At 46.1% G+C, this 144,179-nt stretch overlaps 3 protein-coding genes across 6 annotated transcripts; 2 read left to right on the plus strand and 1 right to left on the minus strand.

Annotated features, from left to right (window-relative positions):
• Positions 1-1,261: 1,261 nt before the first annotated feature.
• Positions 1,262-38,288, plus strand: LOC110532027 (mitochondrial import receptor subunit TOM70). The gene is made up of 12 exons (XM_036977095.1): positions 1,262-1,776; positions 12,443-12,616; positions 12,960-13,086; positions 14,291-14,400; positions 26,656-26,804; positions 27,227-27,434; positions 32,513-32,647; positions 32,875-32,982; positions 33,372-33,488; positions 33,977-34,074; positions 35,063-35,185; positions 36,737-38,288. Exons 1-12 carry the CDS (start codon positions 1,546-1,548, stop codon positions 36,888-36,890), a joined length of 1,734 nt encoding a protein of 577 aa, XP_036832990.1. The 5' UTR covers positions 1,262-1,545; the 3' UTR covers positions 36,891-38,288.
• An 18,731-nt stretch (positions 38,289-57,019) lies between these two features.
• Positions 57,020-114,183, plus strand: tbc1d23 (TBC1 domain family, member 23). 4 transcript variants are annotated; one of them, XM_036977160.1, is made up of 19 exons: positions 57,020-57,192; positions 70,979-71,150; positions 72,939-73,044; positions 79,231-79,438; positions 81,245-81,368; positions 84,357-84,481; positions 85,448-85,494; positions 85,574-85,677; positions 89,717-89,860; positions 90,057-90,149; positions 95,592-95,762; positions 95,883-95,925; positions 96,044-96,129; positions 101,627-101,766; positions 102,707-102,751; positions 104,931-105,019; positions 109,531-109,666; positions 110,025-110,219; positions 112,239-114,183. In XM_036977160.1, the coding sequence occupies exons 1-19, from the start codon at positions 57,155-57,157 to the stop codon at positions 112,321-112,323; spliced, it is 2,151 nt and encodes a 716-aa protein (XP_036833055.1). In that variant the 5' UTR covers positions 57,020-57,154; the 3' UTR covers positions 112,324-114,183. The 4 variants fall into 4 exon arrangements, with proteins under 4 accessions (XP_036833055.1, XP_036833140.1, XP_036833104.1 ...); XM_036977209.1 differs by having other exon boundaries at positions 57,022-57,192; positions 89,717-89,839; XM_036977245.1 differs by lacking the exon at positions 102,707-102,751 and having other exon boundaries at positions 57,021-57,192.
• A 5,623-nt stretch (positions 114,184-119,806) lies between these two features.
• LOC118964585 lies at positions 119,807-121,309 on the minus strand. Its single transcript, XM_036977352.1, has 3 exons — positions 120,737-121,309; positions 120,080-120,647; positions 119,807-119,968 (listed from the first exon to the last, which is right to left on the minus strand). The coding sequence occupies exons 1-3, from the start codon at positions 121,274-121,276 to the stop codon at positions 119,904-119,906; spliced, it is 1,173 nt and encodes a 390-aa protein (XP_036833247.1). The 5' UTR covers positions 121,277-121,309; the 3' UTR covers positions 119,807-119,903.
• Positions 121,310-144,179: the final 22,870 nt, after the last annotated feature.

Consider the following 144,179-nt stretch of genomic DNA (forward strand, 5'->3'; position numbering starts at 1 on the left):
TGGTGAACCAGGCGAGGCAATCATTTGAGAAACCAAGGCTGTCGAGTCTGCCGATGAGAATGTGGTGATTGACAGAGTCGAAAGCCTTGGCCAGATTAATGAATACGGCTGCACAGTAATGTTTCTTATCGATGGCGGTTAAGATATCGTTTAGGACCTTGAGCGTGGCTGAGGTGCACCCATGACCAGCTCTGAAACCAGATTGCATAGCAGAGAAGGTATGGTGAGATTTAAAATGGTTGGTAATCTGTTTGTTGACTTGGCTTTCGAAGACCTTAGAAAGGCAGGGTAGGATAGATACACCATGTGTATGTGACAAATACAATTTGATTTGATTTGATTTGATATAGGTCTGTAGCAGTTTGGGTCAAGAGTGTCCCCCCCTTTGAAGAGGGGGATGACCGCAGCTGCTTTCCAATCTTTGGGAATCTCAGACGACACGAAAGAGAGGTTGAACAGGCTAGTAATAGGGGTGGCAACAATTTCGGGTAGATAATTTTAGAAAGAGAGGGTCCAGATTGTCTAGCCCGGCTGATTTGTAGGGATCCAGATTTTGCAGCTCTTTCAGAACATCAGCTGACTGGATTTGGGAGAAGGAGAAATGGGGAAGGCTTGGGCGAATTGCTGTGGGGGGTGCAGTGCTGTTGACCGGGGTAGGGGTAGCCAGGTGGAAAGCATGGCCAGCCGTAGAAAAATGCTTATTGAAATTCTCAATTATAGTGGATTTATCAGTGGTGACAGTGTTTCCTATCTTCAGTGCAGTGGGCAGCTGGGAGGAGGTGTTCTTATTCTCCATGGACTTTACAGTGTCCCAGAACTTTTTTGAGTTAGTGTTGCAGGAAGCAAATTTCTGCTTGAAAAAGCTAGCCTTGGCTTTTCTAACTGCCTGTGTATAATGGTTATGTTAAACATAAACATACTGGTAATACAACGTTCATTTGAAAATAGTGTAAAAACAGTATCATGTAATGGCAAAGCACTAGAATACTCTTATAACATATATAAACAGTCATAGTCAATAAATGCTATCTATAATACACAATCCCAATCCCAACATCTTTGATAACACTCAAAAGTAGGTTTACTGTTATCAACGTTTAAAGCATTGCATTATTTAATACATACACTAGATGGGGTGCTTGTACTCCATGTAATGTTGTAGTCGTCCGTGTAGTCCGGAAGTAAAGAGTTCCCCGCCCTGGTTGCAATTACACAGCGCCCGCCAGTATCCCAAGATTCCGCTGTTTCCGCTTTTACCTCGCCGATTCCAGAGTGGGTACTGGAGGCAGTGGTGTGTTTGTCGTCACTAGTTACCACAGCCATAAAGTCATTATTATGGCCAAAACGAGCCTATTTCTACAAGTTATATCCTTAAATCTGTTTTTAAACCTAACCACACTGCTGACATGATTAACCTTTAAATTAAGACCAAAAAGGGAATTTTTAATAAAAAAAAACGATATATAGCCAATTTTTGACTTTGTGGTTGTGGTAACTAGTGACAACTGGTGCGTGTTCTGCTCGCTTCTGTCCATTATATGGTGGATGATGGCCGCTTCAAAGCCTGTCGAGTCGCAGTCCGGGAGCGGTTTCCCCCGCTGGCAGCTGGCCCTCCTGGTCGGAACCCCCATAGTGCTGGGTGTAGGAGCCGTTTACCTGTGGAAACGAAACAAGACGAAGGACACACCGGGGAAAAGCAATGGGGAACGGACAACTCCAGAAGGTAGCGCCAACCCCGTCCAGGGCCAAGGAGCCCGTTGCGAGCAGGAGGACATGGTATGACTCTCAACCACTCCTAGATATCACTCTGGCGTACAGCTTTCTGGCGTACAGGGGTACGATAACAATATCATTTTTTTATCTGGGGTATGATTTTATCAATACCGAAATACATTCAAGGGCACAGGTCGCACCTGCATTTAGTGGTTGGCTGGTAAAGGTTTACAATTTAGGTTACTCATTTAGAAAATGTCGCCACAGACAGGCATGTATTACCGTTCCTATCCACAGCAGTATTCAGCGTGACCAAAAACACGTATGTACTTAATAACTAGCTAGTTCTTAAAACGGGGGCAGGCTAGACATTTTAGGTTAGGTGAGTTGCCAAACTAGCTTTGTTACTGTTGGCCAGTTATCTTGCCAGAAGTTACCGACCCCAACCGTTAGCCACATTTTGTATTTCACCTTTATTTAACCAGGTAGGCTAGTTGAGAACAAGTTCTCATTTACAACTGCGACCTGGCCAAGATAAAGCATAGCAGTGTGAACAGACAACACAGAGTTACACATGGAGTAAACAAACATACAGTCAATAATACAATATAAAAAGTCTATAAACAGTGTGTGCAAATGAGGTAAGATAAGGGAGGTAAGGCACTAAATAGGCCATGATGGTGAAGTAATTACAATATACCAATTAAACACTGGAGTGATAGATGTGCAGAAGATGAATGTGCTGGCACAGATACTGGGTTGCAAAGGAGCAAGATGAATAAATAAATACAATATGAGGATGAAGTAGTTGGATGGGCTGTTTACAGATGTGCTATGTACAGGTGCAGTGATCTGTGAGCTGCTCTGACAGCTGATGCTTAAAGTTGGTGAGGGAGATATGAGTCTCCAGCTTCAGGGATTTTTGCAGTTTGTTCCAGTCATTTGAGACAGAGAACTGGAAGGAGAGGTGGCCGAAGGAGGAATTGGCTTTGGGGGTGACCAGTGAGATATACCTGCTGGAGAGCGTGCTACGGGTGGGTGCTGCTATGGTGACCAGTGAGCTGAGATAAGGCGGTGCTTTACCTAGCAAAGACTTGTAGATGACCTGAAGCCAGTGGGTTTGGCGACGAGTATGAATCGAGGGCCAGCCAACGAGAGTGTACAATGGTGGGTAGTATATGGGGCTTTGGTGACAAAACGGATGGCACTGTGATAGACTGCATCCAGTTTGTTGAGTAGAGTGTTGGAGGCTATTTTGTAAATGACATCGCCGAAGTCGAGGATCGGCAGGATGGTCAGTTTTACGAGGATATGTTTGGCAGCATTGAGTGAAGGATGCTTTGTTGCAAAATAGGAAGAGTTGAGTACAGTTACGTGCACACAATAATGCGATTATTGTGGATAGTCAGGTTAATATAATAGACAATAATAAACGTTCTACCACAATGACCATGTTATTTTTGCGAGTTTGGACAGATCAAGTTTGTATGTGTGAACTATATATAAGATGCATACTGGATAAGATCTGCTAAATTACTAACATGTCAACTGTAAACCAACTGTATTAATTTAGGGGAATGTCAAATACACATGAAACATTCATGGTCATTTAGTTAGCTTGCCATTTAATAGCTAATTTGTCCTGGGAGATGAACATTGGTTTGTTATTCTACCTGAAATGCATATGGTCCTTTTTTTTGTTGTTGCTTGATCTTTGAACTTTGACCGGGAGGCTCGGCATCTAGCAGTCCTGTTCTGAACCAATGCATTCTAACAGTATAACAAATACAGGGCATTCTAACAGTATAACAAATACAGTGCATTCTAACAGTATAACAAATACAGGGCATTCTAACAGTATAACAAATACAGGGCATTCTAACAGTATAACAAATACAGGGCATTCTAACAGTATAACATATACAGGGCATTCTAACAGTCTAACAAATACAGGGCATTCTAACAGTATAACAAATACAGGGCATTCTAACAGTATAACAAATACAGGGCATTCTAACAGTATAACATATACAGGGCATTCTAACAGTATAACAAATACAGGGCATTCTAACAGTATAACATATACAGGGCATTCTAACAGTATAACAAATACAGGGCATTCTAACAGTATAACAAATACAGGGCATTCTAACAGTATAACAAATACAGGGCATTCTAACAGTATAACAAATACAGAGCATTCTAACAGTATAACATATACAGGGCATTCTAACAGTATAACAAATACAGGGCATTCTAACAGTATAACATATACAGGGCATTCTAACAGTAACAAATACAGGGCATTCTAACAGTATAACATATACAGGGCATTCTAACAGTATAACAAATACAGTGCATTCTAACAGTATAACAAATACAGGGCATTCTAACAGTATAACAAATACAGGGCATTCTAACAGTATAACAAATACAATGCATTCTAACAGTATAACAAATACAGGGCATTCTAACAGTATAACAAATACAGGGCATTCTAACAGTATAACAAATACAGTGCATTCTAACAGTATAACAAATACAGGGCATTCTAACAGTATAACATATACAGGGCATTCTAACAGTATAACAAATACAGTGCATTCTAACAGTATAACAAATACAGGGCATTCTAACAGTATAACAAATACAGGGCATTCTAACTGTATAACAAATACAGGGCATTCTAACATTATAACAAATACAGGGCATTCTAACAGTATAACAAATACAGGGCATTCTAACAGTATAACAAATACAGGGCATTCTAACAGTATAACAAATACAGGGCATTCTAACAGTATAACAAATACAGGGCATTCTAACAGTATAACAAATACAGGGCATTCTAACAGTATAACAAATACAGGGCATTCTAACAGTATAACAAATACAGGGCATTCTAACAGTATAACAAATACAGGGCATTCTAACAGTATAACAAATACAGGGCATTCTAACAGTATAACAAATACAGGGCATTCTAACAGTATAACATATACAGGGCATTCTAACAGTATAACATATACAGGGCATTCTAACAGTATAACATATACAGGGCATTCTAACAGTATAACAAATACAGGGCATTCTAACAGTATAACAAATACAGTGCATTCTAACAGTATAACAAATACAGGGCATTCTAACAGTATAGCATATACAGGGCATTCTAACAGTATAACATATACAGGGCATTCTAACAGTATAACAAATACAGGGCATTATAACAGTATAACAAATACAGGGCATTATAACAGTATAACAAATACAGGGCATTCTAACAGTATAACAAATACAGGGCATTCTAACATTTATAACAAATACAGGGCATTCTAACATTTATAACAAATACAGGGCATTCTAACAGTATAACAAATACAGGGCATTCTAACAGTATAACATATACAGGGCATTCTAACAGTATTACAAATACAGGGCATTCTAACAGTATAACAAATACAGGGCATTCTAACAGTATAACAAATACAGGGCATTCTAACAGTATAACATATACAGGGCATTCTAACAGTATAACATATACAGGGCATTCTAACAGTATAACATATACAGGGCATTCTAACAGTATAACAAATACAGGGCATTCTAACAGTATAACGAATACAGGGCATTCTAACAGTATAACAAATACAGGGCATTCTAACAGTATTCAGACCCCTTGACTTTTTACTATTTTTTAAATTTTATTTTACGTTACAGCCTTATTCTAAAATTGATTAAATAATTTTTCCCCTCATCAATCTACACACGATACCCCATAATGACATCACGATACCCCATAATGACATCACGATACCCCATAATGACATCACGATACCCCATAATGACATCACGATACCCCATAATGACATCACGATACCCCATAATGACATCACGATACCCCATAATGACAAAGCAAAAACAGTAAAAAAATATATTAAAAAAAGTTTGGTAATTAATCAAAATAAATCAAACTGAAATATGACATTTACATAAGTATTCAGACCCTTTACTCAGTTCTTTGTGGAAGCACTTTTGGCTGTGATTACAGCCTCAAGTCTTCTTGGGTATGACTGTACAAGCTTGGCACACCTGTATCTGGGGAGTTTCTTCCATTCTTCTCTGCAGATCCTCTCAAGCTCTGTCAGGTTGGATGGGGAGCGTTGCTGCACAGCTATTTTAGGTCTCTCCAGAGATGTTAGACCGGGTTCAAGTCCGGGGTCTGGCTGGGTCACTCAAGGATATTCAGAAACTTGTCCCGAGATTGCTCCTGCGTTGTCTTGGCTGTGTCCTTAGGGTCATTGTCCTGTTGGAAGTTGAACCTTCGCCCCAGTCTGAGGTCCTGAGCGCTCTGGAGCAGGTTTTCATTATTGTATTTCAGTTTTTGCTTTGTCCTTATGGGGTATTGTGTGTGGAGTTGTTTTTATTTAATCGATTTTAGAATAAGGCTGTAATGTAACAAAACGTTGAAAAAGTCAAAGGGTCTGAATACTTTCCGAAGGCACTATATGCTTTAGCAATAAATATATATTGTGGTTGTGTTTATGAAGGGTTTTAGGTATTTATTTGAATGAGTTTGTTACTGTAGGCTGTAGGGTAAATCTATTTATTTAATTTAAACTTTATTTGACTAGGCAAGTCAGTTAAGAACAAATTATTATTTACAATGACGGCCTACACCAGCCAAACCCTAACCAGGATGACGCTGGGCCAATTGTGTGTCGTCCTAGGCGACTCCCGATCACGGCCGGTTGTGATAGAGCCCAGGATCGAACCAGGGTCTGTAGTGACGCCTCTAGCACTGTGAATCAGTACCTTAGACCGCTGCTCAACTCGGGAGCCCTATTAATTCAATCACTTCTTGACAGTATCCCTATGTACAGGGAGTACCAGGTAATCACATGGCTGGATACAGGGAGTACCAGGTAATAACATGGCTATATACGGGGAGTACCAGGTAATAACATGGTTATATACAGGGAGTACCAGGTAATAACATGGCTGGATACGGGGAGTACCAGGTAATAACATGGCTATATACAGGGAGTACCAGGTAATAACATGGCTATATACAGGGAGTACCAGGTAATAACATGGCTATATACAGGGAGTACCAGGTAATAACATGGCTATATACAGGGGGTACCAGGTAATAACATGGCTATATACAGAGAGTACCAGGTAATAACATGGCTATATACAGGAAGTACCAGGTAATAACATGGCTATATACAGGGAGTACCAGGTAATAACATGGCTATATACAGGGAGGTAATAACATGGCTATATACAGGGAGTACCAGGTAATAACATGGCTATATACAGGGAGGTAATACCATGGCTATATACGGGGAGTACCAGGTAATAACATGGTTATATACGGGGAGTACCAGGTAATAACATGGTTATATACAGGGAGTACCAGGTAATAACATGGTTATATACAGGGAGTACCAGATAATAACATGGCTATATACAGGGAGGTAATAACATGGTTATATACAGGGAGTACCAGGTAATAACATGGTTATATACAGGGAGTACCGGGTAATAACATGGTTATATACAGGGAGTACCAGATAATAACATGGCTATATACAGGGAGTACCAGGTAATAACATGGCTATATACAGGGAGTACCAGGTAATAACATGGCTATATACAGGGAGGTAATATCATGGTTATATACAGGGAGTACCAGATAATAACATGGCTATATACAGGGAGGTAATAACATGGTTATATACAGGGAGTACCAGGTAATAACATGGTTATATACAGGGAGTACCAGGTAATAACATGGTTATATACAGGGAGTACCAGATAATAACATGGCTATATACAGGGAGTACCAGGTAATAACATGGTTATATACAGGGAGTACCAGGTAATATCATGGTTATATACAGGGAGTACCAGATAATAACATGGCTATATACAGGGAGGTAATAACATGGTTATATACAGGGAGTACCAGGTAATAACATGGTTATATACAGGGAGTACCAGGTAATATCATGGTTATATACAGGGAGTACCAGATAATAACATGGCTATATACAGGGAGTACCAGGTAATAACATGGCTATATACAGGGAGTACCAGGTAATAACATGGCTATATACAGGGAGTACCAGATAATAACATGGTTATATACAGGGAGTACCAGATAATAACATGGTTATATACAGGGAGTACCAGATAATAACATGGTTATATACAGGGAGTATCAGGTAATAACATGGCTATATACAGGGAGTACCAGGTAATAACATGGTTATATACAGGGAGTACCAGATAATAACATGGCTCTATACAGGGAGGTAATAACATGGCTATATACAGGGAGTACCAGGTAATAACATGGCTATAGACAGGAAGTACCAGGTAATAACATGGTTATAGACAGGAAGTACCAGGTAATAACATGGTTATAGACAGGAAGTACCAGGTAATAACATGGTTATATACAGGGAGTACCAGGTAATAACATGGATATATACAGGGAGTACCAGGTAATAACATGGCTATATACAGGGAGTACCAGGTAATAACATGGTTATATACAGGGAGTACCAGGTAATAACATGGTTATATACAGGGAGTATCAGGTAATAACAATGGCTATATACAGAGAATACCAGGTAATAACATGGCTATATACAGGAAGTACCAGGTAATAACATGGCTATATACAGGGAGTACCAGGTAATAACATGGCTATATACGGGGAGTACCAGGTAATAACATGGCTATATACGGGGAGTACCAGGTAATAACATGGCTATATACAGGGAGTACCAAGTAATAACATGGCTATATACAGGGAGTACCAGGTAATAACATGGCTGGATACAGGGAGTACCAGGTAATAAGATGGCTATATACAGGGAGTACCAGGTAATAACATGGCTATATACAGGGAGTACCAGGTAATAACATGGCTATATACAGGGAGTACCAGGTAATAACATGGCTATATACAGGGAGTACCAGGTAATAACATGGCTGGATACAGGGAGTACCAGGTAATAAGATGGCTATATACAGGGAGTACCAGGTAATAACATGGCTATATACAGGGAGTACCAGGTAATAACATGGCTATATACAGGGAGTACCAGGTAATAACGCTGCTATATATGGGGAGTACCAGGTAATAACATGGTTATATACAGGGAGTACCAGATAATAACATGGCTATGTACGGGGAGTACCAGGTATTTGAGGTAGTAGATATGTACATATAGGTAGGGATGGAGTGCCTAGGCATTGGATAGATAATAAACAGTAATAGCAGCATATGTGATGAGTCAAAAGAGATTAGTGAAAAAAGGGTCAATGCAGATAACCAATAGCTACCCAGACTGACTATTTAACTAACTATTTAGCAGTCTTATAGCTTGTGGGTGGAAGCTGTTCAGGGTTTTGGTTTCAGACTTGGTGCGTCGGTACCGCTTGCTGTGCAGTAGCAGAGAGAACAGTCTATGACTTGGGTGGCTGGAGTCTTTGATCATTTTTAGGGCCTTCCTCTGACACCGCCTGGCAAGGTCCTGGATGGCAGGAGACTTGGCCACAGTGACGTCCTGGGCCGTACGCACTACCTTCTAGCGCCTTACGGTCAGATGACGAGCAAAAACAGATAAAGCAACACCTCCCAACGCCTCTCCCCTATTGGACCTAGATAGTTTGTGTATGTATTGATATGTGGGCTACGTGTGCTTTTTTTAATGTATGTAGTTCTGTCATTGAGCTGTTCTTTAAATGTTCTGTATTATGTCATGTTTTGTGTGGACCACAGGAAGAGTAGCTGCTACTTTCGCAACAGCTAATAGGGATCCTAATCAAAAGTGAAATGTTTCAAGGCTAAAAAAATCCTTCTTTAACCTGTCTCTTCCACTTCATCTACACGGATCAAATTGGATTTAACAAGAGACATCATTCAGGGATCATAGCTTTTGCATGGATTGATCTGGTCAGTCTGTAATGGAAAGAGCAGGTGTTCCTAATATTTTGTCCACTCATTGTAGATGGTAATGGTAACCTATGAGTTGTGAATCAGAACATGCCTCACAGCGATCCACATAGTTGTGCTTTTAATTTAATTGCTGTGGAAACATCAAATAACAATACAACATGGCAATCCTTTTTGTTCTCATGTGTTTCACCACTAACTCGTGTCTCCCTCCCTTCCATCCTGTAGAGTCCTCTGGCCCTGGCCTAGGGTGCTACTAACTCTCCCTCCCTTCCATCCTGTAGAGTCCTCTGGACCGGGCCTAGGGTGCTACTAACTCTCCCTCCCTTCCATCCTGTAGAGTCCTCTGGACCGGGCCTAGGGTGCTACTAACTCTCCCTCCCTCCCTTCCATCCTGTAGAGTCCTCTGGACCGGGCCTAGGGTGCTACTAACTCTCCCTCCCTTCCATCCTGTAGAGTCCTCTGGCCCTGGCCTAGGGTGCTACTAACTCTCCCTCCCTTCCATCCTGTAGAGTCCTCTGGACCGGGCCTAGGGTGCTACTAACTCTCCCTCCCTCCCTTCCATCCTGTAGAGTCCTCTGGCCCTGGCCTAGGGTGCTACTAACTCTCCCTCCCTTCCATCCTGTAGAGTCCTCTGGACCGGGCCTAGGGTGCTACTAACTCTCCCTCCCTTCCATCCTGTAGAGTCCTCTGTACCGGGCCTAGGGTGCTACTAACTCTCCCTCCCTTCCATCCTGTAGAGTCCTCTGGACCTGGCCTAGGGTGCTACTAACTCTCCCTCCCTTCCATCCTGTAGAGTCCTCTGGACCGGGCCTAGGGTGCTACTAACTCTCCCTCTTTTCCATCCTGTAGAGTCCTCTGGCCCTGGCCTAGGGTGCTACTAACTCTCCCTCTTTTCCATCCTGTAGAGTCCTCTGGACCTGGCCTAGGGTGCTACTAACTCTCCCTCCCTTCCATCCTGTAGAGTCCTCTGGACCGGGCCTAGGGTGCTACTAACTCTCCCTCTTTTCCATCCTGTAGAGTCCTCTGGCCCTGGCCTAGGGTGCTACTAACTCTCCCTCTTTTCCATCCTGTAGAGTCCTCTGGACCTGGCCTAGGGTGCTACTAACTCTCCCTCTTTCCATCCTGTAGAGTCCTCTGGCCCTGGCCTAGGGTGCTACTAACTCTCCCTCTTTTCCATTCTGTAGAGTCCTCTGGCCCTGGCCTAGGGTGCTACTAACTCTCCCTCCCTTCCATTATGTAGAGTCCTCTGGCCCTGGCCTAGGGTGCTACTAACTCTCCCTCTTTTCCATTCTGTAGAGTCCTCTGGCCCTGGCCTAGGGTGCTACTAACTCTCCCTCCCTTCCATCCTGTAGAGTCCTCTGGACCGGGCCTAGGGTGCTACTAACTCTCCCTCCCTTCCATCCTGTAGAGTCCTCTGGACCGGGCCTAGGGTGCTACTAACTCTCCCTCTTTTCCATCCTGTAGAGTCCTCTGGACCTGGCCTAGGGTGCTACTAACTCTCCCTCTTTTCCATTCTGTAGAGTCCTCTGGCCCTGGCCTAGGGTGCTACTAACTCTCCCTCTTTTCCATCCTGTAGAGTCCTCTGGACCGGGCCTAGGGTGCTACTAACTCTCCCTCTTTTCCATCCTGTAGAGTCCTCTGGACCTGGCCTAGGGTGCTACTAACTCTCCCTCCCTTCCATCCTGTAGAGTCCTCTGGCCCTGGCCTAGGGTGCTACTAACTCTCCCTCCCTTCCATCCTGTAGAGTCCTCTGGACCGGGCCTAGGGTGCTACTAACTCTCCCTCCCTTCCATCCTGTAGAGTCCTCTGGACCGGGCCTAGGGTGCTACTAACTCTCCCTCCCTTCCATCCTGTAGAGTCCTCTGGACCGGGCCTAGGGTGCTACTAACTCTCCCTCTTTTCCATCCTGTAGAGTCCTCTGGCCCTGGCCTAGGGTGCTACTAACTCTCCCTCTTTTCCATCCTGTAGAGTCCTCTGGACCTGGCCTAGGGTGCTACTAACTCTCCCTCTTTCCATCCTGTAGAGTCCTCTGGCCCTGGCCTAGGGTGCTACTAACTCTCCCTCTTTTCCATTCTGTAGAGTCCTCTGGCCCTGGCCTAGGGTGCTACTAACTCTCCCTCCCTTCCATTATGTAGAGTCCTCTGGCCCTGGCCTAGGGTGCTACTAACTCTCCCTCTTTTCCATTCTGTAGAGTCCTCTGGCCCTGGCCTAGGGTGCTACTAACTCTCCCTCCCTTCCATCCTGTAGAGTCCTCTGGACCGGGCCTAGGGTGCTACTAACTCTCCCTCCCTTCCATCCTGTAGAGTCCTCTGGACCTGGCCTAGGGTGCTACTAACTCTCCCTCCCTTCCATCCTGTAGAGTCCTCTGGACCGGGCCTAGGGTGCTACTAACTCTCCCTCTTTTCCATCCTGTAGAGTCCTCTGGACCTGGCCTAGGGTGCTACTAACTCTCCCTCTTTTCCATTCTGTAGAGTCCTCTGGCCCTGGCCTAGGGTGCTACTAACTCTCCCTCTTTTCCATCCTGTAGAGTCCTCTGGACCGGGCCTAGGGTGCTACTAACTCTCCCTCTTTTCCATCCTGTAGAGTCCTCTGGACCTGGCCTAGGGTGCTACTAACTCTCCCTCCCTTCCATCCTGTAGAGTCCTCTGGCCCTGGCCTAGGGTGCTACTAACTCTCCCTCCCTTCCATCCTGTAGAGTCCTCTGGCCCTGGCCTAGGGTGCTACTAACTCTCCCTCCCTTCCATTCTGTAGAGTCCTCTGGACCGGGCCCAGGGTGCTAAGAACAAGGGCAACAAGTACTTCAAGGCTGGGAAGTATGAGCAGGCCATCCAGTGTTACACAGAGGCCATCGGTCTGTGTCCTAGAGACAACCAGACAGACCTGTCCACCTTCTACCAGAACAGAGCTGCTGCCTACGAACAGCAGGTTAGTGGCAACTATCACATTGGCAACCATTCATTATAATGCTCTGTATGTGTTCATGTGGGTTTATAGCAGTGGAGGCTGGTGAGGGGAGGACAGCTCATAGTAATAGCTAGAATAGTGTTTGATGCTGTTTCAGTGAAACCAGACCACCATGTGTTTGATGCTGTTTCAGTGAAACCAGACCACCACGTGTTTGATGCTGTTTCAGTGAAACCAGACCACCACGTGTTTGATGCTGTTTCCACGTGTCACCAGCCACCACTGGTTTCTAGTTTAGAACTGTTGAATGCATGTGTGTCCCTGTGTGTTTGTGTGTGTTAACATGAACTATGTCTGTTTCCAGATGAAGTGGACAGAGGTGGTGCAGGACTGTACCCAGGCTGTAGTGATTAATCCACGCTACATCAAGGCCCTGTTCAGGAGGGCCAAGGCCCTGGAGAGACTGGACAACAAGAAGGAGTGCCTGGAAGGTACACACACACACACACACTGGATAACAAGAACTACATGGAAGGTAGACCCACACACACACACACTGGATAACAAGAACTACATGGAAGGTAGACCCACACACACACACACACACACACACTGGATAACAAGAACTACATGGAAGGTAGACCCACACACACACTGGATAACAAGAACTACATGGAAGGTAGACCCACACACACACACACACACTGGATAACAAGAACTACATGGAAGGTAGACCCACACACACACACACTGGATAACAAGAACTACATGGAAGGTAGACCCACACACACACACTGGATAACAAGGACTACATGGAAGGTAGACCCACACACACACACACTGGATAACAAGAACTACATGGAAGGTAGACCCACACACACACTAGATAACAAGGACTACATGGAAGGTAGACCCACACACACACACACTGGATAACAAGAACTACATGGAAGGTAGACCCACACACACACTGGATAACTAGGAGTGCCTGGAAGGCGGGGCTTAGCTCAGACTTGTTACTGTTGACCAGAGCCCTATTCCCTATATAGTGGACTACTTTAGACCAGAGCCCTATTCCCTAAATAGTGCACTACTTTAGACCAGGGCCCTATTCCCTATATAGTGCACTACTTTAGACCAGAGCCCTATTCCCTATATGGTGCTCTACTTTAGACCAGGGCCCTATTCCCTATATAGTGGACTACTTTAGACCAGAGCCCTATTCCCTATATAGTGCACTTCAGTTGAGCCGTGTGGTCCCTGGTCAAACGTGCTTTATATAGGGAATAGAGTGCCAGTTGGAACGTCATCTCCTTTAAAGGCACATGATACCACAGCAGGTCAAGTAACAAGGGAACCCCCATATATCCCCCCCCCCCCTCCTGTTCCTGTAGATAACAAGGGAACCCCCATATATCCCCCCCCCCCCCCCCCCCCCCCCTCCTGTTCCTGTAGATAACAAGGGAACCCCCATATATCCCCCCCCCTCCTGTTCCTGTAGATAACAAGGGAACACCCATATATCCCCCCCCCCCCCCCCTTCCTGTTCCTGTAGATAACAAGGGAACCCCCATATATCCCCCCCCTCCTGTTCCTGTAGATAACAAGGGAACCCCCATATATCCCCCCCCTCCTGTTCCTGTAGATAACAAGGGAACCCCCATATACCCCCCCCCCCCCCTCCTGTTCCTGTAGATGTGACGGCGGTGTGTATCCTGGAGGCCTTCCAGAACCAGCAGAGTATGCTGCTAGCAGACAAAGTCCTCAAACTGCTGGGGAAGGAGAAGGCCAAAGACCAATACAAGGTGAGAGGATGTTCCAGCTCTCCTGCTGCTCCTTACTGAAGGCATTGAGTAATGTTGGGTTTTAACTGCTCTGAAAGGTTCTCCTTCTCTGTTGGTCTGTGTAATCTGTGGGAAATATGTCTCTAATATGGTCATACATTTGTCAGGAGGTTAGGAAGTGCAGCTCAGTTTCCACCTCATTTTGTGGGCAGTGAGCACATAGCCTGTCTTCTCTTGAGAGCCAGGTCTGCCTACTGCAGCCTTTCTCAATAGCAAGGCTATTCTCACTGAGTCTGTACATAGTCAAAGCTTTCCTTAATGTTGGGTCAGTCACAATGGTCAGGTATTCTGCCACTGTGTACTCTCTGTTTATGGCCAAATATCATTCTTGTTTGCTCTGTTTTTTTGTTGATTATTTTCAGTGTGTCAAATAGTTATCTTGTTGTTTTCTCATGATTTGGTTGGATCTAAATGTGTTTCTGTGGGGTCTGTTTGTGTTTAGGAACAGAGCCCCAGAACCAGCTGGTTGAGGGGACTCTTCTCTAGGTTCATCTCTCTGTAGGTGAGGGCTTTGTGGGGTGTGTTTGTGAACAGAGCTCCAGAACCAGCTGGGTGAGGGGACACTTCTCTAGGTTCATCTCTCTGTAGGTGAGGGCTTTGTGGGGTGTGTTTGTGAACAGAGCTCCAGAACCAGCTGGGTGAGGGGACACTTCTCCAGGTTCATCTCTCTGTAGGTGAGGGGACTCTTCTCTAGGGTCATATCTCTGTAGGTGAGGGCTTTGGGGTGGAATGTCTGGGTATCGCTTCCTTTTAGGTGGTTATAGAATTGAACATCTCTTTTCTGGATTTTGATCATCAGCGGGTAAAGTCCTAATTCTGCTCTGCATTGTTTGGGGTTTTGCGTTATACACTAAGTATATTTTTGCAGAATTCCGCATGCAGTGTCAATTGGGTGTTTGTCCCATTTTGCGAATTCTTGGTTGGTGAGCGGACTCCAGACCTCACAACCATAAATTGCAATGGGTTCTATAACTGATTCAAGTATTTTTTGCCAGATCCTAACACCTGTGGTGTTGCTATTTAGGCCGAGGTAGGTGTAATTCTTTGTGTGCTCTAGGGCAACGGTGTCCAGATAGAATTTGGCTACTGGACCTTTTTTGGAACACCATTTTTTTTGTCTTAATGAGATCCACTGTCAGGGCCCAGGTCTGACAGAATCTGTGCAGAAGATCTAGGTGCTGCTGTAGGCCCTCCTTGGTTGGGGACAGAAGCATCGGATCATCAGCAGTAGACATTTGACATCAGATTCCAGTAGGGTGTGGCCGGGTGTTGCAGACTGTTCTAGTGCCCTCGCCAATTCATTGATATAAATGTTAAAGAGGGTGGGGCTCAAGCTGCATCCCTGCTGTCTCACCCCACAGCCCTGAGGAAAGAAATCTGTGTTTATTGACAATTCTAATTGCAAACTTGTGTGCATTGATTGTGTCACGTCATATGCTTTTATCTAAGCGCCAGACTAGAACGCATCTACATATAGTCACACTCAGTGATTATGTGCTTCAAGGCATGATTCCATGGGGACACAAGTGGCATGAAGAACCATCATTGGAACAGCAGCAGATGATTTCTTGACTCAGGTGGCATGAAGAACCATCATTGGGACAGCAGCAGATGATTTCTTGACTCAGGTGGCATGAAGAACCATCATTGGGACAGCAGCAGATTATTTCTTGACTCAGGTGGCATGAAGAACCATCATTGGAACAGCAGCAGATGATTTCTTGACTCAGGTGGCATGAAGAACCATCATTGGGACAGCAGCAGATTATTTCTTGACTCAGGTGGCATGAAGAACCATCATTGGGACAGCAGCAGATTATTTCTTGACTCAGGTGGCATGAAGAACCATCATTGGGACAGCAGCAGATTATTTCTTGACTCAGGTGGCATGAAGAACCATCATTGGGACAGCAGCAGATGATTTCTTGACTCAGGTGGCATGAAGAACCATCATTGGAACAGCAGCAGATGATTTCTTGACTCAGGTGGCATGAAGAACCATCATTGGGACAGCAGCAGATTATTTCTTGACTCAGGTGGCATGAAGAACCATCATTGGGACAGCAGCAGATTATTTCTTGACTCAGGTGGCATGAAGAACCATCATTGGGACAGCAGCAGATTATTTCTTGACTCAGGTGGCATGAAGAACCATCATTGGGACAGCAGCAGATTATTTCTTGACTCAGGTGGCATGAAGAACCATCATTGGGACAGCAGCAGATTATTTCTTGACTCAGGTGGCATGAAGAACCATCATTGGGACAGCAGCAGATTATTTCCTGACTCAGGTGGCATGAAGAACCATCATTGGGACAGCAGCAGATGATTTCTGTGAGCGCTGGTGTGCCATCCTGAACAAATGCTCTATTGATTTAATTACATTAATTGTTGACCAGTTGAAAAGGATTTTATTGAAATGGATAACACGATTGAAGAGAAAATCGGCTAAAATGACATACCCAAATCTAACTGCCTGTAGCTCAGGACCTGAACCAAGGATATGCATATTCTTAATATCATTTGAAAGGAAACACTGAAGTTTGTGTAAATGTCAAATTATTGTAGGAGAATATAACACATTAGGTCTGGTAAAAGATAATACAAAGATACATTTTTTCTCCATTTTTTTTTAGACTGATTTTAGACTGATCCAATGAACTATTGCATTTCTGTTCAATATGTATCAAGTCTGCCCAAATGTACCTAATTGGTTTATTAATAGATTTAAGTTCATAACTGTGCACTCTCCTCAAACAATAGCATGGTATTATTTCACTGTAATAGCTACTGTATATTGAACAGTGCAGTTAGATTAACAAGAATATCAGATATTTCTATGTCCTGGGAAATGTTCTTGTCACTTACAACCTCATGCTAATCACATTAGCATTAGCTCAACCGTCCCGCAGGGGGACCCACCAATCCTGTAGAGGTTTAAATGATGTCATATTCAATGAACTGATGAAAGCTAACCAGGCGCTCCAGGAAAAGTTGTCTACAGAAATAAAGGAGCTTAAACTTGAGGAAATTCAACCAAGACAAAAAAGACAAAGCCGAGGACAAAGTCTACTTCGGTTGTACAATCTGATACGTCAGTCCTTACCCACCCTGCTGATAAGGGTGGGTCGGTTGTACAATCTGATACGTCAGTCTTACCCCCCTGCTGATAAGGGTGGGTCAGTTGTACAATCTGATACGTCAGTCCTTACCCACCCTGCTGATAAGGGTGGGTCGGTTGTACAATCTGATACGTCAGTCTTTACCCCCCCTGCTGATAAGGGTGGGTCAGTTGTACTCTTGGATAGGACAGTTATAATGTAAATTAGTGTCATAGACAGCTGCTTGACAACACCTTTTACAAGAAATTCCCAATTTTAGAACACTTTCTTTACTGTCCTAGATGGGTATTTAAGTTCAGGTTAAATCACCAAAAAATAACAACTTTTTGGCTTTTCAACACCATTGCCACTTTCTATACTTTGCCGAAATTACAAGAATGTTAGAAAACCTCCAGGGCGCCCTATTGTAGCGGGCATTGATGCAGTAACGGCCCTCTATCTACTTCTGTTGACTTTTTTATTAGACCACTCGCAGAACAGCTCCCCTCCTTTGTAAAGGACACCAGCAGTATGGTCTCAGAACAGCTCCCCTCCTTTGTAAAGGACACCAGCAGTATGGTCTCAGAACAGCTCCCCTCCTAAAGGACACCAGCAGTATGGTCGCAGAACAGCTCCCCTCCTTTGTAAAGGACACCAGCAGTATGGTCTCAGAACAGCTCCCCTCCTTTGTAAAGGACACCAGCAGTATGGTCTCAGACCAGCTCCCCTCCTAAAGGACACCAGCAGTATGGTCTCAGAACAGCTCCCCTCCTAAAGGACACCAGCAGTATGGTCTCAGAACAGCTCCCCTCCTTTGTAAAGGACACCAGCAGTATGGTCTCAGAACAGCTCCCCTCCTAAAGGACACCAGCAGTATGATCGCAGAACAGCTCCCCTCCTTTGTAAAGGACACCAGCAGTATGGTCTCAGAACAGCTCCCCTCCTTTGTAAAGGACACCAGCAGTATGGTCTCAGAACAGCTCCCCTCCTTTGTAAAGGACACCAGCAGTATGGTCTCAGAACAGCTCCCCTCCTTTGTAAAGGACACCAGCAGTATGGTCTCAGAACAGCTCCCCTCCTAAAGGACACCAGCAGTATGGTCTCAGACCAGCTCCCCTCCTAAAGGACACCAGCAGTATGGTCTCAGAACAGCTCCCCTCCTTTGTAAAGGACACCAGCAGTATGGTCTCAGAACAGCTCCCCTCCTAAAGGACACCAGCAGTATGGTCTCAGAACAGCTCCCCTCCTTTGTAAAGGACACCAGCAGTATGGTCTCAGAACAGCTCCCCTCCTAAAGGACACCAGCAGTATGGTCTCAGAACAGCTCCCCTCCTAAAGGACACCAGCAGTATGGTCTCAGAACAGCTCCCCACCTAAAGGACACCAGCAGTATGGTCTCAGAACAGCTCCCCTCCTAAAGGACACCAGCAGTATAATCTCAGAACAGCTCCCCTCCTTTGTAAAGGACACCAGCAGTATGGTCTCAGAACAGCTCCCCTCCTTTGTAAAGGACACCAGCAGTATGGTCTCAGAACAGCTCCCCTCCTAAAGGACACCAGCAGTATGGTCTCAGAACAGCTCCCCTCCTAAAGGACACCAGCAGTATGGTCTCAGAACAGCTCCCCTCCTTTGTAAAGGACACCAGCAGTATGGTCTCAGAACAGCTCCCCTCCTAAAGGACACCAGCAGTATGGTCTCAGAACAGCTCCCCTCCTAAAGGACACCAGCAGTATGGTCTCAGAACAGCTCCCCTCCTTTGTAAAGGACACCAGCAGTATGGTCTCAGAACAGCTCCCCTCATTTGTAAATGACACCAGCAGTATGGTCTCAGAACAGCTCCCCTCTTTTGTAAAGGACACCAGCAGTATGGTCTCAGAACAGCTCCCCTCATTTGTAAATGACACCAGCAGTATGATCTCAGAACAGCTCCCCCCCTTTGTAAAGGACACCAGCAGTATGGTCTCAGAACAGCTCCCCTCCTTTGTAAAGGACACCAGCAGTATGGTCTCAGAACAGCTCCCCTCATTTGTAAATGACACCAGCAGTATGGTCTCAGAACAGCTCCCCTCCTAAAGGACACCAGCAGTATGGTCTCAGAACAGCTCCCCTCCTAAAGGACACCAGCAGTATGGTCTCAGAACAGCTCCCCTCCTTTGTAAATGACACCAGCAGTATGATCTCTATTATTTAATCTCTTGAGCCTCTCCCTGAGAATACTTTGTTAGTTACTTTTGATGTTGAATCGTTATACACTAATATTCCACACGAGGGCGGTATTGAAGCTATGGAACATTTTCTTCTGCAACGTGACCCTAATGAACTACCTTCCAGTGCATGCATTATAACATTGTCTGAAATCGTACTCACAGACACAACTACTTCATGTTTCTAAATTATGTATTTATTCAGGTGAAGGGTACTGCTATGGGATCCCCTATGGCTCTTAACTATGCTAATGTGTATGTGGGTTACATGGAGAAACAGTCAATTCTCAATCCTCTCAAATGTTTTCTTGCCTAACATTATTATTTGGAAACGGTATATTGATGATATTTGTGTTCTATGGAGGAGTGATACAAAACAGCTCCAGGCGTTCCATGCTTTTCTTAACTCCTGTTCTGAGCATCTGAGATTTACTATGCAGTCTGACACCCGTCAAATCAGTTTCCTTGATCTTCTGATTTTGTGTGAAGATAATGTTCTATACACTGATCTTTACAGGAAACCTACTGATCGTAACAGTTTGTTGAGGGCTGATAGCTGTAATCCGCTTCCCTTGAAAAACACTTTGCCCTACAGCCAGTTCTGTCGAATCAAAAGAATTAGCAAAAAACAGTCAGATTTCTACATAAATATGGCTGAGATGCAAAGAAAATTCTGTGAGGGGGGGGGTACAAAAATGGTCAGATTAATACTGCCATTGAGAAAATCCAAAACAAATCGAGACATGATCCCTTTCAAGGATAGTCTCGCATAAATAAGCATTATTGCGTTCTTACTATGCGCCATTCAAAGTGCTCTGAACAAATTAAGGGAATTGTTCAAACATTGGCACATTCTAAGATCTGATGATAGTATTGGTAATGTGTTTTCGGACCTTCCCTTGGTCGTATTCTCACGGGGCAGAAATCTCAGAGATCAATTGGTAAACTCTGATTTACCACCCCAAGATATCCCTGCACGTCTATTTGCGCCCCCACTGGATGGAAACTACAAGTATAATGGCTGTGCTCAATGCAATGGCACTTACAAATGTAGATCCTTCAAACGCCCTCAAACAGGGAAACAGATCCCATCAAAGGTGTTATTATCTTATCAGTTCTTTATCTTATTGTCTTTGTGGTCAGAATTATGTCAAACGAAGCGCAAATTAAAACTAAGAATCTCAGCATCGTAGGAAAAACTTGACGTTCCCAGTTGCGAACCACTCTATTGCGTCTCTACTTTATATCGGCATCGAACATGTCACCCTCCCTAGGAGAGGGGGTGACCTCTACAATTTATTGTAAATACGAGAGGCTGCCTGGATCTTTAATTTAAAGACCCTTGCTCCCTTCGGTCTCAACGTAGACTTTGATCTGAAGCCATTCTGGTGATTATTGTGATTTTGCTATTGTAAATGTTTGTAGGCCTATTGCAGCCAAATTCTATCTATGATCGTATGCTATTCATTTGATGTTTTTGATATGTTCTGTTTATCTGTAAGTTAACCAATGATATCAAGCCACACCCGGCCATGATTACAAACACTTGTCTGTGTCCTTTGACACGATATAAACTAGTGACCTGCAGTGTTTGTCATTATATCCTGATGAAGACAGCTTGTCTGTCGAAAACGTTGGTTATTAAATTATTGCATCCAAGCTCCTTTTCTTTTTCAAATATGCTTTCCCCCCCAACATCAATTTGTATAGCAGACCCTCATGCCAAATTGAGCTTTTTTGAAATCATCAAAGCATGACAAGAATTTGCTTTTGTTTTGTTTGTCCATAAGGTTGTGCAAGTGGTCTGTCCTACAGTATTCTGGTAAGAAGCCAATTTGATATTTGCTCAGGACGTTGTTTTCACTGAGGAAATGTTGGCGTCTGCTGTTGATGATACTGCAGAGGATTTTTCAGAGATTGCTGCTCACTCATATTCCACTGTAATTATTGGGGCCACATTTTGTGGATTGGGGTGATCAGGCCTTGTTGGTTCCAAATATTAGGGAAGATGCCAGAGCAGAGGATAATGTTTAAGAATAGCCAATTAGAATTTGTGTTCTGTATATTTTGTCATTTTGTTTAGTAATGTTCAGTCTTTAATGAACCAATATAACAAACTCTGAGTGAGGATCTCCATCCAAAGGGACATCAGATCTTGCAACATACTCGGCGCAAATGCGCAAATGCGCCGAATACAACCTTAACGTGAATGATTACCTTAACCAAAAATGCAGTTAGAAAATGTTTTTTACTAAATCCTCTTCTGGCTGTGCCGGGTGGAGATTATAACAGAACGTGGCCAAGATGTTCAAATGTTCATAAATGACCAGCATGGTCAAATAATAATAATCACAGGCAGAACAGTTGAAACTGGAGCAGCAGCACTGCCAGGTGGACTGGGGACAGCAAGGAGTCATCGTGTCAGGTAGTCCTGAGGCATGGTCCGAGGGCTCAGGTCCTCCGAGAGAGAAAGAGAGAGCATACTTAAATTCACACAGGACACCGGATAGGACAGGAGAAGTGCTCCAGATATAACAAACGGACCCTAGCCCCCCGACACATAAACTACTGCAGCATAAATACTGGAGGCTGAGACAGGAGGGGTCAGGAGACACTGTGGCCCCATCCGAAGATACCCCCGGACAGGGCCAAACAGGAAGGATATAACCCCACCCACTTTGCCAAAGCACAGCCCCCACACCACTAGAGGGATATCCTCAACCACCGACTTACCATCCTGAGACAAGGCCGAGTGTAGCCCACAAGCCTATATGGCTTGGAGGTAGAAGCTGTTAAGGAGCCTTTTGGACCTAGAATTGGCGCTCCGGTACCTCTTGCCATGCGGTAGCAGAGAGAACAGTCTGACTTGGGTGAATGGAGTCTCTGACAATTTTTGGGGCCTTCCTCTTACACTGCCTAGTATGGATAGCAGGAAGCTTGGCCTCAGTGATGTGCTGGGCTGTACACACTACCCTCTGTAGCACCTTACGGTCAGATGCCGGGCAGTTGCCATACCAGGCGGTGATGCAACCGGTCAGGATGCTCTCAATGGTGCAGCTGTAGAACTTTTTGAGGATCTGGGGACCCATGCCAAATCATTTCAGTCTCCTGAGGGGGAAACGGTGTTGTTGTGCCCTCTTAACGACTGTCTTGGTGTGTTTGGCGATGTGGACCCCAAGAAACTTGAAACTCTCGACCCTCTCCACTACAGCCCCATCGATGTTAATGGGGGTGTGTTCGGCCCTCCTTTTCCTGTAGTCCATGATCATCTCCTTTGTCTTGATCACATTGAGGGAGAGGTTGTTGTCCTGGCACACACTGCCAGTTCTCTGACCTCCCTATAGGCTGTCTCATCGTTGTCGGTGATCAGGCCTACCACCTTTGTGTCGTCAGCAAACTTAATCATGGTGTTGTAGTCATGCTTTGCCATGCAGTCGTGGGTGAACAGGAAGTACAGGAGGGAACTAAGCACGCACCCCTGAGGGGCCGCTGTGTTGAGGATCAGCGTGGCAGATGTGTTGTTGCCTACCCTTACCACCTGGGGGCGGCCCGCCAGGAAGTCCAGGATCCAGTTGCAGAATGAGGTGTTTAGTCCCACGGACCTTAGCTTGGTGATGAGCTTTGTGGGCACTATGGTGTTGAACGCTGAGCCGTAGTCAATGAATAGCATTCTCACACAGGTGTTCCTTTTATGTTCAGGTGGGAAAGGGCAATGTGGAGAACGATTTGAGATTGCATCATCTGTTGAGGCGGTATGCGAATTGGAGAGGGGGTGTTGTTGTGCTAGTCTGTTTTGTGGGTCTGTGAGGACTCTGAGCTCCACCATGTCTCTCTACAGCTCTGTGAATTTATCCCTCGCAGTGATGGAGGAGCAGTGCAGTTGTGGGACCTACAGTGCAAAACTATTCATCCCTCTTGACGTCTTTCCTATTTTGTTGCATTACAACCTGATAAAATTAATCCCTTACCTTTGATCGTCATATGGTTGCACTCCGAAGACATTAATTTACTCAATAAATGTTCCTTTTGTTCGATAGTCTCTTTATATCCAAAAACCTCAGTTTTGTTCGCATTTTCTTCAGTAATCCACAGGCTCAAACGCAGTCAAAACAGGCAGACAAAAAATCCAAATTGTATCCGTAAAGTTCATAGAAACATGTCAAACGATGTTTATATTCAATCCTCAGGTTGTTTTTAGCCTAAATTATCTATAATATTTCAACCGGACAATAACGTCGTCAATATAAAAGGTAAACAAGAAATGCACTCTCTCGGGATTGCGCATGAAAAACCTCTGACACGTCAGGGTCCACTCATTCAGACTGGTCTTACTCCCTCATTTATAAGAATACAAGCCTGAAACAATTTCTAAAGACTGTTGACATCTAGTGGAAGGCATAGGAAATGCAAATTGAGTCCTAAGTCAATGGATACTGTAATGGCATTGAATAGAAAACTTCAAAATCCCCCCCCCAAAAAAAACTTATTGAATGGATTTTTCTCATGTTTTCGCCTGCCAAATCACTTCTGTTATACTCAGACACTATTTTAACAGTTTTGGAAACTTTAGAGTGTTTTCTATCCAAATCTACCAGTTGTATGCATATCATATCTTCTGGGCCCGAGTAGCAGGCTGTTTAATTTGGGCATACTTTTCATCCAAAATTCCAAATGCTGCCCCCTACTCTAGAGAAGTTAAGCCATACACCACAGAGCTGGGCTTTACGGAAGAGTGGCCAGAAAAAAGCCATTGCTTAAAGAAAAAAATAAACAAACCCAACTCCTCTCATCACCCTGAGAACATCATCCCCAAAGTGAAGCATGGTGGTGGCAGCATCATGCTGTGGGGATGTTTTTCATCGGCAGGGACTGGGAAACTGGTCAGAATTAAAGGAATGATGGATGGAGCCAAATACAGGGAAATTCTTGAGGGGAAACCTGTTTCAGTCTTCCAGAGATTTGAGACTGGGACGGAGATTCACCTTCCAGCAGGACAATGACCCTAAGCATACTGCCAAAACAACACTTGAGTGGTTTAACATTTAAATGTCTTGGAATGGCCTAGTCAAAGCCCGGACCTCAATCCAATTGAGAATCTGTGGTATGACTTAAAGATTGCTGTACACCAGCGGAACCCATCCAACTTGAAGGAGCTGGAGCAGTTTTGCCTTGAAGAATGGGCAAAAATCCCTGTGGCTAGATGTGCCAAGCTTATAGAGACATACCCCAAGAGAGATTGTTGCAAAAGGTGGCTCTACAAAATATTGACTTTGGGGGGGGGGGGGTGTAAATAGTTATGCACACTCATGTTTTCTTTTGTCTTATTTCTTGTTTGTTAAACAAGAAAAAATATTTCTTCAAAGTGGTAGGCGTGTTGTGTAAATCAAATGAAACAAACCCCCCAGAAACCTATTTTAATTCCAGGTTGTAAGTCAACAAAATAGGAAAAATGCCAATGGGGGTGAATACTTTCGCAAGCCAGTTCAGTGCTGGGGGAGTGGCTATCCTCATCTGCAGGACAGTTTGAAGAGGTGTGATCAAACTCGCTCGGGGGTGGGGGAGAATCACCAAGAGAAAGATCCTCCTGCCGTGCTCTCTTGGTGGGGGAGTCGTCACCAAGAGAAAGCTTCTCCTACCGTGCTCTCTGGGTGGGGGAGTCGTCACCAAGAGAAAGCTTCTCCTGCCATGCTCTCTCTTTGATTCTGTGGAAGTCCTTTTGGAAATGTATAAAGCTGCCATGCACCACCACTGTTCCATTGTTGTACAGGTTAACAGAGGGTGTCTGTCTCCTCGTTTTACACTATTCTGATGTTCCACCCTCCAACAATACCCTCTCTCTTAAAATAGGGGTAGTTGGCTCGTATAGCTGTGTGCCATGCCCAGGGATTGTCCTTGTGGAGGGTTAGGTTGCTTACGTTCCCATTTTTCTAGCAGTCAGCATCAAGCGTCTCTGGATTTTCCATGAGGAGCTTCTCATTGTACTCTTTCCGTTCCTTATAATTTTTTATATCCAAGGGGTACTGTACTGTGGTGACCTCTGCACAGAAGGAAGCCATGGAGCAGGGTGCCAAAGAGGCCTCTGCATTTGAGTGGGGGAGGAACTCTGCTGCCATTGTTGGGTTCAGGGGCTTCACACCTCTCACTTCACTGCTAATTAATGTTGCAGCCGGGTCTGTTCTGTCCTAGCAAGCTTGGTAGCCTTTTAACTTAGCATTCAGTCTTTATAAAGTTAAATAGCTACAGATTGTAATGTTATTTTCCTTCTAGGCTTGACTGAACATTACTTACTCAGTTCCAAGTTGGATGATATTTTCGTGTTTGTTGTGCTTCTTTTGATGGTTGCTGGTTTGTCAGGAAGTTAGCTGGATAGTCCTTTGCAGTAAGAATCCTTGGTAATAAAAATCCTTACAAAATAAGGTTAAAGGTTTCGAGTTTTGATTTGGAGTGAAATGTTGTGGAGGGTCGTATGCTGTATGTCCTTGTTAAAAATATATATACATAAAAAAACATCCAAGTTTATGCAACCCCAAATCTTTTTGTAAAAACTTGTTGAACAATTCAGGAGCTCATCTGCTCATTACCTCTTTCTCTTGAACCCTCTCTCTCCAGAACCGTGAGCCCCTGATGATTTCTCCTCAGTTCATCAAGTCTCTCCCTCTTTCTTCTCCCCTCTCCCCCTCTTCTCGTTACCTCTCTCGCTCCGCTCTCCCTCCCTCGCTCTTCTCTTTCGCTCCACTCTCCCTCGCTCTTCTCCCTCTTTCGTCTCCCTCTTTTTCCTCTCTTCAGAACGGTGAGCGCCATGATGATTTGTCCTCGCTCTCTCTCCCTCCGCTTTCTTCTCTCTCTCTCTCCTCCCTCTGTTCTCTTCTCGCTGTCTCCCTCCCTCAATTCATCATGTCTTCTCTCTCCAGAACCGTGACCCCCTGATGCCTTCTCCTCAGTTCATCAAGTCCTACTTCGGCTCCTTCACTGATGACATTATCTCCCAACCGCTCCAGAAGGGTGAGAAGAAGGACGAGGACAAGGACAACGAGGGCGAGGTCGCAGAGGTCACAGAAAGGTCAGAGGTCACACTGTGGTATCACTTCCTGTCCTTTATGTTGCTCTGGATAAATAAAAAAACTACATTTGCGTTCCAAATGGTACACTATTCCCTATAAACGCAGCCATAGTGACTGTACCAGAGTTCAACATAGTGAATTAATGTCTGTACCAGGGTTCAACACACTGAATTAGTGTCTGTACCAGGGTTCAACACACTGAATTAGTGTCTGTACCAGGGTTCAACACACTGAATTAGTGTCTGTACCAGGGTTCAACACACTGAATTAGTGACTATACCAGGGTTCAACATAGCTCTGGTTATCTGAAGGCCAACCAGTACATTACCCCTGTCCTTAACCTCTAACCTGTCCATAGTTCTGGTTATCTGAAGGCCAAGCAGTACATTAACCCTGTCCTTAACCTCTAACCTGTCCATAGTTCTGGTTATCTGAAGGCCAAGCAGTACATGGAGGAGGAGAACTATGATAAGATCATCAGTGAGTGCACTAAGGAGGTGGAGTCTGGGGGCAAGTACACTGCTGAGGCCCTGTTGCTACGGGCAACCTTCTACCTCCTGATTGGCAACGCCACCGGCGCCCAGCCCGACCTGGACCGGGTCATCAACATGGAGGACGCCAACGTCAAGGTAGTGGAGATGAGCTGGTGTCCAGTAGCTCAGCTCCTCCCAGTTAGTCGGTATTAGCAGCTCAGCTCCTCCTCTCGTTTAGTCGCTATAAGCAGCTCCCCCATCCTCTCGTTTAGTCGCTATTAGCAGCTCAGCCTCTCCTCTCGGTTAGTCGCTATTAGCAGCTCCCCCTCTGTCACTTTTAGCAGCTGAGCTCCTCCTCTCAGTTAGTCGCTATAATCAGCTCCCCATCCTCTTGGTTAGTCGCTATTAGCAGCTCAGCCCCTCCTCTCGGTTAGTTGCTATTAGCAGCTCGGCTCCCCCTCCTCTGTTCGTCGCTATTAGCAGCTCAGCCCCTCTCGGTTTGTTGTTATTAGCAGCTCAGCTCCCCCTCCATTCAGTTAGTCGCTATTAGCAGCTCAGCTCCCCGTCTTGTTTAGACGCTATTAGCAGCTCCTCCTCCCCTCGGTTAGTCGCTATTAGCAGCTCCCCCTCTTGGTTAGTCGCTATTAGCAGCTCAGCCCCTCTATAAGCAGCTCAGCCCCTCTCGGTTAGTCGCTATTAGCAGCTCCCCCTCTCGGTTTGTTACTATTAGCAGCTCAGCTCCCCCTCTCGGTTAGTTGCTATTAGCAGCTCAGCCCCTCCTCTCGGTTAGTTGCTATTAGCAGCTCAGCCCCTCCTCCTCTCGGTTAGTTGCTATTAGCAGCTCATTCCCTCCTCTCAGTTAGTTGCTATTAGCAGCTCAGTCCCTCCTCTCGGTTAGTTGCTATTAGCAGCTCAGCCCCTCCTCCTCCTGGTTTGTTGCTATTAGCAGCTCAGTCCCTCCTCCTCCTGGTTTGTTGCTATTAGCAGCTCAGTCCCTCCTCCTCCTGGTTTGTTACTATTAGCAGCTCAGCCCCTCCTCCTCCTGGTTTGTTGCTATTAGCAGCTCAGTCCCTCCTCCTCTTGGTTTGTTACTATTAGCAGCTCAGCCCCTCCTCCTCCTGGTTTGTTGCTATTAGCAGCTCAGCTCCTCCTCTCGTTTAGTCGCTATAAGCAGCTCCCCCATCCTCTCGTTTAGTCGCTATTAGCAGCTCAGCCTCTCCTCTCGGTTAGTCGCTATTAGCAGCTCCCCCTCTGTCACTTTTAGCAGCTGAGCTCCTCCTCTCAGTTAGTCGCTATAATCAGCTCCCCATCCTCTTGGTTAGTCGCTATTAGCAGCTCAGCCCCTCCTCTCGGTTAGTTGCTATTAGCAGCTCGGCTCCCCCTCCTCTGTTCGTCGCTATTAGCAGCTCAGCCCCTCTCGGTTTGTTGTTATTAGCAGCTCAGCTCCCCCTCCATTCAGTTAGTCGCTATTAGCAGCTCAGCTCCCCGTCTTGTTTAGACGCTATTAGCAGCTCCTCCTCCCCTCGGTTAGTCGCTATTAGCAGCTCCCCCTCTTGGTTAGTCGCTATTAGCAGCTCAGCCCCTCTATAAGCAGCTCAGCCCCTCTCGGTTAGTCGCTATTAGCAGCTCCCCCTCTCGGTTTGTTACTATTAGCAGCTCAGCTCCCCCTCTCGGTTAGTTGCTATTAGCAGCTCAGCCCCTCCTCTCGGTTAGTTGCTATTAGCAGCTCAGCCCCTCCTCCTCTCGGTTAGTTGCTATTAGCAGCTCATTCCCTCCTCTCAGTTAGTTGCTATTAGCAGCTCAGTCCCTCCTCTCGGTTAGTTGCTATTAGCAGCTCAGCCCCTCCTCCTCCTGGTTTGTTGCTATTAGCAGCTCAGTCCCTCCTCCTCCTGGTTTGTTGCTATTAGCAGCTCAGTCCCTCCTCCTCCTGGTTTGTTACTATTAGCAGCTCAGCCCCTCCTCCTCCTGGTTTGTTGCTATTAGCAGCTCAGTCCCTCCTCCTCCTGGTTTGTTGCTATTAGCAGCTCAGTCCCTCCTCCTCTCAGTTAGTTGCTATTAGCAGCTCAGTCCCTCCTCCTCTTGGTTAGTTGCTATTAGCAGCTCAGTCCCTCCTCTCGGTTAGTTGCTATTAGCAGCTCAGCCCCTCCTCCTCTCGGTTAGTTGCTATTAGCAGCTCAGTCCCTCCTCTCGGTTAGTTGCTATTAGCAGCTCAGCCCCTCCTCCTCCTGGTTTGTTGCTATTAGCAGCTCAGTCCCTCCTCCTCCTGGTTTGTTGCTATTAGCAGCTCAGTCCCTCCTCCTCTCAGTTAGTTGCTATTAGCAGCTCAGTCCCTCCTCTCGGTTAGTTGCTATTAGCAGCTCAGCCCCTCCTCTCGGTTAGTTGCTATTAGCAGCTCAGTCCCTCCTCCTCCTGGTTTGTTGCTATTAGCAGCTCAGTCCCTCCTCCTCCTGGTTTGTTACTATTAGCAGCTCAGTCCCTCCTCCTCCTGGTTTGTTACTATTAGCAGCTCAGTCCCTCCTCCTCTTGGTTAGTTGCTATTAGCAGCTCAGTCCCTCCTCCTCTCAGTTAGTTGCTATTAGCAGCTCAGTCCCTCCTCCTCTCAGTTAGTTGCTATTAGCAGCTCAGTCCCTCCTCCTCTCAGTTAGTTGCTATTAGCAGCTCAGTCCCTCCTCCTCTCAGTTAGTTGCTATTAGCAGCTCAGTCCCTCCTCTCGGTTAGTTGCTATTAGCAGCTCAGCCCCTCCTCTCGGTTAGTTGCTATTAGTAGCTCAGTCCCTCCTCCTCCTGGTTTGTTGCTATTAGCAGCTCAGTCCCTCCTCCTCCTGGTTTGTTACTATTAGCAGCTCAGTCCCTCCTCCTCCTGGTTTGTTACTATTAGCAGCTCAGCCCCTCCTCCTCTCGGTTAGTTGCTATTAGCAGCTCAGCCCCTCCTCTCGGTTAGTTGCTATTAGCAGCTCAGTCCCTCCTCCTCCTGGTTTGTTACTATTAGCAGCTCAGTCCCTCCTCCTCCTGGTTTGTTACTATTAGCAGCTCAGTCCCTCCTCCTCTTGGTTAGTTGCTATTAGCAGCTCAGTCCCTCCTCTCGGTTAGTCGCTATTAGCAGCTCAGTCCCTCCTCCTCTTGGTTTGTTGCTATTAGCAGCTCAGCCCCTCCTCCTCCTGGTTTGTTGCTATTAGCAGCTCAGTCCCTCCTCCTCTCGGTTAGTTGCTATTAGCAGCTCAGCCCCTCCTCTCGGTTAGTTGCTATTAGCAGCTCAGTCCCTCCTCCTCCTGGTTTGTTGCTATTAGCAGCTCAGTCCCTCCTCCTCTTGGTTAGTTGCTATTAGCAGCTCAGTCCCTCCTCTCGGTTAGTCGCTATTAGCAGCTCAGTCCCTCCTCCTCCTGGTTTGTTACTATTAGCAGCTCAGTCCCTCCTCCTCTTGGTTTGTTACTATTAGCAGCTCAGCCCCTCCTCCTCCTGGTTTGTTACTATTAGCAGCTCAGCCCCTCCTCCTCTTGGTTAGTTGCTATTAGCAGCTCAGCCCCTCCTCCTCTTGGTTAGTTGCTATTAGCAGCTCAGTCCCTCCTCCTCTTGGTTTGTTACTATTAGCAGCTCAGCCCCTCCTCCTCCTGGTTTGTTACTATTAGCAGCTCAGCCCCTCCTCCTCCTGGTTTGTTACTATTAGCAGCTCAGTCCCTCCTCCTCTTGGTTAGTTGCTATTAGCAGCTCAGTCCCTCCTCCTCTTGGTTTGTTACTATTAGCAGCTCAGCCCCTCCTCCTCCTGGTTTGTTACTATTAGCAGCTCAGTCCCTCCTCTCGGTTAGTTGCTATTAGCAGCTCAGTCCCTCCTCCTCTCGGTTAGTTGCTATTAGCAGCTCAGCCCCTCTCGGCTAGTTGCTATTAGTAGCTCAGCCCCTCTCGGCTAGTTGCTATTAGTAGCTCAGCCCCGCCTCCTCACGGTTAGTTGCTATTAGCAGCTCAGCTCCTACTCCTCTCGGTTAGTCGCTATTAGCAGCTCAGCTCCGCCTCCTCTGTTATTTGCTATAAGCTGCTCAGCTCCTCCTCCTCTCGGTTAGTCGCTATTAGCAGCTCAGCCCCTCCTCCTCTCAGTTATTTGCTATAAGCTGCTCAGCTCCTCCTCTCGGTTAGTCGCTATTAGCAGCTCAGTCCCTCTCGGTTAGTTGCTATAAGCTGCTCAGCTCCTCCTCTCAGTTTGTCGCTGTTAGCAGCTCAGCTCCTACTCCTCTCGGTTAGTCGCTATTAGCAGCTCAGCCCCACCTCCTCTCGGTTAGTCGCTATTAGCAGCTCAGCTCCTCCTCTCAGTTTGTCGCTGTTAGCAGCTCAGCTCCTACTCCTCTCGGTTAGTTGCTATTAGCAGCTCAGCCCCGCCTCCTCTCGGTTAGTCGCTATAAGCAGCTCAGCTCCTCCTCCTCTCGGTTAGTCACTATTAGCAACTCAGCTCCTCCTCTCGGTTAGTCACTATTAGCAACTCAGCTCCTCCTCTCGGTTAGTCACTATTAGCAACTCAGCTCCTCCTCCTCTCGGTTAGTCACTATTAGCAACTCAGCTCCTCCTCCTCTCGGTTAGTCACTATTAGCAACTCAGCTCCTCCTCCTCTCGGTTAGTCACTATTAGCAACTCAGCTCCTCCTCCTCTCGGTTAGTCACTATTAGCAACTCAGCTCCTCCTCTCGGTTAGTCACTATTAGCAACTCAGCTCCTCCTCTTCTTGGTTAGTCACTATTAGCAGCTCCTCCTCCTCTCGGTTAGTCGTTATTAGCAGCTCCTCCTCCTCTCGGTTAGTCACTATTAGCAGCTCAGCTCCTCCTCCTCTCGGTTAGTCACTATTAGCAGCTCTGCTCCTCCTCTCGGTTTGTCGCTATTAGTTTGTATGATGGTATGGCTGTCAACACATAGTTCCAAACAAAAATGAGTCTACTTTCAACTTTGCTTCTTAACAGTCATTCTATTTCTAGGATTCCGTTTCACCTAAGTGTTTTGATGTGTACTGCAAGTCAACTAGCAATAGTTGGTAATAAATTCTAATTCGATTTATTACCCATATGGTGCAGCCCAGACCATGTGGCTGTATAGTTAATATAGCAAGCAGCTCTTCTTTCTCTTAGTCCTGCTAGCTGAGGGCCAATGCTCTGACCGAAACCCTGTGTTTGTCCTGTCTCTGTCCTGGTACTGCAGCTCAGGGCCAATGCTCTGACTGAAACCCTGTGTTTGTCCTGTCTCTGTCCTGGTACTGCAGCTGAGGGCCAATGCTCTGATCAAGCGTGGCAGTATGTACATGCAGCAGCAGCAGCCTATGATGTCAACACAGGACTTCAACATGGCCGCTGAGATCGACACGCGCAACGCAGACGTCTACCACCACCGGGGACAGGTAGGGCTGTTTCTATCACTATCCCTCACTATCCCTTTGGCCCTGCCCAAATGGCACCCTATTCCCTATTTAGTGCACTACTTTTTACCAGCGCTCATAGGCCTCTAAATTAGGAATGGGGTGAATAAGATGCCCTTTGGGGCTAACTTGCAAGTAAACAGTAAGATGCATTTAGTCACATCATTGCCATTGGTTTCCACTAACAGACTGAAGTGTTTCCCCTTCAGTTGAAGATCCTTCTGGACCAGGTAGAGGAGGCCGTCCGAGATTTTGATGAGTGCATCCTGCTCAGACCTGACTCTGCTCTGGCACAGGCTCAGAAAGGCTTCGCCCTGGTGAGTATGGATCATGGTGAGTACTGACTTTAGGTTTAGTGCTCCCTAATATAATGGATATCTGTTATAAACATGAATCTGATCAGTTTCTCTGTCCTCTAGTGTAGTGTAGGTTTGGGATGTGTTGGAGATGTGTTCATGTTAAAAGGTTCATCCTACTGGCTGTGCCTGCAGTACAGACGTGCTCTTGTGAATGGACTGTCTTATCCACTTTATACAGCTGAGACTAGATCTCACCAATGTGCTGTTAATCCACTTCATACAGCTGAGACTAGATCTCACCAATGTGCTGTTAATGGACTGGGAGAAAGTTAGTTAGTCAGCGCTCTAAGGTTGGTGCCGTATGCAGCATTCTAAAAGTGTGTTAACCAGCTAGTCTGTGTGTCCAGTACAGGCAGGCATACACTGGCAACAGTCAGTCCCAGGTGCAGACGGCCATGGACGGCTTTGAGGACATCATCAGGAGGTTCCCTAAGTGTGCTGAAGGATACGCTCTGTATGCACAGGTAGGGGTGCACTCTGTCATTAACATTGTCTCACCTGTCAGGTACGCTGTCATTAACACGGTCTCTCTGAGGTGGTGTGGTATACTGCCAGTATACCATGGCTAAGGGCTGTTCTTATGCACAACGCAATGAGGAGTGCCTGTATATATTCCTTAGCCGTGGTATATTGGCTATATATCACACGCACTCTTATTGCTTTTAGAAACTGGTTACCAACTTAATTAGATCAGTAAAAATACATGTTTTGTCATACCTGTGATATACCACGGCTTTCAGCCAATCAGCATTCAGGGCTGGAACCACCCAGGTTCTAGTAATAATCCCATTTTACCTGCAGTAGATTATGGCTGCTTGAAAAACTTCTTGTTTAACAGAACTTCAAATCTCTTCTTACAATTTGATTTGTTTTATTAAGTCAAATGTGTCCTAAAATGTACTTTAGTATGTGAATCATCCTGAAACATTTCTCCTGTGTCTGTGTTATTCAGGCATTGACTGACCAGCAGCAGTTTGGCAAGGCAGATCAGATGTACAATAAGTGTATTGACCTGGAGCCAGACAACGCTACAACATACGTCCACAAGGGGTGAGTTAAGAGGGGCGTCCCTGGTCTCTGAGATGAAGTGGATGGGAAGGGCGTCCCTGAGATGAAGTGGATGGGAGGGGCGTCCCTGGTCCCTGAGATGAGGTGGATGGGAGGGGCGTCCCTGGTCCCTGAGATGAGGTGGATGGGAGGGGCGTCCCTGGTCTCTGAGATGAAGTGGATGGGAGGGGCGTCCCTGAGATGAAGTGGATGGGAGGGGCGTCCCTGGTCCCTGAGATGAGGTGGATGGGAGGGGCGTCCCTGGTCCCTGAGATGAGGTGGATGGGAGGGGCGTCCCTGGTCCCCGAGATGAAGTGGATGGGAGGGGCATCCCTGGTCCCTGAGATGAGGTGGATGGGAGGGGCGTCCCTGAGATGAGGTGGATGGGAGGGGCGTCCCTGGTCCCCGAGATGAGGTGGATGGGAGGGGCGTCCCTGGTCCCCGAGATGAGGTGGATGGGAGGGGCGTCCCTGGTCCCCGAGATGAAGTGGATGGGAGGGGCATCCCTGGTCCCTGAGATGAGGTGGATGGGAGGGGCGTCCCTGAGATGAGGTGGATGGGAGGGGCGTCCCTGGTCCCCGAGATGAGGTGGATGTGAGGGGCGTCCCTGAGATGAGGTGGATGTGAGGGGCGTCCCTGGTCCCCGATATGAGGTGGATGTGAGGGGCGTCCTTGAGAGGCATCCTAGGTTCCTAATTTTATTAACTTTGTGTAATAATGCCGCAAAACACGCGTGTCTGTTTTCACGCAAAAGTTGGCATTTATAAAAATGTAACTTGACATGAGGATTGGCTTATCCTCCCGGAAACTGTAGACCATGCGTACGCACAGTTTTGTGCACGCAGATATGTAGTGTTAGATTTACGCAATAGTTATAAATGAGGCCTCTGGTGTGATGAGGTTGTGAGGGGAAGTGGCCTGCAGATCAGGAGTAATGTTTTAGTGATAGTCCAATAAATTGCTAATTCCTGTGTGTGTGTGTGTGTGTCAGGTTGTTGCAGCTCCAGTGGAAGCAGGACTTGGACCTGGGCCTGGACCTCATCAGCAAGGCCATTGAGATCGACAACAAATGTGACTTTGCCTATGAAACCATGGGCACTATTGAGGTTCAGAGGTTAGTTCAATACTTTTTCAAATATTTCCCGGTAAAACTTTAGTTTAGTTAAGAAGGCATTAAATAACATATTGGTACATTTATAAATGTTTTTACATTAACAACAAATATATCAAAAAATAGTCCTACTTTCCAACCCAGTGTACAAAAAAATACTAACTTTATACACAGGGGTATATACATTTAAAATGTATAAGGCTTCACAGGCATTTAAGGTTCGCTTTGCTTTATATATTTTTTGTATTTATGCAGCCTGAAAAAAAAAAGCCATTTAGTTCAGTTTTAAAATGAAGACTCTTGCCTTTTCTGTAGCCCAGTTGCATTTATAGTATGTATCAAATTATTACCATACATAATAATAATAATACAGAGATTAATTATGGGACAGGGTCAGGGGCATCCAGAATATATTGGATCAGTTAGGATTAGGAGCATCCAGAACATCTTTGATTAGGGGCATCCAGAACATCTTGGATTAGGGGCATCCAGAACATCTTGGATTAAGGGCATCCAGAACATCTTGGATTAGGGGCATCCAGAACATCTTGGATTAGGGGCATCCAGAACATCTTGGATTAGGGGCATCCAGAACATCTTGGATTAGGGGCATCCAGAACATATTGGATTAGGGGCATCCAGAACATCTTGGATTAAGGGCATCCAGAACATCTTGGATTAGGGGCATCCAGAACATCTTGGATTAAGGGCATCCAGAACATCTTGGATTAGGGGCATCCAGAACATCTTGGATTAGGGGCATCCAGAACATCTTGGATTAGGGGCATCCAGAACATTTTGGATTAGGGGCATCCAGAACATTTTGGATTAGGGGCATCCAGAACATTTTGGATTAGGGGCATCCAGAACATCTTGGATTAGGGGCATCCAAAACATATTGGATTAGGGGCATCCAGAACATATTGGATTAGGGGCATCCAGAACATCTTAGATTAGGGGCATCCAGAACATCTTGGATTAGGGGCATCCAGAACATCTTGGATTAGGGGCATCCAGAACATATTGGATTAGGGGCATCCAGAACATCTTAGATTAGGGGCATCCAGAACATCTTGCATCAGTTAAGGTCACGGCCATCCAGAACATATTGGGTAGGTCAGGGGCATCCAGTACATATCCAATGTCATAAAATACATAAGACACATGTAAAAACTAGTGCGCTCTGGGTGTTCGTAAATATAGAGTGTTGTCAGATTGTCCGTTCATAAATTCAGGGAATTTCGCTCTCGGAGCATTCAGAGCGCCCACACTAGACCCTCTGGCCGAGGAGTAGGGTTGATCCAAGCTTTATGACCTCACAGCTGTAGTCAAGCACCCAAACTAACTGGCTAACGTTGGCTAGCTTGCTAGCTACTTCCAGACACAAATGAGAGAACACCTCACAGATCATTTTACTCACCGTAGCAGAGCTGGTTAGGCAGTTTTCATTTTATCCAGAGCGTTGGTGACTGTAACTGTGCTGCTGGAAACAATTTCATTACTATTTTTTGCCCATGTTTACTGACACTTAAATAAACTTCCCTCTCATTTCAGGGGAAACCTGGAAAAAGCGATAGACATGTTCAACAAGGCCATCAACCTGGCCAAGTCAGAGATGGAGATGGCCCACCTCTACTCACTGTGTGATGCAGCCTATGCCCAGACTGAGGTAGCCAGGAAGTACGGACTGAAGCCACCCACGCTGTAACTCTTCTGTCACACGACCCACCCTACCCAAGTCTCTCCACTGCTGAGCCTGATCATATTATAACTGCAGATGTTTGAGTCATTTAGTTTTGTACAAGACCTGAGAACTACCGGTGGTTAAAGATGAAAGAAACATATGTGACTAGGGTTGCAAAATTACGGTAACTTTCCCAAAATTCCCAGTTTTTTCTGAAATCCAGGAATTACGGGGAAATTAGCAGGAAATCCATGAACATGCCAACCAGGATTTCTGGAAAACCAGGGAGGGAAGGTTAGGAAAGTAACTGGAATTTTGCAATCCTGTCTGACCATACATTATTATCATGTTTATGTCACGTTGAATTGGAATTCAAACCAGGGCTAGAACCCAAATCCGCTGGTAAATAGGGTGGTCTTAACCCTCACATCCCTCTCCTTCAGGGCACTTGACCCACACACCCCCATCTCCTGATATTTAGTTTAAGCCGGACCGTGACCACTATTGGCCCTCCTGTACCATTCAGAATGTCTTGTTTTCTCTATCAGGAACATGTGAATGGCCAGGTATCCATCCAGAAATAATTAAATCTTCTAAAATCAAAGGGAGATTCACTCAATAGATTTCTCCATTCTATTGCCGACTTATCCATATTTGGACATATTTTAAGATAAATGTATTATGTTGCCTCCACACAGACCTGTATAGAGTTCTAATGGACTGTTCATTTGCTACTATATATGTTTCTATTCTTCTTGTTCTCTAACAAATATTTCTGTCCAGACAGCTCCATATCCTCGAGATAACGTAACATTATCATTGAATGGCAAATTTAAATGCAGGATTAAAATGTTAGTCAAATGTGTGTGTGTGTGTGTGTGTAATGATGGATGTCTGTGTTTGGTGTAATGCTGCAGCTGATATGACAATGTGTGGGATAAGAGAGTCCAGGTGACGTTGGGGTCCTAAAGTGTTGTTTATTTCGGGGGATTGCCTGTTTTTCCTTTTTATATATTCTGTACAGCATGTGAGATTTCTCTTTCTAAGTACATGTTAATGCAATGCAATGCTCGTGCTGAAATACTGTTTCTGAAACTATCTGGCCATTTTGGAAAGGCTAGACTGAATAAGAATGAACATTTAGACCTAAAATTACAGCTTTAATTCAGCAATTCTCAAAATGTACCGCTTCTATTTTTATGTGGTTGTTTTCCCAACTGCTTGTAGATTCCGAAAATGTCAGAAGGGACAATTATTTTAATATTTTTTTCAGGCTCAGTCAACTTTTACTTTGCAGGGGGCAGGTATGCCATCATACAGTGCCTACAGAGAGTATTCACACCCAGTGGTGTGTATTCATGGATGCCAAGGGAAGCCAGGCTTCCCCAAAAAATTGACCAATAAAAAAAACAAAATCATTCATTTTGCCTCTGTGTTATAATTTTCCTTCAATTCGAAAGAGGCTGAATGTATCTCAACAGAGAAAGCATCCGAGTGAGCGAAACAGCACCCCTCTGTCTCTGTGTATAGGCCATGTATTTGATGCTGTCTGGTCCAAACGAGTATGACGTTGTTGCGTTGAAGGCAAGGGAAGCCAGCGATCGTTTGACCTCCCTTGATAAAAAAGTATACCAAATTAGCCAGTTTAGTGTTGAGCTCAACTGTGAAAAGTCCTGGCGCACCAAAAAAAAGTGTCAAAGGACATTGAGAGCATACCTCACTGACAGAAAAACTTGAATTGTTGCATCTCGTTGTGATGTCCTCCGGTGGCTAGCTAGCTACCTAAAATGGTCCTTTTCCTAAATTATCCATGGATGGAGATAGGGGTTTGGACTTGCGGTTTTAAGTAATTATCTGTACTGGCTAATGATTATAATGCTGATCCCACCATTCATTCATACATTGTTGTGCCCCTGGCCTGAGAGGATAGAAGTTGAATATGTAACTAGATGTAGAAGGCTAATGTTAACTAGCTGGCCTGGCACATCGTTCCCCATGAAAGAAAGTTAGGGTAGCGAGCAAGCATTTTAGCCAAATCTGACGAGTTATCTCCAAACAGAGTTCAACTTGATAACATGCATGCAGTTTTGTTGAAAGTTACTCAAAGTAATGAGGTTCTACTCAACATACTGCAGACCAAAGACGATCAGTTAATGAACACAATGACTAATTTGGATGACTCATTGAAGTCGCTGACCAAATGAATAATAAGAGAACTCGGGTGATGAAGATGGAGATATTGATTTCTAAGCAAGCGGAGGAAATCTCATCACTGAATCTCTCGCTCCGTACTCAAGACCTCTATCTGCAAACCATGACAGATAAGTTTGAGACCGAAAGGAGCAAGTGCGACACTCGCGTGTCCAAAATCAGTACTCTAAGCGCTCAAGTGGACCCTTAGGTACCATCTGGAGGAAGTCCGGAATGGTCACGCTCTACAGCGTGACTACCCATCCAAGCAACCGGAGCCCTGTACTCAAATGAGTAAAGATGATAGGTTTCAGACTTTGCCTCCCTCGAGTGTCCCTCAGTCTTCTCCTCTTGGCCATTTGGCACTGAGTAATATGGTGCCTCTTGGCCAACAACCCTCTCCGCTCGCTTGGCGCAGAATACCTTGACAAATGACTACGCTAAACTTGCCACAGCTTTGAAATTAGAATTCAGTGGTTCTGCAACTCACAAACACGATAGCTTACTGGCTAACACCGTCAAACAAGCTCAGAACGAACACCCACAAGCTTACTATCATAGGCTTTGTTCAGCTTACTTTGGCCTACTCACTGAAACAGGAATGGACGAGCTGTTACCATTCAGACAAATGTTTCTGTCAAACATGTATCCAACCTTCATTACTTACTTGGGCCCTGCTGCCCATGTTGGCTTGCCCATCTTACAACTCAGAGAGCTCGCAAGCACAGCTTTTAAGACATCAAAAGCTCGCAATGCTAAGAGCCCTGACCACTCGGTTTTGAAGTTTGACCAGGAGCACTCACTCCAGTTAGAGGGTGCATTATCAGGTATTGGAGCATTGAGAGATGACGCACAACAACGGTTTGTACCATGATTCCAATAACGTCCGCGGTCTAAATAACTGTACCGCTACAATCAACCTGTTCGCCACGTTCCTGCACCCACCCACACAAAGTGTCAGAGCACAAGGGTAACAAAGGGTTGAAGAATGATCAAAACATAGACCAAGGTTCTCCAGAAGTTCCACTACGTGAAGAACTAAAGCGAGAACATTTTGAGAAAAGGGTAATTAGGACTAGACGGGGAATTACCGGACACCAGGTCCACAGGAATTAACACCCATAGCAGGGACACTCAAATTCAAATTTCTCCCACTCTCACTCGAGACCATATTGTTAGAATTGCGTCAATTCGAATCTGGTATCAGGATAAATATGACAATGAGTCACCGATTTTATACTATGTATTTTTTATTAGCCAAGCAATAAGTGGTAAATGCAATTTTCGTATATACGGGCTCTCTGTCCCACCTCGCAGGGCAAGCAGAGAACTGACAAGATGTATGTAAACAGTATTCTTTATACTGTGATAGACAGTTCCAACCAGTCTGTTGGCCTATCACAGTAGAGACTGGGCGTGGTTTAAACTTGCTCAGCCTATTGCAGGCGCTCAGGCGGGTCCCCGCCTCTTGGACACTTCTGTTGATAGATGTAACTGTTGCTGCGAAGAACATCCATGCGCTCATACCGTTATCTCGCACCTGGCTCCTGTTATCTAACAAAAGACCGCTTGTTCTGCAACCCCACGCTCTGAATGTGCCCTGTCTTCTGTATTTTTCCATCAGGAGAAAGTCCCATGGCCTTGAAACGGTTAACAATGTTTCAAGTCAGCTATGTTGCATAACACATACATACATCCACACAAGCCAACAGCAGATAATATTCAATCATATATATGGTAATGGCTATAATGTAAAACACAGAAACCTCATAATATCCAGGGCCCGCTTGATCAAGAAACAAGCCCACAGGCTTTGTCTATAGACTCTGATACAAAGGTTGCGAAGAAAAAGGTCAAACACTTCGTTAAAGCAAAGCCCACTCAAAATTCGAAAAGTCGATCTTCTTTCACCTTGAACAGAGATGGCACATCATGTCGTTGCGAACGACCACTCCATTTCATGGGGAATATGTCCACTAAACACGAATCTAAACGCCCATACCTGGAAACAGTCCTGGAGGACAGCTTAACTTGTCATGCGCTAATTGATTTGGGCGTGGCAATATCGCTCAAATATCTTTCAAACATTGTTAAATGATCTCAAAAAGGGCTTTGAAACCAACTAAACGTTGGTTAAAAGTGGAATGATGCGACACTAGTCTTCGAGGGGTCACCCAGACTACCTCGCCTCTCACATTGAGAGTCATGCTGAAACTTCCAGGACATATCTCTCGTTCACAATGTGTTACCAGCCTCGAATCTGTACCCCTGCTCCTTGAATCTGTACTCCTGCTACTCGGCGCAGACTTGATTAATCGGTTACTTCCACTGATGGATTGGAAAACCAACCAGGTATGGTCACAGGCTACAGTGACTTCTCCACTTACCACACTGTTTCCCCCTAACGCTAGTTGCAATGCAGTCATTCATGAGGGGTATTTATCGAAAGCACCCCTTGGGAAAAAGACATCTCGAAACCTCTAGGTGCAGAATCCGATCCAAAAAGATATTACGATATCTCGACACATTCCATCAGCAAACCTGATAAACCATTATTTTCATGATATTGAGCCAGCTGTCTCTGTGAATGAGCAACTTCCCTCCTTGCAGTCGTGCAATACGGTAGTTGAGATGAACTTCTCTTGCCCTTCGGACACTCCCGCAATACTGCGGCAGTCTCAGCAGTAAAAACATTGATGCACAGAGTGTACTCTGCTTCCGAGGATACACCTTCCAGTTTGTGGGGGACTGTCACCCCTTACAATGACCCGATGACTCCCACTGGTGAAACACCTTGCGATATCACAGACAGATATCCTCATCTCAGTTCACAGGTACTGAAGAGGTTGCCACACACGGACACTGTGGTGACTGACAGACATCGGCAGCCACTGATTCCAAGAACACAGGATGAGATGTTACTATCCTTTGTGCAAGCACTTCCAAGAGTTAATGAACAGTGAGCCTGGTGAAATTTGGGGAGCGCATCATCAGTAGTGTACCTTTGGTTCCTAGGGTGTTTCGGCCTTTCACACTATACACCCTCCCCAAAGGCGGCCAGCGACAGGGTGATCAATCCTACGCTTGCGTCCCATTCCCAATTAGTCATAGGAGTTGCCTTGTTGATGATAGCCAACATCCCATGGGACTATGCATGGCAGGGGCATCCTCCTCCCTGAGTCAAGCATTGTTGACCGCATACCTCCTGGCCCTCTCACTTCGGGGCCCAGCTGGGGTCTTTCCTCTTCATCCAGAGCCACTGACTGCTGCCTTCTGCCGCCTCCGATACAGCTTTGATTGCCGAACGCTGGCTCTGGCCCTTAATTCCAAGGTCTCTAAGCAGTCTGGTTGTAGATGTTGCCACAAAACCTCTGCAGCCCACCTCCACTGGTCGGACTTCTGTGTTCCAGCCATGATGCCGTGCTTCGGCAGCTAGATCGGCATAGCGCAGATGCTTTCGCTCATAAGCCTCATCTACTGAGTCCTCCCAGGGTACTGTGAGCTCAATGATGAAGACCTTCTTGAGTGAACGGGACCAGAGCACCATGTCAGGTCTTAGGGTGGTGGTCGCGATCTCCGGAGGAAACACAAGTTGCCGGCCAATGTCAGCTAGCATTTTCCAGTCGCGGGCCAAGCGCAGCTGGTCTCGCTCTAATGGTGTCGAGCCGCGCTTCGGTGGTTTAGCCCCTTCGCGGACAAAGTTTGTCCGTAAGGGGTGTGATGCTGCTGGGGGTGGTAGGGAGTTGGTGGCAGCTCGCTTGTCCTCCAGGGCGGACGCAAGGTTTTTAAGGACTTGGTTGTGACGCCAAGTGTAGCGTCCTTGAGTGAGGCTTGTTTTACACCCTGTGAGAATGTGCCTGAGGTTGGCTGGCATGGAACAGAGGGCACAGTCCGGATCTTCACCATACCATTGGTGAAGATTAACTGGTGTTGGAAGGACGTCATATGTTGCTCTGATGGAGAAGCTCAACCGCCTCGCTTCCATGGCCCACCGATCCTTCCAGCTTATCTTCCTCTTCTCCACACTGTCCCATCGAGTCCACTGTCCCTGTTTGGAAAGAGAGACTGCCTTGGCCCACCTTGCAGCCTCCTCCTGATGGCGTACTTCCTGCACTACCATCTTCCGCCGCTCTGGTGCAGTGGCCTTACTCCAAGCAGCACGGCTAGTTAGCCCAAGACCTCCTCTCCCTTGCTGAACATGACCCACAATGTCAGCATGTCTGAGGGCTGCTGTTGCCTCCTGGACTGCTTTTCCTGGCCTCCATTTGCGCCCAGTTGCCAAGGTCGGCGCGTTGTTGCTCACCACTGGGTCTCGAGATTCATTCAGTGTCATCTGGAGCCTGGTTTTTGAACACTTGAATTCCTCTGTTAGACTGGTGAGGGGCAGCTTGAGGACACCATCTCCATAGAGGCCTATGGTGGTAAGGCATCGTGGAACTCCGAGCCACTTCTTTAAGTAGCCTGTGACTCCTCTTTCCATCTTCTCCACTGTTGAGATTGGAACCTCATACACTGCTAAGGGCCACAACACCCGGGGTAGGAGACCAAACTGCAGACACCAGGCCTTTAACTTTCCAGGTAGCTGGGTGTTGTCGATGGACTGTAGGCTACTACTGATGTCTTTGCGCAGCTGTTGCACCTGGTCTTTGTCCTTCAGGCTTGCATCATACCACCTTCCAAGGCTTTTTACCGGCTGCTCAGACACTGTTGGGATTTGGTCATCTCCGATGAAGAATTTCAGGTCAGAGAGTACTCCCTTCACAATCGAGATGCTGCGTGACTTGGATGGTTTAATCTTCATACGGGCCCAGCTGATGTTCTCCTCGAGTTTTCTGAGCAGTCTCCTGGTGCATGGGACAGTGGTGGTCAATGTTGTAATGTCGTCCATGTAGGCTCTGAGTGGAGGGAGGCGGAAACCAGAGTCGACCCGCTGTCCACCAGCAACCCATTTTGAGGATCTGATGATAACCTCCATTGCCATTATGAATGCCAACGGAGAAATGGTACATCCCGCCATTATACCTACATTCAGGCACTGCCATGAGGTGGTGAACTCTGAGGTGGTAAAGCAGAACTGCAGATCCTGGAAGTACGACTTCACCAGGGTTGTGATGGTGTCCGGTATGTGGAAAAATCTGAAGGCAGACCACAGGAGTTCATGGGGCACAGAGCCAAATGCATTGGCGAGGTCAAGAAAGACTACATGGAGGTCCCTTTTTTCCATCTTGGCCATTTGGATCTGGTGCCAGATCATGCTGGAATGTTCCAAGCAGCCAGAGAACCCTGATATTCCTGCCTTCTGTACAGATGTATCGACGTACGCATTCCTTTGCAGGTACTCGGCCATCCTCTGGGCAATGACCCTAAAGAAGATTTTACCCTCGACATTCAGTAAGGAGATTGGGCGGAATTGGCTGATGTTCACTGCATCCTTCTCCTTAGGGATGCCCTACGCCACACTTTGGGTATTATCTTCTTTTGCCAAGCGGTTCTCATAAGCCTCCAGAGGAACCTCAGGATGTCTGGTGCGTTCTTATACACTTTGTACGGGACTCCATTTGGCCCCGGGGCTGATGCTGTTCTTGCCCGTCGAACTGTGTTTTCCACCTCTTTCCATGTCGGAGGGCTGGTCTCAATATGATGTTCCGGGGGTTCAATGGGTGGGATATCTGATGGGATGGCCAGATGTTCATGTCGCTTTGAGTCAAAGTTTGTTGTTCTCAGGTGCTCCTCTAGGTCTTTCTTTGTTGTTTTTAGAGCTCCACTTTTTTCCTTCGTGAAGAGACTTTTAAGGAACTTGAAGGGATCTTTATAGAATCGAGTTCTAGTTTGTTCTTTCTTCCTTCTGCGTTTCCGTAGGTTCTCTGCTCTGCGGAGGGATGCCAACCGGGTTTTGATATCAGCCTGAAGTGCCTCTATGCCCTCCTTTTCCACTTCCGAGGCCTTCTTCCACTGTTTCTTAAGCTGTCGCCTTTCTTGAACGAGGCGCTTGATTTCTTGTTGCCTCCTGGAAACTGGTGGGGTTGGAACCTTTCTCCCGCCTTTTGCCTCTTCCACTCCAAATCTTTCTGTCCCGTACTCATAGATAATGTCCCCCATCCTCTCCAACTTCTTCTCCACTGTGCCTCGAAGTTTCTCGAGGGTCAAGGTAAGGTTCACTGTTTCCCACAACTTCTTGTCACTGGCGCCAGGCCACTTCACATACGGCCTGTGCCCTGGTAGTCTCCTCTCGACTGCAGGTCTGGGAGGCTCGGTGAGTTCCACTCCTGTTGTTGGTTCCACCTCAGTTGTTACTTCGGTGCTTGAGTTTACGTCCTCCATGACAGTGGTGCTGATGCACTGCAAACTATGGTTTGCGTCCAGTTGCTGTGCTTCATTCGACTGATTTGATCGCTTTCGCAGAAAGTAATCAATGCGAGGCCTCTGTCTCTCTTTACCCAAACACCCCTTCTTCCCCTGGTGGATCCTCAACCCATGGTGTGATGTAACTTTCCTCCAACCACAGACACATACCTGCATCTGTTTGTGGCCCGCTGTTGCAGCAGAACTTGTGACAGTTGCTGTGGTGTTCTCTTGTGCTGTGCTCTCATTACTCGTAGTCGTTTCCGGTCCAGTCGTTACCATGTTGTCAGCCGATGAGTCATCTTCCGCCCCCGCTCTCGCAGACTCTAGGGGTATTCTCGTATGTTGACTTTCTGTAGCTAAAAGCGGGTGTTTCCAACATACTGCGAAGCATGGGAAACTACAGAAATGGGAAGCTACCCCATGACTGTCCCAGTGGGGTCTATTCCCTCCTGTCAGCCGTCTCTCCGTGCCGCCACAAAGACTTTCCCCTGTTGTCAGCTGATCTTTCTCAGCAGTCACTGGACAAGTCCAGATATTCAGATTCCAAGAACACAGGATGAGATGTTACTATCCTTTGTGCAAGCACTTCCAAGAGTTAATGAACAGTGAGCTTGGTGAAATTTGGGGAGCGCATCATCAGTAGTGTACCTTTGGTTCCTAGGGTGTTTCGGCCTTTCACACTATACACCCTCCCCAAAGGCGGCCAGCGACAGGGTGATCAATCCTACGCTTGCGTCCCATTCCCAATTAGTCATAGGAGTTGCCTTGTTGATGATAGCCAACATCCCATGGGACTATGCATGGCAGGGGCATCCTCCTCCCTGAGTCAAGCATTGTTGACCGCATACCTCCTGGCCCTCTCACTTCGGGGCCCAGCTGGGGTCTTTCCACTGAGGGTGTTGAAGCACAAACACCAGGAGATTTGGTTGAAAAATTACAGCCACTCTCATAACGAGGCCGCTAACAACTCATACACAGGGTCCAATCTTTTTGTTTGTGCCTCGGACACCAACACCACCCGCTGGTGGGGGGGTCCCGAGACACAAAGGGGGGGAATAGAAGACCAGACCCATGATGAGCCTCATCGAGGTCGGTGGCGAGGTCGAGACTATGTGAATCACTGTACGAGGCCGCCAGACCAGAAAACAAATCTAGTTGTAAACTCCCCTTTGAGAACAGTGAGGAGCAGACAGGCCCCTAGACGGGGATTATCTTAGAACACATCTAAGATATTACTGAGGTGTACCACACTGGTCGTAACTGAAGTCCATTGGACTTCCACCTCAAACAAATGGCAAAAATACTCATGCTTTGCCATGTGTAGGTTCAACTACAATACAACTAGTAAAATGCTCTAATCATGTGTTCCGGTAGGATAATATTTCAGAATAAATCGGTAGGATAACTGGTCCCTTTGAGTACCAGTACCAATGACAGCAACAGTCAGATCAGCTACAATCAGTAAGAACGTTAGAGACCTTACCAATCAAATTACTCTTGACAACAGCGACAGAGTAGTTAGGAGTCACTCAGAGTGCAACAAGGGGAAGGGAATCTCCAGAGGACTCTTCCAATGGTTAACACACATGCCACTCTAATAAATAGAATCCTCCATTCAGGAGGAAAGTTATTAGAATGAACCATGATCACACCACGTATGACTGGTCCAATACTTAAAGAATACTTCCGTCATGAGGTTAGCTCCTCCGTGGATAACATAGCTATGAAATAGACTTCTGCATACCTATCGCCACTACAATAGTAGAAGACAGTGATTCGTAGTAAAACCATTACAGACTCCCTCGACACCAGTTCTGACTGACCTCCAGGCATTGACCTGAAAATGACTTGATTACGTCAGACTCATTCTGAACAAGTTGTAGTCTGCCAGGATACTTGGTTTTCTTCCCTTGACATGCACTCTTGTGTAAGCATATACGCACATGTACAACGGAACATCCGATTAGGACTTATGCTATGATCATTTAAGGGTCCGAGCAAAATACCAACATTAGTAAAGTTGAACATTTACGTTGAGGCCTTTGACTCTACAGCTACAGTACTCACCAGTTATCTTCCCAGAAGTCCATAGGTCATCCCGGTAGACTGCCCAAAACTAGTGCCTTACAGCTGTTGACTTATCATATAGTTATCAAGTTAGGTTAGTGCCTGAGCAACACACCAAGTAGGAAAACCCTAGACATGACATTAGAGACAATGCCATGGTAGAGTCATTTTTCCAGGACATTGGACTTATATAGAATACAGTCCAATTAGATGTTTTTGGTGTGAAAACTATATTTGGTATATCTTTTCTTTATGCTTTCATTCCTTTTCGGTTTAGTTCCATTGACACTTAAGAAACGATAGAGCCATAAACAAAGTCCCTATACATCCATCACTTAGTGCCACAACGCCGCTCATTGTCATGTAATTATATATTTTGTGAGTGAGCTGTTAACATAAGTTACTGCCCAGATCTTCCAGTCTGGACGACCAGACGACGGGTCCGGAACGGCGATCCCAAATCCGGACTCCCACTGCCCATCCTTGTGGCGGCCTGCCCCGCTGTCAGAGAGCCTACCAAGATAAACCACCAGAGGGGGGGACCGCAATGGCGATCACCAACCGGACATCAACTGTCCATCCTTGTGATGAACCGCCCCGCTTTCAGAGAGCCTACCAAGTTCAACCACCAGAGGGGACTGCAACGATGATCTACAAACAAGACATCACGTGGTCATTATTTTTATGTTGATTTGTAACTTGCAGGATAATCACAAGATCCAAACCACCAATAAAATGCAAATGAATTACTTAAAAATCATACAATGTGATTTTCTGGATTTTTATTTTAGATTCCGTCTCTCGCAGTTGAAGTGTACCTATGATAACAATTACAGACCTCTACATGCTTTGTAAGTAGGAAAACCTGCAAAATCGGCAGTGTATCAAATACTTGTTCTCCCCACTGTAGGTAGGGGTAAAGTGACTAGGAAACAGGATAGATAACAGACAGTAATAAATACTGTATTGTACATATAGGTAGGGGTGAAGTGATTAGGAAACAGTATAGATAAGACAGTAATATATACTGTATTAGACATATACAGTTGAAGTCAGTAGTTTACATACACATTTAGTTGGAGTCATTAAAACTCGTTTTTCAACCACTCCACAGATTTCTTGTTAACAAACTATAGTTTTGGCAAATCGGTTAGGACATCTACTTTGTGCATGACACAAGTACTTTTTCCAACAATTGTTTACAGACATCATGGGAAAATCAAAAGAAATCAGCCAAGACCAAAAAAAATTGTAGACCTCCACAAGTCTGGTTTATCCTTGGGAGCAATTTCCAAATGCCTGAAGGTACCACGTTCATCTGTACAAACAATAGTATGCAAGTATAAACACCATGGGACCACGCAGCCGTCACACCTCTCCGGAAGCAGACGCATTCTGTCTCCTAGAGATGAACGTACTTTGGTGCGAAAAGTGCAGAACAACAGCAAAGGACCTTTTGAAGATGCTGGAGGAAATGGTTACAAAAGTATCTACATCCACAGCAAAACAAGTCCTATATTGACATAACCTGAAAGGCCGCTCAGCAAGGAAGAAGCCACTGCTCCAAAACCACCATAAAATAAGCCTGGCTATGGTTTGCAACTGCACATGGGGACAAAGATCATGCTTTTTGGAGAAATGTCCTCTGGTCTGATGAAACAAAAATAGAAATGTTTGGCCATAATGACCATCGTTATGTTTGAAGGAAAAAGGGAGAGGCTTGCAAGCCGAAGAGCACCATCCCAACCGTGAAGCATGGTGGTGGCAGCATCATGTTGTGGGGGTGCTTTGCTACAGGAGGGACTGGTGCACTTCACAAAATAGATGGCATCACGAGGAAGGACAATTAGGTGGATATATTGAAGCAACATCTCAAGACATCAGTCAGGAAGTTAAAGCTTGGTCGCAAATGGGTCTTCTAAATGGACAATGACCCCAAGCATACTTCCAAAGTTGTGGCAAAAGTATAAGGACAACGAAGTCAAGGCATTGGAGTGGCCATTACAAAGCCCTGACCTCAATCCCATATAAAAGTTGTGGGCAGAACTGAAAAAGCGTGTGCGAGCAAGGAGGCCTACAAACCGGACTTAGTTACACCAGCTCTGTCAGGAGGAATGGGCCAAAATTCACCCAACTTATTGTAGAAAGCTTGTGGAAGGCTACCTGAAAAATTTGACAATTTAAGTTAAACAATTTAAGGCAATGTTACCAAATACTAATTGTGTGTATGTAAACTTCTGACCCACAGGGAATGAGATTAAATAAATAAAAGCTGAAATATATAATTCTCTCAACTATTATTCTGACATTTCACATTCTTAAAAATAAAGTGTTGATCCTAACTGACCTAAGACAGGGATTTTTTACTAGGATTAAATGTCCGGAATTGTGAAAAACTGAGTTTAAATGTATTTGGCTAGTGTGTATGTAAACTTCCGACTTCAACTGTATATGACCACACCCCCTCTTTTACCAACTCTAGCAGATCTAGAAACATTAGAACAGATACCCATCAGAGCATAGACTTCTTTAGTCAAGATTCAGTTATAACCAGAATGTCCACCGCTTTTTTTTTGAGAAGCCCGAGTTACAATAAAATCAATTTTCGAAATCAAACTTCTGTTATTTACAGGAATCAGTCTGAGGCTGCAGCTGTGGGATTTCATATCAGACTGAGTTTCAATGATGGCATACCCTGGTCAAACCCTCCCCTAACCCGGACGACATTCGGCCAATTGTGCGCCGCCCTATGGGACTGCCGATCATGGCTGGTTGTGTTACAGCCCGGGATCAAACCAGGGTCTGTAGTGATGCCACTAGCACTGAGATGCAGTGCCTTAGACCGCTGTGCCACTTTGGAGCCTTACTAGAACCCCTACTAGAAAATACCACTAGGTTGGTTTGCAATAGATACAAGATTGCCTAGAACTGAACCAGTATGCCTATGCATCGAACTATGCTCATTTGTTAAACACTTATTTGAAAATACCATAGGGCTAGCTTGAATTGGTATAGATACAAGATTGTTTAGAACAAATACCATAGGGCTAGCTTGAATTGGTATAGATACAAGATTGTTTAGAACAAATACCATAGGGCTAGCTTGGATTGGTATAGATACAAGATTGTTTAGAACAAATACCATAGGGCTAGCTTGGATTGGTATAGATACAAGATTGTTTAGAACAAATACCATAGGGCTAGCTTGGATTGGTATAGATACAAGATTGTTTAGAACAAATAACATAGGGCTAGCTTGAATTGGTATAGATACAAGATTGTCTCGAACAATGGTTCCTAACCTTTTTTGGTTACTGTAACACTAACTGAATTTTTCTCTGCCCGGAGTACCCCTGATGTTCCCCCTCATGTGCATTTTACCAGTAACCCTATGGTCTAGTCCCAGTACCCCTGGTTGGGAACCACTGGTCTAGAACTGTACCATTGGGTCGACGCCTTGAGTGAGTTGCAGCCCAGAGCAAGGATGGAGATTAAAACATAAGTCAATGGTTACTTGTTGCGGGCCTAGAGATAAATTATAATGCTGATCATTTACAGTTGGGGTTACCTAAGCGGGTGTTGATAAATCAATGTCTCGGCGCAGCCTTGAAATGCGAGGACAGGGTTCAGGACACAAGATTATTTGGATCAAATCAAATTTATTTATATAGCCCTTCTTACATCAGCTGATATCTCAAAGTGCTGTACAGAAACCCAGCCTAAAACCCCAAACAGCAAGCAATGCAGGTGTAGAAGCACGGTGGCTAGGAAAAACTCCCAAGAAAGGCCAAAACCTAGGAAGAAACCTAGAGAGGAACCAGGCTATGAGGGGTGGCCAGTCCTCTTCTGGCTGTGCCGGGTGGAGATAATAACAGAACATGGCCAAGATGTTCAAATGTAAATAAATGACCAGCATGGTCAAATAATAATAATCACAGTAGTTGTCGAGGATGCAGCAAGTCAGCTTTTCATAGCCGATCATTAGGAGTATCTCTACCGCTCCTGCTGTCTCTAGAGAGTTGAAAACAGCAGGTCTGGGACAGGTAGAACGTCCGGTGAACAGGTCAGGATTCCATAGCCGCAGGCAGAACAGTTGAAACTGGAGCAGCAGGACGGCCAGGCGGACTGGGGACAGCAAGGAGTCATCATACCAGGTAGTCCTGAGGCATGATCCTAGGGCTCAGGTCCTACAAGAGAGAGTGGTGTGGGGGCTGTGCTTTGGCAAAGTGGGTGGGGTTATATCCTTCCTGTTTGGCCCTGTCCGGGGGTGTACTCGGATGGGGCCACAGTGTCTCCTGACCCCTCCTGTCTCAACCTCCCGTATTTATGCTGCAGTAGTTTATGTGTCGGGGGACTAGGGTCAGTTTGTTATATCTGGAGTACTTCTGTCTTATCCGGTGTCCTGTGTGAATTTAAGTATGCCCTCTCTAATTCTCTTTCGTTCTCTCAAATCAAATCAAATTTACATCGCCTTCTGGATGATAGTGGTGTGAACAGGCAGTGGCTCGAGTGGTTGTTGTCATTGATCTTTTTGGCCTTCCTGTGACATCGAGTGGTGTAGGTGTCCTGGAGAGCAGGTAGTTTGCCCCCGGTGATGCGTTGTGCAGACCTCACTACCCTCTGGAGAGCCCTGCGGTTGTGGGCGGAGCAGCTGCCGTACCAGGTGGTGATACAGCCCGACAAGATGCTCTCGATTGTGCATCAAATCAAATCAAATCAAATCAAATTTTATTTGTCACATACACATGGTTAGCAGATGTTAATGCGAGTGTAGCGAAATGCTTGTGCTTCTAGTTCCGACAATGCAGTAATAACAAGTAATCTAACTAACAATTCCAAAACTACTGTCTTGTACACAGTGTAAGGGGATAAAGAATATGTACATAAGGATATATGAATGAGTGATGGTACAGAGCAGCATAGGCAAGATACAGTACATGGTATCGAGTACAGTATGTACAAATGAGATGAGTATGTAAACAAAGTGGCATAGTTTAAAGTGGCTAGTGATACATGTATTACATAAGGATACAGTCGATGATATAGAGTACAGTATATACGTATGCATATGAGATGAATAATGTAGAGTAAGTAACATTATATAAGGTAGCATTGTTTAAAGTGGCTAGTGATATATTTACATAATTTCCCATCAATTCCCATTATTAAAGTGGCTGGAGTTGAGTCAGTGTCAGTGTGTTGGCAGCCGCCACTCAGTGTTAGTGGTGGCTGTTTAACAGTCTGATGGCCTTGAGATAGAAGCTGTTTTTCAGTCTCTCGGTCCCAGCTTTGATGCACCTGTACTGACCTCGCCTTCTGGATGATAGCGGGGTGAACAGGCAGTGGCTCGGGTGGTTGATGTCCTTGATGATCTTTATGGCCTTCCTGTGACATCGGGTGGTGTAGGTGTCCTGGAGGGCAGGTAGTTTGCCCCCGGTGATGCGTTGTGCAGACCTCACTACCCTCTGGAGAGCCTTACGGTTGAGGGCGGTGCAGTTGCCATACCAGGCGGTGATACAGCCCGCCAGGATGCTCTCGATTGTGCATCTGTAGAAGTTTGTGAGTGCTTTTGGTGACAAGCCAAATTTCTTCAGCCTCCTGAGGTTGAAGAGGCGCTGCTGCGCCTTCTTCACGATGCTGTCTGTGTGAGTGGACCAATTCAGTTTGTCTGTGATGTGTACGCCGAGGAACTTAAAACTTGCTACCCTCTCCACTACTGTTCCATCGATGTGGATAGGGGGGTGTTCCCTCTGCTGTTTCCTGAAGTCCACAATCATCTCCTTAGTTTTGTTGACGTTGAGTGTGAGGTTATTTTCCTGACACCACACTCCGAGGGCCCTCACCTCCTCCCTGTAGGCCGTCTCGTCGTTGTTGGTAATCAAGCCTACCACTGTTGTGTCGTCCGCAAACTTGATGATTGAGTTGGAGGCGTGCGTGGCCACGCAGTCGTGGGTGAACAGGGAGTACAGGAGAGGGCTCAGAACGCACCCCTGTGGGGCCCCAGTGTTGAGGATCAGCGGGGAGGAGATGTTGTTGCCTACCCTCACCACCTGGGGGCGGCCCGTCAGGAAGTCCAGTACCCAGTTGCACAGGGCGGGGTCGAGACCCAGGGTCTCGAGCTTGATGACGAGCTTGGAGGGTACTATGGTGTTGAATGCCGAGCTGTAGTCGATGAACAGCATTCTCACATAGGTATTCCTCTTGTCCAGATGGGTTAGGGCAGTGTGCAGTGTGGTTGAGATTGCATCGTCTGTGGACCTATTTGGGCGGTAAGCAAATTGGAGTGGGTCTAGGGTGTCAGGTAGGGTGGAGGTGATATGGTCCTTGACTAGTCTCTCAAAGCACTTCATGATGACGGATGTGAGTGCTATGGGGCGGTAGTCGTTTAGCTCAGTTACCTTAGCTTTCTTGGGAACAGGAACAATGGTGGCCCTCTTGAAGCATGTGGGAACAACAGACTGGGATAGGGATTGATTGAATATGTCCGTAAACACACCGGCCAGCTGGTCTGCGCATGCTCTGAGGGCGCGGCTGGGGATGCAGTCTGGGCCTGCAGCCTTGCGAGGGTTAACACGTTTAAATGTCTTACTCACCTCGGCTGCAGTGAAGGAGAGACCGCATGTTTTCGTTGCAGGCCGTGTCAGTGGCACTGTATTGTCCTCAAAGCGGGCAAAAAAGTTATTTAGTCTGCCTGGGAGCAAGACATCCTGGTCCGTGACTGGGCTGGATTTCTTCCTGTAGTCCGTGATTGACTGTAGACCCTGCAACATGCCTCTTGTGTCTGAGCCGTTGAATTGAGATTCTACTTTGTCTCTGTACTGGCGCTTAGCTTGTTTGATAGCCTTGCGGAGGGAATAGCTGCACTGTTTGTATTCGGTCATGTTACCAGACACCTTGCCCTGATTAAAAGCAGTGGTTCGCGCTTTCAGTTTCACACGAATGCTGCCATCAATCCACGGTTTCTGGTTAGGGAATGTTTTAATCGTTGCTATGGGAACGACATCTTCAACGCACGTTCTAATGAACTCGCACACCGAATCAGCGTATTCGTCAATGTTGTTATCTGACGCAATACGAAACATCTCCCAGTCCACGTGATGGAAGCAGTCTTGGAGTGTGGAGTCAGCTTGGTCGGACCAGCGTTGGACAGATCTCAGCGTGGGAGCCTCTTGTTTTAGTTTCTGTCTGTAGGCAGGGATCAACAAAATGGAGTCGTGGTCAGCTTTTCCGAAAGGGGGGCGGGGCAGGGCCTTATATGCGTCGCGGAAGTTAGAGTAACAATGATCCAAGGTCTTTCCACCCCTGGTTGCGCAATCGATATGCTGATAAAATTTAGGGAGTCTTGTTTTCAGATTAGCCTTGTTAAAATCCCCAGCTACAATGAATGCAGCCTCCGGATAAATCGTTTCCAGTTTGCAGAGAGTTAAATAAAGTTCGTTCAGAGCCATCGATGTGTCTGCTTGGGGGGGGATATATACGGCTGTGATTATAATCGAAGAGAATTCTCTTGGTAGATAATGCGGTCTACATTTGATTGTGAGGAATTCTAAATCAGGTGAACAGAAGGATTTGAGTTCCTGTATGTTTCTTTCATCACACCATGTCACGTTGGCCATGAGGCATACATCCCCGCCCCTCTTCTTACCAGAAATATGTTTGTTTCTGTCAGCGCGATGCGCGGAGAAACCCGTTGGCTGCACCGCTTCGGATAGAGTCTCTCCAGTGAGCCATGTTTCAGTGAAGCAAAGGACGTTACAGTCTCTGATGTCCCTCTGGAATGCTACCCCTTGCTCGGATTTCATCAACCTTGTTGTCAAGAGACTGGACATTGGCAATAAGAATGCTAGGGAGTGGTGCACGGTGTGCCCGTCTCCGGAGTCTGACCAGAAGACCGCCTCGTTTCCCTCTCTTTCGGAGTCGTCTTTTTGGGTCGCTTCATAGGATCCACTCCGTTGTCCTGTTTGTAAGGCAGAACACAGGATCCGCGTCGCGAAAAACATATTCTTGGTCGTACTGATGGTGAGTTGACGCTGATCTTATATTCAGTAGTTCTTCTCGACTGTATGTAATGAAACCTAAGATGACCTGCGGTACTAATGTAAGAAATAACACGTAAAAAAAAAAAAACTGCATAGTTTCCTAGGAACGCGAAGCGAGGCGGCCATCTCTGTCGGCGCCGGAAGTCATCTGTAATTGTTTGTGAGTGTTTTAGGTGACAAGCTACATTTCTTCAGCCTCCTGAGGTTGAAGAGGCGCTGTTAAAGATGCATTCCAGCCTCACTTGGTTTAAAGTAGAAGAAAGATTGACTGCATCACTTTTTGTTTTATGAGAAATATTACTTTAATGAAAATTCCAAATTATCTGTATAATCAAATAACATAGTTCTGACATGCCACCAGGGATCTCTTCACAGTCCCCAAGTCCAAAACCAATTTAAGGCAACGCATGGTGTTGCATAGAGCCATGGCTACATGGAAAACCCTTCTATCTCAAATTATACAAGCAAACAGCAAAATCAGCATTAAAAAACATACAATAAAACAACATCTTACAAGACCCCTCCCCTCACCTAGATAACTTGTATGTCCATTTAAAGTCATGTTTTTTTCTGAGTGTTTTGTCTGCACAGGACCTTTTGTATTTCTATATATTTTTTTTAAATGGATGTAGTTTTGTTCTTGTCTATTAATGTTCTGTATTATGTTTCATGTTCTGTGTGAACCCCAGGAAGAGTAGCTGCTGCTTTTGCAACAGCTAATGGGGATCCTTATAAAACACCAAATACACATGGTGTACACCATCCAACAAAATGCTCACTTGCAGGTTCCTTCTTGACAATGCAACAACCATACGAAATAATACAATATGTAATATGAACATAAAGCAAATGGCTCAGTAGAATATAAGTAACATTTTAGCATAATTATAATACAGAAAGGCATACTTTATAATTACATAATTACAAGTGTTTTGGGGTAGGGGGGTTGCGGGAAAAGTGTTTAGACAGTCAGAATTGCATGTGTCTGTCTACGTGTCTTTCTGCCGGTTTCTGTGTGTTTGTGACCAACTGACCAGTTATGTTTTATATTTTCTCAGAGAGAATGTCCAAGAGAGGCAAAACTAACTGTGTTGTTATAAAATGGTCATAATTGAATTAATAGTAATTTTAGAGAGAAAGGGAGGCAACAAGTGGCCTTCTCACCCTTCGCCACACAATGAGGGAATTCGATTAAGCTGAACTGTGGTGTACCGGGCTATGGCGTGAATCATCAGAAGCGGTGAGGGAGGAGCGCTTTCCAAATCGTACAGTGCGCTGCTGGGTCATGTTATCAAAAACGCAGCATGATGCATCGCTCAGAAACATACATATATTTTAATTAAAATATAGTTTTGTTTTCATTGTCTGATAAAGGTAGATAAAGCATGCTTATCACTTATTACTTTTACATGTGAAAACACAGAATCCTACTCATTACTCTACATACTTAACCTACATCACTTTTGTTTTGAGGCGACTTCGTTGCCTGCCAAAACGGGGACCCTGGCTCATTGCCCGGAGGCAGCCCGGTTCCAAAACGAACGCGACCAACGCTAACCAAGTTCAACCTGGGAAGGTCCTCGGCATTAATCGAATCCTCTCCATGCTCTTCTGGACGGCAATTTTGACGTTGACGTCAACACAGCAATGGCGGATGCAGTGGAGGAAGTTCTTGAAGGCAGCTGGTAAGATTACATATAATTATCACTGTTGTCAGAGATACTTATGACATCAGTTGAATCAGTATTTTCATAATATAAAACAATATTTGTTAGCTACGTTACATCTGGGAAAAGTAGGTTGCCGTTCTGGGGTGATGATGGTTTTGGACTGTATCGATTAGCTACTAGCCGGAGATCGAGCGATGCTCTCATCTGAAACAGCCCAGCTAACGTTTCGTTAGTCTAGGTAGGCTTTCACAAGAAAGTAGCTAGGCAATTCGATAACCATTGTTTGCAATACTAGCTAGCTACAACAACAACTAGTGTTGTCATTCCTGAGCGACACTGCTGGTATTGTTTAGGATTTTGATGTAAATGTTGCTAACGTTAGCTAGCTAGCTGTAGACTCGAGAGGTTGTGGCTTAATTATTTTTTTTTCTATTGTCAACAGTAGCCACTCATCCCCTATCATCAAAGTTGTCCTAATGGCTGTGAAGTGAGGTTCTGGCTGCCACAGTATCTGTGCGTTATGCCGCGTTCAAAACAACTGGGAACTCAGAAATCTCCGATTTTAGTGCGTTTAAAACAACTGGGAACTCGGGGAAAAAAGAACTCCGACTGAGGATTTGTTTCGAACGTGACGTCGGAAACTCGGGCATCTTTATAGAGCTATGACATTCCAACCTGAAGATCACCGACGTCATGATTTGACCTCTGTTATTTACGAGTTTCTAGTTGTCTTGAAAGCAGCTAGAGATGTCGACGCTGAATGTGTATGACGTGTCTGGTCTCTGACGCCCACGAAGTTCTGATTCAAATTCCCATTAGACAGCTCTGCTGGAGTTTTGCTCCCATTACGGCTGGTATGTACTTCCAAAAAAGGTATACATTTTGGGCTTCCGAGTGGCGCAGTCTAAGGCACTGCATCTCAGTGCAAGAGGCGTCACTACAGTCCCTGGTTCGAATCCACGCTGTACCACATCCGTCTGTGTTTGGGAGTCCCATTGGGTAGCACGCAATTGGCCCAGCGTCGTCCGGGTTTGGCCGGGGTAGGCCATCATTGTAAATAAGAATTGTTCTTAACTGACTCTTGAAGACTTCTGACCTGTGTGGCAGTAATGAGTGAAGTCTGGCAGCAATTGGAGGTGCAAAATAGGTTGGTTTTTTTGGTTACTTTATACTTTTTTTTGGAAGTACATACGTAATGGGCACTAAATTAAGATGGCTGCTCAGGGATACTCTATATTTGGTGAATAACGAATGTATTTCTACATTATAATGCATGCAGAGCTGTCCAATTTATTTTGAATTGAAGCTTCCTCTGCGTTGCGCCACGTTCAAAACAACTGGGAACTCGGAAAAAAACAAGCCTGACTGGGGGAAAAATCCAACTCGGTCCTCTTTCTAAAGCTCTGAATTCCTGACCTGAAGATCACTGATGTCATGATTTGTCCTCGTATTTTTCAGAGTTCCCAAATGTTCTGAATGCGGCATTAGAGACCAGACATGTCATACTCATCGTCGACATCTCTAACATGCTGACCACACCGCTCGCGTCGTAAAATAAATTTACCCATGCATGTTATTCAATCATTGCATCCACCCTGCTTGTGCGCGTCTGCGTAGCCAGGCGCTAAAATAGAACTTGGTTCTAATTGTGACGCATGATGCACTGAAAGTCCCGCCTCTCCCATCTCCTCATTGGTTTTGAGGAGCATATACCCACGTGGGTGATTGAAAGATTAACTGAGGTTCACACTCCAGTCCAGGTGGTGGGGGTGATGCACCTTAAAGTCTGTTGTCAACCGCCATATAAGTCCAAAGAAGAAGAAGAAGGAAGAGAGATTACTAGAAAATAACTTGGTTTACCCTTTTATCTGGGGATTAATTGTCAGAGTAGAGGACCTTGTGCATTTCAGGTAAAATAACAACCCAATGTTTATATCCCAAGACAAATTAGCTAGCAACAGCAAGCTAGCTAGCTAAATGTCCATGAATGTTTCATTTGTTTCAACCTATCCCCAAATTAATATAGTTGGTTTTGATATTTCAACCTGCATGTCCTGATTGCGTCTGGTGTGGGTGGACAAAATGAACATGCGGTCTGGTCACATGTAACGCACAGATACTGGGGAGTGTTTTATGCCTGTGGAGCTGTTCCTGATCCAGCTAAACATCAGTCAAATCACATTTTTATGCAGGGCGATATGGATCAAATATAATTTCATGATATTTTTGACGGTATGACAGTATTTTATGTGTTTGAATAATGTTCTAGGTATGCTTTCTGAGTATCTAATTTCCCCAGGCAGGATCACACATCAATTATAGTGATTTCAATGGGCCTTTCTCCATTTATACTGTTCAATCCAGCTCGAAGCAAAAATTATTTTCTGCATTTCCTGCACTTATCATTTTCACATTGTACCACGCAGCATGGTATGGGCAAAACATCTAGGACTAGTTAATTGGTGGAATCGTGGAAATATAGTGATTATAATTCTATACTTGGAATGTAGTGGGAGAAGCACCTTTTAATTTTTTTTATTTTACCTTTATTTAACCAGGCAAGTCAACCTTCTGGTTACTAGTCCAACGCTCTAACCACTAGGCTACCCTGCCGCCTTGAGTACATTGTTGTTTGACAACGAATGACTGAATAAGCCAAAGTGGAACCAAAGTGTTGGTCAGTGTTTCCAGGTGACCCTAATTATGTTACATTACATGATTTCTTATGTCATATAGCTAACTAGCTAACCAACATATTCATGCTTACCTATTCCTCTCTGATAAGCATTTTTGTACAACAGTATCTTATCTAGGCCTGCACTGGTACCAGGCCGTATTAGCTAACTAGCTACGTATATTTAGCAAGCTAGCTTGCCAGCTAACTAGCGATTAGCATTAACACAATTTATTTTTCCCAACACCTTGCTAAGAAAATAAACTAGATGACAGTAGTTTGGAGACAGTAAAATACTGAATACAGTGTGATTCTAGAAGGCTTGTGGAAAGCAGCAGGTCACCGACATTGTTGCATCCATCTGACCATGCGGAGTGAACGGCAAGAAAGTGCTGGTGACTCTGGTCGAGTACCTGCTCTCTCCTTGAGTGATGCAGGGCTTGGTGTGGTTAGCAGCATGCAGTAGGAGAGGGGGAGAAATGACTCAAGTAGCAAATGGAAGTAAACTATAAAAACTCACTGCGCTGGAGTTGCATATGACATTTAACAAACCAAACATTAAAATACAGTTATAGAAGGTAAAGTAAAAACTGAAACCAGAATCAATACTGGTATATATTAAAATATGGTGTACTGCTCAGCCCTTATCCGAACAATGGCCTTCATCAGCTTGGTCAGGAATCAGGATAGTGTAAAGACAGGCTGCTAAATGTGTTCCTCTTGTCATTATAGTAAAGTGAAGGACATTCCAACAAGCTCTGTATATGTGTCAACCAGCGTACTGTAGGCAAATGATGCCATTCATTTTCCCCATTGATAGATGCTAACTACCTTGAGCGCCTATTGATGGAGGTATCTTCTCCCCAGGGGACTTTAGTTAAGAGCCCGACACTCAGTCTGTATGTGAACATGCATTTCTTACGGTACGGTTTTGGAAACATCGTTAGCAAAAAAAATAGTAGCCTCGAGCACTCTCTAGGGTAGCACCATGGTGTAGCCGGAGGACAGCTATTTTCCATCCTCCTCTGAAATGGGGAAAGAAATACTTGTTCTAATGATTACACCCCAGATCAGCTAGATGCAGGTAAGAGTGTGCAAGGTGGTATTACCCCATACCCCTGTACATTGACTTGGTACTGGTAGCCATGTTATTACCCCATACCCCTGTACATTGACTTGGTACTATTAACCATGTTATTACCCAATACCCCTGTAAATCAAATCACATTTATTTATATAGCCCTTCGTACATCAGCTGATATCTCAAAGTGCTGTACAGAAACCCAGCCTAAAACCCCAAACAGCAAGCAATGCAGGTGAAGAAGCACGGTGGCTAGGAAAAACTCCCTAGAAAGGCCAAAACCTAGGAAGAACCCTAGAGAGGAACCAGGCTATGTGGGGTGGCCAGTCCTCTTCTGGCTGTGCCGGGTGGAGATTATAACAGAACATGGCCAAGATGTTCAAATGTTCATAAATGACCAGCATGGTCGAATAATAATAATAAAGCAGAACAGTTGAAACTGGAGCAGCAGCACGGCCAGGTGGACTGGGGACAGCAAGGAGTCATCATGTCAGGTAGTCCTGAGGCATGGTCCTAGGGCTCAGGTCCTCCGAGTGAGAGAAAGAAAGAGAGAATTAGAGAGAGCACACGTAAATTCACACAGGACACCGAATAGGACCGGAGATGTACTTCAGATATAACAAACTGACCCTAGCCCCCCGACACATAAACTACTGCAGCATAAATACTGGAGGCTGAGACAGGAGGGGTCAGGAGACACTGTGGCCCCATCCGAGGACATCCCCGGACAGGGCCAAACAGGAAGGATATAACCCCACCCATAAAGCACAGCCCCCACACCACTAGAGGGACATCTTCAACCACCAACTCACCACCAATTATTGCTTTTATTATTACGCGTTTTACTTTTTCTATAATTTTTATATTTTGCATCTCTGCATTGTTGTCTCTGTTAGTCTACACCTGTGAAATTGTTTGTGATATAAAATTAAAGGGCTTTATGTTTCTAGAATCGTATCACAATTGAGAATTCATTCACGTTTAGATGGAGAATTTGTCTGTTTTGTCTGCCAGAGCCAGTCTACCTCTGAACAGAACATATAAGGTACTTGGACCTTAGGAAGTAACAGTAGACTCCTTAAGAGAACTTCTTGGGCTACCTTTCACATAGAATGAGCCCTGGTTAATCCATTCATTTCAGTATCCTTCCTTCTGGTCATTATTTATATGGTTACAAAGACACTGTTCATGAGCAGGGAGAACAGAGACACAGTCTATCCGGCAGGAAATCACTGTTGGGAGGGAATCACGAGGACTGGTTGTGTCTGTTGTAACAGGGAGGGAATCATGCTAATAAGGACGGGTTGTGTCTGTTGTAACAGGGAGGGAATCATGCTAATAAGGACAGGTTGTGTCTGGGGATGTAAAGATTCACAAATAGGTCCCCGATTCAAATGTTCAATACAAGTGCCTGGGTCGGTGAACCCCAAACCGCACTAAGCGTGTAACTACGTTGACAGTCATTGGTCTACAAGTCATTTAAAGCATGCCGAACAACTCCAGGCAATATCAGTAGCCTAGGCAATCTGAGCACTGTGCCCAGCTCCAGTAGCCTAGTCAATCTGAGCACTACACCCAGCTCCAGTAACCTAGTCAATCTGAGCACTACACCCAGCTCCAGTAACCTAGTCAAACTGAGCACTACACCCAGCTCCAGTAGCCTAGTCAATCTGAGCACTACACCCAGCTCCAGTAACCTAGTCAATCTGAGCGCTACACCCAGCTCCAGTAGCCTAGTCAATCTGAGCACTGTTCCCAACACGCTGACCAATGCCAGGTAGGCGGCCTGTTCCTGATCTTGCACATCTGCGCTGCACCTTAAACATTCAAATGCCAAAATGGCTTGTGTGATATTAGGCTTTATTATACTGAACAAAAATATAAACGCAACATGCAACATTTTCAAAGATTTTACCGAGTTACAGTTCATGTAAGGAAATCAGTCAATTGAAATAAATGCATTAGGCCCTAATCTATGGATTTCACATGACTGGGCAGGGGCACACCCCCAGAAATACTCCTCAGCACTCCCCTCCCCACTGCTAATTTATTATAATAGTGAAGACATCAAAACTATGATATTAACACATATGGAATCATGTAGTAACCAAAAAAGTGAGATTCTTCAAATACCTGTATATAGCCTCCACATTGACTCTGTACCGGTACCCGCTGTATATAGCCTCCACATTGACTCTGTACCGGTACCCCCTGTATATAGCCTCCACATTGACTCTGTACAGGTACCCCCTGTATATAGCCTCCACATTGACTCTGTACCGGTACCCCCTGTATATAGCCTCCACATTGACTCTGTACCGGTACCCCCTGTATATAGCCTCCACATTGACTCTGTACCGGTACCCCCTGTATATAGCCTCCACATTGACTCTGTACCGGTACCCCCTGTATATAGCCTCCACATTGACTCTGTACCGTAACACCCTGTATATAGCCTCCACATTGACTCTGTACCGTAATACCCTGTATATAGCCTCCACATTGACTCTGTACTGTAATACCCTGTATATAGCCTCCACATTGACTCTGTACCGGTACCCCCTGTATATAGCCTCCACATTGACTCTGTACCGGTACCCCCTGTATATAGCCTCCACATTGACTCTGTACCTGTACCCCCTGTATATAGCCTCCACATTGACTCTGTACCGGTACCCCTTGTATATAGCCTCCACATTGACTCTGTACCGGTACCCCCTGTATATAGCCTCCACATTGACTCTGTACCGGTACCCCCTGTATATAGCCTCCACATTGACTCTGTACCGGTACCCCCTGTATATAGCCTCCACATTGACTCTGTACTGGTACCCCCTGTATATAGCCTCCACATTGACTCTGTACCGTAACACCCTGTATATAGCCTCCACATTGACTCTGTACCGGTACCCCCTGTATATAGCCTCCACATTGACTCTGTACCGGTACCCCCTGTATATAGCCTCCACATTGACTCTGTACTGTAACACCCTGTATATAGCCTCCACATTGACTCTGTACCAGTACCCCCTGTATATAGCCTCCACATTGACTCTGTACCGGTACCCCCTGTATATAGCCTCCACATTGACTCTGTACCGTAACACCCTGTATTTAGCCTCCACATTGACTCTGTACCGTAATACCCTGTATATAGCCTCCACATTGACTCTGTACCGTAATACCCTGTATATAGCCTCCACATTGACTCTGTACCGTAATACCCTGTATATAGCCTCCACATTGACTCTGTACCGTAACACCCTGTATATAGCCTCCACATTGACTCTGTACCGGTACACCCTGTATATAGCCTCCACATTGACTCTGTACCGGTACCCCCTGTATATAGCCTCCACATTGACTCTGTACTGTAACACCCTGTATATAGCCTCCACATTGACTCTGTACCGTAACACCCTGTATATAGTCTCCACATCGACTCTGTACCGGTACTCCCTGTATATAGCCTCCACATTGACTCTGTACCGTAACACCCTGTATATAGCCTCCACATTGACTCTGTACCGTAACACCCTGTATATAGCCTCCACATTGACTCTGTACCGTAATACCCTGCATATAGCCTCCACATCGACTCTGTACCGTAAAACCCTGTAATAGTCTCCACATCGACTCTGTACCGGTACTCCCTGTATAGCCTCCTCATCGACTGTGTATCGTAACACCCTGTACCGTAACACCCTGTATATAGCCTCCACATTGACTCTGTACCGGTACCCCCTGTATATAGCCTCCACATTGACTCTGTACCGTAACACCCCTGTATATAGCCTCCACATTGACTCTGTACCGTAACACCCTGTATATAGTCTCCACATTGACTCTGTACCGTAATACCCTGTATATAGCCTCCACATTGACTCTGTACCGTAATACCCTGTATATAGCCTCGCTATTGTTATTTTACTGCTGCTGTATTGTCATGTTACTTTTATTTCTTTTTAGGTATTTTTCTTAACTGCATTGTTGGTTAACCTCTAGCGTCGAGCAACCCCGTATCCGGGAGCGTAATCATAGCCTCAAGCTCATTACCATAACGCAACGTTTCCTATTCATGAAAATCGCAAATGAAATAAATATATTGACACACAAGCTTAGCTTTTTGTTAACAACACTGTCATCTCAGATTTTCAAAATATGCTTTAACCAAAGTATTGATAGCATAGCATTAAGCCTAGCATTCAGCAGGCAACATTTTCACAAAAACAAGAAAAGCATTCAAATGAAATCATTTACCTTTGAAGAACTTTGGATGTTTTCAATGACGAGACTCTCAGTTAGGTAGCAAATGTTCATTTTTTTTCAAAAATATTATTTGTGTAAGAGAAATAGCTCCGTTAAGTTCATCACGTTTGGCTAAGAAAAAAAAAAACGAAAATGCAGTCACTTATAATGCCAAACTTTTTTCCAAATTAGCTCCATAATATCGACAGAAACATGGCAAACGTTGTTTAGAATCAATCCTCAAGGTGTTTGTCACATATCTATTCGATAATCTATCAGTGGTGGCAGCTGGCTTCGTATCAGAAGAAAACGGAAAAATACTGCAGCTGAGGATTACGCAATAATTGCGACGGAGGACACCAAGCGACCACCTGGTAAATGTAGTCTCTTATGGTCAATCTTCCAATGATATGCCTACAAATACGTCACAATGCTGCAGACACCTTGGGGAAAACGTGGAAAAGGTAAGCTGACTCCTAGCTCCTCCACAGCCATATAAGGAGTCATTGCCATGAGGCGGTTTCAGAAAATGCGGCACTTCCTGATTGTATTTTTATCTGGGTTTTTTTCTGTAACATCAGTTCTGTGGCACTCACAGACAATATCTTTGCAGTTTTGGAAACTGAAAAGTGTTTTCTTTCCAATATCTTGTTTAAAACGGGAACGTTTTTCATCCAAAAATTAAAAGAGCGCCTCCTATATTGAAGAAGTTAAGGGCTTGTAAGTAAGCTTTTCACTGTAATGTCTACACTTGTTGTGTTCGGCGCATGTGACATACGATTTGGTCTACTGTACAGTATCTAGGGTTAGATCTACTATACAGTACCTGAGCTTTGTGCTAATGTTTACTTGCACATATTATGCAGTGTCTGTATTTCCCATCTGCCCATTTCCCAGGTCTGTCTGTCTGTCTGCTTTATGTAACAGAAGAGCGGAGTCCCTGGGCAGCAGGCAGGTTAACAATGACCTCCATGTCACTGTTCATCCTGCTTTGTAGTGGATTGGAGAGGGGAAAAAGATACCGCTATTTCTCCTCTGGGCAGATGGATGGAGCAATATTATTATTCATATTATTGTTATTATTCATGTTATATTATTCATATATTTTTTTTAATTAATATTCACGTTTTTATTGTTATTATTATTCAGCCTACAAAAAAAAATATTAAATGTATATAATAATAAAAAGAGTAAATCAAAAATGAAGGAAAAAAAAAAAAATTAAAAAAAGTTAAGTCTCAAGCTAGGATTACATTTGCGGAATATATCTGAGAAACGAAAGATGATTTAATTACTACGATGTTTGACAATATATTTTCCATGTAATAGGTTGAAGTATGCTGTGACAGTGGCTTTAGTCTCAGTCCCTTCCTCAGTACTATCCTAATGCAGCAGAATAGAAACGGTAGGCTTTATTGCCTTCCTGTTTTTAAAATGGTCTGCTCTCCTCTTGCTCTGTAGAGCAATCTGCTTCTTTATAGCTTTTGTAGTGATTCATATGTTGATGATGTGACGAATATTTGCTGGTCGGTGGTGTGTAATGAGGAGCAACCAGCCACTGCACTTGACGCAATTATGAAATTGCTTATCCCAGTTACTAATAAGCATGAACCCATTAAGAAAATTACTGTAAAAACTGTTAAATCCCTGTGGATTGATGAGGAATTGAAAAATTGTATGGTTGAGAGGAATGAGGCAAAAGGTATTGCAATTAAGTCTGGCAGCCCAACTGATTGGCAAATGTACTGCAAATTAAGAAGTGATGTGACAAAACTAAATAAAAAGAAACCATACTATGAAACAAAGATGAATGATAGTAAAAAGCTTTGGAGCACCTTAAATGACATTTTGGGCGAAAAAAGCCAACTCTGCTCCATCATTCATTGAATCAGATGGATAATTTATCACAAAACCCACTGATATTGCTAACTACTTTAATTTTTTTTTTCATTGGCAAGATTAACAAACTTAGGGATGACACGCCAGCAACAAACACTGACACTACACATCCAAGTATATCGGACCAAATTATGGAATACAAGAATTGTACATTTGAGTTCAGTAAAGTCTGTGGAAGAGGTGAAAAAATCATTGTTGTCTATCAACAATGACAAGCCACCGGGGTCTGACAATCTGGATGGAAAATGTTTGAGCATAATAGTGGACGATATTGCCACTCCTATTTGCCATATCTTCAATTTAAGCCTTCTAGAGAGCATGTGCCCTCAGGCCTGGAGGGAAGCGAAAGTCATTCCGCTACCTAAGAATAGTAAAGCCCCTTTACTGGCTCAAATAGCCGACCAATCACCCTGTTACCAACTCTTAGTAAACTTCTGGGGAAAATTGTGTTTTACCAGATACAATGCTAACAGACTTTCAGCACGCATATAGGGAAGGACATTTAACAACTGATGATTGGCTGAGAGAAATTGATGATAAAAAGATTGTGGGGCTGTCTTCAGTGCAGCTTTTGACATTATCGATCATAGTCTGCTAATTGAAAAACGTATGTGTTATGGCTTTACACCCCCTGCTATAATGTGGATAAAGAGTTACCTGTCTAACAGAACACAGAGAGTGTTCTTTAATGGAAGCCTCTCAAACATAATCCAGTTAGAATCAGGAATTCCCCAGGGTAGCTGTTTAGGCCCCTTGCATTTTTCATTCTTTACTAATGACATGCCACTGGCTTTGAGTAAAGCCAGTGCAGTGTGTCTATGTATAGAGATGACTCAACACTTTACACCTCAGCTACTACAGCGACTGAAATGACTGCAACACTCAACAAAGAGCTGCAGTTACTTTCAGAGTGGGTGGCAAGCAATAAATTAGTCCTAAATATTTCCAAAACTAAAATCATTGTATTTGGGACAAATCATTCACTAAACCCTAAACCTCAACTACATCTTGTAATGAATAATGTGGAAATTGAGCAAATTGAGGAGACTAAACTTCTTGGATTAACCCTGGATTGTAAACTGTCATGGTCAAAACATATTGATGTAGTAGTAGCTAAGATGGGGAGAAGTCTGTCCATAATAAAGCGATGCTCTGCCTTCTTAACAACATTATCAACAAGACAGGTTCTACAGGTCCTAGTTTCTACCTTATTAACAACACTATCAACAAGGCAGGACCTACAGGCCCTAGTTTCTACCTTCTTAACAACACTATCAACAAGGCAGGTCCTACAAGCCCTAGTTTCTACCTTCTTAATAACACTATCAACAAGGCAGGTCCTACAGGCCCTGGTTTTGTCACACCTGGACTACTTACTGTTCAGTCATGTGGTCAGGTGCCACAAAGAGAGACTTAGGAAAATTGCAATTGACTCAGAACAGGGCAGCACGGCTGGCCCTAAAAGTACACGGAGAGCTAATATTAATGACATGCATGTCAATCTCTCCTGGCTCAAAGTGGAAGAGAGATTGACTACTTGTTTTTGTAAGAAGTGTTGACATGTTGAATGTACAAAGCTGTTTGTTTAATCCACTAGTACACAGGTCAGACACCCATACATATGCCACCAGAGGTCTCTTCACAGTTCCCAAGTCCAGAACAGACTATGGGAGGCGCACAGTACTACATAGAGCCATGACTACATGGAACTCTATTCCACAGTACTACATAGAACCATGACTACATGGAACTCTATTCCACAGTACTACATAGAACCATGACTACATGGAACTCTATTCCACAGTACTACATAGAGCCATGACTACATGGAACTCTATTCCACAGTACTACATAGAACCATGACTACATGGAACTCTATTCCACATCAGGTAACTGATGCAGCAGTAGAATCAGATTTAAAAACAGGTAAAAATACACCTTATGGAACAGGGAGGGAATCGCATGAAGTGTGTTGTGAATTCTGCAATGAATGTATTGTAATGTTTTTTAAAAATTATAAAATGCCTACGTTTTGTCGAACACCAGGAAGAGTTGTGGGGATCCGTAATAAATACAAATACCTATCAGATTCCAACACCTATTAGTTACTGCAGACCATATTTGATACAGGAAGTCAATGTAGCCTACTGTTTCTAGCCTAGCCTTACTACTGCTAGGGTCAGGCAGCCTGGAAACCATGGTAACAGCAGGGGACTTTGACCACTCTCCTCTTGTTCTGTTGAGCAATCTGATTCTTTTGAGCTGCTTACCTATCGTATTATCAGATTCCAACACCTATCAGATACTATATGAAAGAGATCCCACCAATCCCTTGTCATCTCTTTTAATGTGACGGTAGTAAAGTGTTTATCTGTTGGCTAGCAGTGGGACAGACACATGCTGTAAACTGAATGTTCAGGTTGTGGCTGATGCTTTGATTTACATTGGAATGTGTTTGATGCTCAGTGGTGACAGAAATAGACTCGTCCTCGTGACATTTGAAAAAGCCCTGTATACAGATGAAACAGTAGTCAAACAAATAGCATATCAGTATTGAAGTGTTATTGACGTTGCTGAAAAATGTAGGATTTAAACAGTTCAACAGTGTTTGTCTCTCTGACCTTTCCTTTGTTGCTGTCTAACCTGTCCTGTCTTGTTCCCTGAGCTGTCCTGTCATGCTTTCTGAGCTGTCCTGTCATGCTTTCTGAGCTGTCCTGTCATGCTTTCTGAGCTGTCCTGTCTGGGTCTCTGTCCTGTCTTGTTCTGTGACCTGTCTTGTTCTGTGACCTGTCTTGTTCTGTGTCCTGACCAGTCTTGTTCTGTGGCCTGACCTGTCTTGTTCTGTGTCCTGTGACCTGTCTTCTGTGTCCTGTGTCCTGTGACCTGTCTTCTGTGTCCTGTCTTGTTCTGTGTCCTGTCTTGTTCTGTGTCCTGTCTTGTTCTGTGTTCTGTGTCCTGTCTTGTTCTGTGTCCTGCCCTGTCTTGTTCTGTGACCTGTCTTGCTTTATGACCTGTCCTGTCTTGATCTCTGAGCGGACCTGTCTTGATCTCTGAGCGGACCTGTCTTGATCTCTGAGCGGACCTGTCTTGATCTCTGAGCGGACCTGTCTTGTTCTCTGAGCGGACCTGTCTTGTTCTCTGAGCTGACCTGTGTTGCTGTCTGACCTGTCTTGTTCTCTGAGCTGACCTGTCTTGTTCTGTGACCTGTCTTGTTTTGTGACCTGTTTTCTCTTGCTTTATGACCTGTCCTGTCTTGTTCTCTGAGCTGTCCTGTGTTGCTGTCTGACCTGTCTTGTTCTCTGAGCTGTCCTGTGTTGCTGTCTGACCTGTCTTGTTCTCTGAGCTGACCTGTCTTGTTCTCTGAGCTGACCTGTCTTGTTCTCTGAGCTGACCTGTCTTGTTCTCTGAGCTGACCTGTCTTGTTCTCTGAGCTGACCTGTCTTGTTCTCTGAGCTGACCTGTCTTGTTCTTTGAGCTGACCTGTCTTGTTCTCTGCGCTGACCTGTCTTGTTCTCTGCGCTGACCTGTCTTGTTCTCTGCGCTGACCTGTCTTGTTCTCTGCGCTGACCTGTCTTGTTCTCTGAGCTGACCTGTCTTGTTCTCTGAGCTGACCTGTCTTGTTCTCTGCGCTGACCTGTCTTGTTCTCTGCGCTGACCTGTCTTGTTCTCTGCGCTGACCTGTCTTGTTCTCTGCGCTGACCTGTCTTGTTCTCTGCGCTGACCTGTCTTGTTCTCTGAGCTGACCGGTCTTGTTCTCTGCGCTGACCTGTGTTGCTGTCTGACCTGTCCTGTTCTCTAACCTTGTTCTTTGTCCTGTCTTGCAACATTGCCCTAAAAAATGTGTGTTTTATAGGCGTTAGATGTCGTTCTGATAGTGTTGCTGTTTCTCTGTCCTGCAGGGATCAGGATCTGGCTGAGGCCCTGGACTCTGGAGGCTCTGACCTGGAGCTAGAGATGGACATACAGGGGGAGCTGGGGTTGGGGGGAGGGCTGGGGCTGGATGGGGAAGAGGCCGGGGAGGTTATTCGAGTCCAGGAGCTACCAGCCCAGCAGAGAGCCAAGCTGTGGAAGGTGAGCGAGGTCAGGGTTCGTGGGTTCGGCCTACCGTAACAGAGGCGGAGGAATTAGACTAGGGATAGAATGGGTGGGGGTGGGGGTGGTCAGGGTGAGGGACTAGGGAGGGGGTGGTCAGGGTGAGGGACTAGGGGGGGGGTGGTCAGGGTGAGGGACTAGGGAGGGGGTGGTCAGGGTGAGGGACTAGGGAGGGGGTGGTCAGGGTGAGGGACTAGGGCGGCGTGGGACTTGATTTTATATATTTTTTTCCTGTAAAGCACGTTGAGTTGCTTTCCATGTCTGAAATGTGCTGTATAAATAAAGCTTGATTTGATTTGATTAGGGATGAGATGGGACTAGGAATGGGGTGGGACTAAGGAAGGGGATGGGGGGTCAGAGGGTGAGGGACTAGGGAAGGAGTGTGACTAGGGAGGGGGTGGGGGGGTCAGAGGGTAAGGGACCAGGGAGGGGGGTAAGGGGGTTCAGAGGGTTGAGGGTCCAGGGAGGGGGGGTGCAACTAGGGAGGGGGTTGGGGAGGTGAGGGGGGGGGGGGTCAGAGGGTGAGGGACTAGGTAGAGAGGGTCAGAGGGTGAGTGTCCAGGGAGGGGGTGAGGGACTAGGGAGGGGGGTAGAGGGGTCAGAGGGTGAGGGAGGGGGGTCAGAGGGTGAGGGACTAGGGAGGGGTGTAGAAGGATCAGAGGGTGGGGTCCAGGGAGGGGGGGTCGGAGGGTGAGGGACTAGGGAGGGGGGGTCAGAGGGTGAGGGACTAGGGAGGGGGGTCAGAGGGTGAGGGAGGGACTAGGGAAGGGGTGTGACTAGGGAGGGGTCAGAGGGTGAGGGACTAGGTAGGGAGGGTCAGAGGGTGAGGGACTAGGGAGGGGGGACATCTCTAATCTGTTTAGCTGATAATTGGTTTGTTGACCCCCAACGTTAGCAGACACCACTCCACTGTTGATTAGCTGCTCAATGAGGAGAACAGAAGACTAGCATAGCATATCTCATAGCTAGAGCCAGGAGGTATACCTGACTGGGAACAACTCTGAGCCATCAGTGGTTCTCAGTAGTTTCCCAGTCTGTCTCCTCCTGTGTGTTGGGGTAACTGTCAGCTACCAACTGACGATCTGGTCCTGTCTGTCAGCTCCCAACTGACGATCTGGTCACGTCTGTCAGCTCCCAACTGACGATCTGGTCCCGTCTGTCAGCTCCCAACTGACGATCTGGTCCCGTCTGTCAGCTCCCAACTGACGATCTGGTCCCGTCTGTCAGCTCCCAACTGACGATCTGGTCCCGTCTGTCAGCTCCCAACTGACGATCTGGTCCCGTCTGTCAGCTACCAACTGACGATCTGGTCCCGTCTGTCAGCTACCAACTGACGATCTGGTCCCGTCTGTCAGCTACCAACTGACGATCTGGTCCCGTCTGTCAGCTACCAACTGACGATCTGGTCCCGTCTGTCAGCTACCAACTGACGATCTGGTCCCGTCTGTCAGCTCCCAACTGACGATCTGGTCCCGTCTGTCAGCTCCCAACTGACGATCTGGTCCCGTCTGTCAGCTCCCAACTGACGATCTGGTCCCGTCTGTCAGCTCCCAACTGACGATCTGGTCCCGTCTGTCAGCTCCCAACTGACGATCTGGTCCCGTCTGTCAGCTCCCAACTGACGATCTGGTCCCGTCTGTCAGCTCCCAACTGACGATCTGGTCCCGTCTGTCAGCTCCCAACTGACGATCTGGTCCCGTCTGTCAGCTACCAACTGACGATCTGGTCCCGTCTGTCAGCTACTAACTAGTTGGTGTGTTTTGTCAGATTGCGCTGAATGTGGCAGGTAAAGGAGACAGTCTGTCCTCGTGGGATGGAGTCCTGGATCTTCCAGAACAGAACCTTATACACACCCGCTGCCAGCAGCTCATTGGTGAGTGACTGTTACATACAGTATCTATGTTATATATACAGTACCAGTCAAAGGTTTGGACACACCGACTCATTCATGGTCCAGGGATGTTACTATTTTCTACATTGTAGAATAGTATTGAAGACATCAAAACTATGAAATACATATGGAATCATGTAGTAACCAAAAAAGTGTTAAACAAATCCAAATATATTTCAGATTCTTCAAAATAGCCACCCGTTGCCTTGATAACAGCTTTGCACAAGCTTGGCATTCTCTCAACCAGCTTTACCTGGAATACTTTTCCAACAGTCTTGAAGGCGTTCCCACATATGCTGAGCACATGTTTTCTGCGGTCCAACTCACCCCAAGCCATCTCAATTGGGTTGAGGTTTGGTGATTGTGGAGGCCAGGTCATCTAATGCAGCACACCATCACTCTCCTTCTTGGTCATATAGCCCTTACACAGCCTGGAGTGTGTTGGTTCATTGTCCTGTCAAAAAACAAATGATAGTCCCACTAATCGCAAACCAGATGGGACCCATGCTGGTTAAGTGTGCCTTGAATTGTAAGTAAATCACTGACCGTGTCACCAGCAAAGCACCATCACACCTCCTCCTCCATGCTTCACGGGGGGAACCACACATGCAGAGATCATCTGTTCGCCTACTCCGCGTCTCACAAAGACACAGCGGTTGGAACCAAAAATCTAAAACTTGGACTCATCGGACCAAAGGACAGATTTCCACTGGTCTAATATCCATTGCTCGTGTTTCTTGGCCCAAGCATGTCTCTTTTTATTGGTGTCCTTTAGTAGTGGTTTCTATGCAGCAATTTGACTATGAAGGCCTGATTCATGCAGTCTCCTCTGAACAGTTGATGATGAGATGTGTCTGTTACTTGAACTCTGCAAAGTATTTATTTAAGTGAAATAAGCGATAAAATTAACAGTAAACATTACACTCACAGAGTTCCAAAAGAATAAAGACATTTCAAATGTCATATTATGTCTATATACAGTGTTGTAATGATGTGCAAATGGTTAAAGTACAACAGGGAAAATAAATAAGCATAAATATGGATTGTATTTACAATGTTGTTTGTTCTTCACTGGTTGCCCTTTTTTTGTGGCGATAGGTCACACATCTTGCTGCTGTGATGGCACACTGTGGTATTTCACCCAGTAGATATGGGAGTTTATCAAAAACGGGTTGTTTTCAAATTCATTGTGGATCTGTGAAATATGTCTCTCTAATATGGTCATACATTTGTCAGGAGGTTAGGAAGTGCAGCTCAGTTTCCACCTCATTTTGTGGGCAGTGAGCACATAGCCTGTCTTCTCTTGAGAGCCAGGTCTGTCTACAGGTCTGCCTTTCTCAATTGCAAGTCTATGCTCACTGAGTCTGTACATAGTCAAAACTTTCCTTAATATTGGGTCAGTCACAATGGTCAGGTATTCTGCCGCTGTGTATTCTCTGTTTAGGGCCAAAAAGCATTCTGGTTTGCTCTGTTTTTGTGTGATTATTTTCAGTGTGTCAAATACTGACCTTGTTGTTTTCTCATGATTTGGTTGGATCTAAATGTGTTCCTGTCCTGGGGGTCTGTTTGTGTTTGGGAACAGAGCCCCAGGACAAGCTTACTTAGGGATATCTTCTCCAGGTTCATCTCTCTGTGGGTGGGAATCACTTCCTTTTAGGTGGTTGTAGAATTTAGTGGCTCTTTTCTGGATTTTGATCATTTTGACTGTCGTTTCTCTTTGCTTATTTGAGCTGTTCTTGCCATAATATGGACTTGGTATTTTACCAAATAGGGGGCTATCTTCTGTATACCACCCCTACCTTGTCACAACACAACTGATTGGCTCAAACGCATAAAGAAGGAAAGAAATTCCACAAATTAACTTTGAAGAAGGCACACCTGTTAATTGAAATGTATTCCAGGTGACTACCTCATGAAGCTGGTTGAGAGAATGCAAAGAGTGTGCAAAGCTGTCATCAAGGCAAAGGGTGGCTACTTTGAAGAATCTCAAATATAAAATATATTTTGATTTGTTTAGCACTTTTTTTGGTTACTACATGATTCCATGTGTGTTATTTCATAGTTTTGATGTCTTTACTATTATTCTACAATGTAGAAAATAGTAAAAAATAAAGAAAAACCCTGTAATGAGTAAGTGTCCAAACCTTTGATTGGTACTGTATACACTGTGCCTACGGAAAGTATTCAGACCCCTTGACTTTTTGCACATGTTGTTACATTACAGCCTTATTCTAAAATTGATTAAATAGTTTTTCCCCTCATCAATCTACACACAACACCACATAATGACAAAGCAAAAACTTTTTTTTATTTTTAACATATTTTTGCTAAATTCTAATAAATAAATATAACATTTTACATCAGTATTCAGAACCTTTTACTCAGTACTTTGTTGAAGCACTTTTGGCAGCGATTACAGCCTCAAGTCTTCTTGGGTATGACGCTTCAAGCTTGGCACACCTGTATTTGGGGAGTTTCTTCCATTCTTCTCTGAAGATCCTCTCAAACTCCGTCAGGTTGGATGGGGAGCGTCGCTGCACAGCTATTTTCAGGTCTCATGTGAATCCAGAGCATCCCAAACATGCTCAATGAGTGACATGTCTGGTGAGTATGCAAGCCATGGAAGAACTGGGACATTTTCAGCTTCCAGGAAATGTGTACAGATCCTTGTGTGACATGGTGCAGTGCATTATCATGCTGAAACATGAGGTGGTGGCGGTGGATGAATGGTACAACAATGGGCCTCAGGATCTCATCACGGTATCTCGGTGCATTCAAATTGCCATTGATAAAATGCAATAGTGTTTGTTGTCTTTAGCTTATGCCTGCCCATACCATACCCCCCCCCCCCCCCACCATGGTGCACTCTGTTCACAACGTTGACATCAGCAAACTGCCCGCCCACACGACGCCTGCGGTTGTGAGGCAGATGTACTGCCAAATTCTCTAAAATTACGTTGGAGGCGGCTTGTGCTAGAGAAATTAACATTCAATTCTCTTGCAACCGCTCTGGAGGATATTCTTGCAGTCAGCATGCCAATTGCACGCTCCCTCAAAACGAGACATCTGTGGCATTGTTTAATCAGCTTCTTGATATACCACATCTGTCAGGTGGATGGATTGTCTTGGAAAAGGAGAAATGCTCACTAACAGGGATGTAAACAAATTTGTGCACATTTGAAATAAGCTTTTTGTGCGTATGGAAAATTTCTGGCATCTTTTATTTCAGCTCATGAAACATGGGACCAACACTTTACATTTTTGTTCAGAGTATATTATATTCTACCTGCCCTGCTCAAGACAATTCATAGGATGGATAATTCTTTGTCTTGCATAGCTCGGTCACAATGCTGTCTTCTGTAGCTCGGTCACAATACTGTCTTCTGTGGCTCGGTCACAATGCTGTCTTCTGTAGCTCGGTCACAATACTGTCTTCTGTGGCTCGGTCACAATGCTGTCTTCTGTGGCTCGGTCACAATACTGTCTTCTGTGGCTCGGTCACAATGCTGTCTTCTGTGGCTCGGTCACAATGCTGTATTCTGTGGCTCGGTCACAATGCTGTCTTCTGTGGCTCGGTCACAATGCTGTCTTCTGTGGCTCTGTCACAATGCTGTCTTCTGTGGCTCTGTCAGTAATGTTGAGAATAGACAATAGAAACACAAGTCCAAACACAAGCTGGGTTCTCATACAGTTTGGGTCTTATGCAGATACTGTCAGCTGTCATCAGCTTTGCACAGTCCTTTCCCCAGGCCTTACCTCCGGGAGTAGGCCAGCACATGGTGCCACAGTGAAGAGACGCAAACTGAGGGAGAGAATGTTCTAGTGGGTTGAAGAATCAATCCTGAGACCTTTCTTTGGCATCTTGTTTGCTAGTATCTTATTTCAATCCATTTCTACAAGACACATTTGCTTGAAAGGTTCTCTGCTGGCTAGGGGCCATATGTATCCAGTATCAGGGTGGGATGGCTGATCTAGGATCAGGTCCCCCAAGTCCATGTCATCTTATTCATTCTGATCTAGGATCAGGTCCCCCCTGTCCATGTCATCTTATTCATAATGATCTAGGATCAGGCCCCCCCTGTCCATGTCATCTGATCTAGGATCAGGTCCCCCCTGTCCATGTTATCTTATTCATTCCGATCTAGGATCAGGCACCCCCTGTCCATGTCATCTTATTCATAATGATCTAGGATCAGCCCCCCCCCCCCCCCCCCCTGTCCATGTCATCTTATTCATAATGATCTAGGATCAGGCCCCCCCCCCCCTGTCCATGTCATCTTATTCATTCTGATCTAGGATCAGGTCCCCCCTGTCCATGTCATCTTATTCATTCTGATCTAGGATCAGGTCCCCCCTGTCCATGTCATCTTATTCATAATGATCTAGGATCAGGCCCCCCCCTGCCCATGTCATCTGATCTAGGATCAGGTCCCCCCTGTCCATGTTATCTTATTCATTCCGATCTAGGATCAGGCACCCCCTGTCCATGTCATCTTATTCATAATGATCTAGGATCAGCCCCCCCCCCCCCCCCCCCCCTGTCCATGTCATCTTATTCATAATGATCTAGGATCAGGCCCCCCCCCCCCCTGTCTATGTCATCTTATTCATAATGATCTAGGATCAGGCCCCACCCCCGTCCATGTCATCTTTTTCATAATGATCTAGGATCAGGCCCCCCCCCCCCCCTGTCCATGTCATCTTATTCATAATGATCTAGGATCAGGCACCCCCGTCCATGTCATCTGATATAAGATCAGGTCCCCCCTGTCCATGTCATCTTATTCATAATGATCTAGGATCAGGCCCCCCCGTCCATGTCATATTATTCATAATGATCTAGGATCAGGCCCCCCCGTCCATGTCATATTATTCATAATGATCTAGGATCAGGCCCCCCCCTGTCCATGTCATCTTATTCATAATGATCTAGGATCAGGCACCCCCGTCCATGTCATCTGATATAAGATCAGGTCCCCCCTGTCCATGTCATCTTATTCATAATGATCTAGGATCAGGCCCCCCCATGTCATATTATTCATAATGATCTAGGATCAGCCCCCCCCCCCCCCCCCCTGTCCATGTCATCTTATTCATAATGATCTAGGATCAGGCCCCCCCCCCCTGTCTATGTCATCTTATTCATAATGATCTAGGATCAGGCCCCACCCCCGTCCATGTCATCTTTTTCATAATGATCTAGGATCAGGCCCCCCCCCCCCCCCCCCTGTCCATGTCATCTTATTCATAATGATCTAGGATCAGGCACCCCCGTCCATGTCATCTGATATAAGATCAGGTCCCCCCTGTCCATGTCATCTTATTCATAATGATCTAGGATCAGGCCCCCCCGTCCATGTCATATTATTCATAATGATCTAGGATCAGGCCCCCCCCCCCTGTCCATGTCATATTATTCATAATGATCTAGGATCAGGCCCCCCCCCTGTCCATGTCATCTTATTCATAATGATCTAGGATCAGGCACCCCCGTCCATGTCATCTGATATAAGATCAGGTCCCCCCTGTCCATGTCATCTTATTCATAATGATCTAGGATCAGGCCCCCCCGTCCATGTCATATTATTCATAATGATCTAGGATCAGGCCCCCCCCGTCCATGTCATCTTATTCATAATGATCTAGGATCAGGCCCCCCCATGTCATATTATTCATAATGATCTAGGATCAGCCCCCCCCCCCCCCCCCCCCTGTCCATGTCATCTTATTCATAATGATCTAGGATCAGGCCCCCCCCCTGTCTATGTCATCTTATTCATAATGATCTAGGATCAGGCCCCACCCCCGTCCATGTCATCTTTTTCATAATGATCTAGGATCAGGCCCCCCCCCCCCCCCCCCCCCTGTCCATGTCATCTTATTCATAATGATCTAGGATCAGGCACCCCCATCCATGTCATCTGATATAAGATCAGGTCCCCCCTGTCCATGTCATCTTATTCATAATGATCTATATCAGGCCCCCCCGTCATCTTATTCATTATGATGTAAAATCCTAGATCAGCACTCCTACTCGGAGAGGCTTGATGCAGATGACTCCAGGATGATTTTTCTGAACTCTGTTTCCATGCTGTCTTTGTCCTGACAGTGAGGCTAAGTGTAAGGACCTGTAACCTCTGACCCTGTGTCTCTGCTTCCTGTCTCCAGACCAGCTGGGGTGCGTGGCGGAGGAGGAGGGACGTGACATGGTGTCTGACGTAGAGTCTGTCATCACGTTCTACTGTAAGTCCCGAAACATCACCTTCACCCCTGACCTCTCCTGGCCACACCTCCTCAAACCCCTGCTGGGCCTGCAGCTGCCCCGCTCCGATCTCTACAACTGCTTCTACGCCATCATGAATAAATATATCCCACGGTGAGACACACAGCTCTACAATAAATATATACCATGGACAGACACACACCTCTACAATAAATATATACCATGGACAGACACACACCTCTACAATAGATATATACCACGGACAGACACACACCTCTACAATAGATACATTCCACGGGCAGACACACACCTCTACAATAGATATATACCACGGACAATCTTCAGCAATCAACCCACAATACCCAATAATGACAAAGCGAAAACAGGTTTTTAGAAATGTTTGCAAATTTATTGAAAATAAAAAACAGAAATAACTTATTTATATAAGTATTCAGACCCTTTGCTATGAGACTCGAAATTGAGCTCAGGTGCATCCTGTTTCCATTGATCATCCTTGAGATGTTTCTACAACTTGATTGGAGTCCACCTGTGGTAAATTCAATTGATTGGAAAAGGCACACACCTGTCTATATAAGGCCACGAGGTCAAAGGAACTGCCTTAGAGCTCCAAGACAGGATTGTGTCGAGGCACAGATCTGGGGAAGGGTACCAAACAATTTCTACAGCATTGAAGGCCCCCAAGAACACAGTGGCCTCCATCATTCTTAAATGGAAGAAGTTTGGAACCACCAAGACTCTTCCTAGAGCTGGCTGCTCGGCCACACTGAGCAATCGGGGGAGAAGGGCCTTGGTCAGGGAGGTGACCAAGAACCTGATGATCACCCTGATAGAGCTCCAGAGTTCCTCTGTGGAGATAGGAGAAACTTCCAGAAGGATAACCATCTCTTCAGTACTCCACCAATCAGGCCTTTATGGTAGAGTGGCCAGACGGAAGCCACTACTCAGTAAAAGGCACATGACAGCCTGCTTGTAGTTTGCCAAAAAGTCCCCAAAAGTCTGACCATTAGGAACAAGATTCTCTGGTTGAACTGAATGCCAAGCGTCACGTCTGGAGGAAACCTGGCACCATCCCTACAGTGAAGCATGGTAGCGGCAGGGTAGCCTAGAGCGTTGGGCTAGTAACCAAAAGGTTGCAAGTTCGAATCCCCGAGCTGACAAGGTACAAATCTGTCGTTCTGCCCCTGAGCAGTTAACCCACTGTTCCTAGGCCATCATTGAAATAAGAATTTGTTCTTAACTGACTTGCCTAGTTAAATAAAGGTTTTTAAAAAATGGTGGTGGCAGCATCATGCTGTGGGGATGTTTCTCAGGGACTGAGAATTAGTCAATTAATCATCAAGCCGTTGACTAATTAAATCAAGTGTACCAGTTTAGGGTTAAGCAAAAGTGAAACTTCTTGGGGGTGAGGAGTGGGTTGGGAAACTCTGATCTTGATGACTGTATTGAAGCCAACACCTCCATCTTGGCTCTCCCCCACCATTGCGTTTAACCCAACACCTCCATCTTGGCACTCCCCCACCATTGTGTTTAAGCCAACACCTCCATCTTGGCTCTCCCCCACCATTGCGTTTAAGCCAACACCTCCATCTTGGTACTCCCCCACTATTGCGTTTAAGCCAACACCTCCATCTTGGTACTCCCCCACCATTGCGTTTAAGCCAACACCTCCATCTTGGTACTCCCCCACCATTGCGTTTAAGCAAACACCTCCATCTTGGTACTCCCCCACCATTGTGTTTAAGCCAACACCTCCATCTTGGCTCTCCCCCACCATTGTACGTTTGTAGGAAGCTATAGAAATGCATGTATTAATGTCTACATTAATTTATACCATGTTTATTCTCTTACAGACACCTTAATGCATACTGTACATTATATTATGCTAAACATGATGAATGTTTAATAACACTAGGTGTAACGGTACGTCTTCCTGTCCAGGGACTGTGTAGTGAAGGGCCGTCCGTTCCACCTGTACAGACTGCTGCTTCAGTATCATGAACCAGAACTCTGCTCCTTCCTCGACACCAAGAAGATCACCCCAGACTCCTACACTATACACTGGGTATGTCTATCTAATCCCAGACTGGGTATGTCTATCTAATCCCAGACTGGGTATGCCAGTCTAACCCCAGACTCATACACTGGGTATGTCTATCTAACCCCAGACTGGGTATGTCTATCTAATCCCAGACTGGGTATATCTATCTAATCCCAGACTGGGTATGTCTATCTAATCCCAGACTGGGTATGTCTATCTAATCCCAGACTGGGTATGTCTATCTAACCCCAGACTGGGTATGTCTGTCTAACCCCAGACTCATACACTGGGTATGTCTATCTAACCCCAGACTCCTACACTATACACAGGGTATGTCTGTCTAACCCCAGACTCCTACACTATACACAGGGTATGTCTGTCTAACCCCAGACTGGGTATGTCTATCTAATCCCAGACTGGGTATGTCTATCTAATCCCAGACTGGGTATGTCTATCTAACCCCAGACTGGGTATGTCTATCTAATCCCAGACTGGGGATGTCTATCTAATCCCAGACTGGGGATGTCTATCTAATCCCAGACTGGGGATGTCTATCTAATCCCAGACTGGGGATGTCTATCTAATCCCAGACTGGGGATGTCTATCTAATCCCAGACTGGGTATGTCTATCTAATCCCAGACTGGGTATGTCTATCTAATCCCAGACTGGGTATGTCTATCTAATCCCAGACTGGGTATGTCTATCTAATCCCAGACTGGGTATGTCTATCTAATCCCAGACTGGGTATGTCTATCTAATCCCAGACTGGGTATGTCTATCTAATCCCAGACTGGGTATGTCTATCTAATCCCAGACTGGGTATGTCTATCTAATCCCAGACTGGGTATGTCTATCTAATCCCAGACTGGGTATGTCTGTCTAACCCCAGACTCCTACACTATACCTTGGGTATGTCTATCTAACCCCAGACTCCTACACTATACACTGGGTATGTCTATCTAATCCCAGACTGGGTTGGTCTATCTAACCCCAGACTCCTACACTATACCCTGGGTATGTCTATCTAACCCCAGACTGGGTATGTCTATCTAACCCCAGACTGGGTATGTCTATCTAACCCCAGACTCCTACACTATACCCTGGGTATGTCTATCTAACCCCAGACTGGGTATGTCTATCTAACCCCAGACTGGGTATGTCTATCTAACCCCAGACTCCTACACTATACCCTGGGTATGTCTATCTAACCCCAGACTGGGTATGTCTATCTAACCCCAGACTCCTACACTATACACAGGGTATGTCTATCTAACCCCAGACTGGGTATGTCTATCTAACCCCAGACTCCTACACTATACCCTGGGTATGTCTATCTAACCCCAGACTCCTACACTATACCCTGGGTATGTCTATTTAACCCCAGACTCCTACACTATACCCTGGGTATGTCTATCTAACCCCAGACTGGGTATGTCTATCTAACCCCAGACAGGGTATGTCTATCTAACCCCAGACTCCTACACTATACACGGGGTATGTCTATCTAACCCCAGACTCCTACACTATACACGGGGTATGTCTATCTAACCCCAGACTCATACACTGGGTATGTCTATCTAACCCCAGACTGGGTATGTCTATCTAACCCCAGACTGGGTATGTCTATCTAATCCCAGACTGGGTATGTCTATCTAACCCCAGACTCCTACACTATACCCTGGGTATGTCTATCTAACCCCAGACTCCTACACTATACACGGGGTATGTCTATCTAACCCCAGACTGGGTATGTCTATCTAACCCCAGACTGGGTATGTCTATCTAATCCCAGACTGGGTATGTCTATCTAATCCCAGACTGGGTATGTCTATCTAATCCCAGACTGGGTATGTCTATCTAATCCCAGACTGGGTATGTCTATCTAATCCCAGACTGGGTATGTCTATCTAACCCCAGACTGGGTATGTCTATCTAACCCCAGACTGGGTATGTCTATCTAATCCCAGACTGGGTATGTCTATCTAATCCCAGACTGGGTATGTCTATCTAACCCCAGACTGGGTATGTCTATCTAACCCCAGACTGGGTATGTCTATCTAACCCCAGACTGGGTATGTCTATCTAACCCCAGACTGGGTATGTCTATCTAACCCCAGACTCCTACACTATACCCTGGGTATGTCTATCTAACCCCAGACTCCTACACTATACCCTGGGTATGTCTATCTAACCCCAGACTGGGTATGTCTATCTAACCCCAGACTCCTACACTATACACAGGGTATGTCTATCTAACCCCAGACTCCTACACTATACCCTGGGTATGTCTTTCTAACCCCAGACTGGGTATGACTATCTAACCCCAGACTCCTACACTGGGTATGTCTATCTAACCCCAGACTCCTACACTATACACAGGGTATGTCTGTCTAACCCCAGACTCCTACACTGGGTATGTCTATCTAACCCCAGACTCCTACACTATACACAGGGTATGTCTGTCTAACCCCAGACTCCTACACTGGGTATGTCTATCTAACCCCAGACTCCTACACTATACACAGGGTATGTCTGTCTAACCCCAGACTCCTACACTGGGTATGTCTATCTAACCCCAGACTCCTACACTGGGTATGTCTATCTAACCCCAGACTCCTACACTATACCCTGGGTATGTCTGTCTAACCCCAGACTGGGTATGTCTATCTAACCCCAGACTCCTACACTATACCCTGGGTATGTCTATCTAACCCCAGACTGGGTATGTCTATCTAACCCCAGACTGGGTATGTCTATCTAACCCCAGACTGGGTATGTCTATCTAACCCCAGACTGGGTATGTCTATCTAACCCCAGACTCCTACACTATACCCTGGGTATGTCTATCTAACCCCAGACTGGGTATGTCTATCTAACCCCAGACTGGGTATGTCTATACAACCCCAGACTCCTACACTATACCCTGGGTATGTCAGTACTGCCTATTAGGTTTGAAATGTTCCCTTGCAGTGGGATGGTGGATTGTGACTGGTATGTTGTGTATCCTACAGCTAGGCAGTCTGTTCTCCAGTCACTGCCTACCAGAGGTGACTCAGGCCATGTGGGACTTTTACCTCCAACAGGCTGACCCCTTCCTCATCTTCTTCCTCCTGCTCATCATCCTCGTCAATGCCAAGTACCCACTATTACAACATATTCATAATACAAACCAGATTACAACACATAGCTACCGCAAAATACTATCACAAACGTATCAATACCAGGTCTTCAGTGCTCTGATATTACATTATTACTTTTGGTTCCCCCCTAGAGATAACATCCTGTTTGTTCCCCGTAAGAGATAACATCCTGTTTGTTCCCCCCTAGAGATAACAACCTGTTTGTTCCCCCCCTAGAGATAACAACCTGTTTGTTCCCCCCCTAGAGATAACATCCTGTTTGTTCCCCCCTAGAGATAACAACCTGTTTGTTCCCCCCCTAGAGATAACATCCTGTTTGTTCCCCCCTAGAGATAACATCCTGTTTGTTCCCCCCTAGAGATAACAACCTGTTTGTTCCCCCCTAGAGATAGCAACCTGTTTGTTCCCCCCCTAGAGATAACATCCTGTTTGTTCCCCCCCTAGAGATAACATCCTGTTTGTTCCCCCCCTAGAGATAACATCCTGTTTGTTCCCCCCTAGAGATAACATCCTGTTTGTTCCCCCCCTAGAGATAACATCCTGTTTGTTCCCCCCCTAGAGATAACAACCTGTTTGTTCCCCCCTAGAGATAACATCCTGTTTGTTCCCCCCCTAGAGATAACAACCTGTTTGTTCCCCCCCTAGAGATGACAACCTGTTTGTTCCCCCCCTAGAGATAACATCCTGTTTGTTCCCCCCCTAGAGATAACAACCTGTTTGTTCCCCCCTAGAGATAACAACCTGTTTGTTCCCCCCCTAGAGATAACAACCTGTTTGTTCCCCCCCTAGAGATAACAACCTGTTTGTTCCCCCCCTAGAGATAACATCCTGTTTGTTCCCCCCCTAGAGATAACATCCTGTTTGTTCCCCCCCTAGAGATAACAACCTGTTTGTTCCCCCCCTAGAGATAACATCCTGTTTGTTCCCCCCCTAGAGATAACATCCTGTTTGTTCCCCCCTAGAGATAACATCCTGCAACAAGAAGGGGACAGTAAAGAAGATATCATTAGTAAGTTATCTGCTTCTGGATTCAGCTTCTAGGCTGCTGTGTGTTGAATGCAGGGTTCTAACTTGTGTGTTTGTTACAGAGATGTTGGAGGACTCTCCTGCCCTGTTAGAGGCTGATGATATAGAAGACCTGTTCTCTCTGGCCCAGTATTACTGGAGCAAGACCCCTCTGTCTCTCAGAAAGGTAAAGTACTGTTATGGGTCCCTCCTTATACAGCTGGCATGAGGCCCTGCTCAATACAGCTGTCATGAGGCCCTGCTCAATACAGCTGGCACGGGGCCCTGCTCAATACAGCTGGCACGGGGCGAATACCTTACTGTAAAATGCTTACTTTCAAGCTCTTAACAAACAAGTTTTCAGAATATAGAGTTAAGAAAATACTTACCTAAATAAAGTCAACAAAAAAAAGACAAAGTAACACAAAATAACGAGGATACAGGGGGTACCGGGACAGAGTCAATGTGGAGGCTATATACAGGGGTGTTACGGTACAGAGTCAATGTGGAGGCTATATACAGGGGGTACCGGGACAGAGTCAATGTGGAGGCTATATACAGGGTATTACGGTACAGAGTCAATGTGGAGGCTATATACAGGGGGTACCGGTACAGAGTCAATGTGGAGGCTATATACAGGGGGTACCGGTACAGAGTCAATGTGGAGGCTATATACAGGGGGTACCGGTGCAGAGTCAATGTGGAGGCTATATACAGGATGTTACGGTACAGAGTCAGTGTGGAGGCTATATACAGGGGGTACCGGGACAGAGTCAATGTGGAGGCTATATACAGGGTGTTACGGTACAGAGTCAATGTGGAGGCTATATACAGGGGGTACCGGGACAGAGTCAATGTGGAGGCTATATACAGGGTGTTACGGTACAGAGTCAATGTGGAGGCTATATACAGGGGGTACCGGTACAGAGTCAATGTGGAGGCTATATACAGGGGGTACCGGTACAGAGTCAATGTGGAGGCTATATACAGGGGGTACCGGGACAGAGTCAATGTGGAGGCTATATACAGGGTGTTACGGTACAGAGTCAATGTGGAGGCTATATACAGGGGGTACCGGGACAGAGTCAATGTGGAGGCTATATACAGGGGGTACCGGGACAGAGTCAATGTGGAGGCTATATACAGGGGGTACCGGTACAGAGTCAATGTGGAGGCTATATACAGGGGGTACCGGGACAGAGTCAATGTGGAGGCTATATACAGGGGGTACCGGGACAGAGTCAATGTGGAGGCTATATACAGGGGGTACCGGTACAGAGTCAATGTGGAGGCTATATACAGGATGTTACGGTACAGAGTCAGTGTGGAGGCTATATACAGGGGGTACCGGTACAGAGTCAATGTGGAGGCTATATACAGGGGGTACCGGTACAGAGTCAATGTGGAGGCTATATACAGGGGGTACCGGTACAGAGTCAATGTGGAGGCTATATACAGGGGGTACCGGTACAGAGTCAATGTGGAGGCTATATACAGGGTGTTACGGTACAGAGTCAATGTGGAGGCTATATACAGGGTGTTACGGTACAGAGTCAATATGGAGGCTATATACAGGGGGTACCGGTACAGAGTCAATGTGGAGGCTATATACAGGGGGTACCGGTACAGAGTCAATGTGGAGGCTATATACAGGGTATTACGGTACAGAGTCAATGTGGAGGCTATATACAGGGTGTTACGGTACAGAGTCAATATGGAGGCTATATACAGGGGGTACCGGTACAGAGTCAATGTGGAGGCTATATACAGGGGGTACCGGTACAGAGTCAATGTGGAGGCTATATACAGGGGGTACCGGTACAGAGTCAATGTGGAGGCTATATACAGGGGGTACCGGTACAGAGTCAATGTGGAGGCTATATACAGGGTGTTACGGTACAGAGTCAATGTAGAGGCTATATACAGGGGGTACCGGTACAGAGTCAATGTGGAGGCTATATACAGGGGGTACCGGTACAGAGTCAATGTGGAGGCTATATACAGGGGGTACCGTTACAGAGTCAATGTGGAGGCTATATACAGGGGGTACCGGTACAGAGTCAATGTGGAGGCTATATACAGGGTATTACGGTACAGAGTCAATGTGGAGGCTATATACAGGGGGTACCGGTACAGAGTCAATGTAGAGGCTATATACAGGGGGTACCGGTACAGAGTCAATGTGGAGGCTATATACAGGGGGTACCGGTACAGAGTCAATGTGGAGGATATATACAGGGGGTACCGGTACAGAGTCAATGTGGAGGCTATATACAGGGTGTTACGGTACAGAGTCAATGTGGAGGCTATATACAGGGTATTACGGTACAGAGTCAATGTGGAGGCTTTATACAGGGTATTACGGTACAGAGTCAATGTGGAGGTTATATACAGGGGGTACCGGTACAGAGTCAATGTGGAGACTATATACAGGGGGTACCGGTACAGAGTCAGTGTGAAGGTTATATACAGGGGGTACCGGTACAGAGTCAATGTGGAGGCTATATACAGGGGGTACCGGTACAGAGTCAATGTGGAGGCTATATACAGGGTGTTACGGTACAGAGTCAATGTGGAGGCTATATACAGGGTATTACGGTAGAGTCAATGTGGAGACTATATACAGGGGGTACCGGTACAGAGTCAATGTGGAGACTATATACAGGGGGTACCGGTACAGTGTCAATGTGGAGACTATATACAGGGGGTACCGGTACAGTGTCAATGTGGAGGCTATATACAGGGGGTACCGGTACAGAGTCAGTGTGAAAAGTCTATGACTTGGGTGACTGGAGTCTTTGACATTTTTTAGGGCCTTCCTCTGACACCGCCTAATATAGAGGTCCTGGATGGTAGGAAGTTTGGCCCCAGTGATGTACTGGCCCATTCGCACTACCCTCTGTAGTGCCTTGCGATCGGAGGCCGAGCAGTTTCCATACCAGGCAGTGATGCACTCGATGTTGCAGCTGTAGAACTTTTTGAGGATCTCAGGACCCATGCCAAATCTTTTTAGTTTCCTGAGGGGGAAAAGGTGTTGTCGTGCCCTCTTCACGACTGTCTTGGTGTGTTTGGACCATTCTAGTTTGTTGGTGATGTGGACACCAAGGAACTTGAAACTCTCGACCCGCTCCACTACAGCCCCGTTGATGTTAATGGGGGCCTGTTCAGCCCGCCTTTTCCTGTAGTCCACGATCAGCTCTTTTGTCTTGCTCACATTGAGGGGGAGGTTGTTCTCCTGGCACCACCCGACCAGGTCTCTGACCTCTTCCCTATAAGCCGTCTCATCGTTGAGGGAGAGGTTGTTGTCCTGGCACCACCCGGCCAGGTCTCTGACCTCCAACCCTATAGGCCGTCTCATCGTTGAGGGAGAGGTTGTTGTCCTGGCACCACCCGGCCAGGTCTCTGACCTCCTCCCTATAAGCTGTCTCATCGTTGTTGGGGATCAGGCCTACCACTGTTGTGTCGTCAACAAACTTGATGATGGTGTTGGAGTTGTGCCTGGCCATGCAGTCATGGGTGAACAGGGAGTACAGGAGGGGACTGAGCACACACCCGAGGGCCCCAGTGTTGAGGATCAGTGTGGTGGATGTGTTCTTCCCTACCCTTACCAGCTGGGGAAGGCCCGTCAGGAAGTCCAGGATCTAGTTGCAGAGGGAGGTGTTTAGTCCCAGGGTCCTTAGCTTATTGATGAGCTTTGAGGGCACTATGGTGTTGAACGCTGAGCTGTAGTCAATTAACAACATTCTCAGTACAACACAACTAACATGGAGCCCGGTTGAATATAAGTGAAGTTGCTGCAGGCCTATGCAGTAAGTGGCAGTATTGTGAGGGAAGAAGAAGCTTGGTAAATGTCATTGGAGAATACCTTTACATTTCTCTGAACTGTTTTAATTCTCTTCAGTGGGTCATGTTAAGTTGCTAGCTTTCATAATGTATGTAGCAGTATGTCTCTGTGTGTGTAAGAGAACCAGACGTTGACTCTCTGTGTGTGTGTAGGAGAACCAGACGTTGACTCTCTCTGTCTATAGGAGAACTAGACGTTGACTCTCTCTGTCTATAGGAGAACTAGACGTTGACTCTCTCTGTCTATAGGAGAACCAGACGTTGACTCTCTCTGTCTATAGGAGAACCAGACGTTGACTCTCTCTGTCTATAGGAGAACCAGACGTTGACTCTCTCTGTCTATAGGAGAACTAGACGTTGACTCTCTCTCTCTGTGTCTGTAGGAGAACCAGAACTTGTTTGGGTCCAGCCTGGTGGCACTGAAGGAGGAAGACATGGATCTGAGTCAGGCTCTCTGTCTCCCTGTGTCTGTCCCTGAGATACTGCAGGCCAACCAGCTGCAGCCTGTGAGTAACAGCACCCCTGAGGTGTGTTCAAGGCATTCATTTTCGGTGAACATGTTACTGTAGTGACAGTTTTAGTTGGACTGAAAATGTTAGTGGAAAATCAAATGGCTAATTACTGTAAGGATTAATGTAGCATTTTAGTAGCAATAACCAAACTACAAATTACTTTGATATTCCTACTACATGTAATAGAAATGTCTCTATCGACCTGTCCCAGGAAGGGGTTCGGTTCTTTGTGGTGGACTGTCGACCTGCTGAGCAGTACAACGCTGGACACCTCTCTACTGCCTTCCACCTGGACTCAGACTTGGTGAGACCTTGGGGGGGGGGGGGGACTGGAGACTAGGGGGAGGAGAATGGGGACTGGAGACTAGGGAGAGGAGAATGGGGACTGGAGACTAGGGAGAGGAGAATGGGGACTGGAGACTAGGGAGAGGAGAATGGGGACTGGAGACTAGGGAGAGGAGAATGGGGACTGGAGACTAGGGAGAGGAGAATGGGGAGAGGGGACGGTAGAGGAGAATGGGGAGAGGGGAATGGGGAGAGGGGACGGTAGAGGAGAATGGGGAGAGGGGACGATGGAGGAGAATGGGGAGGGGGGACGATGGAGGAGAATGGGGAGGGGGGACGATGGAGGAGAATGGGGAGGGGGGACGATGGAGGAGAATGGGGAGGGGGTACGAAGGTGGAGGAGAATGGGGAGGGGGGACGATGGAGGAGAATGGGGAGGGGGGACGATGGAGGAGAATGGGGAGGGGGGACGATGGAGGAGAATGGGGAGGGGGGACGATGGAGGAGAATGGGGAGGGGGGACGATGGAGGAGAATGGGGAGGGGGGAACGAAGGTGGAGGAGAATGGGGAGGGGGGACGATGGAGGAGAATGGGGAGGGGGGACGATGGAGGAGAATGGGGAGGGGGGACGATGGAGGAGAATGGGGAGGGGGGACGATGGAGGAGAATGGGGAGGGGGGACGGTAGAGGAGAATGGGGAGAGGGGACGGTTGGGGAGAGGGAACGGCAGAGGGGACGATTGGGGAGAGGGGACGGAGGAGGAGAATGGGGGGAGGAGGAGAATGGGGCGAGAGGACGGCAGAGGGGACGATTGGGGAGAGGGGACGGCAGAGGGGACGATTGGGGAGAGGGGACGGAGGAGGAGAATGGGGCGAGGGGACGATTGGGGAGAGGGGACGGCGGAGGAGAATGGGGAGAGGGGACGGCGGAGGAGAATGGGGAGAGGGGACGGCGGAGGAGAATGGGGAGAGGGGACAGCGGAGGAGAATGGGGAGAGGGGACGGCAGAGGGGACGATTGGGGAGAGGGGACGGATGAGGAGAATGGGGCGAGGGGACGATTGGGGAGAGGGGACGGCGGAGGAGAATGGGGAGAGGGGACGGCGGAGGAGAATGGGGAGAGGGGACGGCGGAGGAGAATGGGGAGAGGGGGGAGAGGATTGAACTGCCCCACAATCCAAAGTACTAAGGTTGATATAGTATACTATTAAAGTATTCACACATCAAATTTTATTTGTCACATGCTGAATACAACAGGTGTAGTAGACCTTACAGTGAAATGCTGAATACAACAGGTTTAGTAGACCTCACAGTGAAATGCTGAATACAACAGGTGTAGTAGACCTTACAGTGAAATGCTGAATACAACAGGTGTAGTAGACCTCACAGTGAAATGCTGAATACAATAGATGTCGTAGACCTCACAGTGAAATGCTTAATACAACAGGTGTGGTAGACCTTACAGTGAAATGCTGAATACAATAGATGTAGTAGACCTTACAGTGAATATATATATATATATATATATATATATATATATATATATATATATATATACTGCTCAAAAAATAAAGGGAACACTTAAACAACACAATTTAACTCCAAGTCAATCACACTTCTGTGAAATCAAACTGTCCACTTATAGGAAGCAACTCTGATTGACAATACATTTCACATGCTGTTGTGCAAATGGAATAGACAACAGGTGGAAATTATAGGTAATTAGCAAGACACCCCCAATAAAGGAGTGGTTCTGCAGGTGGGGACCACAGACCACTTCTCAGTTCCTATGCTTCCTGGCTGATGTTTTGGTCGCTTTTGAATGCTGGCGGGGCTTTCACTCTAGTGGTAGCATGAGACGGAGTCTACAACCCACACAAGTGGCTCAGGTAGTGCATCTCATCCAGGATGGTACATCAATGCGAGCTGTGGCAAGAAGGTTTGCTGTGTCTGTCAACGTAGTGTCCAGAGCATGGAGGCGCTACCAGGAGACAGGCCAGTACATCAGGAGACGTGGAGGAGGCCGTAGGAGGGCAACAACCCAGCAGCAGGACCACTACCTCCACCTTTGTGCAAGGAGGAGCACTGCCAGAGCCCTGCAAAATGACCTCCAGCAGGCCACAAATGTGCAAGTGTCTGCTCAAACGGTTAGAAACACTCCATGAGGGTGCTATGAGGGCCTGACATCCACAGGTGGGGGTTGTGCTTACAGCTCAACACCGTGCAGGACGTTTGGCAGAGAACACCAAGATTGGCAAATTCGCCACTGGCACCCTGTGCTCTTCACAGATGAAAGCAGGTTCACACTGAGCACGTGACAGAGTCTGGAGACACCGTGGAGAACGTTCTGCTGCCTGCAACATCCTCCAGCATGACCGGTTTGGCGGTGGGTCAGTCATGGTGTGGGGTGGCATTTCTTTGGGGGGCCGCACAGCCCTCCATGTGCTCGCCAGAGGTAGCCTGACTGCCATTAGGTACCGAGATGAGATCCTCAGACCCCTTGTGAGACCATATGCTGGTGCGGTTGGCCCTGGGTTCCTCCTAATGCAAGACAATGCTAGACCTCATGTGGCTGGAGTGTGTCAGCATTTCCTGCAAGAGGAAGGCATTGATGCTATGGACTGGCCCGCCCGTTCCCCAGACCTGAATCCAATTGAGCACATCTGGGACATCATGTCTTGCTCCATCCACCAACGGCACATTGCACCACAGACTGTCCAGGAGTTGGCGGATGCTTTAGTCCAGGTCTGGGAGGAGATCCCTCCCACGTGGAGGCCACACACACTGCTGAGCCTCATTATGACTTGTTTTAAGGACATTACATCAAAGTTGGATCAGCCTGTAGTGTGGTTTTCCACTTTAATTTTGAGTGTGACTCCAAATCCAGACCTCCGTGGGTTGATAATTTTTGTATGATTTTGTTGTCAGCACATTCAACTATGTAAAGAAAAAGTATTTAATAAGAATATTTCATTCATTCAGATCTAGGATGTGTTATTTTAGTGTTCCCTTTATTTTTTTGAGCAGTGTGTGTGTGTGTATAATATATACAGTGCCTTGCGAAAGTATTCGGCCCCCTTGAACTTTGCGACCTTTTGCCACATTTCAGGCTTCAAACATAAAGATATAAAACTGTATTTTTTTGTGAAGAATCAACAACAAGTGGGACACAATCATGAAGTGGAACGACATTTATTGGATATTTCAAACTTTTTTAACAAGTCAAAAACTGAAAGATTGGGCGTGCAAAATTATTCAGCCCCCTTAAGTTAATACTTTGTAGCGCCACCTTTTGCTGCGATTACAGCTGTAAGTCGCTTGGGGTATGTCTATCAGTTTTGCACATCGAGAGACTGAATTTTTTTCCCATTCCTCCTTGCAAAACAGCTCGAGCTCAGTGAGGTTGGATGGAGAGCATTTGTGAACAGCAGTTTTCAGTTCTTTCCACAGATTCTCGATTGGATTCAGGTCTGGACTTTGACTTGGCCATTCTAACACCTGGATATGTTTATTTTTGAACCATTCCATTGTAGATTTTGCTTTATGTTTTGGATCATTGTCTTGTTGGAAGACAAATCTCCGTCCCAGTCTCAGGTCTTTTGCAGACTCAGGTTTTCTTCCAGAATGGTCCTGTATTTGGCTCCATCCATCTTCCCATCAATTTTAACCATCTTCCCTGTCCCTGCTGAAGAAAAGCAGGCCCAAACCATGATGCTGCCACCACCATGTTTGACAGTGGGATGGTGTGTTCAGCTGTGTTGCTTTTACGCCAAACATAACGTTTTGCATTGTTGCCAAAAAGTTCAATTTTGGTTTCATCTGACCAGAGCACCTTCTTCCACATGTTTGGTGTGTCTCCCAGGTGGCTTGTGGCAAACTTTAAACGACACTTTTTATGGATATCTTTAAGAAATGTCTTTCTTCTTGCCACTCTTCCATAAAGGCCAGATTTGTGCAATATACGACTGATTGTTGTCCTATGGACAGAGTCTCCCACCTCAGCTGTAGATCTCTGCAGTTCATCCAGAGTGATCATGGGCCTCTTGGCTGCATCTCTGATCAGTCTTCTCCTTGTATGAGCTGAAAGTTTAGAGGGACGGCCAGGTCTTGGTAGATTTGCAGTGGTCTGATACTCCTTCCATTTCAATATTATCGCTTGCACAGTGCTCCTTGGGATGTTTAAAGCTTGGGAAATCTTTTTATATCCAAATCCGGCTTTAAACTTCTTCACAACATTATCTCGGACCTGCCTGGTGTGTTCCTTGTTCTTCATGATGCTCTCTGCGCTTTTAACGGACCTCTGAGACTATCACAGTTTAGGTGCATTTATACGGAGACTTGATTACACACAGGTGGATTGTATTTATCATCATTAGTCATTTAGGTCAACATTGGATCATTCAGAGATCCTCACTGAACTTCTGGAGAGAGTTTGCTGCACTGAAAGTAAAGGGGCTGAATAATTTTGCACGCCCAATTTTTCAGTTTTTGATTTGTTAAAAAAGTTTGAAATATCCAATAAATGTCGTTCTACTTCATGATTGTGTCCCACTTGTTGTTGATTCTTCACAAAAAAATACAATTTTATATCTTTATGTTTGAAGCCTGAAATGTGGCAAAAGGTCGCAAAGGTCGCGAATACTTTCGCAAGGCACTGTATATATACCTACCTACCTACCTACCTACCCGGTTAAATAAAGGTCAAATAAAAAACATTGAATGTCTGAGCGCAATACAAGGAGCCGACCCTTTTGTGACCAAAAACAGCATTGCAACATGGTGCTACGCTCCAAATCGTCCGTCTCCGTAGGGTATAAACGGGCGTCTCCGTAGGGTATAAACGGGCCGTCTCCGTAGGGTATAAACGGGCCGTCTCCGTAGGGTATAAACGGGCCGTCTCCGTAGGGTATAAACGGTCCGTCTCCGTAGGGTATAAACGGTCCGTCTCCGTAGGGTATAAACCGTCCGTCTCCGTAGGGTATAAACCGTCCGTCTCCGTAGGGTATAAACGGGCCGTCTCCGTAGGGTATAAACGGGCCGTCTCCGTAGGGTATAAACGGGCCGTCTCCGTAGGGTATAAACCGGCCGTCTCCGTAGGGTATAAACGGGCCGTCTCCGTAGGGTATAAACGGGCCGTCTCCGTAGGGTATAAACCGGCCGTCTCCGTAGGGTATAAACCGGCCGTCTCCGTAGGGTATAAACGGGCCGTCTCCGTAGGGTATAAACGGGCCGTCTCCGTAGGGTATAAACGGGCCGTCTCCGTAGGGTATAAACGGGCCGTCTCCGTAGGGTATAAACAAAATGGCACCCTTTTCCCTATATAGTGCACTATATGGTCTCTGGTCAAAAGTAGTGCACACTATATAGTGAATAGGGCTCTGGTCAAAGTGTGCACACTATCGGGAATAGGGTGCCATTTGGAACTCAACCTTAACCTTTCATCTGTTGCTGTGTGTCTCTAGATGCTGCAGAATCCGTCAGAGTTCAGCCTATCGGTGAAGTCCCTCCTGGAGGCCCAGAAACAGAGTCTAGAGTCTGGCTCCATCGCTAGTGGAGAACACCTCTGCTTCATGGGTTCAGGGAGGGAGGAGGAGGACATGTACATGAACATGGTGCTGGCACACTTCCTACAGGTAGGAGAGTAGTATTTCAAAATAGACAGTGATTCATCCTACATCTTGTTGGGAATTAGATGCATACGTGTTATTACAATTCAACCTCTGTCAGTGCTAATGAGGGGTTTTCTCTCACAGAAAAACAAAGAATACGTCAGTATCGCTAAAGGTGGTTTTATGGGTGAGTGTTATTCTTAACATTTTAAACAATTCATATAAATAAATTAATAGACCTACTTATTTTGTCTTGATGGGTGCAAACCTAAATGAAATAGTGTCTATCCTGTTGTGTTGTCCAGCCCTGCAGCAGCACCTAACAGACATCAATGTGGAGGGACCAGACAACTATGTCCACTGGATAGTCAGCACCTCTGGATCAGCTGAAGTGAGTTCACTGGAGCAAGTCTGTCAAGGGACTGGAGCTAGTCATAGTAGCCACTGTCAAGGGAGGATTACACTGGAGCTAGTCATAGTAGCCACTGTCAAGGGAGGATTACACTGGAGCTAGTCATAGTAGCCACTGTCAAGGGGGGATTACACTGGAGCTAGTCATAGTAGCCACTGTCAAGGGAGGATTACACTGGAGCTAGTCATAGTAGCCACTGTCAAGGGGGGATTACACTGGAGCTAGTCATAGTAGCCACTGTCAAGGGAGGATTACACTGGAGCTAGTCATAGTAGCCACTGTCAAGGGAGGATTACACTGGAGCTAGTCATAGTAGCCACTGTCAAGGGAGGATTACACTGGAGCTAGTCATAGTAGCCACTGTCAAGGGGGGATTACACTGGAGCTAGTCATAGTAGCCACTGTCAAGGGAGGATTACACTGGAGCTAGTCATAGTAGCCACTGTCAAGGGAGGATTACACTGGAGCTAGTCATAGTAGCCACTGTTAAGGGAGGATTACACTGGAGCTAGTCATAGTAGCCACTGTCAAGGGAGGATTACACTGGAGCTAGTCAGTAGCCACTGTCAAGGGAGGATTACACTGGAGCTAGTCATAGTAGCCACTGTCAAGGGAGGATTACACTGGAGCTAGTCATAGTAGCCACTGTCAAGGGAGGATTACACTGGAGCTAGTCAGTAGCCACTGTCAAGGGAGGATTACACTGGAGCTAGTCATAGTAGCCACTGTCAAGGGAGGATTACACTGGAGCTAGTCAGTAGCCACTGTCAAGGGAGGATTACACTGGAGCTAGTCATAGTAGCCACTGTCAAGGGAGGATTACACTGGAGCTAGTCAGTAGCCACTGTCAAGGGAGGATTACACTGGAGCTAGTCAGTAGCCACTGTCAAGGGAGGATTACAATGGCGCTAGTCAGTAGCTACTGTCAAGGGAGGATTACACTGGAGCTCATCATAGTATTCACTGTCAAGGGCGGATTACACTGGAGCTAGTCAGTAGCCACTGTCAAGGGAGGATTACACTGGAGCTAGTCATAGTAGCCACTGTCAAGGGAGGATTACACTGGAGCTAGTCATAGTAGCCACTGTCATGGGAGGATTACACTGGAGCTAGTCATAGTAGCCACTGTCAAGGGAGGATTACACTGGAGCTAGTCATAGTAGCCACTGTCAAGGGAGAATTACACTGGAGCTAGTCATAGTAGCCACTGTCAAGGGAGGATTACACTGGAGCTAGTCAGCCACTGTCAAGGGAGGATTACAATGGTGCTAGTCAGTAGCTACTGTCAAGGGAGGATTACACTGGAGCTCATCATAGTAGCCACTGTCAAGGGAGGATTACATTGGAGCTAGTCATAGTAGCCACTGTCAAGGGAGGATTACACTGGAGCTAGTCATAGTAGCCACTTTCAAGGGAGGATTACACTGGAGCTAGTCATAGTAGCCACTTTCAAGGGAGGATTACACTGGAGCTAGTCATAGTAGCCACTTTCAAGGGAGGATTACACTGGAGCTAGTCATAGTAGCCACTGTCAAGGGAGGATTACACTGGAGCTAGTCAGTAGCCACTGTCAAGGGAGGATTACACTGGAGCTAGTCATAGTAGCCACTGTCAAGGGAGGATTACACTGGAGCTAGTCATAGTAGCCACTGTCAAGGGAGGATTACACTGGAGCTAGTCAGTAGCCACTGTCAAGGGAGGATTACAATGGCGCTAGCCAGTAGCTACTGTCAAGGGAGGATTACACTGGAGCTCATCATAGTATTCACTGTCAAGGGCGGATTACACTGGAGCTAGTCAGTAGCCACTGTCAAGGGAGGATTACACTGGAGCTAGTCATAGTAGCCACTTTCAAGGGAGGATTACACTGGAGCTAGTCAGTAGCCACTGTCAAGGGAGGATTACACTGGAGCTAGTCATAGTAGCCACTGTCAAGGGAGGATTACACTGGAGCTAGTCAGTAGCCACTGTCAAGGGAGGATTACACTGGAGCTAGTCATAGTAGCCACTGTCAAGGGAGGATTACACTGGAGCTAGTCAGTAGCCACTGTCAAGGGAGGATTACACTGGAGCTAGTCAGTAGCCACTGTCAAGGGAGGATTACAATGGCGCTAGTCAGTAGCTACTGTCAAGGGAGGATTACACTGGAGCTCATCATAGTATTCACTGTCAAGGGCGGATTACACTGGAGCTAGTCAGTAGCCACTGTCAAGGGAGGATTACACTGGAGCTAGTCATAGTAGCCACTGTCAAGGGATGATTACACTGGAGCTAGTCATAGTAGCCACTGTCATGGGAGGATTACACTGGAGCTAGTCATAGTAGCCACTGTCAAGGGAGGATTACACTGGAGCTAGTCATAGTAGCCACTGTCAAGGGAGAATTACACTGGAGCTAGTCATAGTAGCCACTGTCAAGGGAGGATTACACTGGAGCTAGTCAGCCACTGTCAAGGGAGGATTACAATGGTGCTAGTCAGTAGCTACTGTCAAGGGAGGATTACACTGGAGCTCATCATAGTAGCCACTGTCAAGGGAGGATTACATTGGAGCTAGTCATAGTAGCCACTGTCAAGGGAGGATTACACTGGAGCTAGTCATAGTAGCCACTTTCAAGGGAGGATTACACTGGAGCTAGTCATAGTAGCCACTTTCAAGGGAGGATTACACTGGAGCTAGTCATAGTAGCCACTTTCAAGGGAGGATTACACTGGAGCTAGTCATAGTAGCCACTGTCAAGGGAGGATTACACTGGAGCTAGTCAGTAGCCACTGTCAAGGGAGGATTACACTGGAGCTAGTCATAGTAGCCACTGTCAAGGGAGGATTACACTGGAGCTAGTCATAGTAGCCACTGTCAAGGGAGGATTACACTGGAGCTAGTCAGTAGCCACTGTCAAGGGAGGATTACAATGGCGCTAGTCAGTAGCTACTGTCAAGGGAGGATTACACTGGAGCTCATCATAGTATTCACTGTCAAGGGCGGATTACACTGGAGCTAGTCAGTAGCCACTGTCAAGGGAGGATTACACTGGAGCTAGTCATAGTAGCCACTTTCAAGGGAGGATTACACTGGAGCTAGTCATAGTAGCCACTGTCAAGGGAGGATTACACTGGAGCTAGTCATAGTAGCCACTGTCAAGGGAGGATTACACTGGAGCTAGTCAGTAGCCACTGTCAAGGGAGGATTACACTGGAGCTAGTCATAGTAGCCACTTTCAAGAGAGGATTACACTGGAGCTAGTCATAGTAGCCACTGTCAAGTTAGGATTACACTGGAGCTAGTCAGTAGCCACTGTCAAGGGAGGATTACAATGGCGCTAGTCAGTAGCTACTGTCAAGGGAGGATTACACTGGAGCTCATCATAGTATTCACTGTCAAGGGCGGATTACATTGGAGCTAGTCATAGTAGCCACTGTCAAGGGAGGATTACACTGGAGCTAGTCATAGTAGCCACTTTCAAGCAAGGATTACACTGGAGCTAGTCATAGTAGCCACTTTCAAGGGAGGATTACACTGGAGCTAGTCAGTAGCCACTGTCAAGGGAGGATTACACTGGAGCTAGTCATAGTAGCCACTGTCAAGGGAGGATTACACTGGAGCTAGTCATAGTAGCCACTGTCAAGGGAGGATTACACTGGAGCTCATCATAGTATCCACTGTCAAGGGCGGATTACACTGGAGCTAGTCAGTAGCCACTGTCAAGGGAGGATTACACTGGAGCTAGTCATAGTAGCCACTTTCAAGGGAGGATTACACTGGAGCTAGTCATAGTAGCCACTGTCAAGGGAGGATTACACTGGAGCTAGTCATAGTAGCCACTGTCAAGGGAGGATTACACTGGAGCTAGTCATAGTAGCCACTGTCAAGGGAGGATTACAATGGCGCTAGTCAGTAGCTACTGTCAAGGGAGGATTACACTGGAGCTCATCATAGTAGCCACTTTCAAGGGAGGATTACACTGGAGCTAGTCATAGTAGCCACTGTCAAGGGAGGATTACACTGGAGCTAGTCAGTAGCCACTGTCAAGGGAGGATTACAATGGCGCTAGTCAGTAGCTACTGTCAGGGGAGGATTACACTGGAGCTCATCATAGTATTCACTGTCAAGGGCGGATTACATTGGAGCTAGTCATAGTAGCCACTGTCAAGGGAGGATTACACTGGAGCTAGTCATAGTAGCCACTTTCAAGCAAGGATTACACTGGAGCTAGTCATAGTAGCCACTTTCAAGGGAGGATTACACTGGAGCTAGTCAGTAGCCACTGTCAAGGGAGGATTACACTGGAGCTAGTCATAGTAGCCACTGTCAAGGGAGGATTACGCTGGAGCTAGTCATAGTAGCCACTGTCAAGGGAGGATTACACTGGAGCTAGTCATAGTAGCCACTGTCAAGGGAGGATTACACTGGAGCTAGTGTTAGTAGCCACTGTCAAGGGAGGATTACACTGGAGCTAGTCAGTAGCCACTGTCAAGGGAGGATTACACTGGAGCTAGTCAGTAGCCACTGTCAAGGGAGGATTACACTGGAGCTAGTCATAGTAGCCACTGTCAAGGGAGGATTACACTGGAGCTAGTCATAGTAGCCACTGTCATGGGAGGATTACACTGGAGCTAGTCATAGTAGCCACTGTCAAGGGAGGATTACACTGGAGCTAGTCATAGTAGCCACTGTCAAGGGAGGATTACACTGGAGCTAGTCATAGTAGCCACTGTCAAGGGAGGATTACACTGGAGCTAGTCAGCCACTGTCAAGGGAGGATAACAATGGTGCTAGTCAGTAGCTACTGTCAAGGGAGGATTACACTGGAGCTCATCATAGTATTCACTGTCAAGGGAGGATTACATTGGAGCTAGTCATAGTAGCCACTGTCAAGGGCGGATTACACTGGAGCTAGTCAGTAGCCACTGTCAAGGGAGGATTACACTGGAGCTAGTCATAGTAGCCACTTTCAAGCAAGGATTACACTGGAGCTAGTCATAGTAGCCACTGTCAAGGGAGGATTACACTGGAGCTAGTCAGTAGCCACTGTCAAGGGAGGATTACACTGGAGCTAGTCATAGTAGCCACTTTCAAGGGAGGATTACACTGGAGCTAGTCATAGTAGCCACTGTCAAGGGAGGATTACACTGGAGCTAGTCAGTAGCCACTGTCAAGGGAGGATTACATTGGAGCTAGTCATAGTAGCCACTGTCAAGGGAGGATTACACTGGAGCTAGTCATAGTAGCCACTTTCAAGGGAGGATTACACTGGAGCTAGTCATAGTAGCCACTGTCAAGGGAGGATTACACTGGAGCTAGTCATAGTAGCCACTGTCAAGGGAGGATTACACTGGAGCTAGTCAGTAGCCACTGTCAAGGGAGGATTACACTGGAGTTAGTCAGTAGCCACTGTCAATCTGTCTTTTTGATAAAAACATGCTGAAAATTTCAGGAGCTCATGATCTCTCTCGCTCCCCCCCCCCCACCCACAACAGGGAGAGGCTTTGAGCACCACAGGGGATAAAGGAGTCAAGTCTCTGGTCAACAAGATGACCTTTGCCCTCAAGTCCAAGTCTGTCATAGCGAAGGAGAAGATGATCAGCTTTATGGAGAACACGGCTACACCTGTAGACAGGTAATATCCTGTCCTTCCATGCTCTGTCTGTGTTAATATGACAGGTAATAAATATCATTCCATGCTCAGGACTCATCTCTCACATAAATAATACAAATTATTCAGATCAGGGAATAATTATGGACTCCACTCCTCTAATTCAATGTTATTAAATCATTATTAATGATCCTTTACTAATTTAGTGCAAAAGTATTAATCTGTGCCATAGTTGACCCCTCTTCGCCGTGCCTTAGTTGACCCCTCTTCGCCGTGCCTTAGTTGAACCCCTCTTCGCCGTGCCTTAGTTGAACCCCTTATCGTCGTGCCTTAGTTGAACCCCTCTTTGCTGTGCCTTAGTTGACCCCTCTTCGCCGTGCCTTAGTTGAACCCCTCTTCGCCGTGCCTTAGTTGAACCCCTCTTCGCCGTGCCTTAGTTGAACCCCTCTTCGCCGTGCCTTAGTTGACCCCCTCTTTGCTGTGCCTTAGTTGACCCCTCTTCGCCGTGCCTTAGTTGAACCCCTCTTCGCCGTGCCTTAGTTGAACCCCTCTTTGCTGTGCCTTAGTTGACCCCTCTTTGCCGTGCCTTAGTTGAACCCCTCTTCGCCGTGCCTTAGTTGACCCCTCTTCGCCGTGCCTTAGTTGAACCCCTCTTCGCCGTGCCTTAGTTGAACCCCTTATCGTCGTGCCTTAGTTGAACCCCTCTTTGCCGTGCCTTAGTTGACCCCTCTTCGCCGTGCCTTAGTTGAACCCCTCTTCGCCGTGCCTTAGTTGAACCCCTCTTCGCCGTGCCTTAGTTGAACCCCTCTTCGCCGTGCCTTAGTTGAACCCCTCTTCGCCGTGCCTTAGTTGAACCCCTCTTCGCCGTGCCTTAGTTGACCCCTCTTCGCCGTGCCTTAGTTGACCCCTAATCTCGTGCATAAATTTAACCCTTCATCATTGTGCCTTGTGTATTCCATGCTAGAATGTCTTTCACTCTCCCCTGGCCAGAGAAGGGGGTCCCTGACCGGTAAGACTCTTCCAGCAGCATGATGGCCTCTGTGGCCCCATCTCATTCCTGCTCTGTCTCTCGCAGCCTACTTATTGCCTCGGGGACCAGAGGGCACTTGTTATGGAGCCGAGAGCTGTACCACGACCACACTAACGCATCCCCCCTAACATACTGCTCCCATCCCTTACTCACACCATGTATCCAGTCCACATTCTGGCTCCTAGATGAAGTACTGCTCTCTGATCACTCTGTCACCTGTTATAGTCGCTATGCTCTGTGTCACCTGTTATAGTCGCTATGCTCTGTGTCACCTGTTATAGTCGCTATGCTCTGTGTCACCTGTTATAGTCCCTATGCTCTGTGTAACCTGTTATAGTCCCTATGCTCTGTGTCACCTGTTATAGTCGCTATGTCACTGTATGTAGGTCACTGTCTGTTGTTGCTCCTTCTAGTCTAACTATATGAGTTGTCTGCAGTGGTCCTTGGATCTTTGCCTCGCCACTGTTTGCGTTGACACTCTAAGTGTGTGATACTATTTCACTGTTCTCCAAGGTGAGAGCCGGGGCTGTGTGGTTCACTGTTCTCCAAGGTGATAGCCGGGGCTGTGTGGTTCACTGTTCTCCAAGGTGATAGCCGGGGCTGTGTGGTTCACTGTTCTCCAAGGTGATAGCCGGGGCTGTGTGGTTCACTGTTCTCCAAGGTGATAGCCGGGGCTGTGTGGTTCACTGTTCTCCAAGGTGATAGCCGGGGCTGTGTGGTTCACTGTTCTCCAAGGTGATAGCCGGGGCTGTGTGGTTCACTGTTCTCCAAGGTGATAGCCGGGGCTGTGTGGTTCACTGTTCTCCAAGGTGATAGCCGGGGCTGTGTGGTTCACTGTTCTCCAAGGTGATAGCCGGGGCTGTGTGGTTCACTGTTCTCCAAGGTGATAGCCGGGGCTGTGTGGTTCACTGTTCTCCAAGGTTATAGCCGGGGCTGTGTGGTTCACTGTTCTCCAAGGTGAGAGCCGGGGCTGTGTGCTTCACTCTTCTCCAAGGTTATAGCCGGGGCTGTGTGGTTCACTGTTCTCCAAGGTGAGAGCCGGGGCTGTATGGTTCACTGTTCTCCAAGGTGAGAGCCGGGGCTGTGTGGTTCACTGTTCTCCAGGGTGAGAGCCGGGGCTGTATGGTTTACTGTTCTCCAAGGTGAGAGCCGGGGCTGTGTGGTTCACTGTTCTCCAGGGTGAGAGCCGGGGCTTTATGGTTCACTGTTCTCCAAGGTGATAGCCGGGGCTGTGTGGTTCACTGTTCTCCAAGGTGATAGCCGGAGCTGTGTGGTTCACTGTTCTCCAAGGTGATAGCCGGAGCTGTGTGGTTCACTGTTCTCCAAGGTGATAGCCGGGGCTGTGGCTGTATATCTACTGTATGTGCCTCTATTGCCCTGAATATCACCACTAATAAATTACGCTGTAATTGTAGAACCACTGCTTTAACTGGTTTCTTATTCCTCTAATAGTAACATAGCTGCCTGACTAATCCCAGATGGCTTTAACTGGTTTCTTATTCCTCTAATAGTAACATAGCTGCCTGACTAATCCCAGATGGCTTTAACTGGTTTCTTATTCCTCTAATAGTAACATAGCTGCCTGACTAATCCCAGATGGCTTTAACTGGTTTCTTATTCCTCTAATAGTAACATAGCTGCCTGACTAATCCCAGATGGTTTTAACTAGTTTCTTATTCCTCTAATAGTAACATAGCTGCCTGACTAATCCCAGATGGCTTTAACTGGTTTCTTATTCCTCTAATAGTAACATAGCTGCCTGACTAATCCCAGATGGCTTTAACTGGTTTCATATTCCTCTAATAGTAACATAGCTGCCTGACTAATCCCAGATGGCTTTAACTGGTTTCTTATTCCTCTAATAGTAACATAGCTGCCTGACTAATCCCAGATGGCTTTAACTGGTTTCTTATTCCTCTAATAGTAACATAGCTGCCTGACTAATCCCAGATGGCTTTAACTGGTTTCTTATTCCTCTAATAGTAACATAGCTGCCTGACTAATCCCAGATGGCTTTAACTGGTTTCTTATTCCTCTAATAGTAACATAGCTGCCTGACTAATCCCAGATGGGCCGTGCGTGTGGCTGTTCGTGCTTCATGTAGGGGGGCAGGAATGAAGAACAACCCTCTGACTTGTTTGTCTCTTCTATATAACAGACATGTGAGCAGTAGTGACCGGGTTGGAAAACCTTACAGAGGAGTGAAGCCAGTGTTCAGCATCGGTGATGAGGAAGAGTATGATACAGGTAACTATTGTGAAATACATCTACAATACTACTACTACAACAATAAATACTACTACAGTACTACAATCAATATTACTACATTAGTAATACCTTACTACAATTAATACTACTACAATACTACACTACCTCAAACAATACTACGTCATTAATACTACATCACTAATACATAACTACAATTAATATTACTACAATCCTATACTGCTACACTCAATACTACTATACTACTACAATCAATAGTACTACAATCAATATTACTACATTACTACAATTCATAATACTACAATACTACACCACCTCAATCAATACTACTTCATTAATACTACATTACTAATACATAACTACAATTAATAATACTACAATACTATACTGCTACAATCAATACTACTACTCTAGTCAACACTACTATATTAGTAATACATTAGTAATACAGTACTACAATTAATACTACTACAATACTACACTACCTCAATACTACTACATTATAAATACAGTACTACAATTAATACTATACTACTACAATCAATGCTACTACAGTACTACTTCTACAATCAATACTACTACAATAGTAATACAGTACTACAATTAATACTACTACAATACTACACTGCCCCAATCAATATTACCGCAGTATTGCTATAATACTTAAATACTACTACAATACTTTAGTATTACAATCAATACTACAGTGCTACAATCAATTATACAATACTGCTACAACCCTGTAACCCCAATCAGTCGTCCCTTCAGACTAGTTCTCCTCTCCACCTATAGACCTGACTCACCAATAGGGCTGTTACGGTGACCGTATTACCGCCACACCGGCAGTCACGCGTCATGATAGCAGTCAAATTCTACGTGACCATTTAGTCACGGTAATTAAGCTTCTCCAGGGCTCTGATGCTGCTGTCATTAGTAGCCTACACAAACCTTCCAACTGCCTAGTACTCAGCTCTCTATTGTCCCTCTAATCACTCTGACATTAATGCAAATGTATTCGAAAATCTAATCCAGCATTTCATGAGAGCCCATGAGCTCATGTTGCACAAAATTTCTATGGGCTATGCAATTGCGTGAGAAAACAGAGTGATGGCCTCTATTAAAAAGAGGAGGATCCCATCAGCTTTCTATAGGCTGTATTTATTTCTCAACTTTGCTAATATTAATCACATTGCTTCTCTTTACAACAGGAGTATAGCTTCTCTTTACAACAGGAGTATAGCCTACCTATCTGACATGTAAATTAACCACGGGAAAAGCATCCTTCATTCGCTATTTCAGTGCATAGATGACATATTTTTTTCCCCTGCCCCTGTTTCGACAGCTGCATGATAATGGTCCATTCTAAATCAAAACTAATTTCACACATATATTATTTAGTACAGTTGAAGTGGAAAGTTTACATCCACTCAGGTTGGAGTCATTAAAACTCGTTTTTCAACCACAACACATTTCTTGTTAACAAACTATAGTTTTGGCAAGTCGATTAGGACATTGACACAAGTCATTTTTCCAACAATTGTTTACAGACCGAACTCACTGTGTCACAATTCCAGTGGGTCAGAAGTTTACATACACTAAGTTGACTGTGCCTTTAAACAGCTTGGACAATTCCAGAAGATGATGTCATGGCTTTAGAAGCTTCTGATCGGCTAATTGACATCATTTGAGTAAATTGGAGGTGTACCTGTGGATGTATTTCAAGGCCTACCTTCAAACTCAGTGCCTCTTTGCTTGACATCATGGGAAAATAAAAAGAAATCAGCCAAGACATCAGAAAAACAATTGTAGACCTCCACAAGTTTGGTTCATCCTTGGGAGCAATTTCCAAACATCTGTACAAACAATAGTACGCAAGTATAAACACCATGGGAACACGCAGCCGTCAAAATGGCTTAAGGACAACAAAGTCAAGGTATTGGTGTGGCCATCACAAAGCCTTGACCTCAATCCTATAGAAAATGTGTGGGCAGAACTGAAAAGCGTGTGCGAGCAAGGAGGCCGACTAACCTGACTCAGTTACACCTGCTCTGTCAGGAGCAATGGGACAACATTCACCCAACTTATTGTGGAAAGCTTGTGGAAGGCTACCCGAAATGTTTGACCCAAGCTACCAAATACTAATTGAGTGTATCTAAACTTCTGACCCACTGGGAATGTGATCATTCTCTCTACTATTATTCCAGCTTGTGTGCTTTTTTTTGCGACTTTTCCAAATCATATTTGCACACCTCATGCCCACAGGCCTATATGTTTTGATAAGGTTAGTATCACACCTCATGCCCACAGGCCTATATGTTTTGATAAGGTTAGTATCACACCTCATGCCCACAGGCCTATATGTTTTGATAAGGTTAGTATCACACCTCATGCCCACAGGCCTATATGTTTTGATAAGGTTAGTATCACACCTCATGCCCACAGGCCTATATGTTTTGATAAGGTTAGTATCACACCTCATGCCCACAGGCCTATATGTTTTGATAAGGTTAGTATCACACCTCATGCCCACAGGCCTATATGTTTTGATAAGGTTAGTATCACAACTAAAGTGGCCAAATAACTTATTTTAAAATGAAGCACGTTAATCCGCTTTACAAGGGGTGTAGAGCCTAACTGGCATACATATCAGTGCGTGAGTTTCAAGTTTGGGGAAGAAAATGTTCACCATAAAAATGCACCTTTTACAATAAAAGCATTACATGCATAAATGCATTTGTGGCTATTTTTGGAATGTTTTTTTCCCCGCTAATGGAACATTCACACTTATAGCCTACTACCATGTGTGCATTGTCAACCGTTGTACTATGGGGGATAGTAGATTTACAGAGACTAGTACTTTTGCTGTTCGTTATGCCTACTCATCTTCAATTATGAGGATGAGCGTGGTTGCATCCCCGACGTGTCTGTCTTCACTTGTAGCCTGTGAGAAAGACCCTATCATGTGTGGGAGAGCCATTTGAGTGAGAGGTGCTTTGAAGTTTGCAGCCTGGAGAGGGGAATTATAATGATTATATTCAGCCCAAGGGAAAAACGGCCACTAGCCACAAAAGGCATGGATTTTTTTTAGGAGGCATTAGGGCCACACAAAGGGAATGCAGGCGGATCATTTGAGGCATTATCAAGTGCTTGTCAAATTGTGAATGAGAGACTGATGACGTGTGTACAGCCTGCACAATAAACGATACAGAGCTCATGCCTTTCATAAGACCTTTGTCAAATCATCAGTAGAGTCTCAACAGCTAATGGAGATCCTAATAAAATACCATTCAGCCTTTGTATCACAACTAAAGTTACATAAATAACTGTAAATGAAGCGTATAGGAGGACCAGTTCCTTTGTTAACCGCTCAACACAAGAATGTGCCCTCAAATCCTTTGGAGAAAATATCATTTTTATTTATTTTTACAGCTATAGTGCATTCGGAAAGTATTCAGACACTTGACTTTTTCCACATTTTGTGACGTTACAGCCTTATATACCTTATATAGACAGGGTCTGAATACTTATGTAAATAAGACGTTTCTGGGGTTTTATACATTTGCAAAAATGTCTCGCATTGTCATTATGGGGTATTGTGACGTCATTATGGGGTATTGTGATGGTATTGTGACGTCATTATGGGGTATTGTGACGTCATTATGGGGTATTGTGATGGTATTGTGACGTCATTATGGGGTATTGTGATGGTATTGTGACGTCATTATGGGGTATTGTGACGTCATTATGGGGTATTGTGACGTCATTATGGGGTATTGTGACGTCATTATGGGGTATTGTGACGTCATTGTGGGGTATTGTGATGGTATTGTGACGTCATTATGGGGTATTGTGATGGTATTGTGACGTCATTATGGGGTATTGTGACGTCATTATGGGGTATTGTGATGGTATTGTGACGTCATTATGGGGTATTGTGACGTCATTATGGGGTATTGTGATGGTATTGTGACGTCATTATGGGGTATTGTGACGTCATTATGGGGTATTGTGACGTCATTATGGGGTATTGTGATGGTATTGTGACGTCATTATGGGGTATTGTGTGTAGGTTGATGAGGATTTTTTGTTTTCATCCATTTTAGAATAAGGCTGTAACATATAACAAAATGTGGAACAAGTCAAGGGGTCTGAATACTTTCTGAATGCACTTGAATGTTCAAATGTATTCTTCATAATATAAAATAATTCCACGGAAGGTCAGTGGCTTGTAGGCTGTGTGTGGAAGACAGCAGATGCTAAATGTGAATGTTAATTAATGGTCAATTTGCCTTGAGACCAGCAGTTATTTGCTTGACAATCACCGGCTGATTAAATTTCATTACCGCCACAGCCCTACTCACCTCTAGTTCAGTGGTTCCCAAACTGTGAATCGGGGCCCACTTGTGGGTCACCCTGATGGGGGGGGTTGCGACTCAACAGACACCTCAATTGGGAACCCCTGCTCTAGTTGACTAAAACTATTGATCTAGTTTGATCTCTATGGCTGTATCCCCCTCTGTCTCGCTGTTCAGATGAGATTGACAGCTCGTCCATGTCGGATGATGACAGGAAGGAGATCGTAAACATCCAGACGTGGATGAACAAACCAGACGTGAAGCACCATGTTCCCTGTAATGAGGTCAAGGAAACCGGACACATGTTCCCCAGGTGAGATTCCTGTTACAATAGACGCATGTTTCTAATGGTTCCTGTTTCTAATGGTTCCTGTTTCTAATGGTTCCTGTTTCTAATGGTTCCTGTTTCTAATGGTTCCTGTTTCTAATGGTTCCTGTTTCTAATGTAACGTGGTTCCTGTTTCTAATGTGACGTGGTTCCTGTTTCTAATGTGACGTGGTTCCTGTTTCTAATGTGAAGTGGTTCCTGTTTCTAATGGTTCCTGTTTCTAATGGTTCCTGTTTCTAATGGTTCCGGTTTCTAATGTAACGTGGTTCCTGTTTCTAATGGTTCCTGTTTCTAATGTGACGTGGTTCCTGTTTCTAATGTGAAGTGGTTCCTGTTTCTCCAGTCACCTGTTGATCACAGCTACCCACATGTACTGTCTGAGGGAGATCGCGTCCAGGAAGGGTTTTGCCTATATCCAGTCCAGACAGGCCCTCAACAGCGTGGTCAAGATCACCTCCAAGAAAAAACACCCAGAACTCATCACCTTCAAGTTCGGCAACAGCAACACTGCTGGAATAGAGATCTCTGCTGTGGAGAGGTATTGACTAACTGACTGTATGGGTACCGGCTATCTCTCTGACTAGACTAAATAATAATTAAACTAATATGTGCACCTGAACACTTTAAAACACAGTGCATGTTATGGCCTGACTAACTTTACTACATCCTAACTGGTTCTTCTCTTCTATCAGTATACCAGTCTCTGTGCTGTCTGTATACCAGTCTCTGTGCTGTCAGTGTACCAGTCTCTGTGCTGTCAGTATACCAGTCTCTGTGCTGTCAGTGTACCAGTCTCTGTGCTGTCAGTATACCAGTCTCTGTGCTGTCAGTGTACCAGTCTCTGTGCTGTCAGTGTACCAGTCTCTGTGCTGTCAGTATACCAGTCTCTGTGCTGTCAGTGTACCAGTCTCTGTGCTGTCAGTATACCAGTCTCTGTGCTGTCAGTGTACCAGTCTCTGTGCTGTCAGTATACCAGTCTCTGTGCTGTCAGTGTACCAGTCTCTGTGCTGTCAGTGTACCAGTCTCTGTGCTGTCAGTATACCAGTCTCTGTGCTGTCAGTGTACCAGTCTCTGTGCTGTCAGTATACCAGTCTCTGTGCTGTCAGTGTACCAGTCTCTGTGCTGTCAGTATACCAGTTTCTGTGCTGTCAGTATACCAGTCTCTGTGCTGTCAGTATACCAGTCTCTGTGCTGTCAGCGTACCAGTCTCTGTGCTGTCAGTGTACCAGTCTCTGTGCTGTCAGTGTACCAGTCTCTGTGCTGTCAGTATACCAGTCTCTGTGCTGTCAGCGTACCAGTCTCTGTGCTGTCAGTATACCAGTCTCTGTGCTGTCAGTGTACCAGTCTCTGTGCTGTCAGTGTACCAGTCTCTGTGCTGTCAGTGTACCAGTCTCTGTGCTGTCAGCGTACCAGTCTCTGTGCTGTCAGTATACCAGTCTCTGTGCTGTCAGTGTACCAGTCTCTGTGCTGTCAGTGTACCAGCCTCTGTGCTGTCAGTGTACCAGTCTCTGTGCTGTCAGTGTACCAGTCTCTGTGCTGTCAGTGTACCAGTCTCTGTGCTGTCAGTGTACCAGTCTCTGTGCTGTCAGTATACCAGTCTCTGTGCTGTCAGTGTACCAGTCTCTGTGCTGTCAGTGTACCAGCCTCTGTGCTGTCAGTGTACCAGTCTCTGTGCTGTCAGTGTACCAGTCTCTGTGCTGTCAGTGTACCAGTCTCTGTGCTGTCAGTGTACCAGTCTCTGTGCTGTCAGTGTACCAGTCTCTGTGCTGTCAGTGTACCAGTCTCTGTGCTGTCAGTGTACCAGTCTCTGTGCTGTCAGTATACCAGTCTCTGTGCTGTCAGTGTACCAGTCTCTGTGCTGTCAGTGTACCAGTCTCTGTGCTGTCAGTGTACCAGTCTCTGTGCTGTCAGTGTACCAGTCTCTGTGCTGTCAGTATACCAGTCTCTGTGCTGTCAGTAGAACAGTCTCTGCTCTCTCAGTATAACAGTCTCTGCTCTGTCAGTATAACAGTCTCTGCTCTGTCAGTATAACAGTCTCTGCTCTGTCAGTATAACAGTCTCTGCGCTGTCAGTATAACAGTCTCTGCTCTGTCAGTATACCAGTCTCTGCTCTGTCAGTATAACAGTCTCTGCTCTGTCAGTATAACAGTCTCTGCTCTGTCAGTATAACAGTCTCTGCTCTGTCAGTATACCAGTCTCTGCTCTGTCAGTATAACAGTCTCTGCTCTGTCAGTATAACAGTCTCTGCTCTGTCAGTATAACAGTCTCTGCTCTGTCAGTATACCAGTCTCTGTGCTGTCAGTATAACAGTCTCTGCTCTGTCAGTATAACAGTCTCTGCTCTGTCAGTATACCAGTCTCTGCGCTGTCAGTATACCAGTCTCTGTGCTGTCAGTATAACAGTCTCTGCTCTGTCAGTATAACAGTCTCTGCTCTGTATAACAGTCTCTGCTTTGTCAGTATACCAGTCTCTGTGCTGTCAGTATAACAGTCTCTGCTCTGTCAGTATAACAGTCTCTGCTCTGTCAGTATAACAGTCCCTCTCTCTCTTTCTGCAGGTATCTGATCCCCAACGCGGGTGACGCCACCAAGGCCATTAAACAGCAGATCATGAAGGTTCTGGATGCCCTGGAGAGTTCCTAGAGACAGACAGGGATACATGAGAGCCCCCCCCAGCTGGCCGGGAGGGGAGACGTCTGTCTGTCTGTCAGCTGAGGGCAGGGTGCTCTCTTTCTATTGATATCTCTCTCCCTTTCTCTCTGTCCTCCTCCTCTTCCCAGCCAGGCGAGGACCTGGACAGATCCTGTGTTGACTGTTAACCCTCCCTGTCTGTTGGGCTGAGGGTGTCGTCTCTCTCCCTCCCTGGTTGCTGAGGACTTGAGAGAATGATTGACTGACTGGTTCCCAAACGGCACCCTATTCAATATATAGTCCTATCGGGCTTGGTAAAAAGTAGTGCACTATATAGGGAATAAGGCTCTGGTCTAAAGTAGTGCACTATATAGGGAATACGGCTCTGGTCTAAAGTAGTGCACTATATATGGAATAGGGCTCTGGTCTAAAGTTGTGCACTATATAGGGAATAGGGTCCTGTCTGGGAGGCATCCTGAGACTGTTGCTCCCTATTCACCACCCTGGTCTCCTCATCCTGTCTGACATATGTGGGTTACACCCTCCATTACCCTGGTCTCATCCTGTCTGACATACGTGGGTTACACCCTCCATTACCCTGGTCTCATCCTGTCTGACATATGTGGGTTACACCCTCCATTACCCAGGACGAGTCCTGTCTGACATACGTGGGTTACACCCTCCATTATCCTGGTCTCATCCTGTCTGACATACATGGGTTACACCCTCCATTACCCTGGTCTCATCCTGTCTGACATACGGGTTACACCCTCCATTACCCTGGTCTCATCCTGTCTGACATACATGGGTTACACCCTCCATTACCCTGGTCTCATCCTGTCTGACATACATGGGTTACACCCTCCATTACCCTGGTCTCATCCTGTCTGACATACATGGGTTACACCCTCCATTTCCCTGGTCTCATCCTGTCTGACATACATGGGTTACACCCTCCATTACCCTGGTCTCATCCTGTCTGACATACGTGGGTTACACCCTACATTACCCTGGTCTCATCCTGTCTGACATACATGGGTTACACCCTCCATTACCCTGGTCTCATCCTGTCTGACATACATGGGTTACACCCTCCATTACCCTGGTCTCATCCTGTCTGACATACGGGTTACACCCTCCATTATCCTGGTCTCATCCTGTCTGACATACGTGGGTTACACCCTACATTACCCTGGTCTCATCCTGTCTGACATACATGGGTTACACCCTCCATTAACCTGGTCTCATCCTGTCTGACATACATGGGTTACACCCTCCATTATCCTGGTCTCATCCTGTCTGACATACGGTGCACTCGGAAATTATTCAGACCCCTTGACTTTTTCCACATTTTGTTAAGTTACAGAATTGCTCTAAAATGGATTAGTTTTCCCCCTTCATCAATCTGCACATAATACCGATAATAATAAAGCAAAAACAGGTTTTTAGACATGTTAGCACATTTATAAAAAGTTTTAAAAAACTGAAATCACATTTACATAAGTATTCAGACCTTTTACTCAGTATTTTGTTGAAGCATCTTTGGCAGCTTCATTGGCACGCCTGTATTTGGGGAGTTTCTCCCATTCTTCTCTGCAGATCCTCTCAAGCTCTGTCAGGTTGGATGGGGAGCGTTGCTGCACAGCTACTTTCAGGTCTCTCCAGAGATGTTTGATCAGATTCAAGTGCTGCCACCACCATGCTTCACCGTAGGGATGGTGCCAGGTTTCCTCCAGCATTCAGAACAAAGAGTTTAATTTTGGCTTCATCAGACCAGAGAATCTTGCTCCTCATGGTCTGAGAGTCTTTAGTTGCCTTTTGGCAAACTCCAAGCGGGCTGTCATGTGCCTTTTCCTGAGGAGTGGCTTCCGTCTGACCACTACCATAAAGGCCTAATTGGAAGAATGCTGTAGAGATGGTTTTAGCTCTGGAAGGTTCTCCCATCTCCACAGAGGAACTCAGGAGCTCTTGGGTTCTTGGTCACCTCCCTGACCAAGGTCCTTCTCCCCCGATTGCTCAGTTTGGCTGGGCGGCCAGCTGTAGGTAGAGCCTCGGTGGTTCCAAACTTCTTTCATTTAAGAATGATGGACACTGTTTTCTTGGGGACCTTCAATGCTCCAGAAATGTTTTGGTACCCCAGATCTGTGCCTCAACACAATCCTGTCTCAGAGCTCAACATACAATTCCTTTGACCTCATGGCTTGGTTTTCACTCTCACATGCACTGTCAACTGTAGGACCTTTCCAAATCATGTCCAATCCACAGGTGGACTCCCAAGTTGTAGAAACATTTCAAGGATGATCAATGGAAACAGGATTCACCTGAGCTCAATTGTGAGTCTCGTATCAAAGGGTCTGAATACTTATGTAAATAAGGTATTTCTGTGTTTTATTTTGAATACATTTGCAACAATTTCTAAAAACCTGTTTTAGTTTTGTCATTCTGGGGTATTGTGTGTAGATTGAGGGGGAAAAAATGTATTTCATGAATTTTTTTAGAATAAGGCTGTAATGTAACAAAATGTGGAGAAAGTCAAGGGGTCTGAATACTTTCCAAAAGCGCTGTTTATGGGATATGTTGGATTCATTTTTATTTGTTTTGAAAAGATACATGATTTGCTTTTTTGAGTTTTCGAGTCTTTTACTTTGGGTTTTGTACACCAGCTTCAAACACCTGAAAATATGTATTTCACAGCTGTTTAGATGTACAATGATTCTCTACACAATTACTGCTTGTTTTGTCACACAGCTGAGTTTTAGGCAAACTATTAGAATTTTAGGAACCAGGAAATGGCGCAGCCATTTCTGAGTATTGTACCTTTTAAATTAGTCTGTTGGTCTTTCAATGGCGAAATACACAAGGCAATATAATGAGAGGTTTACTGGCTGTGGAGACAGCTCCATCCAAGTCAGACAGCACAAGCCATTTCTATGTTGTTTATATTTAACTTGACATACATACTTCACAAGTATTGTTTTTCAGAGTAAGAGCCCATAAGTCTTAAATGAGCCCATTCATTGACCAGGGACCAGTGGTATTTAGTCAAATGATGTCATTCATTAACCCTTAATTTAAGCAATGATCATTCAACTTTTCTTTCTTTTTGTAAACAAAGTCATATACTGCTATCACAAATGTACATCCTCTGACAGAGTGGAACTATACATACAGGTACAGTCACCAACACTATATATATATAATATATATATAACTGGCCTCTAGATACCTGTCCACTAGTTACACTATATATATTTACAAAAGTATGTGGACAGCCTTCAAATGAGTGGATTCACCTATTTCAGCCACACCCAGTGGTGATCGGTGTATATAATCGAACACAGCCATGCAATCTCAATAGACACACATTGGCAGGAGAATGGCCTTACTGAAGAGCTCAGTGACTTTCAACGTGGCACCGTCATAGTATGCCACCTTTCCAACAAGTAGCGTGTAACAATTGTTTGTCCTTGGTTGCAACACTCACTACCGAGTTCCAAACTGCCTCTGGAAGCAACTTCAGCACAAGAACAGTTCGTCGGGGGCTTCATGAAATGGGTTTCCATGGCCGAGCAGCCGCACGCAAGCCTAAGATCACCATGCGTAACACCAAGCGTTGGCTGGAGTGGTGTAAAGCTCGCCGCCATTGGACTCTGGAGCAGTGGAAACACATTCTCTGGAGTGATGAATCACGCTTCACCATCTGGCAGTCTGACAGACGAATCTGGGTTTGACTGATGCCAGGAGAACGCTACCTGCCCCAATGCATAGTGCCAACTGTAAAGTTTGGTGGAGGAGGAATAATGCTCTGTAGTTGTTTTTCATGGTTCAGGCCCCTTACTTCCAGTGAAGGGAAATCTTAACGCTACAGCATACAATGACATTCTAGACGATTCTGTGCTTCCAACTTTGTAGCAACAGTTTGGGGAAGGACCTTTCCTGTTTAAGCATGACAATTCCCCCCGTGCACAAAGCGAGGTCCACACAGAAATGGTTTGTCGAGATCAGTGTGGAAGAACTTGATTGGCCTGCACAGAGCCCTGACCTCAACCCCATCGAACACCTTTGGGATGAATTGGAACATCAACTGCCAGCCAGGCCTAATCGCCCAACATCAGTTCCCGACCTCACTAAGCTCTTGTGGCTGAATGGAAGCAAGTCCCCACAGGAATGTTCCAACATCTAGTGGAAAGCCTCCCCAGAATAGTGGAAGCTGTTATAGCAGCAAAGAGGGGACAAACTCCATATTAATGCCTATGATTTCGGAATGAGAAGTTTGTGGAGCAGTTGTCCACATACTATTGGCCATGTTGTGTATCTACCAGGCAGTCTGGTAGCCCCTTTTTACTGAATGATCTTCTCTGATGTCATCTGACAACTGTTTGTAGATACTTTGTCTTTGAGAAAGTTGTATTTTTTCAGCACACAGCCTTAAATAGTAATTAGGATGTTTATCAATATTTAATGTATACTGAACAAAAATATTATTGCAACATGCAACAATTTCAACGATTTTACTGAGTTACAGTAAAAACTCTTTCTAATTTGGCTGGGTCCTCATCTATGGATTTCACATGACTGGGCAGGGGTGCAGGCATGGGTGGTCCTGGGAGGGCCCAGCCAATTAGAAAGAGTTTTTCCCCGCTCGAGGGTATTATTACAGACCATAAATACTCCTGAGTTTCATCAGCTGTCCGGGTGGCTGGTCTCAGACGATCCTGCAGGTGTGAGGCCGTATGTGGAGATCCTGGGCTGGCGTGGTTATGTGTGGTGTGCGGTTGTTGGACGTACTGACAAATTCTCTAAAACGATGTTGGAGGTGGTTTATGGTAGAGAAATTAACATTAAATTATCTGGCAACAGCTCTGGTAAACATTCCCGCAGTCAGCATGCGAATTGCACGCTCCCTCAAAACTTGAGACATCTGTGGCATTGTGTGACAACTGCACATTTTATAGTGGCCTTTTATTGTCCCCAGCACAAGGTGCACCTGTGTAATGATCATGTCGTTTAATCAGCTTCTTGATATGCCACACCTGTCTGGTGGATGGATTATCTTGGCAATGGAGAAATGCTCACTAACAGTAAACAAATTTGTGCACAACATTTGAGAGAAATAAGCTTTTTGTGCATATGGAACATTTCTGGGATCTTTTATTTCAGCTCAGTAAACATGGGACCAACACTTTACATGTTGCGTTTATATTTGTGTTCAGTATATAAACGTACTGCTCCATATCAATGGGTTCCCGGTCACAGATTAAACCTGATCTTGAATAAAAGCATATTTCAATGTAGATTCTCCATTGAATTAGATTCTCCATTGAAATAGATCGAAATAGAAATTGAATTGGATTCTCCATTGTGAATGATTTGTAATTCTGGACTAGGCTTTATTTATGTCTGAACCTGTCCATGTTATATCCAGAAGGTTAGGACAGGGTGATGTTTAACCTGTTGAAAGACTTATTAATCTGTTCCAGCCTCCACTAAGGGTCTCCTGTTTCTTTATAAATGTTTTACAGTTTAGTAAAGTGTTTCTGAAAGACACTGTCTGTCCTCTGCTTTTATTTTCATCCTGTCCAACACTAGACTCATCTCTTATGTAAGGGAAGCTATGTAATATGCATTAGTAGTGGGGGGTGGGGGGGATTCACTAGGAACCAAAAGAAGCAAACGCCACAAAACGGTGAGGGACCTACCAGAATTGTCGAATAACAAACTTGTTTTTGTTGCAAAAATGTTTTCCATCGCAAAACGTTTTGCTACCATGTGCACGAATGAATACACCCCTGGTTTGGTCCATATTTCTGGCAGGTATTCTGAGATGGGATATTTTCATGGTTGAATCTTCAGGATCATTAACATCATTAACATTAAAATTTGAAACTGAACTAACACTGGACAACTGGTCATTCTTCATTTAGCTTTCATAATAAGGTTCGTAAAATAAAACAAACATTTCCACCACTACGCTAGAGTGGCTAATGCTAAATTGGGGAGAAAAAGGGGTACAATTTTAAAAAAGGAGGGTGATGACGATCACAGCGATCAAGAGGATATGGACACTGCGTCCGATACCGGTCAGCTATTCAAAAGATTATGAGCAGGAGATACACGACATCATACAAAGTCGGAGTTCAGAACATCGACCCATGGATGTGAGCGGTTGTAGTTATACAAGACGAAGAGCCATCAAAACCCCAGTAAAACGCAGGTCATGTACATTTCCCGTATGGAACAGGAGCTCAGATGACCACCCTGTGTGTAAGAAGCAAGAGTGGAGTAAAACTCGAAGCAAACCCGGAATACACAGTGAAACCAGAGAAGCAAGAAGAGCCTAATCTTCCAGTGAAGATCGAGTCCCAAGATACCCCCCCATAACAACATTGTTGACTGTTGTCAACTAAAAAGACAAGAGAATGGTAACCCCTCTGTTGTTAACGACTGTATCAGTAAGCACAGTAATGTCTACATGTTTGACATTGAACTCGGTTAGGAGACATATTCCACACTACTTAGCACACCCCCTGATAGACAAAGATCTAAAGCTCGTCAATTTAGGATATGAGAAGCCTATTGACAATCTATTGAGTCTGTTACAGGTATCTGAAGAGGTGTCTGAAAATGTAGTCAAGGCCCTGTCAGAATATAACCAAAGCACCTGTCATTGCTCACAGATGGCACAACTCTCTCAGACACTGGGATGTAGGCTTTTTATTTGTTGGGCCCCAGGGGATGAACACGAGATATATGGATTTAAAGACAATAGCACTTGTGTGTACACCATCATAGTATACAGAGAGAACAGGGCCAAATTGTACTACCTGCTTGCTGTCAAAAGTATTTTACACATACAACCTTGCAAGGCTACCTTTCACATCTCAGTTCCAGGTACACAAGCAGGCCTTTGTACACATGTCCGATGGTTCTTGTCAAGGTCCAGTCCTTTCCAACCCAACACATAGTGGAGATACTATTGAAACTAGTCACATTGTACTACAAGGTGAGTTATAGTTGGATAGTGTTCATCAAAGTCCTTACTCAACATTACAACAAAGTGGTTGATAGAAGTAGCTTATTTATACAAGGTAATCCATGTCATACACAAATGTTTTTCTTTTAAGTTATTCAAGTACTATAAAACAGTTTATTCTTCACAAGGTAATATATACAAAAAACATTACATTTATATGTTGACAGGGTCATAGTATGTTACATGGAATATGTTGTCTTCTGCAATGGTACATGACACAATAAAAGCATTTCATTGCACAATTACAAGCCTTGCCAATAGGGTCGTTATGGGTACATGTCATTTACACTACTGTATACTCAGTTTGCTGAGTTTTGTAAAGGATGTAGAGCATTCAGAACAGGTGCTACAGCATCTGCATGTTACATGGCCACAGTCTCCAACCCAGTCCTTGTTACTAGAACATGCATGACATGTAAACACAAAGTCTGGTACTCCTATAAGGGGTCTGTTACAGGTGGACTGCACATTGGGCACTGAAGGACACCATCTTTCTTGATACGTCTTATACACTGTAGACACATGATGTGTCCACATGTAAGGTAGCGGTTTGACATTTTCAAACAGCAGAGACAGGAAACGGGGTTCGGTATATATCGTCCAAATCATCATTGTCATCAGGCGCTATAAGGATAGAAACATACGTTATACAACTCAAGTGGACAGAAAGTGAAGTGTACAGAAACGTCCATTGCAGGGTATAGTTACAATAGCTATGTACAATGATCTGCTTACCTGTAAGCACAACGTTTTGGTCTGATTCAATTTCCACCATACATGTATCTTTAGACACGTAATGTGGAGATACACACTGGACATTTGAAACAAATCGACCATCTGACTCCATAACGGTGTTTAGGCGTGCCCATTGATCACTGTAGTACAGGGCAAGTGGTATACTCTCGGACAGAGAGTCCCCTGAGATGGTGTTAGTACGACTGGTTGGCTGTGGTGGCAGATGTACCGACTTGCGAAGAGGCATTGTGTAGGGTCTGTGTCTCAGTACTCTGCCCTTTGCTTTTATTGTGATGTATTTCATGTTGTGGTAGAACGTGTCGACGTTGGTGTCCTGACAGATGTTATCAGTGTGGGGGACCATGTCTGCATATATTAGCATCATATTGTGGTCAAACAGCGCTGTGCAAGGAGCCATTGCCGACAGTGCTATGTTGGAATCCCAGACGTTGGAGCATCTAATCCCGTATGTCTTCATCAAGTCGTATATCCTCTGGGGTTCTTGACATTGCACTGTTATCATCTTGGTTGATGACCCAGTCAGTACAACAGTGACACAGTGCGGTTCCTATGGGTCACACATACAAACAATTGTTATCAAAGGCCTAAACAGAGACATTTCAACGTTTAAAGTAATTAGAAGGTTTAGGAACTTACATGTTGACAGTGCAGCTTCATGTTCGTCAACTTGTCCGCCACGGTCGATCCCTTCAGTATCGTCCAGTCGTACCCTTTCACTAATGCCTCTGTGTTACTCAAATGTTTGTAGAAACTGAGTCCTGGCCTACTGTCAGTGTGGGTGACACTGTAGGTGTTACTAACAACACCCAACGCATTTTTGTTTCCCAACAACGTATCCACATTTCCACACTCCATCACATTGACATTCGGTTCAACCCAGAGATTTTGCATCAACCGTACTAACTGGGTTATGTAGTTGGTAGTCCCTTTGGGTTCAATCTCAATGCAGATAACTGTCAAATATCTAGTATCGTTGTATGTCCACCTGTTCATATACCACTTTGTGATGTTATCCGTGATAAAGTTGATGTGGTCCAGTGGGGTACAACACCAGCGGATGACTATGGTAAGGTACAACATGGTGCTGAGTAGTAGACAGGCCAGAAAATAATGGCTCAACAGAGTAGCTGAGGTACTTCTTATAGGGAGAGCCCCATGGTCCCAACATGGGATCATTATTTCACCCAATGGTGAGGCTCCAAAGTTGTAGCAGTGAGTGGATGATCACTCAGCACATCACAGCTTAGGCCTTCGACCAAATGCACCTGTTTATGAGAGCACAGGCATCCAACCGAGTCTAACCTATTCAGTCAATGTTAGATATCTATACTTTTTGTTATCCAATAACACACAGCCCACCCGAATAATGCTGACTCCTCCGACCAAATGCACCTGTATATGAGAGTACAGGCATCCAACCGAGTCTAACCTATCGAGCCAATGTTAGATATCTATACTTTTTGTTATCCAATAACACACAGCCCACCCGAATAATGCTGACTCCTCCGACCAAATGCATCTGTATATGAGAGCACAGGCATCAAACCGAGTCTAACCTATCCAGTCAATGAATTACTATATTTATGTAGTAGTAATACACAGGCATATGGTCAGACTGTTGATATTAATGGTGATAATCCACCACTTTGAAAGAACAGAAGTGTCATCACCACCTGAAGCTATTGTCAGACCTAGAACTGAGATTAAAATGTCAACGTATACTCAATTGTGACAATTGCAAGTAGGTGACCACTTACCTTTACTATTATAAAAGCTGGAAATGTTACATCCTAGAGTACCAAGGTATTGTGACCTAACACTATGTGTGGCCTGTGCCTCTGACGCGACAGGTTCGGAGGCTCATCTGAAGACGGAAAAGTGGTACTGGTGAACCCCTGTACACATAACCAGGCCTCTATCATATATATAGAGGCACGAGGACAGTCTCTCGAGTAAGGAGGACCAGCCATGTCTGGTACTAGAAGCAATATTCCTAATAACAGTACATTGTACCACTCAGACAAGAGCCTCCCTGACACAGACCTGTGCATATGGAGCTTTGCTATGGTCCTAATAATGGTTGTGCTGTCACTTATCCTTTGCTTGTGTTACGTATATGTGCTATGTGCAAGGAAGACAAGATACATCAGACTGCCTTTGATTTCGGTGTGATTCTATTTAATGTGATGTTACTCGGTTGACCTGCCAATAAACAGACACAAATGTGGTTTTGTGGTAGTGTTCTTTATTGGTGGTCCGAACAAACAATACATCAAGTATACAATGAATATGATATGTGTTGAAATAGTGTTGGTTACACAGCTGAAGTGTGTTCATGGAGATAGCCTAATGTCACATTTCAGAAGGGCTACACATCCTCTTTCACTCTAGCTGGGTCCCGGTGTCACACGACCATCCCGATCTGTTCTGGTTCTATTCAGATGTACAGGGATGAGTAAGAAACAGACAGTAAACCACACTTGTATGTGTCAGGTGTAGCAAGGCAAGAGGCTATATATGGCCCGGAGATATAGTTACCTTTGACCACAACTGGAATCACAGAGGAGTCTGTAGCTTCCACGACATTGCCTTCACACTGGCCGTTCCCATCGCATCTTACCCCATCACAGTAGCACGTTGTGGGGACATACACAGTGTCATACTGCAGCGAATGTACACGCGAACATGGTGTGTAAATAGGGGACGATGCCCGTTTGCTACAGGTCTTGTGAGTTATCAGCAGTGCTAAACCAAAAACAATCATCAACGGAGCCGCTATTAAGGAGATATTGAGCCAATCGTCCTTGTTGTCAATCCACCAGTAACCACTGTAGTACTCGTCATGGTTGAACATTGTGAAGGTGAGAGTGTCCGAACACTGGATGTACTCTACTGTGTTGTCTAAGGCTATACACAGGTCATTACCTAGAGTTACAGTGTGCGTGTTGGTAAATGTCTTTCCTTTAACACTTGTTTCCTGTGTATCATCAACATGAAATGTGGTTATATTCGTATAGCACAATGAACAGACACAATAACCAAGCACTATTAGTACATGCGGCAGGGGTTTATTTCACATATACAAAAGATGGGTTACATATATATTGACATGACAAAGATAACACCTTTCAGTGCTGCGGAGAGCCGCACAATCGGTTATCACCGGGCATCATTTTGGGTTCGGGGACACTCTGGTTCTTTGCCTCTTCAGTTGACGCCGAGGTTAGTTCCACGACAAGGTCCATTTGCTCTATATGTGTCAGGATCAGAGTCATCACATAGACTGCTTGGTCAAATTGCCTAGAGTAAATCTTATCTGCTAGGCCATAAATATCTTTCATCTCAATGACACCATAGGGAATATGATTGTACCCCTTGACAATCTCCCATGACAGCAACAGTTTCACTCTGTTCACATCAGCGTGGCTGAGGTTGGCCAGTGTGTTTTCCAATATTGAACGTAGGTTTGAAGGACGATACTTATCAAGCTTAGCCAGCCCTTCAAGGCCGTGCGCTTCGATGTCAGTGATTCTGAAGTCACTATGGTGCTTTCGGAGTGTGTCCACGATAAGAGTCCAGGCAACCTCCCTGCCGAACTAGGAGTACATTATATTGATCAGAGTCTCGGGGTATTTCACATAGGCGTCTGACCTCTGCCTCTTAAGCATCATTCGTAGTGTTTCTCTTAGTCTACTATCTAGTGGCATGTTTTTGTGGTCTTGTATTGCTGCCACGAGCTTCTGGAAGACGTCTTTGTTTCTCATTAGATAGTTGGCCATCTTGAATTTATTTGTCAGCTCCATTTTCTGACTCTACTCTGGTCTCTCTCTGATCTGTGGACATTTGTAAGTGTATGTGCCCTTTGTGACTGTATGTTTATATATCCTTTCACCAAGGGCTATCAGATGGAGAATACATTAAGGATCACGGCCCGTATCTCCAACTGAGCCTGAAACATCCTACCCATGATGTGTCTATGTGATCTGTAACGTCCGATCGGCTGATTCATCAACCAGGTCTAAGACATCCGATCGGGTCCACTCACCGAAGTGTCTAAGCACTCTGACCGGGGTTACCGTGTTCAACCATGGCTGATGTCTCCAACCAGAACAATCTAGTCAGAGTAGATAAAAGTCTACATATCCCAAAGATAGTTTCTATTTAACAGTGTACACATCTCAACATAGGTTCCTACACAATAGCCACATCTGAAAGTCATGGCTGTACAGTCCTATCTGACAGAATGGGACCAATGTTGTCACAGTGACAACTTCAAGCATGTCACCTTGGATAGGTTTCTAGCCATCCCACACAGAGAGCTGATGGATGACTACGGAGCATCTTTCGCTACACAACATCGGAACCTGTGCAAAACGCTACAAAAGGTGTTGACGAAGAAACTATTGGTAGATCGGAGGCAATGTACTCCACCTACCACAAGGAAAAGACGACCCTTGGTCGTAGATAAAGAGATAAAGAGCCGATCAATAAGGGATCGAGTGGGGGTCAAGAACAAAAGTTTCAACGGTTCTCCCCGTAGCACAGCCCTAAGTGTCTCTAACTGCAAGGCACGAGTATCGGTTAAGGATCGACTGGGTGCACCTTTGAGAGCAGGGAAAGGGAGACCAGAGGGCCGATTCCGGTTGAGAACGGTGCACAGGATGCGTAACGGGAACTCAGAGTCTCCAGATACCAACAGGTCCACCCCTGGAAACCGCAGCTATCGAGCCAAAGGATATCGAGAGGATTTAAGCCGAATCGACTACCCTGGGTCCGGAGCTACCTCTTTCAAGAACACTTACAAATGTCGCCGCACTCTGGTGTATGTGTGAACTTGTCCTTGTGCTGTGATGTTACAATAAAAATGCATAGTCTAACACTTTGTCAATGTCCAGACTTTATTTTTGTAATAATGATACATCAACACAATAAACATCATCCCAGGTATACCATATACAGTGCCTTGCAAAAGTATTCGGCCCCCTTGAACTTTGCGACCTTTTGCCACATTTCAGGCTTCAAACATAAAGATATAAAACTGTATTTTTTTGTGAAGAATCAACAACAAGTGGGGCACAATCATGAAGTGGAACGACATTTATTGGATATTTCAAACTTTTTTAACAAATCAAAAACTGAAAAATTGGGCGTGCAAAATTATTCAGCCCCCTTAAGTTAATACTTTGTAGCACCACCTTTTGCTGCGATTACAGCTGTAAGTCGCTTGGGGTATGTCTCTATCAGTTTTGCACATCGAGAGACTGAATTTTTTCCCCATTCCTCCTTGTAAAACAGCTTGAGCTCAGTGAGGTTGGATGGAGAGCATTTGTGAACAGCAGTTTTCAGTTCTTTCCACAGATTCTCGATTGGATTCAGGTCTGGACTTTGACTTGGCCAATCTAACACCTGGATATGTTTATTATTGAACCATTCCATTGTAGATTTTGCTTTATGTTTTGGATCATTTTCTTGTTGGGAGACAAATCTCCGTCCCAGTCTCAGGTCTTTTGCAGACTCCATCAGGTTTTCTTCCAGAATGGTCCTGTATTTGGCTCCATCCATCTTCCCATCAATTTTAACCATCTTCCCTGTCCCTGCTGAAGAAAAGCACACCCAAACCATGATGCTGCCACCACCATGTTTGACGGTGGGGATGGTGTGTTCAGGGTGATGAGCTGTGTTGCTTTTACGCCAAACATAACGTTTTGCATTGTTGCCAAAAAGTTCAATTTTGGTTTCATCTGACCAGAGCACCTTCTTCCACATGTTTGGTGTGTCTCCCAGGTGGCTTGTGGCAAACTTTAAACGACACTTTTTATGGATATCTTTAAGAAATGGCTTTCTTCTTGCCACTCTTCCATAAAGGCCAGATTTGTGCAATATACAATTGTTGTCCTATGGACAGAGTCTCCCACCTCAGCTGTAGATCTCTGCAGTTCATCCAGAGTGATCATGGGCCTCTTGGCTGCATCTCTGATCAGTCTTCTCCTTGTATGAGCTGAAAGTTTAGAGGGACGGCCAGGTCTTGGTAGATTTGCAGTGGTCTGATACTCCTTCCATTTCAATATTATCGCTTGCACAGTGCTCCTTGGGATGTTTAAAGCTTGGGAAATCTTTTTGTATCCAAATCCGGCTTTAAACTTCTTCACAACAGTATCTCGGACCTGCCTGGTGTGTTCCTTGTTCTTCATGATGCTCTCTGCGCTTTTAACGGACCTCTGAGACTATCACAGTGCAGGTGCATTTATACGGAGACTTGATTACACACAGGTGGATTGTATTTATCATCATTAGTCATTTAGGTCAACATTGGATCATTCAGAGATCCTCACTGAACTTCTGGAGAGAGTTTGCTGCACTGAAAGTAAAGGGCTGAATAATTTTGCACGCCCAATTTTTAAGTTTTTGATTTGTTAAAAAAGTTTGAAATATCCAATAAATGCCGTTCCACTTCATGATTGTGTCCCACTTGTTGTTGATTCTTCACAAAAAAATACAGTTTTATATCTTTTTGTTTGAAGCCTGAAATGTGGCAAAAGGTCGCAAAGTTCAAGGGGGCCGAATACTTTCGCAAGGCACTGTAACAATTAGTTTCAAAAAGAGACAAAAGTGATATTATTGTTGGAATACAGAACTTTGCATGTATATGACAACAAATGCCTATTCATAAATGCCTATTACCAATAAAGCCAGTCCATCCCTAGGTTGTGGCTTTGTGGATAATAGCTATAGCTCTAACAGACGTTTAATAGGCTGAATACGTGTCATCAGCCATCAACATGAGCAACATTTGATTCAGGTAAAGAGGGTACCCGGTGTCCTGTTGTGTCTCAGGTGACATTCGCCAGGCGTAACCGTTCCCAGTCCACACCATCGTCCACATGGGATGTATAGTCTGGATTCAGGTAAAGAGGGTACCCGGTGTCCTGTTGTTCTGTCTCAGGTGACATTCGTAACCGTTCTCGGTCCACACCATCGTCCACATGGGATGTATAGTCTGGATTCAGGTAAAGAGGGTACCCGGTGTCCTGTTGTTCTGTCTCAGGTGACATTCGCCGGTCGTAACCGTTCTCGGTCCACACCATCGTCCACATGGGATGTATAGTCTGGGGCTGGAAACTGTGGGCCTGGACTCCATCCTGGACTCCCTCCTGCCAGTGGTGTTTGTAGAAGCACTTTGAGCCGAAGTGTTATGGTGAGTGAATGAGGACCCAAAAGCGAACTAACTTAAACAGAGCTTCTTTAATAACCAAACATAGGTAGGCTCAGATAGACCGGCAGATTCCGACAGGACAGGACAAGGTTACAGCAAACATGACGATAGTCTGGCTCAGGCATGAAACACAACAAACAAGAATCCGACAAGGACAGGAACAGAAACAGAGAGAGATATAGGGACCTAATCAGAGGGAAAAAGGGAACAGGTGGGAAAAGGGGTGAACGAGGTAGTTAGGAGGAGACAAGGCACAGCTGGGGAAAAGAGGGGGAGAAAAGGTAACCTAACAACGACCAGCAGAGGGAGACAGGGTGAAGGGAAAGGACAGAAACAAGACACAACATGACAGTACATGACACGAAGTGGCAAATACCAGCACCTCGATCATAGTATCGACACGGTTTACTCGCAAGGAAATCTTTGTACGTCTGTATCAGTTTCAGCTTGTCCTCTTCATCTTCCACCCAGTGATCACTCGGGATGAAGAAGTGCGATCTAGTTCGGCACTCCGGGCACAATTTAACGGTTTTGATATCGTGACATTTCACCGTTCTCCACGTGCGGATACACTCCAGACAATAACAGTGGCTACAGTTGGGCAGAATTGTCCTTTTCAAGCACCACCTCCAAACACACACCACACACCATGTCGCTACTGCGCTGGGTGGCAACGGTGGGACCAGCGGCAGCCTCGATACTTAAAGTATTGTACTCTGTGTTCTGTCTCTCCACCGGTATCACCTCACTCGTACAGGCCATCGCATGTGGTCTCGTGGATGCTGCTGCTGCCATTGCAGTCTGTGGTGATTAGCCTCGCTGAGGTGGTCGGCACCACTGTTAGTGTTCTTAAAGTATAATATCCTCCAAACACGGACCGTGTCTGCAACCATGCTAACTCAGGGACTGCTATTGTAGACTGTTTGATATTACATAAAACAATGACTGTTTATTCAACCAGGTTAGCCCAGGGAGTGATATTGTACAATCCCAGGGAGTGATATTGTACAATGTTTGCTATTACATTCAGTGCCTTGTAGAGGCTGTGTTGTGTCATAAAGGTATATGACGGTCCGTACACACTCCAGTACTAAGGACCGGTACTATGGTTTCATGGTCTACACACACACACTCAATATTCCTCCTTACTGTCAACGTTTGAGTCATAACACCCTTTCGTAAACAGATTCTTTGGTTTCGGCTTAGTACCTGGACCCCTCATGGGCTTTGTATGGGAGGATTCACTATTCACTAGCTTGGTGCTCAGTCAGAGCTGGATATAACTGTTTGGTGATGCATTGCAAAGCGAGGCGTTGTTCCTGTGGATTGGTACAGTCAACCTCTCCATTATACTGCCGGACATGCTGCTGTGGCCGAGCCTGACGATGTTGCTGCTGGGGATTCAGATGATTCTCTAGAGGTTGAGGTGAATGCTGCGGCTGGGGAAGGTACTGAGGGAACCCATTCGTGAAGCTTCCTTCTTGGCTAGGTGGAGCTGAGGGGAGGGTTGTAGACAATGTAGACAAGAGCCAGCTCCTGGGTATATCGCCTAAGGGAAATGTTTTTGTCTTGGGTTCACACAGACCCATGCGGATCATGCGGTTACTCATCATACCCTGCCGGTTGTATGTCGTCGGGCCAGCTGAAGTGATACAGTAACGAAACAACAGATATATGTAGTATCTGGATAATTTGCCAGGCTCGGATAATATCGGATCAGGGATAGGTGCTCCGCTGCGCGCAGTGCTACAGCATTCCATGTGATGGAGAGATTCCACATCACCTCTGGGTATATACAAGGTATCGGCTCTCTTCCACATATCTCTCAAGACCTGCAATGTCATCTGGAGAGTTTCTCCACTCTTCAACCCACTGTGTTGGAGCAGACCCGTAGCTGGCGCTCCTTTCACGATCAGGCACTCAAACAGTGATACGGAAGCGTGTTCAGAGAACACCATCTCTCTACGAACCCAACAGTTCATCTCCTATTTACTACACCTGATATATTACAGATCAATGGCCTATTTCATAGATGTCAGGACTATCGAAAGGAAATGGACCAAACCATAAGCAATGCAGAAAGGTTGATATGACTGGTAGAGCGTTACAATTTGTTTCACGTTAAGACCTTGTGTTATAACGATGTTCAAAGCGTGCTGGTGTGGCTTGTGGTAAAACCTGAACACTTCACCTTCAGACAGAACGAGGACACGGTAACAGTTCTCAACAATGTTATTACAGAGCATAGTCGGAGTGGTGAGCATCTCAGACGAACCTCAGCTAGAGGGTAAGGATCACGTAGTGGTATACATAAAACGCCACTCGGCACCAGCGATCATGGGCTGTAACTACGACTCAATCGTATTGTTCAGGGAGATAAAATGCAGTGTGAGTGCCCCTTACTCTCCGAGGATTACCAGTTTGATGAGGGGAACATGGACCTCAGTCCAAAAACGCAGGACGCCCATATTCCCGACGTTTGCGAGTGCTACACTTGAGGACATCGAAGCAATGCCTCAGCAGGAACATCCAGTGATAGATGGCTGCTCGACTATGAGCTACAAGAGAACTACACCTAGAACAGCCAAAGTGAACATAGACAAATTTGGGCAAATATACAAGCCTCTAAGCCCTACCGCAAACGCACATCACTGGAGCATCTACGCTAACATATCAGGGCCGAGGGGGTCGAAATGTGGCTTCGACATAGAAGACCTGGTATCCAGACCGGACATGGTGCTAGGTCGAGGAGGCTTTGGGGTGACGGTTCAAGTTAACAGTCACCTAGTTGCAAAGACCAACTTTTTTCTGGAAATGGTGGACTGGAGAGTTCCTTTCATAGACAATGAATTTTGTCGCTACGCGCACATTGCCTCGCAGGTGGAGGAGGTGATGATCGGCGTGTCAATAAAACACCCCAACATCCTCCGCACGTTCGGAGGCTTTTGGTGTGACATTGCCGGCTACCAATTGGGAGGTAGAGCAGTTGTAGTCATGGAACGAGCACTGTTCTCGCTACAGGAGTTCATGTGGCGTATACAAAATGCCTCAGTAGTCCCCTTAGTAGAACTGGACACTCTCCGGGGGCTTGAAAACTTGCGATCGAGAACTATCCAGCACAAGGACTTCACGCACAGGAACGTCTTGGTCTGTTACCAGCCTGATAGAAATACAATACCATTTGCTTTCAAGATCAGCGACTTTGGCACATCATGCAATTTCTCTACCCCAGATCAGCCTCGGGGCAACCGCACTAACATGGCTCCCAAAGTGCTGTGGTGCTTGAACTCGGCCATGGGGAGCGACATAATTCAGCTGGTACTGTGTGATGTACATGCAGGTGAAGACAGATGCGAAGACAAACACAAATAGATCCTGATACATGTACCGTGTTTAACTCAAGTTTATTATGTCATACAAGGATATGTATACCTTTCGGTATAGGGCAGTCACACAGGTTAACATATTTCCATATCAAAGTAAACACATTGGTATCATTTCTTCAAAAGATACCTATCCAGGGTATTGACAACAACCTTGGGTTCCTCCTCTTTATACCGCAAGGTTGAATACGTAGCTGACAGCGCTGCTGAAGACATACACAGTTCATCTAACTGCGAGACAGAGACACCGTTAGCCAGCCCCTCTAAATATCGTATAACGTAAGCACTTTTCTGCCCACGTACAGGCTGCTTCTTTATTATATGGGAAGACATAACTGTTATCACATAGAAACAAAATATTCAGTTTCACCAGAGTCCGTTTCAGATATGCTACACCTTGCCCTTGCAGGTTTTTTGTCCAGTTGATCATTAAAGTCCAATTCGGAATCGTCCTCTGACTGAGACCCCGTGTTCTCTTCTGACTGGCACTCTGACTTGGCAGCGGATGTAGGCTCAGCAGGATTGGTATGGTGATCCTCTCCGCATTCCTCCTGATCCGAACACTCGTGTTGAGTGGTGTCCGCTAGCCAGGCAACTTGATCAGTAACCCTGGCTGCCTTCCCAGCCTCTACATGTAATCTGTGTCCTTTGACTTGTGACACATCTGACCTCCGATGTGAACCTGTAACACCTGGGAGGTTGGCCAGTTGCTGGGGTTTGGAAACGGCGGCTCCTGGGTTGTCAAGGTTCTCCCGGGGACTATTGACAAGTGGGCTTTTTTGTATCTTCTTAGGCGTGCATATGTCCTCCTGCTCTGAGTCGGTATAGATAACTGGAGAGTGAGTGCCTTTTGACTTGGAACAAGGCACCCTTTTTATTCTTTGCCGAGTGGGTCCCTCCCCTTGGTAGTCGTCCTCATCTTCTTCAGGATCGGACAGTTTCTTTTTGTATTGGTGTGAATCTCGATTGTGGGTTTGTATCTGCTTAGTGGTCTTTACAGTTTCACACCTTGTGTTAGACTTGTCCAGTCTCTTTTTAGCACAGGCTTTATCTTTCCTTCCTACGAACTTGAGATCCGTCTCTTTACACCCCTTGTCCCTCCTGCTCCTTTTAGATTCTCTCTTGTGATGCCAGCGGTTGGTTTTTGTGAGTTTGACACGCTTGTAATCTTGCTTTATAGAATCGTCCGAGTCGGATAGCAGTGCGCGCTTATAGATGTTCCTTTCCTCTCTCAACCCACCACAGCTAGGCTTAGAGGTATGGGCATCCTGTTCGGACTCTTGTTCGGACTCTGACTGTGACCAGCTGTTATGCCTATGTCCCCGCTTAACATTCTTGGTTTTAGACTTAGCCACTTTTGCCCTCTTTTTCACCTGAGCACAGAATGCATCATCCTCTTCTTCCTCTTCACTGCTTTGTTTTTCACCAGTAGATTGGTAATTTATAAATGGGTCACTGTAATCGTATTCGTCAAGGGCCTCGCTGTTGTCGTAGCCCATTGTATCCTCCAACTCGTCACCGGGGATGTCACTTTCATCCACATTACACTTCTTCCTCAGGTGTGACTATAGAGTAACAAGTGTCAGTCTTCTCACTGTCACCATGTCCAGTTTCGTCTTCGCTGTGGTCGTCGACATGAGCCGGACTCTTAGAGGACACATCAGGGTCTTGCACTTGGGTAGAGTGTGGTGAGGATGATCCGCTCTCTGGATCACACCTCTCTCCCTCTCCTACCTTCTGGTATTTCTTTAATTTGTTGTGATAAGTGCAGAGTTTTACAAATAGCACTTTGGCGGTGGCATACATCTGTACCAAGTCCTTGTCCTTGATCTTGCTTGTATCATGTTTGATCAGGGATTGCCAGGTCCTCTGGGCTTTGGGTACATTGTTGGGGGTTGAACAACTCTTCACAAACTGAAGCCATTTCGAGATTCCCATCGTTACCATATCTCTGGCGCATGTATCTGAACGTAATTTGAGCCAACTCTAACCAGTCCTTCCTCATCTGCTGCTCCACCATACTGGCACGCTTCTTTTTTACGGACGTGTGAATGATCTTGTCAGAGGAGTACATGTCCCAGAACCGTACGTAATCTTTCAACTTCTGAAGCGGGCAATATACAGTGCCTTGCGAAAGTATTCGGCCCCCTTGAACTTTGCGACATTTTGCCACATTTCAGGCTTCAAACATAAAGATATAAAACTGTATTTTTTTGTGAAGAATCAACAACAAGTGGGACACAATCATGAAGTGGAACGACATTTATTGGATATTTCAAACTTTTTTAACAAATCAAAAACTGAAAAATTGGGCGTGCAAAATTATTCAGCCCCCTTAAGTTAATACTTTGTAGCGCCACCATGGTCGGTATGTTCAGTATCTATCGATGTCACTTCTTATAGACAGTTCTTGAGTTTCATATGAACCAGCCTTTAAACAACTGGTGGCCCACTGTAGTCAATTGGGTAGAATGGGAGCCTGTTAGACCTCTCTCAAAGTCTCCAGAGTTGTGAAGTGGATATGCCTTGCGTAAGGGCTTTTACATGGCAGTTTGTAGTGACATCACCTACCATTGGCTGGATAAAATAACCCTCAACCACAGTAACTCAACACTGGTTGGTTATTGGACCATGACTGATACACACCACAAAGACTCTGTTATATGAGCATGACTGTATTACCCTGCTACAGCTGAGCTATCTAAGCATGGCTCATGTTTCCAAACCGAGTTCAAATATCCAACAGAGACCAATCCTATCTATCCAAACATGGCTCATGTGTCCAATGTCACTGTTTAGGGCTATTCTTCCCTCCCACCCTATTCCTAGCTTTCTCTCTCTCTCACTCTCCCTATTTCTGCCCCTGGCTCAATTTAGGGCTATTCTTCCCTCCCACCCAATTTCTAGCTTTTTCTCTCTCTCTCCCTATTTCTGCCTCTGGCTCTACTCACGTTTCCAAACCGAGTTCAAATGTCCAACCGAGACCAATGCTATCTATCCAACCGTGGCTCGTGTTTCAAAACCGAGTTCAAATGTCCAAATGAGACCAATCCAATCTATCCAACCGTGGCTCATGTTTCCAACTTGGCCATGGCTAATGTTTCCAAACCGAGTTCAAATGTCGAACCGAGACCAATGCTATCTATCCAACCGTGGCTAATGTTTCCAAACCGAGTTCAAATGTCCAACTGAGACCAATGCTATCTATCCAACCGTGGCTCGTGTTTCAAAACCGAGTTCAAATGTCCAACTGAGACCAATCCTATTTATCCAACCGTGGCTCATGTTTCAAAACCGAGTTCAAATGTCCAACAGAGACCAATCCTATCTATCCAACCGTGGCCCATGTTTCCAACGGGGCCATGGCTAATGTTTCCAAACCGAGTTCAAATGTCCAACCGAGACTAATCCTATCTATTCAACCGTGGCTCGTGTTTCCAACGGGGCCATGGCTAATGTTTCCAAACCGAGTTCAAATATATCCAACTGAGACCAATGCTATTCATCCAACCGTGGCTCATGTTTCAAAACCGAGTTCAAATGGCCAACTGAGACCAATGCTATCTATCCAACCGTGGCTCATGTGTCCAATGTCACAGTTTAGTGCTATTCTTCCCTCCCACTCTATTCCTAGCTTGCTCTCTCTCTCACTCTCCCTATTTCTGCCCCTGGCTCAATTTAGGGCTATTCTTCCCTCCTACCCAATTTCTAGCTTTCTCACTCTCTCTCCCTATTTCTGCCTCTGGCTCTACTCATGTTTCAAAACCGAGTTCAAATGTCCAACCGAGACCAATGCTATCTATCCAACCGTGGCTCATGTTTCCAACGGGGCCATGGCTAATGTTTCCAAACCGGGTTCAAATGTCCAACCGAGACAAATCCTATCTATCCAACCGTGGCTCATGTTTCCAACGGTGCCATGGCTAATGTTTCCAAACCGAGTTCAAATGTCCAACCGAGACCAATCCTATCTATCCAACTGTGGCTCATGTTTCCAACGGGGCCATGGCTCATGTTTCCAACCCGAGTTCAAATGTCCAACCGAGACTAACCATCACAAGGAGCCGATGGGGCCCGAATTTGCCTGTTTTGGTTGGCTGTGGGGCTCCAGTGTCAACAGGAGCCGATAGGGCCCGGAGTTGCCTGTTTTGGAGGGCCTCGGGGCTTCTGTGTCCACTTGGCACTTGGAAAAAGTTGACGGCTCGTCTTTAAAATCGAGGTCATTTCCATCTGTCCAAACGTCACGAGGAGCCGATTGGGCCCGACGTTGCCTGTTTTGGAGGGCCTTGGGGCTCCTGTGTCAACTTGGCACTTGAAAAAAGTTGACGGCTCATCTTTAAAATCGAGACCATTTCCATCTGTCCAACCGTCACGAGGAGCCGATGGGGCCCGGAGTTGCCTGTTTTGGAGGGCCTCGGGGCTCCTGTGTCCACTTGGCACTTGGAAAAAGTTAACGGCTCGTCTTTAAAATCGAGACCATTTCCATCTGTCCAACCGTCACGAGGAGCCGATGGGGTCCGAAGTTGCCTGTTTTCGAGGACCTCGGGGCTCCTGTGTTCACTTGGCACTTGAAAAAAGTTGAAGGCTCGTCTTTAAAATCGAGACCATTTCCATCTGTCCAACCGTCACGAGGAGCCAATGGGGCCCGAAGTTGCCTGTTTTGGAGGGCCTCGGGGCTCCTGTGTCCACGTGGCACTTGGAAAAAGTTGACGGCTCGTCTTTAAAATCGAGGTCATTTCCATCTGTCCAACCGTCACGAGGAGCCGATTGGGCCCGACGTTGCCTGTTTTGGAGGGCCTCGGGGCTCCTGTGTCAACTTGGCACTTGGAAAAAGTTGACGGCTCATCTTTAAAATCGAGACCATTTCCATCTGTCCAACCGTCACGAAGAGCCGATGGGGCCCGAAGTTGCCTGTTTTGGAGAGCCTCGGGGCTCCTGTGTCCACTTGGCACTTGGAAAAAGTTGACTGCTCGACTTTAAAATCGAGACCATTTCCATCTGTCCAACCGTCACGAGGAGCCGATGGGGCCCGAAGTTGCCTGTTTTGGAGGGCCTCGGGGCTCCTGTGTTCACTTGGCACTTGAAAAAAGTTGAAGGCTCGTCTTTAAAATCGAGACCATTTCCATCTGTCCAACCGTCACGAGGAGCCGATGGGGCCCGGAGTTGCCTGTTTTGGAGGGCCTCGGGGCTCCTGTGTCCACTTGGCACTTGGAAAAAGTTAACGGCTCGTCTTTAAAATCGAGACCATTTCCATCTGTCCAACCGTCACGAGGAGCCGATGGGGTCCGAAGTTGCCTGTTTTCGAGGGCCTCGGGGCTCCTGTGTTCACTTGGCACTTGAAAAAAGTTGAAGGCTCGTCTTTAAAATCGAGACCATTTCCATCTGTCCAACCGTCACGAGGAGCCAATGGGGCCCGAAGTTGCCTGTTTTGGAGGGCCTCGGGGCTCCTGTGTCCACGTGGCACTTGGAAAAAGTTGACGGCTCGTCTTTAAAATCGAGGTCATTTCCATCTGTCCAACCGTCACGAGGAGCCGATTGGGCCCGACGTTGCCTGTTTTGGAGGGCCTCGGGGCTCCTGTGTCAACTTGGCACTTGGAAAAAGTTGACGGCTCATCTTTAAAATCGAGACCATTTCCATCTGTCCAACCGTCACGAAGAGCCGATGGGGCCCGAAGTTGCCTGTTTTGGAGGGCCTCGGGGCTCCTGTGTCCACTTGGCACTTGGAAAAAGTTGACTGCTCGACTTTAAAATCGAGACCATTTCCATATGTCCGACCGTCACGAGGAGCCGATGGGGCCCGAAGTTGCCTGTTTTGGAGGGCCTCGGGGCTCCTGTGTCCACTTGGCACTTGAAAAAAGTTGAAGGCTCGTCTTTAAAATCGAGACCATTTCCATCTGTCCAACCGTCACGATGAGCTGATGGGGCCCGAAGTTTTCTGTTTTGGAGGGCCTCGGGGCTCCTGTGTCCACTTGGCACTTGGAAAAAGTTGACCGCTCGTCTGTAAAATCGAGACCATTTCCATCTGTCCAACCGTCACGAGGAGCCAATGGGGCCCGAAGTTGCCTGTTTTGGAGGGCCTCGGGGCTCCTGTGTCCACTTGGCACTTGGAAAAAGTTGACTGCTCGACTTTAAAATCGAGACCATTTCCATCTGTCCAACCGTCACGAGGAGCCGATGGGGCCCGAAGTTGCCTGTTTTGGAGGGCCTCGGGGCTCCTGTGTTCACTTGGCACTTGAAAAAGTTGAAGGCTCGTCTTTAAAATCGAGACCATTTCCATCTGTCCAACCGTCACGAGGAGCCGATTGGGCCCGACGTTGCCTGTTTTGGAGGGCCTCGGGGCTCCTGTGTCAACTTGGCACTTGGAAAAAGTTGACGGCTCATCTTTAAAATCGAGACCATTTCCATCTGTCCAACCGTCACGAAGAGCCGATGGGGCCCGAAGTTGCCTGTTTTGGAGGGCCTCGGGGCTCCTGTGTCCACTTGGCACTTGGAAAAAGTTGACTGCTCGACTTTAAAATCGAGACCATTTCCATATGTCCGACCGTCACGAGGAGCCGATGGGGCCCGAAGTTGCCTGTTTTGGAGGGCCTCGGGGCTCCTGTGTCCACTTGGCACTTGAAAAAAGTTGAAGGCTCGTCTTTAAAATCGAGACCATTTCCATCTGTCCAACCGTCACGATGAGCTGATGGGGCCCGAAGTTTTCTGTTTTGGAGGGCCTCGGGGCTCCTGTGTCCACTTGGCACTTGGAAAAAGTTGACCGCTCGTCTGTAAAATCGAGACCATTTCCATCTGTCCAACCGTCACGAGGAGCCAATGGGGCCCGAAGTTGCCTGTTTTGGAGGGCCTCGGGGCTCCTGTGTCCACTTGGCACTTGGAAAAAGTTGACTGCTCGACTTTAAAATCGAGACCATTTCCATCTGTCCAACCGTCACGAGGAGCCGATGGGGCCCGAAGTTGCCTGTTTTGGAGGGCCTCGGGGCTCCTGTGTTCACTTGGCACTTGAAAAAGTTGAAGGCTCGTCTTTAAAATCGAGACCATTTCCATCTGTCCAACCGTCACGAGGAGCCGATGGGGCCCGGAGTTGCCTGTTTTGGAGGGCCTCGGGGCTCCTGTGTCCACTTGGCACTTGGAAAAAGTTAACGGCTCGTCTTTAAAATCGAGACCATTTCCATCTGTCCAACCGTCACGAGGAGCCGATGGGGTCCGAAGTTGCCTGTTTTCGAGGGCCTCGGGGCTCCTGTGTTCACTTGGCACTTGAAAAAAGTTGAAGGCTCGTCTTTAAAATCGAGACCATTTCCATCTGTCCAACCGTCACGAGGAGCCAATGGGGCCCGAAGTTGCCTGTTTTGGAGGGCCTCGGGGCTCCTGTGTCCACGTGGCACTTGGAAAAAGTTGACGGCTCGTCTTTAAAATCGAGGTCATTTCCATCTGTCCAACCGTCACGAGGAGCCGATTGGGCCCGACGTTGCCTGTTTTGGAGGGCCTCGGGGCTCCTGTGTCAACTTGGCACTTGGAAAAAGTTGACGGCTCATCTTTAAAATCGAGACCATTTCCATCTGTCCAACCGTCACGAAGAGCCGATGGGGCCCGAAGTTGCCTGTTTTGGAGGGCCTCGGGGCTCCTGTGTCCACTTGGCACTTGGAAAAAGTTGACTGCTCGACTTTAAAATCGAGACCATTTCCATATGTCCGACCGTCACGAGGAGCCGATGGGGCCCGAAGTTGCCTGTTTTGGAGGGCCTCGGGGCTCCTGTGTCCACTTGGCACTTGAAAAAAGTTGAAGGCTCGTCTTTAAAATCGAGACCATTTCCATCTGTCCAACCGTCACGAGGAGCCGATGGGGCCCGAAGTTGCCTGTTTTGGAGGGCCTCGGGGCTCCTGTGTCCACTTGGCACTTGAAAAAAGTTGAAGGCTCGTCTTTAAAATCGAGACCATTTCCATCTGTCCAACCGTCACGATGAGCTGATGGGGCCCGAAGTTTTCTGTTTTGGAGGGCCTCGGGGCTCCTGTGTCCACTTGGCACTTGGAAAAAGTTGACCGCTCGTCTGTAAAATCGAGACCATTTCCATCTGTCCAACCGTCACGAGGAGCCAATGGGGCCCGAAGTTGCCTGTTTTGGAGGGCCTCGGGGCTCCTGTGTCCACTTGGCACTTGGAAAAAGTTGACTGCTCGACTTTAAAATCGAGACCATTTCCATCTGTCCAACCGTCACGAGGAGCCGATGGGGCCCGAAGTTGCCTGTTTTGGAGGGCCTCGGGGCTCCTGTGTTCACTTGGCACTTGAAAAAAGTTGAAGGCTCGTCTTTAAAATCGAGACCATTTCCATCTGTCCGACCGTCACGAGGAGCCGATGGGGCCCGAAGTTGCCTGTTTTGGAGGGCCTCGGGGCTCCTGTGTCCACTTGGCACTTGGAAAAAGTTAACGGCTCGTCTTTAAAATCGAGACCATTTCCATCTGTCCGACCGTCACGAGGAGCCGATGGGGCCCGAAGTTGCCTGTTTTGGAGGGCCTCGGGGCTCCTGTGTCCACTTGGCACTTGAAAAAAGTTGAAGGCTCGTCTTTAAAATCAAGACCATTTCCATCTGTCCAACCGTCACGATGAGCCGATGGGGCCCGAAGTTTTCTGTTTTGGAGGGCCTCGGGGCTCCTGCGTCCACTTGGCACTTGGAAAAAGTTAACGGCTCGTCTTTAAAATCGAGACCATTTCCATCTGTCCAACCGTCACGAGGAGCCAATGGGGCCCGAAGTTGCCTGTTTTGGAGGGCCTCGGGGCTCCTGTGTCCACGTGGCACTTGGAAAAAGTTGACGGCTCGTCTTTAAAATCGAGGTCATTTCCATCTGTCCAACCGTCACGAGGAGCCGATTGGGCCCGACGTTGCCTGTTTTGGAGGGCCTCGGGGCTCCTGTGTCAACTTGGCACTTGGAAAAAGTTGACGGCTCATCTTTAAAATCGAGACCATTTCCATCTGTCCAACCGTCACGAAGAGCCGATGGGGCCCGAAGTTGCCTGTTTTGGAGGGCCTCGGGGCTCCTGTGTCCACTTGGCACTTGGAAAAAGTTGACTGCTCGACTTTAAAATCGAGACCATTTCCATATGTCCGACCGTCACGAGGAGCCGATGGGGCCCGAAGTTGCCTGTTTTGGAGGGCCTCGGGGCTCCTGTGTCCACTTGGCACTTGAAAAAAGTTGAAGGCTCGTCTTTAAAATCGAGACCATTTCCATCTGTCCAACCGTCACGAGGAGCCGATGGGGCCCGAAGTTGCCTGTTTTGGAGGGCCTCGGGGCTCCTGTGTCCACTTGGCACTTGAAAAAAGTTGAAGGCTCGTCTTTAAAATCGAGACCATTTCCATCTGTCCAACCGTCACGATGAGCCGATGGGGCCCGAAGTTTTCTGTTTTGGAGGGCCTCGGGGCTCCTGTGTCCACTTGGCACTTGGAAAAAGTTGACCGCTCGTCTGTAAAATCGAGACCATTTCCATCTGTCCAACCGTCACGAGGAGCCAATGGGGCCCGAAGTTGCCTGTTTTGGAGGGCCTCGGGGCTCCTGTGTCCACTTGGCACTTGGAAAAAGTTGACTGCTCGACTTTAAAATCGAGACCATTTCCATCTGTCCAACCGTCACGAGGAGCCGATGGGGCCCGAAGTTGCCTGTTTTCGAGGGCCTCGGGGCTCCTTTGTCCACTTGGCACTTGGAAAAAAATGAGTTCAAATATATCCAACTGAGACCAATGCTATTCATCCAACCGTGGCTCATGTTTCAAAACCGAGTTCAAATGTCCAACTGAGACCAATCCTATCTAACCAACCTTGGCTCGTGTTTCCAACGGGGCCATGTCTCATGTTTCCAAACCAAGTTCAAATGTCCAACTGAGACCAATGCTATCTATCCAATCGTGGCTCGTGTTTCCAACGGGCCATGGCTAATGTTTCAAACCGAGTTCAAATGTCCAACTGAGACCAATCCTATCTATCCAACCGTGGCTCGTGTTTCCAACGGGGCCATGGCTAATGTTTCAAAGCCGAGTTCAAATGTCCAACTGAGACCAATCCTATCTATCCAACCGTGGCTCATGTTTCAAAACCGAGTTCAAATGTCCAACCGAGACCAATCCTATCTATCCAACAGTGGCTCATGTTTCCAACTTGGCCATGGCTAATGTTTCCAAACCGAGTTCAAATGGCCAACTGAGACCAATGCTATCTATCCAACCGTGGCTCGTGTTTCCAAACCGAGTTCAAATGTCCAACCGAGACCAATCCTATCTATCCAACCGTGGCTCGTGTTTCCAACGGGGCCATGGCTAATGTTTCCAAACCGAGTTCAAATATATCCAACTGAGACCAATGCTATTCATCCAAACGTGGCTCATGTTTCAAAACCGAGTTCAAATGGCCAACTGAGACCAATCCTATCTATCCAACCATGGCTAATGTTTCCAACCCGAATTCAAATGTCCAACCGAGACCAATCCTATCTATCCAACCGTGGCTCGTGTTTCCAACGGGGCCATGGCTAATGTTTCCAAACGAAGTTCAAATGTCCAACAAATACCAATCCTATCTATACAAACATGGCTCATGTGTCCAATGTCACTGTTTAGTGCTATTCTTCCCTCCCACTCTTTTCCTAGCTTTCTCTCTCTCTCACTCCCCCTATTTCTGCCCCTGGCTCAATTTAGGGCTATTCTTCCCTCCCACCCAATTTCTAGCTTTCTCTCTCTCTCTCCCTGCCTCTGGCTCTACTCATGTTTCCAAACCGAGTTCAAATGTCCAACCGAGACCAATGCTATCTATCCAACCGTGGCTAATGTTTCCAAACCAAGTTCAAATGTCCAACCGAGACCAATCCTATCTATCCAACCATGGCTAATGTTTCCAACCCGAATTCAAATGTCCAACCGAGACCAATCCTATCTATCCAACCGTGGCTCATGTTTCCAAACTGTGTTCAAATGTCCAACCGAGACCAATCCTATCTATCCAACCATGGCTCATGTTTCCAACGGGGCCATGGCTAATGTTTCAAAACCGAGTTCAAATGTCCAACCGAGACAAATCCTATCTATCCAACCGTGGCTAATGTTTCCAAACCGAGTTCAAATGTCCAACCGAGACCAATCCTATCTATCCAACTGTGGCTCATGTTTCCAACGGGGCCTTGGCTCATGTTTCCAACCCGAGTTCAAATGTCCAACCGAGACTAACCATCACGAGGAGCCGATGGGGCCCGAATTTGCCTGTTTTGGAGGGCTGTGGGGCTCCAGTGTCAACAGGAGCCGATGGGGCCCGGAGTTGCCTGTTTTGGAGGGCCTCGGGGCTCCTGTGTCCACTTGGCACTTGGAAAAAGTTGACGGCTCGTCTTTAAAATCGAGGTCATTTCCATCTGTCCAACCGTCACGAGGAGCCGATTGGGCCCGACGTTGCCTGTTTTGGAGGGCCTCGGGGCTCCTGTGTCAACTTGGCACTTGGAAAAAGTTGACCGCTCATCTTTAAAATCGAGACCATTTCCATCTGTCCAACCGTCACGAGGAGCCGATGGGGCCCGAAGTTGCCTGTTTTGGAGGGCCTCGGGCTCCTGTTTCCACTTGGAAAATTTGAAGGCTCATCTTTAAAATCGAGACCATTTCCATCTGTCCAACCGTCACGAGGAGCCGATGGGGCCCGAAGTTGCCTGTTTTAGAGGGCCTCGGGCTCCTGTTTCCACTTGGAAAATTTGAAGGCTCATTTTTAAAATCGAGACCATTTCCATCTGTCCAACCGTCACGAGGAGCCGATTGGGCCCGAAGTTGCCTGTTTTGGAGGGTCTCGGGCTTCTGTGTCCACTTGGCACTTGGAAAACGTTGAAGGCTCATCTTTAAAATCGAGACCATTTCCATCTGTCCAACCGTCACGAGGAGCCGATGGGGCCCGAAGTTGCCTGTTTTGGAGGTCCTCGGGGCTCCTGTGTCCACTTGGCACTTGGAAAAAGTTGACCGCTCGTCTGTAAAATCGAGACCATTTCCATCTGTCCAACCGTCACGAGGAGCCAATGGGGCCCGAAGTTGCCTGTTTTGGAGGGCCTCGGGGCTCCTGTGTCCACTTGGCACTTGGAAAAAGTTGAAGGCTCGTCTTTAAAAATCGAGACCATTTCCATCTGTCCAACCGTCACGAGGAGCCAATGGGGCCCGAAGTTGCCTGTTTTGGAGGTCCTCGGGGCTCCTGTGTCCACTTGGCACTTGGAAAAAGTTGACCGCTCGTCTGTAAAATCGAGACCATTTCCATCTGTCCAACCGTCATGAGGAGCCGATTGGGCCCGACGTTGCCTGTTCTGGAGGGCCTCGGAGCTCCTGTGTCCACTTGGCACTTGGAAAAAGTTGATGGCTCATCTTTAAGATCGAGACCATTTCCATCTGTCCAAGCGTCACGAAGAGCCGATGGGGCCCGAAGTTACCTGTTTTGGAGGGCCTCGGGGCTCCTGTGTCCAATTGGCACTTGGAAAAAGTTGACGGCTCGTCTGTAAAATCGAGACCATTTCCATATGTCCAACCGTCACGAGGAGCCAATGGGGCCCGAAGTTGCCTGTTTTGGAGGGCCTCGGGGCTCCTGTGTCCACTTGGCACTTGGAAAAAAGTTGACTGCTCAACTTTAAAATCGAGACCATTTCCATCTGTCCAACCGTCATGAGGAGCCGATGGGGCCCGAAGTTGTCTGTTTTGGAGGGCCTCGGGGCTCCTGTGTTCACTTGGCACTTGAAAAAAGTTGAAGGCTCGTCTTTAAAATCGAGACCATTTCCATCTGTCCAACCGTCATGAGGAGCCAATGGGGCCTGAAGTTGCTTGTTTTGGAGGGCCTCCGGGCTCCTGTGTCCACTTGGCACTTGGAAAAAGTTGAAGGCTTGTCTTTAAAATCGAGACCATTTCCATCTGTCCAACCACCACGAGGAGCCGATGGGGCCCGAAGTTGCCTGTTTTGGAGGTCCTCGGGGCTCATGTGTCCACTTGGCACTTGGAAAAAGTTGACCGCTCGTCTGTAAAATCGAGACCATTTCCATCTGTCCAACCGTCACGAGGAGCCAATGGGGCCCGAAGTTGCCTGTTTTGGAGGGCCTCGGGGCTCCTGTGTCCACTTGGCACTTGAAAAAATTTGAAGGCTCGTCTTTAAAATCGAGACCATTTACATCTGTCCAACCGTCATGAGGAGCCGATTGGGTCCGACGTTGCCTGTTTTGGAGGGCCTCGGGGCTTCTGTGTCCACTTGGCACTTGGAAAAAGTTGACGGCTCGTCTTTAAAATCGAGACCATTTCCATCTGTCCAACCGTCACGAGGAGCCAATGGGGCCAGAAGTTGCCTGTTTTGGAGGGCCTCGCGGCTCCTGTGTTAACTTGGCACTTGAAAAAATTTGAAGGCTCGTCTTTAAAATCGAGACCATTTACATCTGTCCAACATCACGAGAGCAGATTGGGCCCGAAGTAGCCTGTTTTGGAGGGCCTCGGGGCTCCTGTGTCCA

This window comes from Oncorhynchus mykiss, chromosome 1 (assembly GCF_013265735.2).
Source record: "Oncorhynchus mykiss isolate Arlee chromosome 1, USDA_OmykA_1.1, whole genome shotgun sequence".
NCBI lineage: Eukaryota > Metazoa > Chordata > Actinopteri > Salmoniformes > Salmonidae > Oncorhynchus > Oncorhynchus mykiss.

Excerpts from the sequence above, each read along its gene's own strand:
- LOC118964585 (XM_036977352.1), bottom strand. The coding sequence starts at position 121,276 with ATGATCCCATGTTGGGACCATGGGGCTCTCCCTATAAGAAGTACCTCA. Across the intron at positions 120,648-120,736 it reads TGAAGCTGCACTGTCAACAT|GAACCGCACTGTGTCACTGT; the intron begins GTAAGTTCCTAA and ends TGTGACCCATAG. Across the intron at positions 119,969-120,079 it reads CCAAAACGTTGTGCTTACAG|CGCCTGATGACAATGATGAT; the intron begins GTAAGCAGATCA and ends CTATCCTTATAG.
- LOC110532027 (XM_036977095.1), top strand. The coding sequence starts at position 1,546 with ATGATGGCCGCTTCAAAGCCTGTCGAGTCGCAGTCCGGGAGCGGTTTC. Across the intron at positions 14,401-26,655 it reads AGGCCAAAGACCAATACAAG|AACCGTGACCCCCTGATGCC; the intron begins GTGAGAGGATGT and ends TTCTCTCTCCAG. Across the intron at positions 32,983-33,371 it reads CTCAGAAAGGCTTCGCCCTG|TACAGGCAGGCATACACTGG; the intron begins GTGAGTATGGAT and ends CTGTGTGTCCAG.
- tbc1d23 (XM_036977160.1), top strand. The coding sequence starts at position 57,155 with ATGGCGGATGCAGTGGAGGAAGTTCTTGAAGGCAGCTG. Across the intron at positions 71,151-72,938 it reads AGAGAGCCAAGCTGTGGAAG|ATTGCGCTGAATGTGGCAGG; the intron begins GTGAGCGAGGTC and ends GTGTTTTGTCAG. Across the intron at positions 102,752-104,930 it reads GAGAAGGGGGTCCCTGACCG|ACATGTGAGCAGTAGTGACC; the intron begins GTAAGACTCTTC and ends TCTATATAACAG.